The sequence below is a fragment of the Dipodomys spectabilis genome, unplaced genomic scaffold, assembly GCF_019054845.1.
Source record: "Dipodomys spectabilis isolate Male_0828 unplaced genomic scaffold, ASM1905484v1 ptg000018l, whole genome shotgun sequence".
In the NCBI taxonomy this organism is placed as follows: domain Eukaryota; kingdom Metazoa; phylum Chordata; class Mammalia; order Rodentia; family Heteromyidae; genus Dipodomys; species Dipodomys spectabilis.
The window spans coordinates 2,662,923-2,784,818 of record NW_024870695.1 but is presented as its reverse complement, the minus strand read 5'-3'; the positions used below and the strand labels follow the sequence as shown (position 1 = coordinate 2,784,818).

General features: G+C 46.4%; 2 protein-coding genes and 1 pseudogene across 2 annotated transcripts in view; 1 reads left to right on the top strand and 2 right to left on the bottom strand.

The window, feature by feature from the left end:
• Positions 1-1,206: 1,206 nt before the first annotated feature.
• Positions 1,207-15,482, bottom strand: Med9 (mediator complex subunit 9). Its single transcript, XM_042673959.1, has 2 exons — positions 15,226-15,482; positions 1,207-3,055 (listed from the first exon to the last, which is right to left on the bottom strand). Exons 1-2 carry the CDS (start codon positions 15,447-15,449, stop codon positions 2,839-2,841), a joined length of 441 nt encoding a protein of 146 aa, XP_042529893.1. The 5' UTR covers positions 15,450-15,482; the 3' UTR covers positions 1,207-2,838.
• Positions 15,483-33,055: 17,573 nt separating this feature from the next.
• LOC122103556 lies at positions 33,056-61,658 on the top strand (annotated as a pseudogene).
• A 46,224-nt stretch (positions 61,659-107,882) lies between these two features.
• Nt5m (5',3'-nucleotidase, mitochondrial) overlaps positions 107,883-121,896 on the bottom strand; it is a 23,501-nt gene continuing 9,487 nt past the window's right edge. Inside the window, exons 3-5 of the mRNA XM_042673858.1 lie at positions 117,699-117,759; positions 109,058-109,172; positions 107,883-108,675 (exon numbers count right to left, since the gene is read on the bottom strand). Of these exons, the coding sequence (XP_042529792.1) occupies positions 108,533-108,675; positions 109,058-109,172; positions 117,699-117,759 (319 nt within the window). The 3' untranslated portion in view covers positions 107,883-108,532. The remainder of the gene's footprint in view (positions 108,676-109,057; positions 109,173-117,698; positions 117,760-121,896) is intronic.

Here is a 121,896-nt window from a genome sequence, read left to right as displayed (position 1 = left end):
CTTCTAGAAGACCATGCATGCAAGACTTCAAGGACTTCCTTGGAGATCCTTCCAGGTAATCCACCTGCCTAGTCTTTCGACCTATCAAGAGCCTCATTTTCTGGAAGGATATTTTTATTTCCTCTTTTCAGAGCCAATTTATCATTAAACTCTGGGCAGGCTACATAAGAGATTTAGGGGGTTGGGAAGGTGGCTCAGTGGTAGAGCGCTTGCCTTGCATGCATGAGGCCCTGTGTTCGATTCCTCAGCACCACATAGGCAAAAAGAAAAAAGCCGGAAGTGGCGCTGTGGCTCAAGTGGTAGAGTGCTAGCCTTGAGCTGAAGAGCTGAGGGACAGCGCCCAGGCCCAGAGTTCAGGCCCCACAACCAGACCCACCCACCCACCCCCCAAAAAAGATATTTGGAACTCAGATTGTTTCACATGTCACACAGGCCCAGATGCCACAGATAGGACACTGAGCCTGAGAGAGGCATCTGGGAGCAGGCTGGTATTAGCATCTTGGCCCCTGGCTCCAAGTAAAACCCCCAAGTTCTCCACCTTCTACCCCAGTGAGTGGCTCCAAAACTGCTCTGCACCTTGTTGTCTCTAGTGGCTCAGGGTACCTGCTTGTGACTCATTCTCCCTGCCATTCCTCATAGCAAACCTAGGGCAAGGGCACTACCAAGGTCCAATACTTCACTTGAGTAGTACAGAGAACACCCTCTGCATGGGCTGCTGTGGGGATTAAGTGCAATGTTTGAAAAGTACTTAGCACAAGTGTCTGCTGCCCAGTGAGCCAAATAATTGGTGGCTTCAATTATCTGCTCACTGTGAGGAACACTCAATGCTGCTCTGGAGAAGGCTATCCCTTGCCAGGGCTGGACTCCCCCCCCCAAAAAAAAAATCATCCAAGGCACCTGTCCCCATATACAAGGGATGACCCACACCTTCCATAGGCAGATGCAGGCACCACCCACCAGGCTAACAGCACCCATGGGACAGATGCTATTGCTATCAGAGTAATAGAATAATTACTTTTATAATTGCTTTTATACTGGCTTAACTAGGGACATGTGCTGGGAAAAGGGAAGAAAGGATGTGTCTAAATAAATTTTTTTTTTCTAATTTATCCAAGGGCTATCCCATTGTGAATTCTTTAGGATACAAACCATGATCCTGTGGGTTCAATTCTCATCATTGCAAAAATAAAGAGAAAAACCACAGTGTCCTGAGAGCAGAACCTAAGTTCTTTTAATTATACATTTTTAAAAAATGTCACAAGTGAAGACATGAGAATATTGGAAGGCTGCCTCTCCCTCTAGTCCTGTGAGGAACACTTCTCATTCCGGCCTTGCAGAAATGATCCTGAAGTTCTTGTACCTCTATGTGCTTCATGGTATTTGGTCTGAGCCTTACAACTGGCCCACCCACTTACTCTGAATGAAATTTCAAATAACTGATTCAGTTAAGTAATAGTCCCAATGTAGAGCTGTAGTACTGTCTAAATCGAGTTTGTTCTGGCTAAAGCCACTGAAACCTGATATTTCCTACCCACAACCCTCCCCCCAGCCCCAACACACACAGACAGACTCCAGTCCCAATGTCCCAGCCACCTTCTGACAGTGGGCTATAGGCTAATGCCACTGGAACTCCTAAAAACATCTCCAGCCAGCACTCCTGCCAACAAGGTCAGTGACAGGCACCTGCTAAGCCCCGAACTGGTGGTCAGCACAGGGCTTGTGCCCATTTCTAAATCCAAGCACTATTCGGTTACTTCTCACCTTGCAGGGAAAGAACTGCTCTCTCTCCTCAGTCTGACAGTCATAGGCCTACCTGGACACTAATGGGGCTGAGCCCTGGCCAGAACCTCCAGGCCTAACCCATCTAACTCTTCAGAACAGTTCCAGAAGCATCCAGTCATTGCTGGCTGTGGGACGATCCCACTGCCACTTTCAGCCATCCATTTGTTTACAGGGCAGCAAATGTGGCTGGCTCTCGTGGGCAGACTAGAGGAGAGATAATGGTTTAAGCTAGGCCAGTGTAAACAACAGAGCAAGCTGCCTGACTAAAAGACTCCCTGAGCCTGTTTAAGAAGGGTGAGTCCTCTACATGCCAGAGAAGTGCTGCAGGTGTAGTGGTTTGGCTATTGTTGGGCACTAACCAGAGGTAATGGGGGGTGAGGGGGGTGGGGGAGGCAAAGGAAGCAAGAGTCAAATGTAGAAGGATAGAGCCTGGAGTCAGTGGCTGAGTAGTGGAACTCTGGGCTGACACCCCCACGGATACAGTTCCATTCATTGGCTCAAACATAAATGGAACCATACTATTTGAGGGGGAAAAAAATCCACCCACCCTCTGTTTTTTTTTTCGAAACAATGTTCATTCTCTCACAGGCTTCTTTAATCAAATTAAATCTGTGCCATATGAGTGCAGGCCTAATTCACCCAGTGAATTCTATGCAAATATTCATGAAATTGCTGCTTGGGGAACAATATGTACCTAGCACATGGATCTTATCAGGGTAGGAGGAGCTGCGTCAGGAAGAGGGAGCAGCCTCCACTCCTACTGTGTTCTTCTGATCTGCCAGTAGGGCCCAGGCACAGCAGGTGGCCCCTCTCTAGCAGTCCCCCTCCCCACAGCCTCAGGAACATTCTCATTCCAGCAGCAGACATATGGATAAGTACAAGCTCGAGGTGGGTGCTCTACACAGACAAGGCTAATTTCAGCTCCGAGGCTCTCCACAAGCCCCACTCGGCTATCTGGTTTGGAGCTGTGGTCCTTAGCTGCTACACACCGAGGGAGTGTGCAGGGCAGACCATTTGCCTCCTGCATCTTGGGCATTCCTGGAAGATGGCCTCCCTCTATTCTTTGGGGATCTCAAACATGCAGAGGCTCTTGTACTTCTGTAGCAGTTCATTCTTGGTCCTGACTTGCTCTCGGAGACTGTGCAGCTGCTGCTGCTGCTGCTCAGGGCTCAGGTGGATGCCAGGCATGGTGCTGATGAGCTTCCGCATCTCCTGAAACTTGGTTTTTAGGGCATTCAGGTCCTGGTGGACATCTGGGCTGTCCTTGTCCATGCTGCAGGAGCAGAGGGCAGTCATTAGCACACACAGTTCACCTTCATGCTGGCTTCCCTGCTCTGCACCTTATGATATGGTTTAGAATGCTTTCTTTGATGTATCTGTCCTCTGACTAGGCTGTGCACCCCAGAGGGCTGGGACTGGCTTGCTCTTGTATAAGCTTTAATAAAGCCAGGCCATAAAAGCATCCTTTCATCTAGCAAACCCACTTCCACTCTAAACTCTTCAGCTCTGAGGACAGCCTCACAGGTATCCCCTCCCACTGTGGTGTGGTGTGCTGGACACTGAAGACAGACACTGAAGACAGAATACTTGCTGAAAGAATGAATTCCTGGCAAGTAAGTCCACAGATGTGTCTTGCATGAAGGAACAAATTATTAGCTGACCAACACCAAACAAAAGTTATTGAAGGGCTGGGAAGGTGGCTCAGTGGTAGAGCGCTTGCCTTGTGTGCCTGAGGCCCTGGGTTCGATTCCTCAGCACCACATAAGCAAAAAGAAAAAAGCCGGAAGTGGCGCTGTGGCTCAAGTGGTAGAGTGCTAGCCTTGAGCTGAAAAGCTGAAGGACAGCGCCCAGGCCCAGAGTTCAGGCCCCACAACCAGACCCGCCCCCTCTCCCCCCAAAAAAGTTATTGATATACTCCAGTTTGTTTAATGACAGCCATTTTTAGGCCAATCAGGAGACTCTTTCAGTTAGCAAGAGCTAATTTTAGCTGAGGGTTGATGCCTATTAACATAACGACAAATTTCCATAGAGCTGTTCATAAATTTTAAATGACTTACAAGTTATTGGAAAATGCTTAGCAGTTATCAGCCTCTAGTCATGAAAGCACCTTGCCTTTGGGTTAGGTTCATTTGAAGTCAGGTCATTCATCTCCTCTCTCAGCTATTGTCAGCTACACAGAGAGCTCTACTCTCCTACTCTCCTACCAAATTAAAGCAAAACACAAACAGAAACTTCACTAATGTATGTTCCTATACATTTTCTTTTTAGAAATTAGAAACTGGACAAGCTTTAAAAAACAAGCAGTTGAGGGTAAAACCAAAATGCCAATTCAGTAAAATGTTCTAAAACGATGCTCACAAGAGGGAAAACTATAAATGATCAGTTATCTTTTGTTTTAATATGCATTTATTCCTGGTGGGAAATCTCAACCCAGATGGTGCTAATTCATCTTTTTATTCATCAGTTCTCTGCTTACGCAGACAGAGTATCTCTCTTTCCTGGCAATCTGTCAGCTGTGTCTCACACCTCGTGAATCTGTCAACCAGTAGGGTCTGCTCGCTATTTATCAATAGCTCTAGAAGCGGGATAGAGAGAATCAATCATTTCTTCTAGGGAATGAGCAGCCAGGCAAACATTTCTTCTTTCTCTATGATGCCCCTTAGTTCAGAGAAAAAACAATGGTATACTAATGATATACTATACCTTATCTCAATTGCTAGGGAGAGTAACTGGAATTCATGAGAACTACAAATGGTTTGGAAGGAGGCAAACACGGAGCTTTTCTTCCTTTTTTTTTCTTTTTTTTTGTGCTGAGGATAGAACCTGGGGCCACATGCATACCAGGCAAGTGTTCTACCCACAGCCAGGGAAGTATGTTTTAACTTCCTTCTTTCTTTCTTTCTTTTTTCTTTGTTGGTCGTGGGGCTTAAAACTCTAGGCCTGGGTGCTGTCCCTGAGCTCTTCAGCACCACTTGAGCCACAATGCCACTTTTGGCCTTTTCTGTTTATGTGATGCTGAGGAATTGAACCCAGGGCCTCATGCATGGGAGGCAAGTACTCTACCGTTGAGCCACCTTCCCAGCTCTCCTTCCTTCCTCTTTTTCTTTTCTTTCTTTCCTCTTTCTCTTTCTCTTTCTTTCCTTTCTTCTTTCTTTCTTTTCTTTCTTTCTTTCTGTTTCAGCTCAAATACACAAATCTGGACAGAAAGCATCTTACTTCCAAAAGCATTACACTTGGATGGCATGTGTGTTAACACACTAAAAAACTTATGTCCAGAAAGTTTGGGAATTTAAATTCATTTTAAGAAAACTGACTCTCATGAGTCTAGAAGGACATAATAAAAACAAACAAAAATATATAAAATTTAAGAGGAAGAACTGGCAATCCAGTTCTTAAAGCAGTGCTCTAAATCTGAAAGCAAAAAGTGGGCCATGTTTAACACAGTGATTTCTGAAAACCTCCAAATCTACAGGACTGCCCATTCTTCACCCACTAAACTTTAGGGAGATGGGTGGTCTTCAGATAAAAAAATAAGAAGCCATATGAAAAGTACCTTTCTTCGAGCTGCTCACCTGACCTAGTTGGTAGCAGTAAATAGCACAGAAGTCCCGGGGTGAAGAAAACACACTATTCTATTCAGAAACTAGCTCAAACCAAGTGGGAACCTGCTATGCCAGGATGACTGTGAAGTACCCAGGCCCAAAGGAAAGGAACAGGCCCAAACACTGAGAGAGTAAGAGCACAAAGCTCTAAATGGGGCTGCCTTTGTGCCTAACATTAGTCATCATCCAACTTTAGAAGGGGAAAAAAAGAGACTAGGTCAAGAAGGATGAAAATTATACAAACAAGGGCAAAGTTAGGGCACTTTGGTCCCACCTACTATGCTTTATTAGAAAGTGGGCAAAAATACTACAGCTGTGGATGATAGTCAGGGCACCCTTCCAGCAGACAAGGACATCTGGGTCTCCAGATTCCAGGCAAAAAGCATGGGGTCAGATGAGTGCATCTAACAATCACACTACAACCAACCAACGAACCAATCTTCCTTCCTTCCTTTCTTCCTTCCTCTCACCCCCATCTCTCTCTTTCCTCCTCCCCCTCCTACTTTTCTTTCTCTTTCTTTTTCTTCTTTATGCTTTATTAGAGAGAAAAGAAAAGAAGCAAACGGACAACAGGGCAGTGTGTACTCAGAAGCAGAGGAAACCCATGAGATTGAAGTCAACCTGGTCCCCAAACGCAATAGTCCTTTCTTTTGGCATCTGGTCCTCCATATGTTCTCCACAAAACTTCCACCCCCTCACCCACATGCCCCTAACCCATGCCTGCTTTCTCACCCATGACTAGTGCTCTGGCCCTTTCTTCTACTCACAGTCTTTCTTCCCACTGTATTGACACCAGTGGTCCTTATCTTTCCAAAACTGCTTTTTTTTTCTTTTAAATATTCATGGATGATTGAGGGGGAGAAAAAAAAAAACCACACCTCAAAAGTGACAGACACCAAGGCTTAGAAAAGGGAAGCTCCTTTGGTACCAGAGACAGCCTATGGTAATGACATAAACACCATTATCAGAGCATTTCAAAACGCACAGTAACATACAAATGTACGCAGACTTCTGTTCACCTACACTAACAGGAATGTGACCAAACTTGGTTCTGATTGTTGCTTCTTCATATAACTATGCACGATGGAATATGCCTGTGTTAACAGGCATACAATTAAACAGAGAAATTATTTGTGTTTGGGGTGTTTGCAATTTATCAGAATGGCAATGAACATTTTACGCACACATCTTTATATACCTGTGCAAGTATTTTAGTAAGATAGTTTTCTACCATTGGGAATTCTTGTTCAAAGGATATATATTTTACAAATGAAGTAGCAGTGGGAGCCAGAGAACCAAGAAACTTTTAAGTACACCCGGAAGCAATTTTGGAAGCAATCTCCAAACATGCCCTATTGGCCTTCCTCTTCCTCCCTGAGGCGCTGCGGTAATGATGCGCAGCTCCACTGTGGTGCTGGTGCGGGCACTTCTTGCACAGCCCAGAGCTGGTCTCAGCTGGCTTGGAGAGCCAGGCGGATCAAAAAAGACCCTGTGTGGGAAGAGGCAGGTCAATAACACCCTGTTCCCAGGAAAGAGGTCTTGCTGGAGCTCCAAGGTCTTGCTGACCTGCCAAAACAAGTGGACTTGCTTCAGCAGCCCGGCCTGGCAGGGGGGCCGGCTTGAAAGGTGCATCACTTGAGCTCTCTGTGGGGTCAAGGATGATTCCCCATACCCACTAGCAACCTAAGGCATTGTGCAGAAGTAAAACATTTAATTAGAGCCATGTTGTGAAAGTACCTATACTGATAGAATATGGGAACTGGATGGGCCAAAAACAGCAGGAAGGCAGAGACAACCACAATTCAGAATTCCTAGGCTGGGACACTTAGTTCTAGACTCAGATTAGATTTGCTGTACTTGAAGGAAAAACTTACAAACTTACCTGGAGTTGGGATTTGTAATAGTTCTTATAGGCGCATCCCATGGAAGGCTGTAGCTTGTAGCCGTGAGCTCAGGAGGTACATTTGAGCGAGTTCTTCAAGAACACACAGGATCCCATGAGGAGTCCCCCTTCTCAAAGACCCCACTCTAGGCCTCACAGCGGCTTTCCAAGCAGGCTATGAAAGGTTGTCTGCTGAGATCCCTGACTGGAAGACTAAAAGTTTGGGCTCAGTTTGAGAAGAGAGAGCCCTAGAGAATTTTGAGCAGAGAAAATATTAACCTGATAACATGCACTGATAAACTACAGAGACTTTGAAGTCTAAGAGACTAATCAAGGGATTATTAGATCCAAAACTGAGGTTTAGACATGGATGATGAGTGGTATCCACAAGCATGGGAGTAAAAGAGCAAGTTAAAAAGGAAATGTTCCACTAACCAAAAGTATCATGACCTCAGACAGGGTACTGGGAAACTGGACTGGAATGGTAAGAAGCCACAGGGAAGTACAGCAAGAGTGAGGAGGGGAAGCCTGCTTTAAAAGGAACACAAATGCATCATGAAGTTTAGACTATAGAGGCTTGGTGCCAGAGGAAAAGAGAATGTCTAGAAGCAGACCAAAAAGTATCTGGGAATTCAGTAGATGATAAAGACAGTAACTCAAGCAGGGACAATAATAGATATTCAGTAAGTGGCCATGGGAAGAGGTGGCTAACTGAGGAAAAGCTTGTCCTCTCTAGTACTTTCCACCAAAATAAATTTTGAAAGCACCCAGGGATTAAAACTAAAAACTAGCTGGGCAATGCTGGTGGTTAATGCCTATAATCTTAGCTACTCAGGAGACTGAGATCTGAGGATAGACATTTGGAGCCAATCTAGGAGAAAAAAAAAAAAAAGAAAATGAGACTCTTACCTCTAAATAACCAGCAAAAAGCAGGGAATGGAGGTGTGGCTCAAGTGGCAGAGCCACAGCCATTAGTGAAAAAGCTAAGGAGAGAACTCGAGGCCTTGAGTTCAGGCCCTAGTACTGACCCCCCCAAAAGTTAAATCCATGGCTAGAAATTTGCCCTGCAGAGACTCTGGAAAATCTGAAAAGAACCATAGACACAGGTGCTCACTGTAGCACCAAATGCAACAGTAACACCAGCCACGCCTGTCCTTAGACAAATTGAGTACGTGATGGCACAGTCATAAAATGGAGTTTGAGACAAGAAAGGAAGCAGAGAGGCCCACAGCAGAAGGACTCACTTCCCTTTTTTTTTTCTGTCAGTCGTGGGGCTTGAACTCTGGGCCTGAGCGCTGTCCCTCAGCTCTTCAGTCAAAGCTACAGCACCACTTCCGGTTTTCTGGTGGTTTATTGGAGATAAGAGTTTCATGAACTTTCCTGCCTGGGCTGGCTTTGAACTGTGATCCTCAGATCTCAGCCTCCTGAGTAGCTAGGATTACAGGCGTGAGCCACCGGCGCCCGGCTCACTTCCCATTTTATATCTACAGCTGGCTACTCAAGGAGTCCATTATGGCTTTCAATTTTTAAAAAATACTTTTAAGGTGGTAGGTTTATGAACCATTTTAAGTTAATAGAACTTTTAGGTTAATTTAAGCAGCCAGTCTCCAGGACTGAATTTTGGAGGAGTTAGCTAAAGGAAGATTCAGTGAGTAATACCTATTGAAGTAAGTAAGTAAATGCATGTGTCTCCTGTTCCAATAATTACTCTATAGAGGCTTACCTCACAGACTGCCTAAAGGTTGCTGATACCAGTACTGCTGGCAGCAACAAAAATGAGAGAAACACCTAGAAGCTCCTAGGTGCAAGACTAAGACTGGATTTCGTAAATGATAGCACACGTGAGAGATGGAATTCTCTGCAGCTGCCTGAATGGGGGCCGATCTGAGCACAGAACAGAGTCCACGTAGTCCACGTCAGGCTTATCAATGAAAAGGCTAGGCCTTATCTTTATTTGAGGGACTTTCTGAAAGGTCATAAGCAAACAACTTCTGGAAGGAACCTTGGGAAAGTATTCCTGGCAGTTACACGTTTCTGTACTTGTGCAACTATAGCTTTTAATGCTTAAAAGCAAAACAAAACTAACCTGATGATGTAATGGTGAGCTTTTTATGAGAACAAGAAAGGTGACACTCACTTCACATCAGTTTTGCCTTCCTTCTCTTATTCATCCTGATAAAGAGCAAGTCATAACAGATTGCTAAGCTACCAAATACTGAGACCAGGTCCCTGGGTGGGGAGGGGAGGGTGCCGTCCTGGGTGACCACACTTGACCCTGGACCTCATCCCCTCCGACTAGGTCTGCCAGGGTGGTGTCCCTGTAAATTTTGCTAGTTCCTTATCCCTCAGAAGTCCTGTCCCTAAAGGGAATGTATCCTGGCTCCTACGTGGTCCTTCTGAACAAAAAAATCAGTGTTAATTCTTGGCTTCACATCCTTACCCTTGCTTTCTAAACCAAACCATTCTCCCTTTCTCTCCTCATTTCAGTTTAGTGGTAGATGCTGCTCTCTCTAAGGCAGCCCCTGGCTCCTTCAAGCCTTTTGAGGTCTTCTGTGCCAGCCCCCTGCCCTTATCACAGTCCACATTTCCCCTCACTGGCCAGTAAACGCAAATGCACAAGACACCGAAGGCTTTCAGACAGGTTCCTAGTGTTCTGTCATGGAGACAGAATCACTTTCTCTGTGAGCACTGTCATGTTTTTCTTACTGGGTTTTTTTTCTCTCATGCTTAGTGGTCTGCTAGACCATACCTTACAAGTAAAGCAGTTTAAGTTGGGAGTGATACATTAGGATTCTCTTACAATGAACTGACCTGGCTTTTCTTAGGGCAACAAAGTTTTGTTTTGTTTTGTTTTTGTCAGTCATGGTGGCTGAACTCTAGGCCTGGACACTGTCCCTCAGCTCTTCAGCTCAAGGCTAGCACCCTACCACTTGAGCCACAACGCCACTTCCAGCATTTTTCTGCTTATGTGGTGCCTAGGAATCGGAATCCAGGGCCTCATGCATGCAAGGCAAAAACTCTATCACTGAGGCCCCTTTCCAGCCCCAAACAAAGTCTTTTCATTCAGTGTCTTTTTTTCTTTCCCAATGCTTTTTCTCTTTAGCTGGTCAGATACCCCAAAGGAGGCGCCTTAATCTGGCTACTTTTAGCAGTAACACCGGGGAAAAAGACTAAAGGGCTCACTATTCAATCTGGGAGCTTGCTCTCAATCCCTACTTTTGACGTGGTTCCCCCTACCAACTCTTGCAAAGTGCCTGCTATGTCCCAGGACAGATACTCTGTAGTTTCTCCTTCCAAATGTTAAATCTTAGGAAGAGCAATGCTTTCCTTGTCTGCCAAAATGGAAGAAGGGCAGTCATCCATCTGCTTAGAGCCAAGAATTGGGGAGAACACAAGACTTTGAGTACTTGTTTCTTAGGCTTCTTTTTTTTTTTGGGGGGGGGGGGGTGGTCCAGTCGTGGGGCCTGAACTCTGGGCCTGGGCGCTGTCCCTCAGCTCTTCAGCTCAAGGCTAGCACTCTACCACTTGAGCCACAGCGCCACTTCCCACTTTTTTCTTTTTGATTATGTGATGCTGAGGAATCGAACCCAGGGCCTCATGCATACAAGGCAAGTGCTCTACCACTGAGCCACCTTCCCAGCCCTTTAGGCTTCCTTCTGTTCTTAGCATGCACACAAGTGTACACACACACAAACACCCCTACCTTATACTCTCTTAGGGAGGCTTCTGGCAGCCAAGTCCTTAGATTTGTGGGAGGCTATGATCAACGGCAGGTGTTTCAGGGCTTTTAGGTGAGGCAGCCCTTGACTATCTGCTTTGAGCCAACTATTTCCTATCCTGTTCTTTTTGGTTTATGCTTTAAAAAAAAAAATCACTTCAGTTACTCTTTAAGACAACACATATGATCAGCCTGCCATCTTTCACAGGTGTGCATGTGAGTATATCGCATAATTCTATGACAAGTACCACTGTTCCATATGTCAAGAAAAAGAGGCTTGGAAAGCTAAGTTACCTGCCCAAGGCCACCCAGGTAGTACATTATAGAACTCTAATGTGAACCTATTATTTGAGGTGGCCAGAATTCACATATTAGAGACAGGTAATGACAACTGGGGAAATTAAGTATCAGCAAGTATCAGCACACAGACTTGAACCCAAGACCAACTGACTTCAAAGCCTGTTCTCCTCAGTATATCTTACTGCCCCATATTGAAGGCCAGCCCAACCCAAATGCTCTATAAGGATTTAAGAATACCCCTTCTGAAGTCCAAGTGCTGTCTTTGCGAATGACTTGTGAATGATAGTTCTTTTCCATATCTTTCTTTCTTTCTTTTTTTTTTGGTCCGGTCGTGGGGCCTGAACTCTGGGTCTGGGCACTGTTCCTCAACTCTTCAGCTCAAGGCTAGCGCTCTACCGCTTGAGCCACAGCGCCAGTTCCGGCTTTTTTCTTTTTGCTTATGTGGTGCTGAGGAATCGAACCCAGGGCCTCATGCATGCAAGGCAAGTGCTCTACCACTGAGCCGCCTTCCCAGCCCTTCCATATCTTTCTTAACCTCAGTATATTTGGATTAATCTGGATAACCCCTGCTAATCCAGCTTTTTCCTGGGACTTGGGTCTTCATTTGTACATCTGTTCGTGATTTTGGTACTGCTAAGTAGTGCCACTTTATTGCACTCAGCTAACTCAAACACAACAGAGTGGGCCTTGTACTACCAACAGCATTTTCACCTGAGCAAAGTGAGAGTCTAATGTGAGAGCAAAGGTTCACCTCAATAGTCACCTGAGGAGAAAAGTGACGGAAGAGAACTGACCTCACGTGAATTTCAACTACCCAGTCCAAAAGCAGGTTCCACGTTGGGAGCAGCAATTCACAAGAGCACATTATGCTCATTTGAATGTTACTGGAGAAGGGTAATTGTGCCTTAATTTGCCATTTTGGTTTTACAATAACTAAAAGAGAAGTTATAAACTCAGGAGTTTATGCCTAGTATCATGTAGCTATACAGTCATGTGCCAAAGAACTTTTCAGTTGGGCTGGGAAGGTGGCTCAGTGGTAAAGCACTTGCCTTGCATGCATGAGGCCCTGGGTTCAATTCCTCAGCACCACATAAGCAAAAAGAAAAAAGCCGGAAGTGGCTCTGTGGCTCAAGTGGTAGAGTGCTAGCCTTGAGCTGAAGATCTAAGGGAAAGCACCCAGGCCCAGAGTTCAGGCCCCACAACCGGACCCAAAAAAAAAAAAAAAAAAAAGAACTTTTCAGTCAACAACAGACCACAGTTATTATGATGATCCCATAAGATTATACTGTAATGAATTTAAAAGTTCTATGGCCTACTGACACAAGAGCTGTGATAATGCTGCATCACTCACTGAGAAAACCAGCCTACTGTGGAAGTATGAAGTATGGCAGGTACAATTATTGACAGTACATAATACTTGATAATGATGACTGTACTACTAAGCTGGGTGCTAGTGGCTCACACCTGTAATCATACTCCTAGCTACTCAGAAGGCTGAGATCTAAGGACAGTTCAAAGCCAGCCTGGACAGGAAAATTTCTGAGACTCTTATTTTCAACTAATCATGAGAAAACTGGAAGTGGAGCTGTAGCTCAAAGTGGTAGAGCACTAGACTTGAGCAAAAGAGCTTCAGGACAGAGCCTAAATGCTGAGTAAAAGCTCCATGACCGACCCCTGATCCCCCCCCAAAAAGACTGTGCTACTGAGGTATATATTTATTTATTGTTATTTTAGGGTGCACTTAAAAAAAAAAAAAGTCCACCAAACACAGTGTATCATGTGACACTAAAGGGCAGTATGTCAGGTGATACTAAGAGCAGCCTCATACATCTGTTTACCAAGTCTCTTGATTGCATCAAGAGTTCCCCAGCAGAAGTTGACCTTTACCACCTAGTTTTAGGGAAGTATCTTCCAGGATGTACCTCTTGAAACATATTCCCATTCTTTTTTTTTTGGTTGGTCGTGGGGCTTGAACTCTGGGCTTTGGCGCTGTCCCTGCACTCTTCAGCTCAAGACTAGCACTCTATCATTTGAGCCACAGAGCCACTTCGGGTTTTCTGGTGGGATATTGGAGAAGATAGTCTCACAGACTTTCCTGCCTGGGTTGGCTTTGAACTGTGATCCTCAGTTCTCATCCTCCTGAGTAGGTAGGATTACAGGCATGAGCCACCTCAACATGTTCCCATTCTTTTTTGTTGGTGGTGGTGGGCATGGGGCTTGAACTCTGGATCTGGGCGCTGTGCCTCAGCTGTTCAGCTCAAGGTAGTTCTCTACCACTTGAGCCAGAGCACCACTTCCGGTTTTCTGGTGGTTTACCCGAGATAGGAGTTTCATGGCTTTTCCTGCCCTGGCTGGCTTTCAACCTCGATCCTCAGATCCTCAGCCTCCTGAATAGCTAGGAATACAGGCGTGAGCCACCGGTGCCCAGTTATGTTCCCATTCTTAAGCAATACAACTTGTAAGGAAGTAACATAAAAGAAATAAAGTATATAAAAATGATAATCAGGGAGACTTTGGGCCAAAAGAATGACCACATCCTTGGATCCTATGTTACTACTGGGATCTAACCATTTGGGTTTCTTGCATCAAATGTTTTCCATGATCAGGTCTTCTCTCAATTAAAAAAAAATGGGGGGGGGGGAATATTACCTAGGCATGGTGGCTCATGCCTGTAATCCTAGTTACTCAGGAGGCTTTATAAAATCCAAGAGAATCAAAGATGAAGGTAGCTTGGAAAAAGTTTGTAAGACACTATCTTAGCCAACAAAAAATCTGGGCACAATGGCATTTGTTTGTCATCTCAGCTACCGAGGAAAGTATAATTAGGAGGATAGGAGAACCAGGTCCAACAGGCAAAAAGCTATATCCTAGCCAAAACTAACCACAATGAAAACAACTGGAGGCATGGCTCAAGCAGTAGAGCATCTGCCAACAAGCATGAACTTTTAGTACTGTAAAAAATAAGTAAAAATTATGGGTTCTTCATGCTGAGCTGGGTACAGGATGGTAAAAGTTGGCCCCTGTGCAGTGTGCCACACAAGAAAGATTATGCATATATGTTGAAAAAGTGAACCAAATTGAGGATAAGGTAAACATCTATACTTTATTATTTTTTGGTCGTGGCTTGAACTCTGAACCTGGGCACTGTCCTTTAGCTCAAGGCTAGAGCTCTACCACTTGAGCCACAGCACCACTTCCAGTTTTCTGAGTGGTTTATTGGAGATAAGAGTCTCAGGGACTTTCCTGCCCAGGCTGGCTTTGAACTGTGATCCTCAGATCTCAGCCTCCTGAGTAGCTAGTATTACAGGCATGATCTACTGGCGCCCAGCTAACATCTATACTTTGAAATCAGAAATACACAAAAATCTGAAAACTTAAGTGGGTAATCAAGTGGAAAATTTCACCCTTGGTCTCATGTGACTAGTTTCAGATAAAACACAAGGTGAACTACAGCTAACTAAAAGTACTTTCAGGCTGTGTGTATAGGATCTCATCCCCAAGCTCTTGCATTAGGTATATGTAAATATTCCACAATCTGAAGAAGAAAAAACACACCTAAATCTGAAATACTTTTGATTCAGGCATTTCAAATAAGGGATACTCAATCTCTATTAACCTCTACTAAAAGTGAGGAAACTGAGGCTCAAACAAGCGTAACTTCCTCAAGCTCGTTGGGATGCAAACTTGAACCGTCGCACTGAAGAGCCTGTGCATTCATCTGATCAATCCGCAGGCTTCGTTCTTAAACATATTGCAACCCACGGGGTTCAAGGCGCATGTTGGACTCACGGACGGGTCTCTTCCCGCTCTGGGCCTCAGTTTCCCCACCTGTGAAATGGGGGCGTACCCAGGAGCGCCCAAATCTCTGGAAGCTAGGTCTGAACTCGGAGAGACGGGAAGCGAGGAAGGATGCGGCGGCTCGGGGTCTCCAGGGCGCTTACCATTTGATGACGTTGTGAACCAAAGGTAAAAAGGAGTGGTTCTCCTCCTCCTTCATGCCGGTCGATGACTGAGGCTGCGGCGCGGGGGGCTGTGGCGGCTGGGGCGCCGCCACTGGCGGTGGCGGCTGTGGAGGCGGCAATGGCTTTGATTCGGGCAGAGGCGGCTCGGACCCCGTCGGTAACGCGTCTTCCGCCTGTCGCCCGGCAGCCACCCCGGAGGCCATAGCGCCGGGACACAAGTCAACAAGTCAATCAGCCCGCCGAGAAGGTCGCAGACTATACACGTCACTATCGCGCGCCATACGAGGACAGAACGACTGCGCGTGCGCATTGGACGTGGGCGGGGCACAGGTGCATAGGCGGGGACAGCCATGGCTGTGGGACGGGCTGCAGACCCATCTGGAAGGATTTGGATTGGGTTGCGATAGCAGAGTTATTAAATAGTCTTTGTGTCAGGCGCCGGTGGCACCTGCTAACAATCCTATCTACTTGGGAGGCTGATAGTTGAAGATCGAGGTTTGAAGCCAGCCTGGGCAGGAAAGCCCCTGAGATTCTGACCTCCAATTAGCCACCAAAAGCTGAAAGTGGAGCTGTGGCTCAAGAGGTCTTTAGAAAATCTCAGGGACAGCGCCCCGGCCCTGAATTCAGGCCTCAGAACCAGAACCAAATAAAAAATGTATTTTAAAAATATAGAGAGTTCTAAGGGGTTGGAGATTTATTTCAGAATAACTATTTTCTTATTTCTATGATAATAAAGCACCACATGGCCCAGTTTGCTGAGAGCTCCATGAGGACCCAAGTGGAGCCCTGTGAAGAGTAGATGACATTTAGGAGGCACTTCTGTAAGTCCTTGGCTCTGCAGACACAGAGACCTGAGCTTCCTTACCATGCTGGCTGACCTCCAGGAGAAACTGTAAATCTGGCCTATGGCTGGAGACCCCAAGGCAAGAGCAAGGGGCACAGAACAAAGAAATCATTTTCCTCAGTTCCACATGACTGCAGAGAGAGAAACTAATAACTGTACTCCATACATATTTAATATGCACCTGAACCTATTGTCTTACAGGTGCTGGGTTGTGTGTATGTGTCTGTAATTGAGGGGATGCTGTCCCAATTTTCCATACAAGGCAGAAGGGAGTTTGGGACAGGAATAAATGCCACAGCCTTAGGAGAAAGCATCTAATACGCTCAATACTTTTGAGGCACTTGGCTCACCTCTAAGCTAGTTAGTCCAGGGTCATTGTAGAGCCTAAACGATATTCTAATTTCCCACGCATAGTTTTCTTCAAATGGTTTTATAGGCATGGAGATCCTCTAGGATCCTGGTCCAAATAAACGGACTTATGATAGGCTTGTGCTCATGTTGCTCAAAACACATATGATATGGAAATGTATTATAGATTTTGGGACAATAAGAATAGCCATCCTAAGACAAGAAATTAGGAGATGAGCAAGGAAAGTGTCAGTTGACAGAGCTCATCCTGCATTAGTTCACTATCACAATCCAGATGAATCCAGACACTGAAGGCCAAGGTAGCTAACCCCTTAATGTCTGAATTTTTATTTATTTATTTATTTATTATTGGCTGAGTGGCTTGATTGGGCCTGGCTGCTGTCCCTCAGCTCTTCACCTCAAGGCTAGCGCTCTACCACTTAAGCCACAGCGCCACTTCCGTTTTCTGGTGATTTATTGGAGATAAGTATCTCATGGACTTTCCTGCCTGGGCTGGATTTGAACTGCGATCCTCAAATCTCAGCCTCCTGAGTAGCTAGATTATAGGCATGAGCCACTGGTTCCTGGCTAGATGTCAGTATTTTCAAGTGCGTTGGGAGGAGCAAGTACAGGCTAGTCCTTACAGTGGACATTGGAGGAGTGCTGGAGAGGTTTTAAGATATTGGTGTTAGCCCAGCTAGGTTTTATCAGTTAAAGTTGCCCAGAATTCCCCAGCTGGGAAAGCAAGGAAAGCCCATAGGATGCTCTTCTCTTATAGCTCTCTATGTAAGAAATGAGTTCAAGTCATAATGGAGAACAAAGGTGAATAAAACATGATGAAATAGGACCAGATGTGCCTGAAGAAACTGGATATGTTTGGCAGTCATTTGGAGAAATAATGTTGATAGAATAGTGGTAATAATAGTAGCAATTACCACAATTGTGATAGAATAAATGTAGATACAATGAACAGAGCTAAAACCCCCATCTCCTTTAATCCACAGGAGAGCTCTAGAAGCTATGTATTAGTTTCCCCATTTTATAGATAAGGAATTAAGTTTATGACACTAACTACAAAATCACTTGGTCACAAAGCTTGCCAAACACCAAGTGTGATCTAAAGTTACACTTTGGTGACCTTAGCTTCCTCCTTGTTCTGTAACTTCATGATTCAACATTCAACTTTAACATTAAAGTGAGTTTTTATTCAGAATTTTAAAAGCAATCCAATAATCATCAATAATATTCCCATGGCAACCGCACGTTGTCTTCTCCCTCCCAGTGTGCTTTACAACTTAATTATAAGCCCTAACTTTATCATTGACAGAATAATGAGGACATCTCTTAAAATAAATAAAACACTTTAGGTATAAATAGATATGGCTAAAGAAAACAAATTGAAAACGTAAAAAGCAGGAATAAATATGAGGCATTGGCATTTTGCCCTAAAAATATCTAATATAATTAGTGGCAAAGAGTAAAGCTGACTTCATACTATTGCAAGTAGATGTCAGAAAAATACTGCCTGTGAGGATTTCATTAAAGCTAAAATTGCTGCAAAAATTATGTATCTAGGGGCTGGGAAGGTGGCTCAGTGGTAGAGTGCTTGCCTTGCATGCATGAGGCCCTGGGTTCGATTCCTCAGCACCACATAAGCAGAAAAAGCTGGAAGTGGGGCTGAGGCTCAAGTGGTATAGTGCCAGCCTTCAGCTGAAGAACTGAGGGTCAGCATCCAGGCCCAGAGTTTAGGCCCCACAATCAACAAAAAATAAAATAAAATAAAATAAAATAAAAAAGTATGTATCGCAAGTGGCGCTGTGGCTCAAGTGGTAGAGCGCTCACCTTGAGCGGAAGAGTACAAGACAACGCCCAACCCCAGAGTTCAAGCCCCACGACTGACAAAAAAAAAAAAGTATGTATCTACATATCTGCTCTGTTAAAAGTTAAAAGAGCCTAATGTTCCACTGATAGGGAAGGAGGATGTATTGTCAGAGACATCAAGTTCAACTACAAGGCCATTGCTCTCTTGGGCAGATTTTCACTATTCCTTATAGTACCTCATCCTTTTCAGATTAGTGGTTAAAAGACCAGACTTCAATCCCAGCACAGCCTCTCTGAAGTTGTATGACTTTGGACAATCACTTCATCTCACTTGGATCAGCCATGCAACTTTGCAGGATGACCTATTGGATTATAACAGATTGCTGTGGTTAGAATGTGGCCCCAAAAATCCATGCATTAGTAATGATCCCTAAGGTTGAAAAATGGCACCTTTAAGAATGGATGCATGAGCCAGGCAGTGGTGGCTCACGCCTATAATCCTAGCTACTCAGAAGGCTGTGATCTGAGGATACCAATTCCAAACCAGCCAAGGCAGGAAAGTACATGAGACGCTTATCTCCAATAAACCACCAGAAAAACGGAAATGGTGCTGTGGCTCAAGTGGTAGAGTGCTTACCTTGAGCTGAAGAGCTCAGAGATAGCACCCAGGTTTGAACTCTGGTTCAAGCCCCACAACCAACAAAAAGAAAAAAAAAAGAATGGATTTATGTTATGGCAAGGAGTGGCTTTATTATCAGACCGCTCATACTCTCTGACCCTTTGCTGCTTTCTGCACAAACACCCTCACCAGATATGGCCTTCCAATACAGTCCTTCCTAGCCTGTAGAACTGTGTGTAATTTATCCAATCTATGATATTCTGCTGTAGAGCATAAAATAGACTAAGAAACTTGCAAAGGACTTGGAATAAATTATCTATGCACAGTAAATATTAATTTTAATTACTCAGATGCAGGACTGCCTCCCTTACCAGGTAACAAAACCCAGACTGACAACAGTTTAAAAAAATATATATCCCGGGCTGGGAAGGTGGCTCAGTAGTAGAGTGCTTGCTTTGCATGCATGAGACCTAGGTTCAATTCCTTAGCACCACATAAGCAGAAAAAGCCAGAAGTGGCACTGTGGCTCAAAGTGGTAGAGCACTGACCTTGAGCTGAAGAGCTGAGGGACAGCGCCCAGGCCCAGAGTTCAGGCCCCATGACTGACAAAATAAAATTTTTTATATATGTGTGTGTGTGTGTGTGTGTGTGTGTGTGTGTGTGTGTGTGTGTGTGTGTGTGTGTGTGTATATCTAATTAATGCAACTAAAACATCATCTTAAAAATTATGATTAAGCCAGGTGCTGGTGGCTCACCCTTGTAATCCTAACTACTCAGAGGCTGAGATCTGAGGATCATGGTTCAAAGCCAGCCTAGGCAGACTCTTATCTCCAATAAACCACTAGAAAACCAGAAGTGGCACTGTGGCTCAAGTGGTAGAGGGCTAGCCTTGAGCTGAGGAGCTGAGGGATAGTGCCCAGACCCAGAGTTCAAGCCCATGACCAACAAAAAAATTATTATTAAACTAAAATTTCATTTTTTGTGCCAGTTCTGGGCTTGAACTCAGGGCCTAGGCACTCTCCTTTAGCTTTTTTCCCCTCAAATCTAGTGCTGTATCACTTGAGCCACAGCTCCACTTCCCACTGTATTTTGGTGGTTCCTTTGTTCCTGTGGCTCAAGTGGTAGAATGCCAGCCTTGAGTGAAAAAGCCAAGCAAGAGTTCAAGCCCAGCACCAGCAGAAAGAAAGAAAAAAGGGAAGTGAAACTGTGGCTCAAAGTGTTAGAGTACTAGCCTTGAGCAAACATGCTCAGGGACAGACCTGGGCTGCAAGTTCAAGGCCCTCAACAAACAAATAAAATAGACTTCCCAGGCACTGGTGGTTCATGCCTGTAATCTTAGCTACTCTGGAGACTGAGATCTGAGGATTGCAGCTTGAAGCCAGCCCAGGTAGGAAAGTCTGTGAGACCCTTATCTCCAATTAACCACCAGAAAACAGGAAGTAGTGCTGTGGCTCAAGTGGTAGAGCGCTAGCCTTGAGCTGAAGAGCTTAGGGACAGTGCCCAGGCCCAGAGTTAAAGTCCCACAACCAACAACAACAACAAAAATCCTCTTGGAGGGCATAACTCCAATAACCAGAAGACTTTCCACCGGGTCCCACCACTCCCAACAGCACAAGGTCCTGGGAACTAAGACCTTTAACACAGGGGCTATGGAGGGGGGGGTACCTGTATCCAAACCATAGCATTATGTCAATGTTTGAAATATAAAAATCAAAACTACATAGTGTCCCTAGCTAGATATGAGACAAGATACATAAAAATGTTTGAAAAATCAAGTGGAGGGGGCTGGGAATGTGGCTTAGTGGTTGAGTGCTTGCCTAGCATGTATTTAGCTCTGGGCTCAATTCCTTGGTACCATATAAACCAAAACAAAAAATAATCATAAAATTATTTTTTTAAAGAAAAGGAAGTGGAGGGTACACTTATGCAGGAGATAGGGGTTGGAAGATGTAATTAAAGTATGATAGGCTCAGAAACTTCCTGTGTAGTGATTGTTTCCTTTCACAAATTCTTTGAGGCAAATAGGAAAAATATGAAGCATGGCCACAATATGGGGCTGGGGGTTGCTACATGAAAACCAAGCTCTGCTCCTCTCTGTATAAGCTTAGGTAAGACATTTAATAACCTCCTCCTTCCCATCCTCCTCCTCCTCCTCCTCCTCTTCCTCTTCCCTTCTCCTCCTCTTCCCTCACCCTCCTTTTCTCTTCTTTGCAGTACTAGGATTTGAACTCAGGGCCTTGAGCTTTAAAGATAATCAGAGTCAATGCATGTAAAGAGCTTGTTGAGAAGTGCCCAACACATAATAAATGCTTTTTTGACTTTAAACTGCCTTACTGAGACCAAATACCAAAACCAGACTGATCTAAAAATTGTTCTTTCAGACATCTAAAGTGGACCTGCATCACAAATACCATGAACTTGCTTGTGATATATTTCTGCTATGAAAAGTCCAAAAATAGTCATCTCTTTCCGTCAGATGGACGTTGTGGGACTTGTTAAACCAATCAGGTCATTGTGTGGCTGGACAGTTTTTCACCAAAGCTATATTCTTACATATGATTCATCCTTTTCTTTTCATTATCTGGGAGCATTGAGCAGGTGGATGCTTTGATTTGTGCGTGGGGGGTGGGTAGGTGTGAGTTTTAAAAAATAATAACAAAGCAGCAATCATAGCTCAAGCCAAAGGAAATTCAGTATTTACCAGGAATCAGCTCAGTCCACCCACAATATGTTGTCTAAGCTCCAAACAAAAACGCTTTCCTGGTTCAGCCTTTCTTCTGTCTCTGAACTCCTTTTGATTTTCTTTCTTTCTTTTCCTTTCAATTGCCTCTTCTTACCCAAAGAGTGCTTTTATGCCTCATTTCTCCACTCACAGTATTAGTGGCTTTCTCTCTCAGAAGCTCTCATTTTGGAGCTTTTCAGCATGTAAATCTGTCTGCATTTCTTTTAGACGCAGAGAATTTTTCTTTTAGTCCCTATTCCTTCTGTGTGTGTGTGTGTGTGTGTGTGTGTGTGTGTGTGTGTGTGTGTGTGTGTGTGTGTGTGATATTTTTGTCAAATCCTCACCAGCTGCCCTTTACATTTCCAAACAGCTTTTCATATAATACAGGGAGAAGCAATCCGTTCCAGGAACTAGCTTTTGTCTAAAATGCCTCATTATTGTTTGGAGACCATATTCTTTCCAATCTCTTAACTAAGTCATTTTCATTCAAATTATTTTTTAGCCAAGGTTTTTTTTTCCTTTTCTTTTTTTTTCTTCTTCAGTCTGCCAGCTGCTCCCCCCAAAGCCTCAAACTTCACCCCTTGTTCATTATTTTTAATGCCATTCTCTAGGAAATCTTAATTTAAAAAACATATAAAGCTTATTTATTTGCAATTTCATCCTGTAGCTCAAACCTGGATACTTCTGCTTGCTAGGCAAGCAGCTATACCATTGGACAATAGCCCCAGAACTAAGACTTCATTTCTTTGTCTTTTGTTCTTTTTGTGCTACTACTGAGGCTTGAACTCAGAGCTTTACTCTCCTCACTTAGCTCCTTTGCTCACAGCTGGTATTCTATCACTTGAGGCACACCTCCTGTTGCTTTTCCTTTTCTTTCTTTCTTTCTCTTCTTCTTCTTCTTCTTCTTCTTCTTCTTCTTCTTCTTCTTCTTCTTCTTCTTCTTCTTCTTCTTCTTCTTCTTCTTCTTCTTCTTCTTCTTCTTCTTCTTCTTCTTCTTCTTCTTCTTCTTCTTCTTCTTCTTCTTCTTCTTCTTCTTCTTCTTCTTCTTCTTCTTTCTTCTTCTTGTTACTATTGGTTGGCCATGGGGCTTGAACTCTGGGCCTGAAAACTGTCCCTCAGCTCTTCAGCTCAAGGCTAGCACTCTACCACTAGAGCCACAGCGCCACTTCCAGTTTTCTGGTGGTTAATTGGAGATAAGAGTCTCACAGACTTTCCTGCCTGGGCTGGCTTTGAACCAAGATCCTCAGATCTTCCTGAGTAGCTAGGATTACATTAATGAGACGCCGGGGCCCGGCTTGTTTTTTTTTGTTTGTTTGTTTCTTTCTTATTTATTTATTTATATTCTTCATTCCTTCCCTTTTCCAGAAATTAGTTTATTTTGCATTTTTGGACTTTTTTTTTTGTTCTAATACTGGGACTTGAACTCTAGGCCTGGGATGCTGTCCCTTAGCTCTTCTTTTCCATTCAAGCCTGATGCTCTATGGCTTGAGCCAGAGCTTCACTTCCAACTTTATGGTAGTTAATTGGAATTAAGAATCTCATGGACCTTCCTGCCCAGGTTGGCTTCAAACTGATCCTCAAATCTTAGTTTCCTGAGTAGCTAGGATTACAGGCATGAACAACTGGTAACTAACTACCTTCTTGGATTTATTGTAACTCTTTCCATTCAAGTATTTACTCCAATTTCAAAATTACAGTTAAAAGTGATAGGACTCAGATTGTGGTTTGGTGTACCACATGTACTTAGCATGTACAAGGCCCTGGGTTTAACTCTAAGCTGTCTTGGGAATGTATTAATTAAATAAAATAAATAAAATTTAAAAGTAGGATAGTGAATTGGAATGCTAGGGCACATGTTGGCTTGAACTATGTCAGTACTTGCAGCTGGTTGATGATTCCATAGTACCCAGGTTGGGCCTTCAGACCAAAGAATGGAAAGGCAGGACACATAGACACAGATGTTCCAAACCATCCAAAGCAGTGGAAGGAAACACACCCCAAGCTGAAATACTGAAGCAGTGCTGAGCATGAGTCATGCTCATCACTCTTTACCTCCTTTTAACACATTCCTAAAAATGTATCTCTTAGAGCTCTGCACCTGATTTTCACCCCTGACCCTCCTTTCTTTAGCTTTCTGATTCAGGGTCTCAATATGAAGCTATGGATGGCCTTCATTTCACTATAAAGCCCAGGCGATAGCCTTGAACTCATGACTCTCATGCCTTGGCCTACCAGGTGCTAGGATCACAGGCTTGTGCCACCATACCTGGCTAATGGTTGTTTATTGATCAGCCTTACATGGGCTTACTCCCTTCTTAGACTACTCTGAATGATCTGTATCTTCTCCAGGCACAGGGTGAGCTGGAGACTCGGGTGGACCTCCCTCTCTTAGCGGCTTACATTGTGGTTCTTTCTGACCTCTGAACCTTGATGGAGTCCAACCTCCAATAAACCCGCTTGCCTCCAGCTGCCCTCCTAGCAGGGACACCATCTGCTCCTCTCTTCTAGCTCTCTCTAGCTAAGACAGCTCACTTTGGAGGTAGTGAGGACAGGGAAGGCAGGTGGGCTGTAGGGCCAACAGGGGACTGATATGTGGGTAGAGAGCAGCGGGGCTCTCCTGAGAGGTACTGAGCTGAAAGAATGAGCCACAGCTAATGGGGCAGTGTAGAGCTGGCACCTGTGGCCTAGATCCTATTTCCCTTCTTTAACACGCTCTGGGTAGAGGACAGAGATGTCACCCACTGGACACTGCAGGCTTAGGTCATCCCCTTCTCTCAGTGCGCTTTCCTCGCCTGCAGATTGAGAACATGGATACCATTTTTCATCTCTCTTGGAGCTAGAAGTGCTTGAGCAAGGCTGAGCTAGAATGTGGGAACTTGGGAAGAGCCTCTGTGGCCATATTATATCTAGCAGAATAAATCTAGGGCTCATGAGCTCAATCCTGGTTCAAACAAACAATATGATCTAGAACTGAAATACCCTCTACCTGTCCACATACCATGTGAGCCCATCCGCCTGCCAGGGTCCATTCTGGATCTGTGGGTAAAAGGAGGCAGGGAGCACCCCAGACTTGTTGCTTCATTGTAGAGGGATAGCATCCCCCATTCTGCAGGCGATGGGGAGTTGGGGTGGGGGAGGTAAGGGCACCTGAACAATGCATTTGAGGTCACGGTGTCTGTTTGTGGAAGAGCGGGACATGGAAACCAGGAGCAATTGTATGATCCTGACCTCAGGAAGAAATCAGGGACCAGGGACAGAGGATTTCAGGAGTCATGTTACTGTTGCCAGCCTCTAAACTGGTTTTAAATTCACAGAAAACACAACATTGTTGTTTCTCCTGCTTTGGAAAAACTCAGGGATGGTAATGAGAGGGCTCAACGCAAGCCTCCATGAGCTTCTGGCAAGCGCTTGCTGGCTTGTGTATGTCTTAATTTTCCAGGTGGCCTTGGTGACAGTTGGCAAGAGGGACGCTTATGTAACCGCCTTGCTGGGGATTGTTGTAAGCACAGACAGAAAAGCAAGTGTGGGAAGAGCCATCCCCAGCAGAGGGTGAGGAATTCATGGATATCTTTTGAAACCTCCTTGGCAGGCAAGCATATGGACTTGTGGTGCCTGCTGATCCTGAAGTAGCTGTGGCCTCAGAAACAATAGGAAGGCAAAGCCAGCCACAGACCAAGTGCTCCCAGAAGTCAGCATCCTCCTCTAAGTTGGTCCCAAAACTGCTTGTTAAGGCCAAGCTAGTCACGATGGTCTAAATGCCTGTGTCCATACCCAACTCCTATGCTAAAATCTTAACCCTCATGATAATGGCATTAAGAGGTGATCAGAGCTTGAGGATGGAGTCCTCAGAACTGAGATTAGTGCCCTTCTGAAGGAGGCTGCAGTGTGTTTTTTGGCGGCTACTTGATCTGTGATGGCAGTGAAAAGGCACATTGATGAAGCAGGAGACCAGCCCTTGCTAGACACCAAATGTGCCAGCATATTTGTTGTTTGTTTTGTTTTTGTCAGTCCTTGGGCTTGAACTCAGAGCCTAAGCACTGTCCCTGAGCTCTTTTACTCAAGGCTCATGCTCTACCACTTGAGCCTCAGCTCTACTTCTGGTTTTTTAGTGATTAACTGGAGATAAGAGTCTCAGTGACTTTTTTTTTTTTTTTGCCTAGGCTGGCTTTGAATCTTGATCCTCAGATCTCAGCCTCCTGAGTAGCTAGGATTACAGGTGTGAGCTCCCAGTGCCAGGCACCTACACATTTCTCCATCTTGGATTTCCAGCCTCCAAAACTGTGAACAATAAATCAAATTGTCCATGAGCCACCCAGTATATGGGCTTTTGTTATAGCAGCCCAAAGAGTCTTCAAGGGTAGTTTCTTTTTTTTTTTCTTTTTCCTTTTCTTTTTTTTTTTTTTTGTCGGTTGTGAGGCTTGAACTCTGGGCCTGGGCACTGTCCTTACACTCTTCAGCTCAAGGCAAGAGCTCTACCACTTAAGCCACAGCACCACTTCCTTTTTGCTTATGTGGTGCTGAGGAATCGAACCCAGGGCCTCAGGCATGCTAGGCAAGCGCTCTACTACTGAGCCACCTTCCCAGCTCAGCACCACTTCCTTCAAGAGTAGTTTCATAGGTGAAAGTTGTCTTTTTGTGCATAGGTGGGGAAGGAGAAATGATAGAGCAAGTTAAGAAGCCTGGAAAGGAGGCTGGAAGCCACGCAGTGTAACTAGTCATGGACAGCTCTTTGTCACTTGGTCTTTGGCTATGGAGAGTTTAAGCAGGAGAGGAGATACAAAGTTTCAAGGTACCATAAACCAACTCTATGACTCTGTTAGCCAGCAATTTGTTACTGTTACAAACACCCAAGAGAATCTTAGGAGTCAAGGCTTATTTTGGATCAAGATTTCACAAGTTTTAACCCATAGTCTCTTGGTCTGTAACTTTGACTCTCTGGTGGTTCAATCATCATGGTAGGAGCATATTGTGGAGGAATCTACCTGGCTCAGAGCAGCAGAGAAGCAAAAAGATTGGAAGAACAGAGTCCTAATATACCCTCAATGACCTAACTTCTTCTCATTAGGATCTACCTCTAAAAGATTGTCCACCTCCAATAGCACAGTCTAGAGACTGAACTTTTGGCATATGGCAACATGGGCTATACTTATGGGTGACATTTATCCAAATCTTAGTTGTGACTTTATGCCTGAGTTTCTCCACAGTAAGGAGGACCTGCTGCCCCAAGGAAGAGATAATGTGTTATGTGCAGTGCCCAGCACAGTGCTCTGGGTCAAAGCCATGGTTTGTTTCTTTTTCTTTTTTTTTTTCACATCCATGGTTCCTGATTAGCCTAATTATGGGGAAGGATAACCAGAAAGGCAAATAGAAATCATGTTTCACATCTCTCTTCCAGTGCTTTGCACATGTCAGCTACAAAATGTCACAGGCAATCAGACTCACAAGGTCACATTGTCAGTGCTGACCCTGTTCTAGGGATGGGAGATTAAGGTATTGAGCACATTTACTGAGCTCTGCTGTGCATATGTGCTATGAGCTATGAGGGTGTAACGGTGGTAGATTCCTCAGGAAGCTTTTAATCTGATTGGGGGAAAAAATCCCATGAATGACAAGACCATTGGGCCACCATTGGCCCAAAAACTCACTGGCATGGCTATATATTTGTTCCCCTATTTTATTTCTGCATGTCTGTGAGTCTGGCCGGCTCAGCCCCTTGTGGGGGTGTGGGAAAGAACAATTATATAGGGATGAAATCACTCTTAAAAGTGTTTCTGAGGCAGGAGCATTGTCTCCAGGAAAATGAGGCCGTACCAGATGGCAGGAAACAGCAGAACTGATCTGGGGGTTGGCATATCTCTGCTGAAGAAGCTAAAAGAACTTTGCTTCCCAAGCTGGATTTGAACCAAGTGAGATCCTCAGATCTGAGCCTCCCGAATAGCTAGGATTACAGGTGTGAGCCACTGGCGCCCAGCAAGGGATTCCTTAAAAAAAAGAAAAGAGGGCTGGGAAGGTGGCTCACTGGTAGAGCACTTGCCTTGCATGCTCGAGGCCCTGGGTTCGATTCCTCAGCACCACATAAGCAAAAAGGAAAAAGCCGGAAGTGGCGCTGTGGCTCAAGTGGTAGAGCGCTAGCCTTGAGCTGAAGAGCTGAGGGACAGCGCCCAGGCCCAGAGTTCAGGCCCCATGACCAGACCCAAAAAAAAAAAAAAAAAGAAAAGAAAAGAAAAGGAAAAAGGCTGTCCTCCAATCCTATTTTAGTCTCCTGAACTTTCTGGAAAGAAAAAAATTATTTATTAATGGTCATCTCAAAGGGAAAATGTATATGATTTCCAAAATTAATTGCATTTATGCATCTACTGGAGCGCCCAAAGTGCACAAATTGTTATACACAGCTCTTTACCTGAGTCATTGCTGGCAAGAGCATCATGAGGCAAACCTGGGAACAGTGTTCGGTGGGAGGTGGCCGGGTAGAGAGAAGGAGCACTCCTGACAATTTCATCTTGCTCCCTCCCAGGCTGATGAGTGCAATTTTGCTTGAGTATGGAGCAGATGGATCTTTGCTTTTGTACACGTTCCTCTACTCTTGTTTCATCAGAGCCTGAACAAGCAATAAGCAGCACAGCATCACCCTAAGAAGCCACTGGAAAAGGACACAACCCTCCACTCTCTGTCCCTGGTTACTGTGGTAGCTGTGTTTGTTTCCTTGGTAACAGGCACCTTGGTGAAGCCCCAATGGGCAGGCATAAACCCCCATTGCAGGTTGATCAAAAGCCTAAAGACCCAGAAAGGACCTTGAGGGGTAATTTCCCAGCATTCACTGCTCCAATCAGAAATCTAAGTACAGCTCCCACAGGTGAGTTTATAGTCTAAATAAACAGACAAAGACAAGGGATGGAAGATTAGAAATAATGGTCAAGGGCAAGGTTTGGCCTTTCTCCCTGGAATTAAAATGAAGCCATTGGATTCCTAGATAATTTCCCCAAAGGTTGATTAAAATAAAATTCTAGCTTATAAGACAGGAAAATGAAGTCCGACGTGCAAAGGGATGAAGGGAGAGGGAGAGAGAGGGAGACAAAGAGAGATTGATGGGTGATTATAGGCAAAATAAGACTGAGAAAAATAGCTCCAAATACAAAGACTATTAATAGCATATACATTCAATGCATTTCATCCTTCCTTTCTTCTTTTCTTCCCCCGGTACTGGGAATGAACATGGGGCCTCCTGCATGCTAAGCAAGCTTCCTGAGCTATACTGCAGACCTCAACTTGAATTTGACAAGCACTTCCTGAGTGTGATATTTGAAATAGAAAGCTAACACATACTACTAGGAGAAAAAAAAAAAAAAGCAATACAATTTCCATGAGTGAGAAAACTCCAATAGTCCTTGTAGAGAAATTCTGCCATAAGGCCAGATGTGAATTCTAGCCAACAACCCACCTGAGGCTCATGCCTCATGGAAACAGTAAGTTCCTTTGGCCTCCCAGACTTCCCAGTGGGGCTCTAGCCATGGAGGTGTAGCCAAGGCCCTGTCTCAGTGCCTTCCCTGAGCAGAACCAAGAACACAACACAAAAGGAGCATTGCGCATGGCCACCCTTTGCAGTGCTTTGTTGCCAGTGACAGCAGCTGGACCAGGTGTCTCAGAATCATTTCTCTGTGAGGCGATTCTTTTCCCAATTCTGTACAGGGTGTTCTGAGTACCAGGAGGGCAGCACTCGCAGGCAATGGAAAATTGAGACTCATCCCTTCTGCTTATTGATAAACAGTCCAGTCAAAGTCAAGTTTCAAGTGCAAGTCCTGGGTCATGTTCTTCAGTTTTGCTTCCCCCACAGTGCAAACAGCTACAATGAGGCTGAGAAACGTCATGGCTACCCTTGCTCTCTAAAGGCTTGCTTTTCCCTGGATGGTATCAGGCTCTGATACCATCAGAGCGAGCTGTACCAGAAGGACATGCCCAGCATACATCTTCCTGACACTGTGGCCTTGAATGTATCTGGCTGGGTTTTGGCATTTACCCTAAGTACACTAGCCCAGGAGCTAGAGGTTTTGCTAGGTTGGAAGGAGCTGCTACAGGAGGAGAAAGTCCCGAGAGCTGCAGAGAGAAAATGTCACAGACATCTAGATCTCCGAAAGCACAGCTATAAAACCTGGTCCTTCTCACTCACTCACTCATTCATTCCTTTCCTAACCTTCCTATGCCCTTGCAGGCCTGAGAGGCTGAGGAATGCATTCAGCTTAGTTTCTAAGACAACCACACTGTCCAGGAAAAAGAAGACATTCAAGGGTCTGTTATGGTTTTTATCTAGTGTGTGTGTGTGTGTGTGTGTGTGTGTGTGTGTGTGTGTGTGTGTGTGTGTGTGTGTGTGTGTGTGTGTGTGTGTGTGTACTGATACTGGGGGCTTAAACTTAGGGCCTCTTGCTTAGCTTTTCTTTTTCTTTTTCTTTTTTTTTGGGGGGGGGTCCGGTCGTGGGGCCTGAACTCTGGGCCTGGGCGCTGTCCCTCAGTTCTTCAGCTCAAGGCTAGTGCTCTACCACTTGAGCCACAGTGCCACTTCCGGCTTTTTTTCTTTTTGCTTATGTGGTGCTGAGGAATCGAACCCAGGGCCTCAGGCATGCAAGGCAAGCACTCTATCACTGAGCCACCTTCCCAGCCCTTGCTTAGCTTTTCTGATAGCACTTTACCACTTGAGCTACACTTCCACTTCTGGCTTTATTTTCCTGGTTAATTGGAAATAAGTCTCTCAGATGTGTCTGTCCAGGCTGGCTTTGAACCTCAGTCCTCAGATCTCAGCCTCTTGAGTAGCTAGTATTACAGGTGTGTGCTACCAGTGCATGGTGTGTTTTTATCGTGTGTGTGTGTGTGTGTGTGTGTGTGTGTGTGTGTGTGTGTGTATGGAGAGACAGAGACAGAGACAGAGAACTAGAATTTGAACTCAAGGCCCTGGGCTTTCACTTGGCTTTCAGTTTGTACTGTATCACTGGAGCCCTGACCATAGTCTAGAATTTACTAGCTAATTGAAGATAGAGTCTCTTGGGCTTTTTTTCCTAGGTCAGTCTAGAATTGGGATCCTCTAGACTAGAGGATCTAATTGCTAAGATTTCAAGCATGACCACCCACATCACCACACACACCTAATTGGCATCTGATTTTCTAATGTCTTCTTCCCCTCCAGTATAGGGGTTGAACCCAGGGCCTTGTACAGGTTAGGCCATGCTCTATCATTCAACCACATTCCCAGTCCTAATAAGTTTTTTAATGTATTATTTTTTAATTGTCTAGATCATCAACAATATCACCAACAGTCCATGGACAATGGTGTGTTTATCTCATGTTTTTACTCTTGTTTGTTTTTAGCAAGTATCAGGACTTGAACTCAAGGCTGGTGCTCTTGCTTAGCTTTCTTGTTCATAGCTAACACTCTAATATTGAGACATGTATCCAGATTGACATGTTGCTGGGAAATTTGGAGATGCAGTCACATGGACTTTTTTTGCCTGGGCTAGCATTGAACCTCCATGCTCTGGTTCTCAGTCCCATGTGTAGCTAGAATTACAGGTGTAAGTTACTGGTGCCCAGCATACTTTTACTATTTCTGGTATTACTTTTTCTTGTTCTCCTTTATAGGCTGGGACCTCCAGAATAAAGGTGTGGATTGCTTTAGGAACTGGAGTGTTGTACTTGGTTTGGTGGGAATATATGTTATGGTAAAGGCTTGGCTGATAAACTATATTTGTTACTGGTTTTTGGTTGTGCACTATAGGTAAGGCAATTTCGGTCTCTAGTTACTGATGGACTTGTTTGGAACTTTTCTTTCCTTTTTTTCTTTTTCTTTCTTTCTTTTTTTTTTTTTTTGGTCAGTCGTGGGACTTGAACTCTAGGTCTGGGCACTGTCCCTGAGCTCTTTAGCTCAAAGCAAGAGCTCTACCACTTGAGCCACAGCACCAATTCCAGTTTTCTAGTGGTTAATTGGAGATAAGAGTCTCACAGACTTTCCTGCCTAGGCTGGCTTTGAACCACAATCCTCAGATCTCAGCCTCCTGAGTAGCTAGGATTACAAGCCTTGTTTTGGAACTTTTCTAATTAATATCATTCATTGGTGAAAGTTTCACTGCTCTTCAATAATCAGTCTTTAGGAAATGCAAATGCCTTTCCATTCTGAACTGGGTGAAAAAGTGTTTTGTTCTCAAAACCCCTGAAGCTAGCCTGAGGGTGAATCTGGGAGAGGTTAGAAGGCCCTTTAAGAGACCCTGGAAGGAACATCACCTCTGCCGCTTCTGTGTAAAACCTTACCATGAAACTGGATAGAAGTGGTGCTGTGGCTCAAGTGGTAGAGCGCTCACCTTGAGCTGAGGGACAGTGCCCAGGCCCAGAGTTCAAGCCCATGACCAAAAAGAAAGAAAGAAAGAAAGAAAGAAACTGGATAGAAGGAGGATGCCTCCCTGGCACAAGGGAGGTGCTGAACTGTTTCTTACTCTCAGTCCCTGTGGCTGTGATTCTCTGAGACTTAAGGGATAGCATTGGAAGCCACTGACACCTGTAATCCTAGCTACTCATGAGGCTGAGAGCTAAGGATCTCGGTTCGAAGCCAGCCTGGACAGGAAAGTCTGTGAGACTCTTATCTCACAATTAACCACCTGAAAACCAGAGGTGGTGCTGTGGCTCAAGTAGTAGAGCACTTGCCTTGTGCTGAATTGCTCAGGAACAGTGCCCAGGCCCAGAGTTCAAGCCCCACAACCAGAAAAAACAAAAAGGGATAGCATGCTGAAGGCTAATAATTAACCCCCAAATTCTTATTTGGGGTACAATTTACTTTAATGTTGTTAAAGGGCTCTTTTTGTAAAGAAGCATGTGTGCATGTCTATGTGTGGTACATGTACACAAATGTGTGTTTAAACCATGAAGAATACAATATGGCATGCTATCACTGGCTGTAGAAAAACTGGGAAAGCTAGATTTAGCAACTTGAGCCTGGAGGATCACCAATAATGGCTGACTGTCCACTGATGCCTTCTGTTGGCCAGCCGTGAGTTCCATTCATACATGTTCTTTCTGGATAATAAACAAAGTTTCCTTTGGCAAGAAAACTAATTTCTTCATTGCTCCATTTGGAATAATAATCACATCTTCCTCACAGGGAGGTCTCTGTGAGGATGGATTGAATTAACGTAGGAAAGTACTTAGCACTATGCCTGGAAAATAGTATGTATGTTTGCTAACATTTAACAATTGTTAGCAGTGGAGATGGTGATGAAGAAGATGACGGTGTCATGATGGTGATAAAGTAATTGATAATGCTGATAATGGTGATGATGGCAATGATAACAACCATTATGATGATAGTATGCTGATCATGGGAACAATGATCATGATAGTACTGGTGCTGGTGGTGCTGATGCTGGTGGTGATGACATGATAGTGGTCATGGTAGTGGTGGTGATGATGAACCATAGTGATGATGATGGTGGTGGTGATGAAGGTGATGATGGAGATGGTGGTGGTGGTGATGATGTTGCTAAGGGTGTTAATGATGGTGGTGGTGATGGTGATGTTGCTGGTGATGATAGTGATGATGGTGACAATGATGATGATGGTAGTGGAAATGATGATGTGGATAATGATGGCGGTGTGATGGTGGTGTTGGCTGTGATAGTGATGGTAGTGACTATTATTAACCTCTCTGGATCTATTTATACATCAGGAAAAGAAGACATGTTGTTTAGTTTCTAAGGCCTATTCTGAGTAAGTGTCAATAAAATCTTTATCCAGGACCACATATGAGCAGGGAGCTGGTACCCCTCTTCCAACCTGAGTTTAACTTTTGTAGCTTAGTCCACGAAACAAGTAGTTCAGGCCTGACTTCTACCATGATATGTGGCCCTGCAGTCTCCGCCAAATGACTGTGGTTTTCACTGAGCCATATCACAATAGAGCGTGCCTGTTTGTACTTGTGGACCCAGAGACTTACAGAATAGTGGCCAGGAACCTCCCATCTTTCTAGGGGAGAACAGAAACTCTCCATATAACTGTGGATAAAGCCCCACCTTCCTGGAAACCTGTTCACTTAGGTTCACTTTTAGAAGACTTGAAGCTTGTCTTTTTCAGAGACAAAAATTCTTGCAAATATCCTTTCTCCTCTAGGAAGCAGTGGGTCTCTTGGAATTTACATGACAATGCTGTACTAGTCTAGAATGTTCTCCCTAGAATCCCTCCAGTAATGCTACTAAGTGCCAGAAGGGTGTGTATGTGTGAGTGTGTGTGTGAAAGAGAGAAAGAGGCAGGCAGACAGACAGACAGAGACAGACGGACAGAGACAGAGAATGATCTTAACTCTGGTCAGCACCCATCACAGGACAGCTAGTGATGTTGAGCACTGTCCTCTTGCCTGTCCCAGTGTGGGAGGCCTTCCATAGTCACCGCTTATTCCCCATCTGCCATGTCCAGCTCCACCAATGACCTTGCATTCCACTGAAGAGGGAAGCGACAGCCCACGAGACTGAGCCATGCACATAAAATGAAAATGGCAGGGTTTCTGGGAAGGAAAAAATTCCACAAGAACTATGGCTGATTGCTGACCTTACCTCTCCATCTGCAGCCTGAGAGCATCTCCTGGTGGAGCAGGTGAGCCTTGAAATGAAGACTTGCAGGAACGAAAATAGAAGAACAGGACAGAGGAACATCATCTCTCAAGAGCATAGCGGCTGCTGGTACATGTGCTAGCCTCACTTCATTTGAGATGGTTATTACTGCCATTCAAAGTATCCTTTCCTTCTCCTCCTCCCCATACTCTCCTTCCACAGGAGCCTAAGGGACAGGAGTGCTGGGCAGGTGAGGACCAAGTTCTGACAGAGACAGGATCAGTTTGGCTCTTGAAGCATCTTCTTCCTGTTTGGCCATTCTGAGATGCTGAGGAAAACTCCATTCTGTTGGGGACCAGCAACCTATCTAAGCAAAAAGCCATTAGCAAGATGTCATTCCTCTCTGTTCAGATGTCCTTAATTAGTTAAATCCAGGTAGATAGATAGGTAGCTAGGTAGGTAGATGATAGATAGATAGATAGATAGATAGATAGATAGATAGATAGATAGATAGATAGATAGAAAAAACATAGCTTTATTTTTAAAGCCTCAATTTAAAGTACTTAGTGCAAATAGTAAGCATTATTTTCTTAGACTCAGCCAGGCAGGTTTTTCAATTTGTCACTCAAAGCTTCCTTTGAACAGGAGAATCAAGATCCCTGTTAAACATAGATGCTTAAGGGTTTCTTAGCTGACAGACATGCACAGAAGTGCTTCCAGAGAACTGCTAGGAGACAATGGGAGAGAAAAGAAAAGCTGTCAAAAGCAGGTTCAACTTGCACAAAACCACAAGCCAACTCAAGTACTGCTGTCTCTGTAACATCCTCCTGCCATCAGTGCTCCTAGCCTTGCCACAGACCTCGCAGAGCACTGATTTGTGTGCTGAATCCAACTGGACCTGGCCAGTCAGAGATGCCCAGAGTCTGGACTCTAGCATCAGAAGGGCCAAGGTTACACTGTGAACATCAGCTCAGAGCCAGGTCTCTGAGCAGAGATAGACAGGGAGATGCCACCGAAGAGTGACTAGGGACAACACTGGGTTGTCCCCTGGAAAAGAATTAGAAAGCCAGACCGAGCTGTGCTCCCCAAGATCACACCAGACTTATGACAGTGAGGCCATCCATGTTCTCTTGAAGAGAAAATAACCATGTCTCCATTGGTGGGTATCACTCTAACTTTACTTCCTAGCTACCGTGACCTGACAACTCTTGTTATCAGTGCAAGCTATTTGACAACTGGAAATTCCTCCTTTCTTAACTAATCTGCAAGCTTCTTGGACCTTTGTGACATCTGTTTCAGGTACTGAGGGAAGCCAGGGTCTTACAGGAACATTTCCACACATCTTCTCCAGGTTCTTAGTGACCCCAGAGCCTCTCAGACATGACCCTTCATAATGGCCTGACTCCAGACACTGGTACCATTGATCCCCAGGGATTCTAGTGTTGTCCCCACCCCTGCGCATATTTAAGATCCCTAGGGCCTCTAGGCACTGCCCTCCGTACTGGTCCAGGTAGGTGCTTAGGGACCATCTCTGTTTGTCAGAGATGACAAGCAGTGCATGCCTCCCCCCACATCTGTGGATATTTAGGGAATCTAGGGGCTCTAGGCACTGTCCCCAAACACGCTTCCAAGTACTTAAGGACTTAGAGCCTCAAGGCACTTTACCAGGTAACTTAGATAATACTGAATACATTAATTCCTTAGCTTATCACTTCTCCTTTGCTATCCAAGCCAAACTGCACTGCAGTCTCACAAGGCAAACAAAGTCCCATGCCATGTTCATGGAGCTGACACTGTTGGGAACACTCATGGGACACTTTCAGACAGGATCAGGAGCATAGAAGAACGTAGGGCAGAGACTGCAACAAGGAAGGACAGACCAGGTCTTCCCCAGGTAGGTGGCATTTCAGTTGCCACCTGGATGTTGAGAAGCCATTACAAGGAAAGGGGCAGGTATGGAGGGGAGGGGGGGCTGGTGAGGGGAGAGCCTGGGGCCTGCAGAAAGTTGTCCTAGCTATGGGGCACAGTGCCATGTGAGGCATGCATGATCCATAACTCTATTCCTTTGCCACGTGCCAAAGACTTCCACCATGACCTCATCCTCATGACAGACCTGGCAGGGAAGGAGCAGAATACATGACATTCAGGAATTGATCCAGTCTATACCACTAATAAATACAATGAATACCTTCATCCCTTTCATTTCTGTATTTTTTTAAAGGAGGGGGGAGGAATTCTTTCTAAAAAATTTGTGACACTTTGAAAAATGTCATAGCATGAAGGTCTCTTTTGTAATGAGAATGGGTGTAACTGAACAATATGTCAGCTATTGTCTGCTTCTCTGGTTTGAGGAATAGACTGCTCAGCTTTGAATAAAGCCCATTTGCCTTGGTCCAAATGTCAAGATTTATGTTAAATTGGATTTCAGATGCTGGGTCTGTGCATACCACTTAGCAGAGCAAAGCAGCCAATACAAATAGCCCTCTCCTCAGCTGCATCAAGCCTGACCCAGTTAGACAAAATAAGGGTGATTTCAAATTCAAAGGCAGGGAACCAGGGTTAGATGCTGTAAGTGGGGTCATCTAGGGAACCTAAACCAAGAAATAACAATCTGGAGTAGCCAAAGCGCCCCAACACACCCAATATAACAATCAGAGTCTGGCTTTGCTCTCCAGACCTGATTTCAGGTTTAAAGAGAGAGAATTGCATGGAAGTTTTCTCAACCAATCGACTTGCTCACTTAGGTTGGGTCTGAATTATTCTCCCAGACCCTAGATCAGGAACAGGGGCTTGTTGCATGTCCTTGTGTGCAGGCAGGGAGTGACAGCAAGAATGTGAGACTCCATCTCCAAAATAACCAGCAAAAAGCTAAGCTGGAGTGTGTCTCAAGTGGTAGAGCATTGGCTGAGCAAGTAAGATGAGTGAGTATAAGGCCCTGAGTTCAAACCCCAGTATGGTCAACAACAAAAACAATGCATATACATGGCCCTGTTCATGAAAAGTTAAAAAAAAAAAAAGAACCACCAATCTAGAACTACAGATGGTGGTGGCACATGAGGGATTCTGGGAAGCTACTCAGGCACTGAGTTCTGTTTTTGATCTGAGTTCTGATTTCACAGGTTGTTTACTTTGTCCAAATTTGCTGAGCTGGTTGCTTTGGACCTATGACATTCTCTATAGGTATATAGTACTTGATATAAAAATTGACATTGAAAAATTTAAACATGCTGCATGAAGGCTTCTAGAAGCTCTGAGAGGGTCAGAAAGTGAGGCCTGAGTGCTGGGCACCAGTAGCTCACACCTGTAATCCTAGTTACTCAGGAGGGCTGAGATCTGAGGATCTCGGTTCAAAACCAGCCTAGGCAGGAAAGTCTGGGACTCTTATCTCCAATTAACCACCAGATATTCCCAGAGATAACTCTGATTTATCTAATCTTGGAAAAGAGCCCAAAATATTGTCATTGCTATTATTGCTATTAAATCTTATTACTGCAGTACTGGGGTTAGAACACAGGCTTTCTAGGCAGGTGCTCTATTACTTTAATCACACACCCTCCAACCCTTTCTACTTTCATTATTTTTCAAATAGAGTCTTCTTGGGGGGGGGGGGTGGCAGGGCTAGGACCAGCTAGACAATCCTCCTACTTACACTTCCCATGCAGCTAGGATAACAAGCACACTCTACTATGCACATCTTTTTATTGGTTGAGATGACGTCTCAGGAACTTTTTTTTTTTCTTCCAGATCTGTTTTTCTTCAACTCTGGGCTTATTAAAAATTGGTCTTTGATGATCCTTTGAGACAAGACAGGATATGACCACAGCCACTATGGCCAAGTGATGCTGAGACATAGAACCTTCTCAAAGGAAACAGGACTGCTGGGGAAGCTGGGGTCATGGCCACCAGACATGCCTTTAGTGGTCACTTGTACTGTCCTGCCTCTGGAGTTTTTTAAGGCCTTTTAGGTTCTTTAAGGCCATGGTCTACTTCTTCTATATCTCCCAGGAAGGAGTAAATAGAGATAACCCCTCATCCATCCTCTTCTTGTATACCTTCTGTGACAGGGCACTCATTATTTCCACAAGTAATTCCTTTTGTGGAATTGGTCTCCATCTCTGCAACTGCTACCAAAGATGGGTTGGATGGACAGGGCCACTGTGCCTTCCAGTAGGGTACAGCTCTCCTTCCACTCCAGATCAGATTCAGGAGCCCTTGGGGAAATTCCTTCCATGTCTCTCCTCTAGCCTAAAATAGTCACTTCCTTCTTGAAGACGGGGCAGTGGGAGCAGTGTAGAGCTGAGGTGAGCCGTCCACAGATGCCTGGTTTGGAAACATTCCTGGAAAGGTCATCATCTGCATCAATGACGTTGGGCAAGGCACTTCCGACTGGTCACTCACCCTGGGGAAAGTCCAGAGGGAGCCGTGAATGCTGAAGTCATGAATAAATGTGTGCTCCTGGAGTCTGACTTCCATCTAAGGGAATCAGAGATTGTTTGGCAATAACATGGATGGCCACCATTCCAATGAACGTCAGCCTTTCGGTCCACACTGGAAGGGATATACGGCTCTTTCAATATAATAAATTAAGCTCTCTTCATGGTTGCCTGAGCAATCACTGAATGGAAAAACATGCAGGGCACAATTTGGAAGTGCCTGCAGGTAAGATCTCATACCTACCACATTTTTTGGTTTTGTTTGTTTGTTCTTGTTTTAGAAAGAAGCCCTGATGGGGATGTGGCCATCACGATCCTCTATGACATTCACAACTCCTCTCTCCTGGCCACCTTCTTCATTCCATGCAGAGCTGGCCTGGTATAGGCAACCCCTCTTCTCCCCCAGAGATTCTACTTCTCTTCCCCTGTGCTGTTGACTGGAATGGATAACTCTGCTTGCACACAGCTGAGGAAAGGGACCATTTGCTGGGAGCCACTTGACATAGGCAGCACAATCTTCATTGTCCTGTTGTCTCAGGCTGACTGTCCTGTGGACGCCAGGTCTGTCTGACTGGCTGAGAACGTCTATGTCCTTATCTGGGCAATCCTCAGCAAATACTCTTGGGCAGCCTTGTGCTACTTCCAGTTTATAGGCAGCTGATATGACCAGGTCTGAGTGCCTGAAGGGAACCTTCCCCAGAGGTCAGGAGAGAAAGTGCAAGGGCATGGAAGGAGGGAAGAGTCTGGGAGAATGCAGATATGTCCTGAAAAGCTATTGGATCTATTGAAATTCTCAAGGAGAGGGGAGTGGCTTGCCTGCCCACAAAGGAGAGCCCATAAAGTGTCACCTGGCCTCCCTCCCTCCTCAGGGGCCGCCAACCATGTCTCTGCATATGTTCAGAGAGTGCTGCTTCCTTTAGCAGGAAATAAAGGTCCTCCTGATTGGGATTGGCAGGACTGGGACTTTGGATGTTTCTCATCTGCACCAGAGGTTGCTGTTCATGGTGCAGTAACACATGGGAGCTTGTCGGAAATGGAGAAACCTGAGTCCTGTCCCAGGCCCGCTGAATTGGAATATGAATTGTAAATGATCCCTACAAATCTGGGCCCTTTGGCCCTAGAGAAGTAGTGCCTAGGAGTTTGGGAATGTCAGCTCTGGCTCAACGGAGGTCATCTCTAGGAAGAGCCATCAGATGGTATTTGGCCGAATCTGAAACATAGCTAGATCAAAGTATACCAGTGCAATCAGAACCCTAGCCCATGTAGGTTAAGGGTTGAAGCTCTGTGGTTGGGATGCTTAGTAGTACATTGCTTATATAGTATAAATGTAGTCCTGGGTTCAATCCCCAGCATCACAAAAGAAAAAAAAAAAACACATTGGCTCTAAGAAGGTATAGGTGGCTGAATTGTGATATCTCAGAAACTAAGAGTGTGACCTAAGAGTGTGGAAAAAAGGGTCTTGAGAGATACAATTGAAAGATCTTGAGATGAGAATCAGCCATGCGGGTCCTAAGTTCAAAGACAAGTGCCCTTGTAGCAGACAGAAGAAGAGGAGAGACAGAAACAGAGAAGAAGGCCATGGGGAGAAAGAGGCAGAGAGTGGAATGATGGGGCCACTAGCCAAAGAACACATGTAACCATCAGAGTCTGGAAGAGGCAGGAAGGACCCTTGTACTCCAGGCCTCCAGAACTGGCTAACAACAACTCAGAATTGTGTAAGCCAGCAGTTGGTGGAAGCTTATTAACAGCAATCACAGGAAGCAAGTAGCAAGGAAAATAGCAAGGAAAGACAAGAAGGCCAAAAGTAACTCAAGAAAGAAGCAATGATCCGACCAGTCCCCATGTACAGTAATCTCAGCTCAGTTCCCAGAATTAGCTGACTTCTATCTACCTCATTTCCTTGTTTCTTTTTTTTTAATGCTCCATGAAGCCTAGAAGCAGTCAGGTCTCAGGGCACCTGGTCTTGCATAGTTACTGATCACCAGACCAGGAAAGGCTCCCCAAATAGCTCCTTTGTGCTCCCACACATAACTCTATTATTTGTTCCTAGTCCACCTTGTTTGGAAATTACTTAAAGCAGTTAAAATAGAACAAAACTAAATCATATTTTAAACTGCTACAGTACTACTTAAAAAGAGATGCTAACAAGTCTTTTGGCAAATGAGTTTAAAATGGCTCCATTTTCTGAGCTTAGAAGACCATATATTGTATTTTTTGTTTTTTGTGTTCTTTTTTGTTTTTTGGTTTTTTTGTCAGTCGTGGGGCCTGAACTCTGGGCCTGGACGCTGCCCCTCAGGTTCTTCAGCTCAAGGCTAGCGCTCTACCACTTGAGCCACAGCACCACTTCCAGCTTTTTCTGCTTATGTAGTGCTGAGGAATCAAACCCAGGGCCTCATGCATGCAAGGTAAGCACTCTACCACTGAGCTACCTTCCCAGCCCATATGTTGTTAATTTAAAGCAAGGTTTACAAGAAGTCCCTCCCACCCTCTTTTTTTTTTTTTTTTTTTTTAAACTTAGAGCCCAGGCACTGTCCTTGAGCTCAGCCTCCTGAGTAGCTAGGATTACAGGCATGAGCCACCAGCACCTGATTGGTCAAAAATCCAAGATCCCTAGTGGATGCATAGAAACATGGGTAGTACCAAATCCTAAATATGCTGGTTCTCTTCTTATCCTGCATATAAAAGCTATTACTCAATTTGTAAATTAGGAATGATAAGAAATTAACAATACTAACTAATAATAAAGTAGAACAATCAGAACAGTACAATGTAACAAGTTTGACAGCATTACTGCTCTTGCACTGTGGAGCTATTATTGCATAAAATACAGATTATGTAAGCTGGGTGCCAGTGGCTCACGCCTGTAATCCTAGCTACTCAGGAGGCTGAGATCTGAGGATCTCAGTTCAAAGCCAGCCCGGGCACGAAAGTCAATGAGACCCTTATCTCCAATAAACCACTAGAAAACCAGAAGTGGCGCTGTGGCTCAAGAGGTAGAGCACTCGCCTTGAGCTGAAGAGCATAGGGACAGCGCCTAAGCCCAGAGTTCAAGCCCCACGACTGACCAAAAAACAAAAAAACAACAGGTTCCTTGAATACAATACTTGTTCCAATACTGTAACATTAAACTGATAACTGAGAAGGTTACCAAGTGACTAACAGGCAGGTAGCATATACAGTGTGGAAACTCTGGACAAATGGATGACTCAATTCCCAGGAGACATGGAAAGGGACAGTGAGATATTTTATCATGCCACTCAGAGTGACATACAACTTGAAACTTATAGATTATTTATTTCTGGGATTTTCCATTTGATGTTTTCAGACCATGTTGACTGCAGATATTGAAAGCCAGGAAATCAAAACCACGGATAAGAGCTGAGGGGGAAAAAAACAGCTAGAAATAGGAGGTGGGGAAGAAAAGCAAGGAGAAAAAGAAGAGGAAAGGGAAGAAGAGGGGAGGGGAGAAAAGGACAGAGAACTGAATACCTAGGTCTATGGCTGAAGCTAGCAAGACCCATCTTTGTTCTCCCCTATTCTATAAGAAAATAAAGCTTCTTTTTTAAGATTTTGCTTGCTTACTTTTGTCAAAGTTAACTTGGGTAGAATTTTGTCGTCATGCGTAAAACCATCCTGTCTAATCTCATCTTCCTAGAAAATAACATGTTTTAAGTAGTGACAAGAAAAATGCAGATTTCACATCTTTTAAATTTTATTTTTATATATTGCCTTTTGGCTCAAGTGATCCTCCTTTCTCAGCCTCCTAAGTAGCTGGGATTACCAGCCTGTGCTGTTACACCCAACGAGATTTCATTTCTTTATGATAGCCTCAATGGAACCAGCGATATAGGCTTGCTGTCTGTAGCCTTCCACATAATGTGTGCCCTTCCTCCACCACCTAAGGGAAGAAGCCGACAAAAATGAGAAGGAACAAACAGACCCTGACAACCATTCACAGCTGCCTGTTTGGTGCCATATGCTCAAGTGGAGATCCAAGCTGGCCCAGAATGGGTTTCTCATTGTCCCAGCTGTCCCCAGGCTCTGTGAGGGCAAAGGCTGTGTTTTCACAGCCAGCGTCTGCATGAGCATCCAAAAATGGAACCTTAAAGGGACTAAAAAGTACAAAGAGTATTCTTTTAACAATAACTGATGTTGAATGAGTCCTAACTCAGCTCTACACCTGAGGCTAAGGGATGTGTCTGCAGTAAGTCATTTAACCACCATAAGTGTGTGTTGAGGGGGAAGGATTCTATTATTACCCTCATTTTACAGGTGGCAAGACAGAGGCCCCAAGACTCAGTAACTTTCCCGAAGTCATAGGCTGATAGATTTGGCACTTTGAGTTTAATGGTAATACATTTTCCTGTCATTTCTTCACCTGAAAGCATCGATCCTGGGATTTTGGTGCATTTCAGCTTCTTTAAGATAGAAAAACAAAGAGAGATAACATGTGTCACCACCATCAAATACTCTCTGTCTCTCTCTGTCTCTGTCTTTCTCTGTCTCTCTCTGTCTCCCCACGCCCTCTTCTTTTGCTGCTCAGCCAGGGACTTGAAACCAGGACTCTAATGGCTTCTCTGAATTTTTTTCTTTTTTATGCCATTCTCACTCCCACTGAGCTCTGCTTTCCTGAGAAAGCCGATGGTAGAGGGAGGAGGATTTGTGAGGAGCTCCAGTGCCCGGCCTGGCATTTCACAAGCCACCTGTGCATGTCTAATTGTGTTTTCTGTGTCAGAAGGGCAGCCTGGACTCGTCAGAAGCTCATTAGGACTCTAGCCAAGGGCTTGTTTGTGATTTCAGAGCTGAGCAAGGAAAGTGCTGGCTGGGTCTTTCTACTCCAAGTGGACCTCCTGCTGGGCAGTGAGTCAGGTGTACACATCAGCACCCACTTTCCCCTGACCCCCTTGTTGTTTGTTTTCCTCAAGCTCTTAGGTGTTTTTTTCCCCTCTTTTCTTTTTCTTTCTTTTTTTTTCTCCTGAAGACAGAAGTAAAAAAAAAAAAAAAATCCATGCCTCCCAAGGTAGGAAGAGACTAGATTTTTTTTTTTTCTGGTCCTTCCAGAAGCAGTGTGAGCTCCACTAGTCCTTCTGCAGGGGGAGGAAGCCACATCAAAGCAAAGAACTCTATCGCCTCACATCCCTGGGTGGAAGGATGCCAGCCAGCAAATGGGCACCTGCCATAAAGCTGTATACGTTCCTATGGCAACGCCTAAGCCCCAGTACTTTGCTTGCAATTAGGGCATCCTGCCAGCAGAAGGACTATGGGACCAAAGTAGCAAGACTTCCATCTTCAGCCCAATGAAATGTCAGCAAGACTAATCTTTCCTAAGAATGTTTTTAATTTGTTTTTCCCATTATAGCAAGACATATATACCGTGTGTATGCCGGTACTGGGGCTTGAACTTGGGGCCTATATGCTACTGTCTCAGTGCTTTTTCACTCAAGGCTGTCTGTCTATCACTTGATCTACAGCTCCATTTCTGGCTTTTTGGTGGTTAATTGGAGATTAGAGTCTCATGGACTTTTCTGCTCAGTCTGGCTTCAAACGGTACTCCTCCGATCCCAGCCTCCTGAGTAGCTAGGATCACATGTATGAGTCATGGACCCTAGCTGGCCACCCTTCTGTTGCAGTTGTAATAACAGAGCCCCTCAGTCTCTCATACAACTGGCTTCACTGAATCTCATATGAAAATGTGCAATGCATTGGAAGTGAGCTAAAAAGGAGATTTTTGCTGTAATGCATATCTGTAACCCAACTTTATTACTGCTGGGATTTTCTTGTTAGGGCAAGAAGAGGGTAACTTTATGAGAAGGGAGACCTTTCCAACCCATCTGTCTGTGACAGCTGAGTGGAGGGCAGAAAAAGTGATGTTCTAAAATTGGGCCCAGGGAGCTCATGCTAAACCCCAGGAGGATATTGCTGTGGGCCCAGCAGAACCAGAACCAGGATGGGCAGCACTGAATGACCCCACCACTCAATCATCTTGCTGTAACTGACCAGTGTTGTCCAAACCCAAGACATAGACACAGGGCCTGCTTACCCCTCCTGCTGCCCTGCTACCCCTGTAGGATGGCCATGTTTGATGTGATCAAGGATTCTTGACCATCTTAGCCACCAATTCACAGCTCATCAGCACCCTTGAGGCCATGACAGGTGGGTTCCCTATAGCCTGGGAACTAGCCCTGAGCTCATCCTGGGAAATGTGACTCATAACTGAATGGGGGCTTTGGTAGCTCCCAGAAGCCCTAAGTAGCTGACTTCTTACATCTTCAGATAAGGATCCACGATGCAGACATCATTTGCAGGCAAACATTCTTCCCTCCAGGTGTGGCAGACCCACTGACGCATTCTCCCTCACCCAGATTAACCCCAGCACACACAGGCATAGACCCACAAAAACCTTGCCTCCCAGGAGAAGCTGGGAGATAAGGACAGAAGAGAAGAATAGGGGAACCAGGGAGATAGAGTTTGATGGTCTGTATAACAGCTTCCAGGGGTGGAAGCATTTGAGAGGGGAATCTCAGTCCTCACACACTGAACTTGGGAAGAATCCACAGGGAGCTTCAAGAATGAGAATCCTTGGGTGGGGACAGGAGAGGGAAAAACTGGGAGAGACTGAGGGAAGGGGTAACATGTCCAAAAAGAAAAATACTCGTTACGTGACTTATGTAACTGTAGCCCCTCTGTACATAACCTTTATAACAATAATAAATTTTAAAAAACATATATCAAGCCATTTTTCTGCTTCTCATACTCCAGGCTTCTCATTTCCAATAAAGTACAATGCGATCTTGGGACAGGCTTTCAGAGGCTCTACCCTCTGCAGATCTGCAAGTTAGAAGGAAGATTTCATCACAGTAAAAGGTGGGAAATGACCAGTGTCCAAAGAGGGGCAGCAGAGTGGAGCATCTGACATAGCCACTTACTTTCTCAATTTTCCAAAAACCTCACCCTAGGAGATCCTTGTGGCCCTCACAGGGAGGAAGGGGGACAGATAGGAAGCTGAGAGGTATCTTGAAGACTAGGTTGGAGATGAAGCCATTCCTGCTGCTTTTTGTTGGCCACAAGATAAATGCTGAGTCAGGAGACGGGGAAATAAGTGGCACCTTTCTCTCCCCCCTCCCCTTCTTGGCATAGAACCAAGGATCTTATTCATGCAGAACAAGTACCAACACAGAGCTCCATCCTTCACTCAGCCACCATCTTATGATGGGAGGAACTGAAAGTCACATTGGGAGGTTGTGGATGCAGGAAATATTGGAGAATTGGGACTGTTTTTCAATGTTTCACACTGCCCCAAATGTTCCTTTTAAGTTGAGGATAAAGTAGGGCAAGTATCATGAACAATTTATGTTAGAAGCCTAGAGGACACACTTGTATCTTTCCAAAACATCAGAATTTATTGAATAACAAAAGCTACATCAATCTCATTGATATGAATCTACCAAGTACTACTAATGTCACTTGATAGCGGTGAGCCATTTACAGCAGATTCTTTTATTCCTATCTTTAAAAAGAATTGTTAGTGTCATAAAGCTGATGTACAGAGGGGTTATAGTTAGATAAGTAAGGTAACGAGTACATTCCTTTCTGGACAAAATGAACATTTTCCAAAAAATGAACATTCCATTTTGTCACCCCTTCCCTTGCTCTCAGTTTTTCCCTCCTGTCCCAACCCACAGCGGTATAGTTCATTTTCAAGAGTGTCTAGTGAGTACCACCACTGAATTTGTTCACCCTTTGTCCCTCCATTTCTGTGCTTTTACTCCTATCTTAATTACTAATATGAACTCTCAGATCACACATGCTACTTCACAATGACAATAGGCTACAGAATAGCTTAAGGAAGAGTTAGGCCGTAGCATCCAAAGAGGGCTTGCTGAAGGCAGGAGCGAGGAGCTGATTACTGAAACAAAGAGAGTCACTACAAATGATCATATAAGATATGAATGTAAGGAGTCTAGTCCCAGAGCTGTGAGGCCAGGTGGTATCAAAACATAATGATTAAGGCTCAGAGCTGATTCCAAGCTTATTAGTCCCAGATAGACAGGCTGATTTAAATGGGTTATATCAAGCAGAAAGGCTTGTATTGAGTTGAAGCCCCAGGGACAGAGTTGGAAATTTGTTACCTATCCACCCATAGCACACACCTTGGTTGGTCTCATGATGAGTGTGTATCATTGTACCTCAATGACAGGTGCCTCTCCTTCTATATGATCCAGGTATGGAAGCCGTATCATTCCTTGATCCAATCTGTAGGATAGACTCTTGAGCCTGATTGTTCTGATAAGCTCTTAATAAATCCTTGAGTTTAGTGGATACATTTATAAGTCAAAGTCTTTTATTAGTCTTACATGGTTTGTGCCTGACAAACAGTGTTGTTTCCTTGTACAAACAAGATGCAGAGTCATCCTGCCTCAGCATTTGACTCAAAATGGAGCAGCAACCTGCTGTTTTATAAAATGGAGTCACTCAAAGCCTGAAAGCTACTATTCTATACAATGGGGAGTAACTTTGAGCCGGGGAACAGCCTGATCTCCACAGAAAGTAACTAATAGGCAAATAAACACATCGTTAGAACTCTTGACTAATGGTCCATTTTTGAAACTATCTCCCATCTCTTGGAGTTTTGAGTAATCCTGTTAGAAATCTATCTACTGGACTGCAGAAATTCCGAAGAATGCAGCCTTCCAGCCATTCTTCCCAAGCTTCCAGGTGTGCAGGAAAGCTGTCTTGCCACCCCCAGACCACTCCAATCACTAGGTGAAGCCACATGGAGTAGAAGGTTTGCTGATGGGGGCCTCACTGAAATCAGATCTAATCAAAATGATGTTCAGCCATTGTGTTTTGGAATACAATAATCACCTGGAGCAGAAAATTGAACTCAGCTGGCTTATCTGATTCCAGAACCTAACACTAGGAAAGTACCAACTCCCAGACCAAAAGAGGATTAGTTTGCAAAGCTCTATAATAACTTCATGTATTTTCTGTGCCAGTCCCAAGAATTGAACTCAGAGCCTGGATGCTGTCCCTGAGCTTTTTTTTGCTCAAGGCTAGCACTCTACCACTTGAGCCACAGCTCCACTTCTGGCTTTTTGGTGACTTTCCTACCTCAGGGGTTTCAAACCAAGTTCTTTAGATCTCAGCCTCCTGAGTAGCTAGGATTACAAGCATGAGCCACCCGCACCTGGCTTATATAATAATCTCGTCTTTTGAAAATGAAAAAAAGAGTCTGAATGCAAAGGGGACACTTAGGGCCCTGTAGAGATAGGCCAGACCCCAGCCAACATACTTAACCCCTCGAGGCATGCACCTGTCCCCATCTCTGGGCATGTGCACATGAGCATTTCTGACCCCCACCCCAGCCCCATTCCGATTCTCCCGCCGTTCCTGCTTTCCAGCCATTCACATGCACCTCAGGCCCAAGAGAGGCAGCTGCCCAACCTCCTGTTTTCATGTTCTCCTCAGCCACATAGAGCAGCCTGTCCAACAGGCACGGCTTTCCTGCCTCCCAGAAAGCACAGTTTTCTGCCCAAGGCTTCTTTCAGAGACATCATTAATAATAATGTGAATGGCTCTTGCCCTGCCGGAAGTGAAGATGACGTGGTTACTGGACTCAGGTCGGAGTGAGTAATTATTAGCTTTTTTTTGGTCCTTATTCCTTCAGTGGACAAATTGCATCCATAGTTGGCAGCTCATTTGGTTTACATTAAAAGAAAATGCAAATAGAGGACACAATAAGAAACAGGCCATGACTCAGTGGCTGGTCTCTACCACATCTGGTCCACAGCGCTGGAGGGGGTGGTGGGGCGATGAAGTCTGTATGGGGATTGGCACAATGGTAGATGCACGCTGAGACCTCTTGGTGAGCTTTGTGTTTCATATATTTTCCAAGCTTTTGTGTATCCCACTCAGCACCTCTGGGTGACTCAGCAAGGGTTACCTTTTAAACTATGGCTGTTTCAGATGAATGACACCTGCAAAATCATGGTCAGGAGAAAGGTGTCTGGCTAAGGTCTCTTGCATATAACCATTGCTCCAATCTGTCAGATCCACCACCACTGGCAGAATGTCCAGCCTGCAGTAATGTTCAGTATTGTGAAGGTTTGGAGTCCAGGTCACAGGCTGGTAAGAGAACTTAACAAGAAAGGAGGATAGGAGAAACAAAGGCTTGTTAGGACATGGGTTCAAGAGAGACACTATTGGCTTAGTGGTAGAGTGCTTGCCTAGCATGCATGAAGCCCTGGGTTTGATTCCTCAGTACCACATACACAGAAAAAGCAGAATGTGACGCTGTGGCATAAGTGGTAGAGTGCTATCCTTGAGCAAAAAGAAGCTCAGGGAGGAAGTGGCACTGTGGCTCAAGTGGTAGAGTGCTCACCTTGAGCTGAAGAACTCACCTTGAGCTGAAGAACTGAGGGACAGCGCCCAAGCCCAGAGTTCAAGCCCCACGACCAACAACAACAACAACAACAAATAATCATAACAATAATAAAAAGAAACTATTTTGTGGAATCTACTGATTGGCTGTTTCTTGCATCATAGTTTAAATTTTTATCTCAGAAAAGTTTGAGCCCTGGTTTTCATATCTGTGTCCTGTGGGGCTGGGAAGGTGGCTCAGTGGTAGAGCACTTGCCTTGCATGCATGAGGCCCTGGGTTCGATTCCTCAGCACCACATAAGCAGGAAAAAAAAAAACTGGAAGTGGTGCTATGGCTCAAGTGGTAGAGTGCTAGCCTTGAGCTGAAGAGCTGAGGGACAGCACCCAGGCCCAGAGTTCAGGCCCCATGACCGGACCCAAAAGAAAAAATAAAATCATATCTGTGTCCTTTCTGGCCCATATCCTGGCCTTGACATGCTTCCTCATTCCCCCTAGACCTCGGTGTTTCACTGTCTGCCCTGTCACCTTAAATGAAGTCTCTTCCACATTCTGTTTTGTAAGGTATTAAAATAAGCATTAAGATTTAAAAATCAATACTTCTACTTTAAAACAATGGCAGGGGTCTGGGAAGGTGGCTCCGTGGTAGAGTACTTGCCTAGCATGCATGAAGCCCTGGGTTTAATTCCTCAGCACCACATAAGCAGTGGCTCTAGTGGTAGAAGAGCTGAGGGACAGCACCCAGGCCCAGAGTTCAGACCCCACAACCGAGGGGGGTCGGGGAGAGACAATGGCAGACCTGAATTTAACTGATTCCTCCTTTCTCCGGCTTCTTTAGTTACAAATCATCTTTTCAGTTAGACAAAGCAGAAGTATGCCCAGATAAACACTACATGTCCCATCTTCCCTTGTGGCAAAGTAAGACCATGAGATTGCATTTTAACCAATGAGATGAAAGTGGAAGCAGGTTATGGGCTTTGTGCCTTTTATAATTCCCCTCTCTCCCTCCAGCTATCTGGAACCAGGGTAAATGGCTGGTGGTCCAGCAGCTATCTGGATAATTCCTTTTTATTAATAGCTCAAGTTTATCCCTCACCTATCATTCTCTCTCCTATATTTTTGAGAAGAGGCTGGCCTAAACTTATTATGTCCCCCAAGGTGGCCTCCATTTCATGATCCTCCTTTCTTGGCTTCCCAAGTGTTGGAATTATAGGTATTTGCCACCATATCCAGTTCAGTCAGTGGCCATCTTGAACTAGGAATTGACCTTAACAGTGGCTGTTGGATAGTGCAGAAGAAGGAGAGCAGAAGCCTGCGTCCTTGTTAGTTCTCAGGAACTATGAAACTAGGTCTGAACAAGTTACCTCCTGACTTATTTTCCTTAAGTAAAAGCAAACTTCCTTACTGCAGTCCTGGTAATCATGTAGTTTCCATTATAGGCCACTAACTTAATCCTGAGGCTGTTTGTCTTGGAAAAACAAAATAAGTGGTAATCTGGTTATATACTCTTTTCTTCTGTAATAGATATTGTGATATAATTCACAAATCATAAAAGCACTCTGTGTTAATAATGGCACAGAATTACATCCCTTCTCTCTGCCAGCCCGGTAGCACATGCCCTGCTTGGATGTTGGTTTCTTGGTTTCTTTTCTTTTTCTAGTGTTGGTAGATAGAACTCAGAACCTTATGCCTATGAGGCAAGCTCTCCGCCACTGAGCCATACCATCCACCCTCTGCTGTGAGGTTTAACTTGCAGAAAAGTAAGATGTCTGCTTAAAAAAAAAAAAAATACAGGAATAAACTCCAGGAGATCAAAGTCAGTTAGGATATCCAGAAAGTAAAAATGGAGACACAGCCGGGCGCTGGTGGCTCACGCCTGTAATCCTAGCTACTCAGGAGGCTGAGATCTGAGGATCGTGGTTCAAAGCCAGCCCGGGCAGGAAAGACCATGAGACTCCTATCTCCAATAAACCACCAGAAAACCGGAAGTGGCGCTGTAGCTCAAGTGGTAGAGCGCTCGCCTTGAGCTGAAGAACTGAGGGACAGTGCCCAGGCCCAGAGTTCAAGCCCCACGACCGACAAAAAAAAAAAAAAATGGAGACACATGCACTTGCTGACAAAGACCCATCAGCTCAGCAATGTCCTTCTTTCCTGTTTTCTCTTTGTACCTCTTTTCTCTCCCTGTAAAATTCCTTTTCTATACTTGAGTTCCTTGAGGTGGATCTAAATTCATAATACCTTACTTGAAAAAACCAAATTCCTTTCCCCCAAAATCTCAAGTATTGGCTTTTGAGCAAGTAGCCAAATCTGCTTTATTTATTTATTTATTTGCCATTCCTGGAGCTTGAACTCGGGGCCTGGGCACTGTCCTTGAGCTTTTGCTCAAGGCTAGCACCCTATCACTGAAGCCACAGTGCCCCTTCTTGATTTTTCTGTTTATGTGGTACTGAGTAATCAAACCTGGGGCTTCATGCATGTTTAGCAAGCACTTTACCACTAAACTACATTTCCAATCCTTCATAGTCTTTCTTAGTGTGTCTGTCTCAGTTTCCCTCAGTAGCTCTGAGTTTAAGGGTTGTCATGCCTTGAACTGTTCTCTGATTGGCTGCCTCTATTATAATTAGGTGCTTTGGAAGGTAACCCTTTATTGGTGAGATCAGGTACCTCTCCCCAAGGAAGCCTAGATTTCATTTCCTGAGTCTAACAGCCCCAGGTATCACAGAATCCCACAGGGCTAACGACAAAATTGGCTTTTTTGTAATTCTAGAATCAGGGAACACACCATTTTGTTAGGGGGTGGGGGGGGGGGGAGAAAAAAGAATGAGTTTCAATGAGCCAGGAAAGGGACTTTATGTTTTACAGATAGAGAAAAAGCTAGAGAAAGTAGAAACAAAGAGCAAAAAGATGGGTCATTTCAGAATCTTATCCTTGTAAGGAGCTGGATGAACAGAAAAACAACTGATTGGTTAGCATCAGGTTATTCCAGGTAATTGTTATGACAGGTTCAAGGGAGAGAACTTCATTAACATGCCAAACACTGGTTTGTTTAGGAAAGTTAGCTGCTGTCTTTCTAATCCTGATTTCTAGGAAGGTCAGATAAAAAGCTAGATTTCAGAGAGCAACTTCTGTGAGTCTCTGTTTTGATTTTCCAGCCTGTTACTTTAGCTTACTTAGCCTGAACAAAGGCCTCCTTTGTTTATTTGGCCAAGGTATTCAGAGAATCCCTTTCACAGACAGGGTTCATGGTAGAATTGGACCTCTATTGGTTCTTCCAGCCTGGGACTGGTTCTCAATCCCAGTAGTCCAAACGTTTGTCCAAATACTGAAGAATTGCTGTGGTCTCTTCTGCGTGCGTAGCTGTGTGTATTAGTCAGCTTTCTGTCATTGTAACAAAATACCGGAGACAATCAATTAATGAAGAGGAAAAGTTTATTTAATGACTTAGAGTCTAGTCCCTGATAGGGCAGACACTTTGCTTATAGAACTGGAGGGCAGAGGTGGGGGGGGAGGGCCAGCACATTGTCATGGGAATGAGTAGTTTAACAAAGCGGCTCCTAGACATAAGTAAAAATAGATAGAGGGAGATGCTGGGGTCCCATTATCCCCCTTTGAGGGCATGGCCACAGTAAGTAGAAGGTGTCAGATGCATTCTCCTAATAGCACCATGCTGGAAACCATGTATCCTTTGGAGGACATTCCTGATCCTAGCACTGTGTCACCCTGGAGGACCCAGTAGGGTCAGACTGCCAGATTTCTCTCTTATAATTCAGATCTTTATTCTGAGACTGTGTCCCATAGTTTTTAGGGAAGGAGTTTGGGGAGTGGGGGAAGGATGGATGAATGAGGAGGACACTTCGTGGCCTCTAGGCCACAAGTCCCAGAGGCTTCAAACTCCCACTATCCATCACTAGGCTGCCTCCAAAATGCACTTACACAGCATAAATGAAAAATGACTCATCTGTCAAATAAGAGGACTTGAGCACAGTCCAGCTATGAGCCGCTGAGTCCATTCCTCCATGTGTGACCTGACAGGGAAGCAGAGATGGTCCTCACCCCCCAAGGATGATGCTTCTGGTTCTGTATTATGCCTGCTGAGCTGTTGGGGGCCCAGCTGAAAATATTTTGCTTTGTGGTTCAGAAGAACAAAACAGTGGATTGGTTTGAGGTTTACAAGTCAGCATGAGTCATTTCGGTCCAGACCCACTTGAACCAAGGACTGAGGCAGCTGGGAAATGTCCCCATATCCGCAGGGAGTCCTTTGTATTGGGGGTGGATTTGTCTTTCATTGGTAGAGATACAGGGTTTTTCTAATGTTTTTCCTAATTTTTAGTTTTGTATGAACAGTGACATAGGCCCATTACTTATAGTATGATGGGGAGCTTTCTTCTTACAGTAAGCACAAAAGATGGCAATGGGTAGCTTGCCTGCTTTCTACTGAGGTAGTAGCATGGAGAGCTTTGTTGTAAGGTCTAGGAGGGTTGAAAGTGGGGAGTGCTTTGAGCCATTGGTTTTTATCAATGCTTCTTATTTTGGTGGTACTGGGTTTTGAAGTCATATTCAGCTTTCTTGCCTGAACCATACCTCCAGCCTGGTTTTTTAACTGGTTATTTTGGAGATAGAGGCTTGTGGACTTTTCTTGCCCTAACTGGCCTCAAACTTTGATCCTCCAGATCTCAGCCTTCTGAGTGGCGAAGACTATACTCCCATAAGCCACTGGGGCTCAGTTCTTATTGATATCTTAAACCACAGTTGCTCCACAATTGCCCTTGTTGCTCTGGGCCTGGCCTAAAGCTAAGTTGCAGACCCCACTGTAAGCCCCTCCCATGAGAAGCCACCAGGTTGGCAAAGTGGGGGTAGGAAGGAGGGAGGAAAGAGATGGCTAGCACAGAGTCCTTTCAGTGATCTTGCAGTGCTCATTCTTGAAAATACGGTGCCTTGAGTGGCTGCAGAGGAGGAGCTGGGGTAAGAGAGAAAGCTTTCCATAGGAAGTGCTTTCCTGGAGAGGTTTGGAAAGACAGGTGGGTTTCTTAGGGACATCCACATAAAAAGAAGAGCAGGAATGAGGACAAGCAGCTGGCTTCTCCCTGAGAAAGGACTGTGGGAGAGAAAGCAGGAAGAAAGAATGTGGTAAACCTGAGTGGTGAATAAACATATTAATCAGAGAAATGCAAATGAAGACCACAGTGAGCTAGCTTCTTATTCCCACAGCCTGGGCAAAAGATGAGAAATGTGATGGGTTATCATGGTTTGGCAAGACTCTGACCAATTGCCCCGCAGTTGGTAAGTTATTGTTAGGAGCACTTGGAGAACTATGCAACCCTGTGTGGCCAAGTTCAAGGATCCCTGATGCCCAGTCATTCCATTCCCAGGGTGGACACATGCTTCAGAGAATTGGAACAGCAGACGGAAGTCACTGTGTGTGGGTATATATACAGATAAGGGGTATATGTACATCAAGGTCCAGTGACAGTTTGCAATTTTAGAAGTCTATATATGTGAGTCCATGTGCTTCTGTCCCCAAACACATCCGGAGCCAACTTTAACCAGGGAAACTAGACTGTGGGCCCAATGCCTAGTCAGTCATGGTGGCCAGCAGGACAAACAATGCTGCTAGCTTCAGCTAGCTGGATCTCCTTTCAAGACCCACTGGAACCATAAAGGCTAGGGATAGGAAGATGGTGTTGCCCAAAAGGAGATGGGGGTACAGAAGAATACCCTAGTGTTGCCCTTCCTGGGACCCCTCACATCACTTCTAACTTGTCCTTGGGTCTCCGCCACAGCTCTTACGTACTTGAGAAGCTCATACCTGGTTCTTCAGTCCCTGCTGCCCCTTCCCCCGTGGGGCCTGGGAGTTCAGGGCCCTGTGCCTCACAGCCCAGGGCAGCCAGAGCCAGTGATGAGGAAGTGAGATAGAAGGCTCAGCTCCCTAGCCTCAGCATTCAGGTGTGATTGACAACTGAGAACCCCAAGATGAGGCCTATACCAGGCCCTTCCCACTTGCTTCCCCATCCCTGAGCTGGCATATTGCTCCAGGAGCAGGCAAACCTTTGCATCTGCATTTGTTTCAGGGTATCCAACCTAAGTCCGGTACTGTTTTATCAAAAGAAAGTGACCAACAGGAGGAGGGAAGAGATCATAAATGTGAATCGGTCAGCAGGCCTCTCCTGACTTCTGTTGCTTCATTATAAACAAGGAAGCTGCCACCAGGCAGTTTACAGAAGAAGGACTGTGACTGGGAAAGAAACACAGAACATTTTGTCATCTGTCCGGTGGCAGAGCTCAGAAAGAATGTCAGCTCCTGTGCCAGCTGGTATGGAGAGAAGGCTCTCTCTTCTTTGTGGAAAGTAGGATAATTGGTGCAACCTTTTTGGGAAGCAATTTGGCAGCATCTATAAAAATCCACCTGGGTAAATTCTTGGCCCAGCATATTCACTTTGGTGAATTTACTCCACAGTGATACTTGCCAAGAATTCAAAGAAGTATATAAGGGATGTTCATCAGAGCACTGAAAATGACTGTAATGACTTGTGGTCAACTGAAGTGTCCTTTGGCTGGAGAGTAGTTAAAAATGACAAAAAAAAAAAGGGCTGGGAAGGTGGCTCAGTGGTAGAGTGCTTGCCTTGCATGCCTGAGGCCCTGGGTTCGATTCCTCAGCACCACATAAGCAAAAAGAAAAAAAGCCGGAAGTGGCGCTGTGGCTCAAGTGGTAGAGTGCTAGCCTTGAGCTGAAGAGCTGAAGGACAGCACCTAGGCCCAGAGTTCACGCCCCACAACCGGACCCCAAAAAAAAAAAAAAATGACAAAAAAAAATTCCTGCTAGACTATCAGCTACTATACAGCCCCAGAGAGGAGTATGGTCAGGCTCTGGGATCTTAAATAGAGAAAGCAAATTACAAAACAGGATGGATAATGTGATATATTTTTACAAAAACTTTCTAAACAAAACTAGATTTGTGAGTTCATAGAACTATTTTACATATAGTACTCTTGGAGGTTAAGCTGGGAAATTCTTAGTTCTTTATTTCTAATTTTTTGATAGTATATATTTTTAAAAACATATACTTGGGAGATGGAGATTGGGAGAATCTTGGTTTTGGTCAGTACAGGTAAAAAGTTAACGAGACTCCTCTTAACCAATAAACCAGCATGATAGTATGTGCCTGTGATCCCAGCTACTTGATAGGCAGAGGTTGGAGGATAGAGGTCTGGGGCTAGCTGTGGTCACTCAACACCCTACCTGAAAAATAACTACAGCAAAAAGTGCTGGAGGTATGGCTCAAGTGACAGAGTGTCTAGTTAATAAGCGCAAAGCCTGGAGTTCAAACCCCAGTTCTGCCATGAGAAGAAAACAAAGGTATTCTGCTCATTTTAATTTTTCCAGTAGGAGTGATATTGAGCTTATTTTCCAAGCCAGGCTGAGAGAGCCCTGCAGCTGACACTAGCTAGCTCTCCCAAATGCCCATTGAAACAGTGGTTGCCATACACCTCCATTTTACAGATGAGGAAACCAAGATAGTTGAACAAGTCAGAAGTCACAGATCCTAGATTGAGTCCAGACACCTCAGGTCTGGACCAGGTCTGGACTCCTCCCACGCTGCTGCCTTACTTCCAAGAGGAAAATGGAGTTTATCATACTTCGTTGCTTGCTACCAGACCCCCTTTCTTCACACAGAACATTGTTTGGGTGCTGTTTGTTCTACATGGAGAAATTAGGCTAGGTTCCTCTGCTCCCTTTGCATGGACTCCCTGCTCTACCCCCAAGGACCCAGGCTGCCTAGGACCCCAGTTTGGAAACCACACAGAAAGGTGGTCCTGAGGCCCCTCCCCTTTTTCTGACTGCCCCTCCCTTTTCTTGGACCGCATGGCCTGCACATGCACTGTCCCCTCTGAAACACATTGAGGATTTAACCCTTATTGTGAGGAATTCAGAAGGTGGAAACTAACCCAATATGGGGGTGGGGAGCTCCTGTGGAGGTTATTAGATTACATAAAGGCATCAAGATAAAGCCCAGGAGTGAATCCTGTGTGGCTTACACTCATAGAGACACAAACACACATATACATTCATGCACACACATTCACACACACATACATACACACACACACACACACACACACACACACACACACACTTCTCCATGGGATGTCTCACTTCAAGACAACAGCAAGATAGCTATCACCTTGATGTTAGACTAAAACTAAAGCTACCATAAGCCTTCTTTCTTGCTCTTTTGTTCTGTGCATTATACTGTTAACAGCAGCAAATTGCCTGAGATGGAGGCTAAATAGGGAAATAAATCTGTGTCACTGGTCCATCAGAACCAGGTGAAGAGCCACAGCTTCAAAGAAACAGTGTCAAGTTGTTCCTCACTCCTCACAAACAGATGCAACCATTGTCCTGAGAATAGCATCCATGCGGGGGATGCCCACAGCTTGGCACACACAAGCTGCACCAAAAAAAGCTGTATTCTAGATACCACTCATAGGAAATGGTAGCCTTTTCTGCCCACCATGGTCACTGTGACACCTCTGTCATTAGGAACAAGAACTTGCACACAGTAGACATTCAATAAATACTTATAGAGCCAGGGTAGTAGCTCACACCTGTAACTCAGGAGGCTGAGATCTGAGGATCGAGGTTCAAAGCCAGCTGGGGCAGGAAAGGCTGTGAGACTCTTATCTCCAATAAACCACTTAGAAAACCAGAAGTAGCGCTGTGGCTCAAGTGGTAGAGTGCTTGCCTTGAGCTGAAGAGCTGAGGGACAGCACCCAGGCCCAGAGTTCACGTCCCATGACCGACAAAAAAAAAAAAAATTATAGAATGAAGCAGGAAATGTGCAGATGAGTGAACCAGCCAACAACCAATTTGATTGTTCAAGCTTCAGGCACTGCTTGACAGTTTTCAGTTGATTTGGTGTGAAGACCTGAGAGGAAAGGGGGATGGATAAAGAGCTCAGAAGTTCCTCCTGTCTCCATCTGGCTGTGAGGTCCTGCCAACAGACTGCCTCTTTACACCAAGACTACCGCTACTGCGGTCCCTCCATCTGTGAACTGCAGCCCATCCTGAGTGTTTCCTGCCTCCCACAGGGACATAGCCCTGTGGGTCATGTTGCTGGGTGGTTTTCATCACAGTTTTCCTTGGTGGTGGGGGAGGAGGGATTGATGGTTTGGAGAAGAGCAGCAGCCTGCCCCCAATGCAGGAGAAGAAACTTAGCAGTGAATTCAGGGGTTTCAGAAACATCCTTTGCAGGATGGTACCCTGAACTTCTGAGGGTGTGACAAGTACCACTGGACTAAGCCAGTCAGTCAGCCAGGCAATGGGAGCTGTGGAGGGTAGAAAGGAAGAGCGGGTATGATTATGTAGCCAGCCCAAAGGGCCTGGAATCATTAAATGCCAGAACAAGTGAGCGACAGATCAAGATAAATGATAGTGTTGGATTTTTCATCTCATTAAATCAAATAAATATTCAGTGTTTCATTCTGATATAAATAAATGATTGTATAAGTAAATGGGGAATAACGGAACATTTTTCCTCAGGGAAGCTTCTCATTTACATGGAAAAGAAACGAGGGACACAGAAAGTCACAAACATGGCAGAAATGGTTGCTGTGGGCCAGATCTGTAAAGCAGTGAAGATATAAAGATTGATAGCTGAAGGCTGAAGGAGAAACAGGTTTGCACAATTGCAAATGTTGACTAATAATAAATGGGAGGGGAGATAATTACTTTGCCATGAAGAAGTCCAGCAGACACCACTTGCAGCAAATAGTTGGGGTTAACATCACTGTGTGACAAGACACACTGACAAGTGTCCATTGCCATGGTTCAGGACACATCACTCTTCTATGGAAAATTTCAGATGTTGTATAACCTCAAACTAACCAGCTAACCACCAGACAAACCCAGAGATGCACTTGACTCATTACCTGACTCATCCTGTTCAACAATGCCATCCATGATCAGAAAGATATCTTTTTTCTTCTTTTTTTTTCAGAACTGGGGATTAGACTCAGGGCCTCATGCATGCTAGTGTTCTACCACTTGAGCCACACCTTCAGTCCTTTTGCTTTTAGTTTATTTTTCAGATAGGATCTTATGCTAACTTTGTCTCTGGATGGCCTCAAATTCAGATTCACCATGCTCTGCATGTAAATAACGTTTTATTGACATACAACCTCATTTATCCCTTGATGTATTGTTTGTGTCCCCTTTTGTGCTGTAATGGCTCAAAGATTGATAATGTTGAATGATTCCAAAAAAGATCATATGGCTGGCAAAGAAGAAAAATCTTTATAGGAAGTATTTACTGACTCCTGCTGTAGTGGGAAACCTGATAAAACCTGAATAAAATCCTAGTTTTTAAAAAATAATATTTGAGCAGTTTTAACAGTCATTTTGAAAACTGTTTCATGGTTCTGTAAGGTGAAGGTTTTGTTCATTTATTAAGTGAAAAGTCTTGGGCTCAACCCAAGTGTGTGTGTGTGTGTGTGTGTGTGTGTGTGTGTGTGTGTGTGTGTGTGTGTGTGTGTGGTGTCTTTCTCAGTTTCTTTCTCTCTCTGTGTGCCAACTCTCTGGTTGTCTGGGTGTCTCTATGTATCTTTCTGTTTCTCTCAGGGTCTCCCGTGATCTCTCTAGGATTTTTTTCTTATTTCTCTGGTGTCTTTTCTGTCTCTCGGTGATATCTGTGTGTCCCCATCTCTCTCTTTGCATCTTTTCTAGTCTCTGCCCAGTGTATTTCACTTCAAAGCCGGCAGTAGAGAATTTTCAAACCTTTCTCCTCTCCCACACTGTGGCGTCTTCCATCCTTACATCAGTCTCAATCTCTGCCTTTCCTGTAACCTCTCCTCTTAGAAAGGCCCCTTGTCATACCTGGGCCCACCTCATGGTCCAAGGCAGGCTCATGCTTCTTAATGTTAGTACCTCTTCAAAGTCTCTTTTACTCCAAGGTGGTAGCATACTTCCAGCTTTCTAGAATAAATCAACCTGATGAGGACAGTAGAGGCAACAGAAAGAAATGTACCTATTACATTCTGGGAATTTCTCCTGAACATCGGGGGTGGGACATGAATATTAAGAGCCTGGAGATCTGCATTTTGGGAAGACCGAAAGAAGCCCCTGGGGGAAGAAATTGGGACCAGAGATCGAGAAATGCAAGTTCATTGTTCACTAGTGACCATGGATGGATCCCTGGGCCTAGAAACTCCGATAAGTTCACCATGAGATCAAGTTAGCCTTTAGCGGGCCTTGATAGCCACAAATTATTCACTAACTGGGGCTCACTGGGCCCTTTGCTTTTCATATCACCTACAGGAGGTGACTTTTGTCCATCCGCAGACATCATATTTGTAGCCTAATAGAAAGAACTCATAAGAACCTTGTAGAGTGACCAAATATGAGCCTTATATGGAAAAGAAAATCAAGTTTTGGTAGGTATAACCAAAGTTATACAGGTAATAAGGGGAGGAGATGATTTCCAATATCCATCATGCTTTTGTTTTTTTGGTCAGTCATGGGGCTTGAACTCCAGGCCTTCAATGCTGTCCCTTAGTTCTTTTTTCCATTCAAGACTAGTGTTCTACCACTTGAGCCAGAACTCCACTTCTGGTTTTAAGGAGGTTAATTGAAGATAAGAGTCTCATGGGCTTCCTTGGCGTGATCACGTCCTGCGTCTCCCCTCAGCCGCAGAGCCGCTCTCCTGAGCCCGCTGCGGCCCCAGAACTACCTATATCGGTTGTGAACTGAAGGCTGACAAAGATGATCACTTTAAGGTGGATAATGATAAAAACGAGCACCAGTTATCACTAAGAACGGTTAGTTTAGAGGCTGGTGCTAAAGATGAATTGCATATCGTTGAAGCAGAGGCAATGAATTATGAGGGAAGTCCAATTAAGGTTACACTGGCAACTTGGAAAATGTCTGTACAGCCAACGGTGTCCCTTGGGGGCTTTGAAATCACACTGCCAGTGGTCCTGAGGCTGAAGTGTGGTTCAGGGCCTGTGCACATCAGCGGATAGCACTTAGTTGCTGTAGAGGAGGATGAGAGTCAGAAGATGAAGAAGAGGAGGATGTAAAACTGTTGAGCATGTCTGGAAAGCGGTCTGCCCCTGGAGGTGGTAGCAAGGTTCCACAGAAAAAAGTAAAACTTGCTGAGGAAGATGAGGAGGAAGAGGATGAAGATGAGGAGGAGGAGGAGGAGGATGACGATGATTTTGAAGACAAGGAAGCAGAAGAAAAAGTTCCAGTGAAGAAATCTATACGAGATACTCCAGCCAAAAATGCACAAAAATCAAACCAGACCGGAAAAGACTCAAAACCAGCGACACCAAGATCAAAAGGTCAAGAATCCTTCAAAAAACAGGAAAAAACTCCTAAAACACCAAAAGGACCTAGTTCATTAAAGCAAAAATGCAAGCAAGTATAGAAAAAACACATTGAACAGTCCTGGGCACTACTGGTAAATTAAAGCCCAAAGATGGGGAAAGAGGAAAAGGAGAAACAGATAGTCCATACTGACTATCATCAACAATCCAGACTGAAGTCTTCTATCTTAATCTCAATCCCCTTTCCTGATTTGCCACCTATACCCCCTCCAGGCTGGAAGCAATCTTGGTTTCCTAACGCACTCTTGGTGCCGCTGCTGTGATTGAATAATCCTTGCATACTGCTTTCTTTTGTGCATGTGCTCTATCAATTTGACCATGCCTTAGTCCACTTTGTATCCCATAGCTGCTCAATAAATAGTTGAATGAATCAAAAAAAAAAAAAAGAGTCTCATAGACTTTCCTGTCTTGGGTGGCTTTGAACCATGACCCTCAGATCTCAGCCTCCTGAGTAGTTAAGATTATAGGAGAGAGTCACCAGCACCCAGCTTCCTTCATCCTTTTCTTCATGGCAATATGTCCATATTAATTGTACTTTCCTCTTTATGCAAGACCTTCTCAATTCCCAGAAAGACGGGGAAGCCACTGCCAGGCTGCTTGTTTCCTAAAAGTCCCACAGAGGCCTGGGGCAGTTTCCTTACAGAGGACAAAAGAGTGAATCTCCTTGTCTCCTTGGGCATTTCCACTGGGACCTGGGTCTGAGCTGTTTCATGAACAGCTTCTGTGTCAGAGGCCAGGAAGGTGGACAGACAGGGCTCTGTTTGTTTGATTTTTCTCTCTTCTTCCCAAGATATGTTTGGCAATGACGTATGAACCATGTAATCCTCCCTTCAGCCCTTTGTCAGCACAGCTTGTCCCCAAGTACACCAAAGGTCACCAGTCATACAGAGCTGGGTTTAGCTCTGAGCTGAGGCCGGGCACAAAAACCTCCTGTGACATCATCAGAAGTTACGTCAGCTACCAGGTCAGGACAGGTAGATGCCTGTTAGACAGCAAGGGCCTGGAAGAACCCAGGAAACACATCTAGACTGGAGCTCCCCTGCATCCTTTGGGACCCCATCTCTGTTCACTTTCCATGCTGAGGCTCCCAGGGATGCTGAAGGGACAGGCCTGGGAAAAGAATACAAACTACTCTGTATCCATCCAACATTTCCCTTGATAAGCAGGCAGGTCAGAGAGAGGATAGGTCATTGGAAAGTGAGTCTCAGTCTGGGAATCACATGCTCCCACCTGGCCATGTGCAAACCAGATAAGGATGACCTCACCATGCTCTTGTCAGTTCTGTCTGACTGCACAGGATAGCCCTAGACAATTTATGGAGCATCTGTCTCATAGAGGAGACAAACAAAGTCAAGGATAAGTCATATGGAACCAGCTCCTGTCTGCAGAACTCTATAGTGCTTTCTGGGGCCACCTTGAAGTAGGCCTGGCCCCTAGCCTTCTCCTCCCTTACCACATTACATGTCTTGTCTGTCCAACACTCAGACCTTTTAGTTCCCAATCTGCTCTCCCACCTGCTCCTGAAAACCGCCCAGGAAAGAATGAATACTCCAAGCCTGCTGTCTCTTTCGCTGTGCCAAGCAGTAGGGATAGCTCAGCTATAAACACAGACCTGTCGTGTTGGATGGATTTTCCACTATTTTGAAGCCAATGACTTGGACACAGTCCCTCTGTGCTATCAGCTGAGTCCTGAAGCCCTTCCCACCATAGTCTCTCAGGTTCCTAAGCAGGGAGGAGGCAGGAGGAAGACAGGAGATGAGATAGAAATGACCTTATACTAGATCTTTATACTCCATACACAGATGGTACCATTATCTCCATTGTATCCTCAGCACAGCCTCTTTAGGATCTCTTCCTGGCCTCTTTGAAGGCTGAGAAACTGAGGCTCAAAGAGGTGGATTCAATAACTCACCAGGCTGGTAGTAGAAAATTGGAACAGTGTCTCACAATGCCCAAGGTCAGCACATTTGCTTTCTGTGCACAAGACTGATTCTACAATGAGCTAGGTTCCCTCAGGAGCAGCTTGGGCACCAAGCAGGTGTTAGATTTGAGTCCAAATTGTATCGGCCCAGCTATGTCACTTCCTACTTTCTGGTCCCCAGGCAATGATTACAGCCTCTAGGACCCTCAGCCTCTTTTTTTTTTTTTTTGGTTGTGGGGCCTGAACTCTGGGCCTGGGCGCTGTCCCTCAGCTCTTCAGCTCAAGGCTAGTACTTTATCACGTGAGCCACAACACAACTTCTTGCTTTTTCCACTTATGTGGTGCGGAGGAATCAAACTCAGGGCCTCATGCATGCAAGGCAAGCACTCTACCACTGAACCACCTTCCCAGCCCCTAGCTGACATCTTTTGAGGTTGGACATTGGTTTCTCCTCACAGACTTTGTGCCCAGGAGAAACAAGCCTGACATTACTCAATGCCTCTACACAGACCCCCGCCCCAGCAAGGCCTAGGGGTGGCTGGTCCTCTGGCAGCCCAGTCCTTAGACAACTAAAGAGGCAGGCAGTGTTCTATAGGAGCAGCCAAGAGCAAATAAGAAGCACCTTGAGGGGGGCTCCATGAGGGATGCCTTGGGGTGCTGTCAAGACACACAAAATGGTGATGTACCCTCAGGCTGAGAACCAAAGCAGATTGCAAATCATGGAACCTAGGATGGCTGTTGCCAGAAGAAGTCATATCTTCCCAGGATGTAACACTGCCAACCCTGGTGGAGCCTGGGACTGGTTGAGAAATGCTGGCCTCTGTACATCCTGCTCTCATCCCTCCATCAGCAGCCAGGGGGTGAGGGTTCTCCATGGGGGGGGGGGTGGCTTCTTGGGGAAGAAATGAGAGGCAGAGCACAGGGCAAGGGGGCACCAAGGTATCACGTGTAGCAGCCCACCCTTTCTCCCTGGCTCAAGGTCCTTTAAGTTCCTTTCCACATAGGCCAGGTGGCTCCACCCAGCTGCCAATGTGCCAGGCTTATTTTCTTTCTCTGCAGACATCTCTCCTCAGTCCCCATTTCCAGTGTACAATGTTAATTGAAGGCAGAGGCTGCCAAATTACCCTCCGAGCACGGTGCGGAAAGGGAGGCGGTGTGTGGGTCCTCAGCTGACTCTGACAGGGCAGGCAGGGAGGGAATAGAAGCCTACACTCTGGGCGCAGGCAAAACTACCACCAGCAAACCTCACCTGGCTTCTGTTATTTTCCTAATATCACCCCTGAGGTCCGGTGTGAACACAAGGAAGTGGATTTTTCCCCGGTCCTATTTTTAAAACCTTGGTTTCGCTGGCTTGGCTTTATTGCCATTCTGGGCACTTGGCCCTTGTTGTTTTTCTGGCTGCTCCTTATAAATAATCCACAGCAGACAGAGCAGAGAGACACCTGCTCTCCCCAGCCCTCTGCCAGGCTCAGACTTTTCTTTTGTGTTTGTTTGATCCACCCCCTGCCTTGTGGGAACCATTGGCTTCTTTCACTGATTGAGAGAAACCATGCTGGTGGCTCATACCTATAATCCTAGCTACTCAGAAGGCTGAGATCTGAGGACTGAGGCTCAAAGCCACCTTGGGCAGGAAAGTCTGTGAGACTCTTATCTCCAATTAACCACCAAAAATAGTAGAGTGCCAGCCAAGGAACAGAGAGAGAGGAAAGAGAGAGGGAGAAGGAAAGGGAGTGGGGAGGGAGAATGGGAAAAGAAAGGAAAGAGAGAGAGTACACTGCAAGTCCTGTATGTTGAGAGCACGGGAGCTATGCCTTATCCTGAGCCTGGATGAGGCTAAAAGTCTCTATCTGTACTCCACCTGGCTTGCCATTAGACCTGTAAAACCTGCTAATCCTGATCCTGTGTCAAAAGCCATATTGGACCACACAAGATCCTCACTGGCAGAGACACAGGCCATCCCTGCAAACCTGGGGAGCAATAACTGATCTGCTTTTTGTCTCTGTGGGCTTGCCTCCTCTGGGCATTTCCTATAGTGGAATCCTATAGGATTCCAGTCCTCTCTGTTTCTCGTTGACATCATTTTCTGAGGTCCACCTGTGTAACATGTGCCAGGGCTCCCTCCTTCTCTGAGACAGGGACACTGCAGTGTAGGTGACTACATGCCATTGATTCCTCAGTGACAGTGGACTTGTTCACACCATTGCTAAATGAGCTGTGCTACTGTAGACATCTGCCTACAAGTTTCTGTCTGAACACCGGTTTTGGATTCTTTTGTATAGATTCACAGGGCATGGAATTACTGTCCCTCTGTAAAAGTACAATTTTTTTTGGAAGTACTAGAAATTTAACTTAGGAAGGACCTTACACTTGTTAGGCAGCTGTTCTACCACTTGAGCCTTACTCCATCCCATCCTACCCCCTCCCTGCACCAGCCCTGTTTGGTTTTAGTTTGTCTTGCAGAGTCTCAAGTTTTTGTTCAGGCTGGGCCTTGGACTATGAATATCCTACCTCTGCCTTCTGGGTAACTGAGATTACAGTGATAATACACCATTTCTAGCTTGTTTCGTGATACAGTCTCTAAATTTTGCTCAGGCTGGCCTTGAACTTAATTTTTTTAATCTTCACCTCCTACATAGCTGGGATTACAAGCATACACCACCACTCTTAACTCTTCTTTTTTTTTTTTTTTTTTTGGTCAGTCATGGGGCCTGAACTGGGGCCTGGGCACTGTCCCTCAGCTCTTCAGCTCAAGGCTAGAGCTCTACCACTTGAACCACAGCGCCACTTCCAGCTTTTTCTGCTTATGTGGTGCTGAGGAATTGAACCCAAGGCCTTATGCATGCAAGGCAAGCACTCTACCACTGAGCCACCTTCCTGGCCCTTTCTTTTAACTTTTTGAAGACCTTGATTGCTTTTAAGGCTGCCCTGCTCAAGAGGACTTTTTCTTCCCAACTAACTGCAAGGCTGGCCTCTATTTCATTTGCTCTCAGACTCAGTGTGCAGGTGAGGGCTCCCTTAGCTGTGGTGGCACCATGTGTGCACCCTATTCCTTGCCAAGTGTCAGGATTTCAACCTATAACCTTGACACACTCATGTGACTGTGGTAGTAATCAGCCTGCCCACTGTTGGGGCCTTTCTGAGCTGCCTTCCAGCACCTTCCTGTCCTCGAGTTCCCAAGGGAGATGTAGAACAAGTAAAGAAATGGCTCTTGGGACTGGGTATGTGCCTAGTAGTAGAGTGCTTGCCTACCATGCATGAAGCCCTGGGTTTGATTCCTTAGGACCACATAAGCAGAAAACACTGGAAGTGGTGCTGTGGCTCAAGTGGTAGAGTGCTAGCCTTGAGCAAAAGCAGCTCAGGAAGAGTGCCCAGGCCCTGAGTGCAAGCCCAGGACTGTTAAAAAAAAAAAAAAAAAAAAAAGCTCTATTCCTCTTTAGGTATTACACAACTCTTTATCTCTTTTAAGGAGCTTTTCTGGGTATTCTTCCAGGGGATGGGGTATCCAGGATGGGTAGATACCCAGGCTGGGCACCAAGGACTGGAGAATTAGAATAGAATGAGGTTATATGTTGGGACTTTTATTTCTGGTTCCTCTCTTCCCATTCTTTTTTTTTTTCCCATCAGTTGTGGGGCTTCAACTCTGGGCCTGAGCACTCTCCCTCAGCTCTTTAGCTCAAGGCTAGCTCTCGACCACTTGAGCTATGGCGCCACTTCCAGTTTTCTAGTGGTTTATTGGAGATAAGAGTCTCATGGACTTTTCCTGCCCGGGCTGACTTTGAACCACTATCCTCAGATCTCAGCCTCCTGAGTAGCTAGGATTACAGGCATGAGCCACCGACACCCAGATTCTCTTTTCCCATTCTAAGGATGTTCTTGTATTTCTCTTCAACAAGGCGTGGGGAGGGGAAGTACTCTCTGAGAAGGTGGAATTGGAACCACAATTGAAGGAAAGTAAGGAGCATGTGGTGGGTGGCTGGTAGAAAAACATCTCAGAGGAAGGAACAACCAATGCTTGGGTGCTGAGGCAGGACCATGAGTGTCTGGAATCCAGTGAACAGGAAAGAATAGGCTTGCAGCAGGGCAGAGAGATGACAGGGGACAGTGGGAAGACTCTGGCCTCAGAAGCCCCAGTAGGGGAACATGAATGAGAAATGACTCTGTCTCCATCCTGACTATTGGATAAAGAGTGGACTACAGGCGACAGTATCCGAGGTAGGACAGGAGACCTATCAGGCATCATTCAACTCCATAGTCAGTGGACAGCAGGGCCCAACCCTGTGCAATGCCCAGACACAGGCTGGCAGGGACAATGATAGGCAATCTGAAAAGAGTGAGCCAGGATGGCAGAGAAGGCAGTGGTGAGGGACACAGGCTGGAGCCTGAAGTCCTACAGGTCCCCTAGAGAGAAATAATGGTAGGTGGGACCTGGTATCAGCCTTAAGGAGCTGGCAATGGATGTGCATGTGCAGGTTTGATTGTTACTACGTTCAGTGTCCTAGTATGGGAGTCACCAGACGGGGTGTCCTTGAGTGAGGTTCTGGTTTTCTCTCTTCAGGCTGCAAGTCTGGTTTCTCTAGGGCCTTGCTTCGAGTGCACGCATACTGCTCCTCACTGAGTAATCCTCATCTCTTGAGAGGGAGCAGAATGAATAGCTTTATTTTTCCCTACACACTTTGTACCTAATTTGAGCCCTGCCTGTCACGAAGATTCCACAAAGTCTTCTTTGTTGCCTCGCCAAGTTGAATTTATCTTTCAGTCCACTGTGACACTCAGACTTTGTTTTATTATTTTGCTTCTGATTGCACAAGCTGGATTTATAACTTCCAGTTTAATTTTTTTTTTAGAAACTGTGTCTCACATTTCTGTGTGCACTGGCTGCTCCTGCTGAAGCAAGGGGCAGCCAGTGGGTGGGTGAGCCTGGCAGACTCATCCCAGACCGCATGAAGTAGGATGACATCACCTGAGAGGGTCTTGGGGAGTGCTGACACTGTCCAATATGATGGCTAAAGGGACAGTCAAGCCCTGCCCTGAAGGCCACTTCATGTTCCTCAGGCATGTGTGAAGGGCCAGGGTTCTCCTTTGTGCTTTACTGAGTTCCCTGCCTTGTCTCCATTATTGGCATCCCTCGTGGTCCTGGGCAGGTGGAGTTTTCACTTTCCTCTCTGAACCTCAGTTTCCTAAGATGAGGAAGCAAAAGCTGACCCCAGCCTCTCTAAACTAACACTGGGGGCGGATGGAGGTCTGTCAAGTGTTCAAGCAATTCGCAGAACAGTGGAACACTAAATACTAACCTGCAGGCGCACCAGCCTGATGATGGTCATTATTAGTCCTGAAAGCGGGATAATCACTGTGACCTACTTAGGAGACCATTATAACTAATGCTGTGAAAATGGCAAGTGCGCGTGGGAGGCCATGCCAACTCTGGCCCAGCAGGTCCTGCATGTTTGGGACTGAAGCGCTCATCCCCTGGGCCTACATTTTGGTGGAAGTCCTAGGGAGTATGTCCACAGAGCTGAGCAGAGGGCCTCAGGCCCATCTGGGATGCTATTTTGTGCTTGATTTGAGGGGGTTAGTGGCAGAAAACAGTCACTTTGGTGGAAGGAAATGGGGGAAGAGGTGAGATTCTGAACCTAAGGTCAAGTGTAAGTTAAATCTTTCTATCTCACAGAAATGCCCACAACCAGTGCCTGAAATGCAATAACCCTTCCTCCCTCCTTCTTTCTCTCCCTCCTTCCCTTCCTTCTTTTCACAGTGTTAGGAATGAAATTCCTGGGCCTCATGCATGCTATACAAGCGCTATATCCTCAGCCACATCCCAACTCCTCCTGAAGAAGCTTTATGTTCATATTTGCCTCAATTCTTTGCCAAGTGGTGGGCCTTTGCACCCCTCCAGAGCACCATGAACATTAGGGTGCTTTTACACACAAGGACTTGTATGTGTCTACAAACATCACCACAGACTGATCTGGGAGTTTGCAAACATATGTCCATCACATGTTTCCCTGTGCAGCTTGCTTATTTGCCATCTCATGTTGGATTTTGGACCTCTCTGTGTTGGCCAAGGTAGTCCTTGTTCATTCATGATCACTGATTGATTCGTGGGAGTCAGTACAATGGCCATGTCATAGTTTATCCAGGATCCCACTGATGGGCACTAGTTTGTCCTTAAATTGTCACTGTGCTATACTTTGGATCCCAAATGTCCCTTTAAGGCTCATGTATTGAAGCCTTGGTCCCCAGTCGATAGAGGTAGTAGAAACTTCAGAAGGTTTAACGGGTGGAAATTAGATCATCAGGGATGTGACCTAGAAGGGGAGATTGGGATCCCAGTACCTTTTCTCTTTTTTGCTTCTTGGCTGCCATGTGGTGCCAATTTTCTCTACCACACACTTCTGCCATAATATGCTGCCTCCTCGCAGGCCCAAAAGCAATGGGACAAGGTAACATGGACTGAAAGCATGAACCAAAATAAAGCTCAACCTTTCCTCCTCCTAAGTTGTTCATCTCAGGTATTTTGTCCAAGTGACAGAAAGCTAGGACCCAGTAAGTTTGGGAGCAGTGCATTGCCAGCTGAGCTCTCTGAAAAGAACCCATGAGCAGACTCAGACTCTGTTCACATATACTCTTTTTTTTTGTTGTTCACATATACTCTTGATTTATTAAACTGCTACATTGATAGACTTGGTTGTGTTTTTTTTGTTTTTGTTTATTGTTTGTTTGCTTTTTTGCTAGCCCTGGGGCTTGAACTCAAGCCCTGGACACTGTCCCTGAGCTTCTGTGGTTAAGGCTAACACTACCACTTGAGCCACAGCACCACTTCTGTCTTTTTCTGTTTTTACGTGGTACTGAAGAATCAAATCCAGAGCTTCATGCATGCTAGGCAAGCACTCTACCACTAAGCGACATTCCCAGCCCCTTGGCTGTGTTTTATATCTTACTTATCTAGATAGAGAGATTCTGGGGTTTGAATTCAGGAAACATACTTGCTCAGCTGAGCCATGCCTCTAACCCATCATTTTTGCTGGTTAATCAGACCTTTCTTCCTGAGCTATGTTCAGCCTAACTTCTCTGGATCTCAGCCTCTTGAGTAGCTAAGAGTACAGGCATGAATCATCAGTTCTTGTCTAGGTTGGTTATTTTTTAGGTAGGGCCTCACTTTATGACCAGGATGGCCTGGATTTCAGCCCTCCTATTTGTGCTCTGTAGCTGGGATGACATGTGCAGACCACATATCACATACCAAGTCATTGGTTGAGATGGGCTCCTGTGAATGTTTTTTTCTCTTGGCCTGGGCTGGCCTCAAATCATGATCCCCCCATCTCTGCTTCTCAAGCAGCTAGGATGTTAGGATTACAGTTTGAGCCACCATATTCAGCGAATGTTACTTTTTTTCTTTATATATTTTTGGTGGTACTAGGGTTGAAACCCAGGGCTGTGCTTGCCAGAAAAGAGCTCTACACTTGAACCACACTTCCCAGCCCCTAAAACTACATTTTTAAAGCCAGTCCTGTGGCTTAAACTCAAGGCCTAGGCTCTGTCCCTGAGCTTTTATGCTCAAGCCTAGTGCTCTACCACTTGAGCCACATCTCAATTTCTGGATTTTTTTTTTTTTTTTGGTGGTTAATTGGAGATAAGAGTCTCATGGACTTTGCTGCCTGAGCTGGCTTTGAACCATGATTCTGAGAGCTCAGCCTCCTAAGTAGCTAGGAAAATAGGCATGAGCCACCATGCCCCATTAAAATTACATTTTAAAACGCTCACATCTGGTTTGTAGTTTAATAGATTTGGTTTCTGGTCAAGTTGCTTTAGTATTTTCTTGTTGTCATTCAAACTACCTGGTACACATGCCATGGTACACATTCCTCCACTAAAGGAATATTTATTGTGTTTTGCTTATATGGCAGGCAAAGTTCTGGCTCCCAAGACATGCAAATTCCCTGCCTTGTAGAGCTGACATTTTAGATGAAAGAGATGAATAGCAAACACATAAGTCATGGTTAGAACACATCCGGGGCTTCTAGCTGCAAAGACAGTGGGCAAGAGGGCTGCAGTTCTGAGCAGGAGGTCTGGAGAGGCAGGGAAGGGCCCTGAGCCCCTGTATTCTAGGCTCACAGCAGGTCCCAGCTGGCTTTATGATTGTTGCCTGACAATTTTTGTCACGGAGAAGAAGAAGGTGTTCAAGGGATCTTTCCTGAGATCAAATACACGAGATGTGTATCCTGAGATCAAATACACGGGGCTGTGTCCCTCACCCTTCCACACTGTGAATGATGGTTGGTTCAGGCTATGCAAGTGAAACTGAGCCTCAGGTGCAGAAATGGGAAGTGTCAGAGGTAGAGTAGCCAAAAATAGAAACACCTGTGCACATAATAGGCACACACAGAGGGCCCCTCCCCAGTTAATTTAGTATCAGGGGGCTGGGAAGGTGGCTCAGTGGTAGAGCGCTTGCCTTGCATGCATGAGGCCCTGTGTTCGATTCCCCAGCACCATATAAGAAAAAAGAAAAAAGCCAGAAGTGGCGCTGTGGCTCAAGTGATAGAGCGCTAGCCTTGAGCTGAAGAGCTGAGAGACAGTGCCCAGGCCCAGAGTTCAGGCCCCACAACCGGACCCCTCCCCAAAAACAATTTAGTATCAGATAAACAATAGATAAAAAAGCAGACCAGTATTCCCATGCAATATTAAGCACCTATGTATATTGTAAAAAAATTATTTAAGTTCAGAGTCAGTTTGCCACTAGGGTGATCTGTATTTTATCTGGCAAACTGGGCCATGCACGGGAAGATGGGCGAGGCAGAGGCTCCCACATCAGAACTTTGAGTTCTCACAATCACTGTTCGGGCACATGAGCCCCATTCCTGAGGCACTTGGCTGAAGCTGAGATGAAGAGGAGCTGTCAAGAGATACCTACTGTCCCTGGCCCACATTGGCTCCTCAGGGGCATGTAGCCTTTGAGCCCTTGACATGGGATCACCTTGTTAAAGGGGCTACTATTGTCCCATTTTACAGATGAGGAAACTGAGGACTTTGGTATCATGCCTGAAAGCACACAGCAAGTGATGGGTCTGGAGCAGAGCTGGAATGGGAAGGGAGGGAAGGGGTGGGAGGCATGAGAATGGGCTCTTGCCACCAACTCTGTCCGAAGGGAGGAAACACAGAAAGCCGCTGTTTAACTTAAGGTAGCCATTTTTCTCCAGTCCTAGCCCCAGGAGCCCTGTAGGCAAATCTTTCTACTACAGATCTAGCATCTGACAACATGCTGGGCAAATAGCAGATGAGCAAGAGAAGGAGGGAAAAATGGAGAGGAAGAGGGAGGGAAAAGCCTTCTGGCTGAGATCTCTTTTTTTCTTTTTTTTTTTTTTTTGTCAGTTGTGGGGCTTGAACTCTGGGCCTAGGTGCTGTCCCTGAGCTCTTCAACTCAAGGCTAGCACTCTACCACTTGAGCCATAGTGCCACTTCTGGTTTTCTGGTGGTTTTTTTTTTTTTTTGGGTCCGGTCGTGGGGCCTGAACTCTGGGCCTGGGCGCTGTCCCTCAGCTCTTCAGCTCAAGGCTAGCGCTCTACCACTTGAGCCACAGCGCCACTTCTGGCTTTTCTTTTTGCTTATGTGGTGCTGAGGAATTGAACCCAGGGCCTCAGGCATGCAAGGCAAGCTCTCTACCACTGAGCCACCTTCCCAGCCCTCTGGTGGTTTATTGAGATAAGAGTCTCACAGACTTTCCTGCCCGGGCTGGCTTTGAACCCCGATCCTCAGATCTCAGCCTCCTTAGTAGCTAGGACTATAGATGTGAGTCCCTGGCCTGGCTGAGATTTCTTTTGCTCAATTCAGATAGAAATCACAAGAAGGCAAAATGTTGCTCTCTTAGTGTTATATCTCTGAGTCTTTTTTTTTTTTTAGAATTTATTTTATTTATTATTTATCTCTGAGTCTTGAATGCCAGCACCCCCCAGCTCTAGTATCAGCAGTTTCCCTTGGCTGCTCTAACAGCAGCCGGAGCTAACAGGTCCCAGCAGCAGTTCTTCCCTTTCCACTGACCTCTGGCTACTAGCTGTCTTCCTGTTACCAGTCCCAGGTGCTGCTATTTTTAGTACCCACAGCCTTTAATATTGCTGGCTCAAAGGGCTGGGAAGGTGGCTCTGAGGTAGAGTGCTTGCCTCTCATGCATGAGGCCCTGGGTTCGATTCCTCAGCACCACATAAGCAGAAAAAGCCAGAAGTGGTGCTGCGGCTCAAGTGGTAGAGTGCTAGCAGCTAGCACTGAGCTGAAGAGCTCAGATACAGGGCCCAGAGGTCAGGCTCCAGAAGAAAGAGAGAGAGAGAGAGAGAGGGAGAGATCTAGCCAGTGCAGAAAAGCCTGTGAGACTTTTATCTCTAACTCATCTGCAAATGGCAAGAAGTAGAGCTACAGTTAAAGTGGTAGAGCACTAGCCTTGAACAAAAAAGGCAAGGGAGAGTGAGAAGCCTTTGAGTTCAAACCCCTGGACTAACTCAAAAAGAGGATGAACAGGGATGAAATAAAACCACCTGAGAGGCTTTGTTAGTACTTAGGCTTCAGCATAAGGGGAAACAAACTATTCCTGCTGTCAGATAAAAGAGGGCTAGGAAACCAAGTGTCAGTGGCTCACACCTGTAATCCCAGCTACTCAAGAGGCTGAGATCTGAGGATCTTGGTTCAAAGCCAGCCTGGGCAGGAAAGTCCATGAGATTCTTATCTCCAATAAGCTACTCAGAAAAAGTTGGAAGTGGTGCTGTGGATCAAGTGGTAAAGTGCTAGCTTTGAGTAAAAGCTGGCTAGGGACAGCGCCCTGGCAAAAAAAAAAGTGGGAGGAGGGCTAGAAGATGTGAATAATTCTTTGGTTTATTTTTAATGAAAAGCATATTTTTGGAGGTAGCTTTTCTGTTTTGCAGGCTGATAGCAAACTTCTGGGCTCAAGCAATCTTCCTGCCTCAGCCTCCTGAGTAGCCACACGTGGCTACTGATTTAGTTGTTCATTTTGGCTGTGTGTGTGAGAGAGAAGAGAGGGGAGGAGAGAGAGAGAGAGAGAGAGAGAGAGAGAGAGAGAGAGAAAGAGAGAGAGATCCTGGGGCTTGAACTCAGTTTCACTAACACTTGGGCTCTGAGTTTTTACGTTCAAGGCTAGCTCGCACTCTACCACTTGAGCCACAGCTCCACTTCAGCTTTTTTGTGGGTTGAGTTTTTGTAAATTTTTTTTGCCAGTCCTGGGGCTTAAAGTCAGGGCCTGGGCACTGTCCTTGAGCCTCTCTGTGCTCAAGGCAAGCACTCTACCACTTGAACCACAGCACCACTTCCTGCTATTTCTATATACTGAGGAACTGAACCCAAGGCTTCATGTGTGTCAGGCAAGCACGCTACCACTAAGCCACATTCTTAGCCCAAGGATTGAGGTTTGTTTTGTTTTGTTTTTGTGTGTGTGGTTAATTGGAGATAAGAGTCTCATAGACTTTACTGCCTGGTCTGGCTTTGAACTGCCAGCCTCAGATCTGAGTCTCCTGAGTACCTAAAATTACAGGCGTGAGCTGCTATTGCCCAGCAATTGTTGAGTTTTGCTGGGTGCTGGTGGCTCACGCCCATAATCCTATCTACTCAAGAGGCTGAGATCTGAGGATCGCGGTTCAAAGCCAGACCGGGCAGGAAAGACCGTGAGACTCTTATCTCCAATAAACCACTAGAAAACTGGAAGTGGCACTGTGGCTTAAGTGGTAGACCACTTGCCTTGAGCTGAAGAGCTGAGGGACAGCACCCAGGCCCAGAGTTCAAGCTCCATGACTGACCAAACAAAAAAAAAATTGTTGAGTTTTTTAATAGCTTTAATATCTTTTAAATATTTAGTTTAAAATTATTTTAATGTGAGATTCATTCACAAACCATACAATTGACCTGTTTAAAGTGCACACTTAAGGGAGACTCAGCTCATCTTAGAACATCTTTCAGCCTACCAGAGTTCAAATCCAATACACACATGCACACATGTACACACACACACACACACACACACACACACACACACCAATTTTTGTATGTATGTGTGTGTCAGTCCTGGGGCTTAAATTTATGGCATGGGCACTATCCCTTAGCTTTTTTTGCTCAAGGCTAACTAACACTTTATTGCAGCCACAGCTCCACTTCTGGCTTTTTTGGTGCTTAATTGGCGATAAGAGTCTCATGGACTTTCCTGCCTGGGCTACCTTCTAACATAAGCTTCAGATCTCAGCCTCCTGAGTAGCTAAGATTACAGGCATGAGCCATGGGTGCCTGGCAAGAAATTCCTTTCTTTGTAAGTTGGACTGATATCCCACTGTGTAGACAAACCACACTTTATTTATTGATGGACACATGGTTGCTCTATTATGGATGCTGTGAATAATGCTGCCATGAGCATTTATTTGCATACAAATATTTGTGTAGTTTTTGGGTTGATTTCATAGCTCATTGTATAATAGACAATGTATGCAGAATATACAAAACTCAAGATGTCCCTTCACGGTCCTATGGCCCAAGGCTGGAGTGAAGGAGAGCTTTTTTTTCCCAGATCTATCCCCCTTTTTTAAATTAGAGTCCTTCCCTGCCCTCTGCCCCAGACTCCCCCAGAGGCCCAGTCTCAGTGGAGGCTGGTTCCCTGAGCCTCCTGGCTTCAAATGCTCTCATCTTCCCTGGAGAAGGAGGGGTAGGATGGATAATGGCTACATCATCTGCCCTTGGCAAGGTCTTGACCTGTACAGGGACAGAGGTGCTCCAGCATTTGTAGTGACAACATACGTCTATTGGAGACTTGATCCCTCAAAGGGTCACTGAGGATCCCCAGGGAGAGCCATAGGCCCCATTTTACAGTCAAAGAAGCAGAAGGTCACCCACCCTGCTCAGTCACCCTGCCCTCTGACCTTCACATGAATTCTGGGAAGCTGTGAGAAAGGACTGAAAGAGGAAGCTGCTAAAGGTGACAAGCCTGGCTTTGGTTTCTAAGTCCAGTACATGGCATCTGAAGGGCTTCTCCTACTAGCATGGCTTTTTTGGAAGATGTTCTGCCATTGGGTTGTTAGGAAGATGAGGAGTTCACTGGACTTCCAGTGAAATTGCCCAGCAGATGGTTGGCATGGGTATTATCAGTACGTAAGAAATGGAAGGCAGGATCATTTGAAACCCAGCAAGGTACTGCAGGATTTCATCTGGACAAAATGTCCACAATAGGCAAATCCATGGGGGGAGAAAGGAGCCGTGTGGTTGCCAGATTTGGAGGAGGGAATGGGGAGTGGCTGCTAATGGGAACAGAGTTTCCATGTAGGCTGAGGAAATGTTCTGGAACTTGATAGAGGTGGGATTGCATAACAGTGAATATACCACCTGCCACCAACTGTTCCTTTCAAGTGGCTTAGAAGGTACTTCTTGTATTGCTTTAGTTTGGATCTGGTTTTGTGTGAATGTGCTAGTTCTGGGGACTTAAAGTCACAGCCTGGGTGCTGTCCCTTAGATTTTTTGTTCAAGACTGACACTTTATTACTTGAGCTACAACTCTCCTTCTGGCACTTTGCTGGTTAATTAGAAATAAGAATCTCAGCTGGGCACCGGTGGCTCACGCCTGTAATCCTAGCTAATCAGGAGGCTGAGATCTGAGGATCGCAGTTCAAAGCCAGCCCGAGCAAGAAAATCCGTGAGACTCTTATCTCTAATAAACCACTAGAAAACTGGAAGTGGTGCTGTGGCTCAAGTGGTAGAGCACTCGCCTTGAGCTGAAGAGCGCAGGGACAGCGCCCAGGCCCAGAGTTCAAACCCCATGACCAACCAAAAAAGAAAGGAAGGAAGGAAGGAAGAAATAGGAATCTCAGAGTTTGGGCTGCCTGGGTTAGTTTGAACCATGATCCTTGAACCACTGTAATCTCAGCTTCCTCAGTAGCTAGATTATAAGCATGAGCCATTGGCACCCAACACAAGTTCTGCCTTCCTGCTGAACTCTACTAACTTGGGAAGGAAGTGGGGGAGAGATATGGGTACTGTCAAGGGCTCCTGATGCCCCTGGTAGGGGAGGGAAGGCAGGGTCCTGGGAGGGGTATTCTCATTGCATCCTAGAAGGCGCCCCTGAAGGTCAGGCTTCAGAGCACTGCCTTGCTAGGAAAAAGTTGCCTGGGAGGTCAAGGCTGAAGGGATGGGAGCTCAGGAAAGGGCTGGATGGCTCCGGAAAGATGTCCAGGCATGGGAAGGAGGCCTGGCTTGGCAAGGGAACACTTGTGAAAGTCTACTGACGCCCTTTCACTGTATCTTGTATCAGTAAGATATCCATGAGTGTTGCAAAACCATCTCCCACGTCATTATCCTCATCTTCAGCTGCAACCCCAAGAGGGTTCAAAAAGCGGCTCATACTGAGCCAGTTCCAGAAGATGCTAAGCACATATTACCATTGTAACCTACAAGTCCACTCTCAGGAATGGGTACGAAGGAATTAAAAACAGACCTTCCAACAAAAGCACAATCACTAGGAGAGGCAAACTGCCCATGTCCACCAAAAGGTAAGCTGATAGACAGCACATGCTGTATCTGGGCAGCAGCAGATTCTTCAATGTAAAAAGGAATGGAGTTCTAATTGTACCACATACAATAGGCACAACAGGAACAGACCTTTGAAAACACAAGACTGGATGAAAAAATCCAGACCCCGGGCCACATGCTTGCCTCATTCCATTTGTATAAAGTGTCTAGAAGAGGCAAACCCACACAGATGAACTGTACAGACTGAGTCCAAATTCTAGCTTCATCTCTTACTTGCTGTATGACTTTGGGCAAATCTCTAAGTCTCTCCGTGCCTTTTAATGGGGTTGCTGGGGGAACTAAGTGAGCTGATACCTACAAAACTTAGCCATGCTGGCTCATGGAAAACAGCCAATGATATAGTCTATTTCTATCAAGATTTTTCAAGAAATGCTCCACTAGAAGGCAACAGACCTTGGACCTTGAATGAAAAATAGGATTATATAGGTGAGGGGAGGGATTTATGTTGGTCTACTGTGGGCCAAATCCTGAGCTGCACCCTTTACAGATCTTCCCTCAGGGACTCCCAAGAAACACTAAGCTGATTGCTATCTAACACTCTGGGTTTTACAAATGGGGAACTAAGACTCAGATAGGTTAAGAATCTTGCTTAAGGTCCAACAGTTTAAGGAGCAGAGCCAGGATGTAAATCAAGTATGTCCTGATGTCAAACCTCCCTCTTTAGGAAAGGGATGGTGATGGCTCAAAGCCTCTTCTATCCAGTGTCCGAAGGTAATAACTTCACCCATTCCATCTTCTTACTCTCTTATACTTTTCCATCCCCTTCCTCCATTTCCTCCTCCGCCTCTCACGTCTGCTCCTTCTCCTTTTTTTTTTCTTCTTATATAAAAGAAAGCCAACAATTGCCATCTTAAGCACTTATGCAAGAGAAATGCCAACACAAAGACAAAGCCTCACACAGAAATGTTCCAAGCAGTTTAATTTATTGTAGCCCCAAACTGGGAATAACTCAAAGGAGCTGTAGATGAATGGGGTAAACAAATGGGGTCTATTCAGCCATAAAAAGGAACGATTAACACAGCCAACAATACTCATGGATCTCAAAATAAACAGGCAAGGCTAAAGAAGCCAGGCAAAAAGGGCAAGAAAGGATGCAGGCTGCACTACTCCATTCATAGAAAATTATAGGACCAGAAAAACTAAGCAGTGGTGAAGAAGGTCAGACAGCAGCTGCTCCTAGAGAAGAGGATGGACCAGACTTCCAGCAGCCAGAGAAGCTTTCAAGTTGACAGTGAGACATTCTATCTGAAGGGGCCTGAGCAACACAGGTGTGTGCATTCCTGGGGAAAAGAAGCACAGATGATTGTTTTGTTGATGAAATGTTATGTGAAAATGCAAAGCATATCACAGAAAATGCTGGCAACACATGGCTGGTGACTGCCTGAGGGCTGCCACTGTACAGCACTGTACAGGACTGTGTACACGTTGCTAGCCCTGGAAAAGAGCCAAAGTCACAAGTCAGGCATGGCTTTCTATGGAATGGGGCCATTGTATTCAACATTATAAAGTCAAAATGTCAGAAGTCAGCCCACAGTAAGGGACCATTCTTACATCAAAAACAGAGATGGGCCTGATTCTGGTGGCTCATACCTGTAATCCTAGCTACTCAGGAAGCTGAGATCTGAGAATTGTAGTTCAAAGCCAGCCCAGGGAAGGAAAGTCCATGAGAGTCTTATCTCCAATTAACTATCAGAAAACTGGAAGTGGAACTGTGGCTCAAAATAGTAGAGTGCTAAACTTGAGCAAAAAGAGCTCACCGACAGTGCCCAAACCCTGAATTCAAGCCCCACAACTAACAACAAACACAAAAAAAGAAAGAAAGAAAGAAACTGAGATGGACCAATGATGGAGGGAGGGATAGAGGGATGGAGAGAGATATGCTGATGGAGAGATGGAAGGATGGAGAGAGATGGACAGATGGAGGGATGAAAGGTTGGAGAGATGAACTGATAGAGAGATGGAAATATAGAAGGATGAAATAGAAAGATGGAATGATGGAGGAATGCACAGATGGAAGGATAGAGAAATAGACTGATGGAGAAATGGAGATATAGGCTAATGGAGTGGTGGAGGGATGAAGGGATGAATGGAGGGAGGGTTGGGCAGATGGAGAGATGAGAGAGATGGACTGATGGAGAGATGTTGGGATGGATGGAGGTGTGCCATAAAGCATGCCCAGCACAGTGTGAGTTAGAGGTGGTGGTTGTATGGCATTTTGTGTACAATCCTTTCACTTTTCATATGTTTGGGCATATCCATAATAAAGCATTAGGAAAATGAAGGGACAGCAGGGCAGGAAGTTACAGATGCAGGTGTCTGATCTCCTTCCTAGAGGCCTTCAAAGCTTTACTTGCCCACCCAACATATACACGCATGTGCGTGTGCGCGTGCATACACACACACACACACATACACATACACACAAGATCTTTCAGTGTCCCAGAGGCCCGTGGGGCCCTAAAGCTCAGGGTAGGACTACTGATTGTCCCCTGAGCTTGCCAAAGGCCCTGGGGCATGAGACCTTGCAGGCTTCTGGGGTGGCCCTGGCAAATCCATACTACCTCAGCTCCCATCCTCTCCATTGTCTCTCCCTTCTTGAAAAGTGACCTTTTGCAGCCTCGTATCTACCAGTGACTGAGAGCAGAAATGTAGGCCATGCTTGTACACTGACCAAGGACACACTTGACCTGTTCTGGGCACAGAGCATGGTGGTCTTATCTGGATAGTGAGCCAGGGCTTCTAGGATGGTCCTCACCCATGCAGAGGCTAAAAGCAGAGACCCTAAGCCTCCAAACGGGCTTTCTTGGCAGCCATAGTCTCTCCTCGACCCTAGCTGGGGTTCCAGACACCTGTTTTCTTCCTCTCTGGGCTCTCAGCAACCACCACAGGGCACAAACACAACAGACTCCACTGATGGCCAAGCTTCCAACATCCAATGCTCAAGACAGTCTATGCAGACATGGCTGGAAGTGACCTCAGGAGGTCACCTCCTCCTGCCCAACTTCCACACTTTCAGAAAGAAGTAGCCTCATCTTCCTGCACCTCAGTCTCCTCCTCTGATCAATGGGGACAGAGGAAGCATCCGTCCCTGCGTGTCCTTGGGACATTAAGTAGAGCCTGGCAGGGGTGGCACTGGCTTGCTTCACAGGACAGGCTGGCCAAGGTTGCACCCCAGGGGATCTGAAGGGGGCTTGGTGGGGGCTGGGTGAGGCAGGATGATATAATGGTCCCTCCCGGCCCAGAGGAAGCAGAGAGAGGGGGAGGGCTGGAGAGACTTCGCCTCATTCTAGTGCTCTTGACAAGTCGTCAGCCTCTGACATTTATAACTGTGCCTAATGTTCCCTCAGAACCCGAGGGAGCCTTTGCCACTCTAATCTGCCTGGCATTACCCAGGCTTGAAATGATGGCAATTATCCCCAGGGCTGGATAGATGGCTGTGAAGGGCGGGGAAAGCTTTAGGGCTTGACATGTAGGTGGCTGGGAGGTGGGATAGGACTCTCTCTCTCTTTCTCTCTCTCTCTTCCTCCCCCCTCCTCTCTCCCTTCCTCCTTGATCAGTTTCTTGGCCCCTCTGGCTCAGCCTGGCCCTCTCCTCAAATCACAGCTCTTGAATAGACTTATAATTTGCCAAATGAAAAGACTGAGGCTCCGGTTTCAGGGCATTACTCCAAGTCCCCCAGAGTCAAGCCAAAATTCACCTCCAGGAGCCCTAATTCTAAAGTCTCCCACTCCTTCCTCAGAAACAATCACCCGCACTTTGCCTCACCCGCAGCCACCACCTGAGTCTCTGAGATAAGCTGAGGGAAGCAGAAAGCATGGAGGGCTACAAGCCAGATGGCTGAGCCCCAGCGTGTCCCAGTTAGTGACCTGGCCAGGTTGTTGAGCCTCAGACTCAATGGTCCCATCTGTAAATAGATGTTCACAGCAGCACTATTTGTAACACCCCACCACAAACAGATTAAGCATCCGCTGCTGGGTGAATGGAGAAGCAAAGTGTGGCATTTGCAGATAACAAACTACTCAGCCTTTAAAGGAGTGAAGTTCTGGCTCAGGCTACGGCAGGAACCAACCCTGAAAACACGATGCTGGATGAAAGATGCTAGCCACAAAAGGTGGTCGATCGTGCATGATTCCATTTATATGAAATGTCCAGAGATACAGAGGCTAATCCACAGATGGAGAACAGGTGAGGACAGGAAGCTAGAGAGGAACGTTTCCTTGTAGAGGTGATAAAAATGTTAAAATTGATCGTGATGATAGTTTGCATGACTCTGAATATACTAAAAGTATATTCAGTACATAGTATGTCAACTATTTCTTCAAACCACTAAGGTACAGAGATTCTAGCAACACACCTGCCTCTTAGCAGCAGTGAATGGAGGTGAAATGGGATAAAATGCTTCCCAGAAGATGGTTGGAAGATGGTGCATGCAGGACTGAGTGTCCAGCATGCACAGTCCTCTTCAACAACCTCTATAGCCTTTTCCCAGAAACAGTACTAGGACCTTGTTGGCTACCCAGGCTCTTGGCCTAGCTGACCGCATCAGAATCCACATTTCCAGGTTATCTCAGAGGAATGTTTGATGTCCCTGCAACATTTTGAAAGGCACAGAACCACAGTGATAATCCCACCATTACCCTAGGACCGGGTTCTAGAATACCAGGCCTATCAGAACTCTCAGAAAGCAGTCAGTCAGGCCCCAACCCAGAGCTCCTTCTGCCCTGTATCTGGGCTATAGCCTGGAAATCTGCACTTCTCCCCCACCCCTCTCTCTCTCTCTAATTCAGGGCTTCGTGCTCATTTGATTTACTTTCTCATAGCTGGCACTCTATTAGTTAGCCCTGCCTCTGGCCTAGCTCTTTGCTGGTTATTTTAGAAACAGAGTTTTAATGGTCCTGGCCAGACTCGCCTCAAACAGTAATTCTCTAGGTCTCAACTTCCTGAGTAGCCAGAATTACAGATGTGAGCCACTGGCACCCAGCAATGGAGTCTGCACTTCTAACACATTCTTTGATAACCCAGGAGTTCAGATTGAGAAGCTTTGACCAGGGCAGCTGCCAACGTGTGTCACTGAAGTGTCAGGTCTAATTAAGTACACCTGTTTATACCCCATAGGATGTGGGGCCCTTGGGTTTCCACAGGACCTCAAGAGCTGGCTCTCTTGGGAGAGGACATGTACAGGACATGAATTAGCAGGTCTGCACTCTAGCTGACATAGGACTGCTTGTGCAGTCCCAAAGTGGGGCCCTACTTTAGACTACCTGGTCAGGCTGCTGGGGCAAAGCTTGGTGTCAGCATTTGGAGAACTCACCTGGTGACTGCCAGGCACATACAGGAGACCCCATGATGCTGCTCAGAGAGAAAGCCACATCAGCTGGACCTCCTCTTCAACAGGAAAGGAAGCTGTGCCTAGGGCCAGAGCCAGTGTCACAGATGCATAGGAGATCCACATCAATAACTCCAGGGTCTCAGACCCAGTGCCACCAGATTTCACCACCTGACTTTCCAGAAGTAGAAACTCAGATCGCCCCCCCACCATAGCATGCCCTACTAGGCTTCAAATATAGAAAATACTAGAGGGGTGGGCGGGCAAAGGCCCTGGAACATAGTGAAACACACAAGCAGGAAGTGGCCTCCTCCGCCAATCCATCTAGTCCACCTGTCACCAGCCTGGCTCCCCTCCTGCCCAGTGTGGGAGGAAACTCCAGCTGGAAACTGCTCTCTCAGCCAGGATCATGGGGACATTTTCCCTCTTTGAGGAACAGTTTATATTAAATGGACTAAATAGCACTCTTTAAGATGGGATTTGGTAAAGCTGTCTTGAGTCTAATGGGCATCAAGCTGGGCTGGAGATGTTGTAGCACTAATTGCCTGTTAGTTCACTTTGAGCACACTCTGTAGCCAAGGTTATTATTGCTGCAGCTGCCCAGTGGCTTCTCTGGGCCTAGTTGCTCACTGGCTTTTTTCTGCCCTTGCTTATCTATAAGGTCAAAAGCCAGAATGTCCAAGTTGCCCGACCCTCTTGAGGTCCTATCCTGCTGGGTTTTGTTCATTTGTTTGGTTGTTGTTGTTGCTGCTGTTGTTGTTTAGTTTGGTTGTGTGTGTGTGTGTGTGTGTGTGTGTGTGTGTGTCTGTGTCTGTGTCCATGTGTCTCTGTGGGTATGCCAGTTCTGGGGCTTGAACTCAGGGCCCTGGGTGCTCTCCTATAGCATTTCTGCTAAAGGTTGGCACTCTACCACTTGAGCCACAGTTCCATTTCTGGCTTTTTGCACATTATTTGAGGATAAGAGTCTCATGGACATTCTTGCCTTGGATGGCTTTGATCTGTGATTTTCAGATCTCAGCCTACTGTATAGCTAGCATGGCAGGTATGAGCCTCCAAGCCAGGCACTTCTGTAGCAAAAGCAATTTATGAATGACCAGGTCCTCAGGGAGTAGGGAGGGGAAGCATGGGCGGGAGTATGGAGTTGCCTGTGTAAATGAATATAAAAACAGGCTTGAGCATCACAGGACTTTGGCCCATGGAATGGAGACTCCAGGAGTTCATGCAGCTCTTTTGAGCAAACTAGGAAAGGAGGTTCTTCCTCAGGAGTGCAGCTTGTTGGGAAGAATATAGGTTGATCTCAGCGTCTCTTGCTCTCCAGACCTGGCAACTTTTTTTTGCCAGTCCTCCTGGGTCTCGAATTCAGGACCTGAGCACCGTTCCTGAGCTTCTTTTTCTCAAGGCTAGCACTCTACCACTTGAGCCACAGCACTACTTCTGGCTTTTTTCTGTGTATGTGGTACTAAGGAATTGAACCCAGGGCTTCATGCATGCTAGGCAGCACTCTACCATTAAGCCATATTCCCAGCCCCAGACCTGGCACAACCTGAACAACTGCAGGAGCAACACTGTGGATAGTCTTGTCTCATACTCTGAGGTCTACAACAGCGCAGCACGCAGGCAAATGGGACCCTTCCCAAATCAAATGCTCCAAGATCTGCCAAGAACTCCACAGTAAGCACTGGGGATAAAGCAGCAAAAGATCTCTCATCACAGATCTGGTCCCGTCAGCAGAAACAGATTAGAACATCATTCTTTGTGGAGCAATGTGCAAGGTACAGGCTGGAGGGAAAGCAACATGAATCAGGCACTGAGGATCAGCAGTCATCTCTCAAGCCTGAGCCAGAAGCAGAACCAAGTACAGACAGAAGGGTCATACTGGTGATCATAGAGCTGATTATGAGCTGCCATTTTGGCCTCTGCCCAGACCATCAACTCTAGCCTGATAAAGAATCAAATGCACTATTCAAAGCAGTCTCCCCTGAATGGTCATCACCTTCTCACCACTGTGAGCTAAAAAGTCACAAGTCAAACCGTCGTGGTAAGTCAAGGATAAGCTGTAGGGAAATCGACCAGGTCCTCAGATGGAGGATTCAATGTGGACCAGGTGTCAACTCTACTCAAACTGATCTGAAGTCCCATACCAATACCAGTTAAAGGCTCAGCAGGGCTTTTCTTACAGAAATTGACAGGGGAATTATAAATTTCTATAGAAACACAAAGGCTCAAAAATAAGAAAAGTGTTGAAAAAGAACAAATTTCAATGGCTTTACACAACCCAGTGTTACAGCCTACTCTAAAGCTGTCTTAAACCGCTGATATTGACACAAAGCCAAATAGACCAAGAGAACAAAATCATCCAGAAATGCATGCCTGTGTGTAGCCTACCTGATTTGTGATGAAGTACAGTGGTAAAATGATGGCCTCTTCGATTCATGTGTTAAACCAATAGGATATCGATATGGAAAATATATATATACATTTTGACCTTAACCTCAAGGTGTACATGAAAGATAATTTCCAACTGGACAGAAGATCTATCTTTAATCCTTAAAGCTGTAAGAGAAAAATAATAAAACCATGGGAAACATATGGCTACACAGAAATTTATGTAAAAGGTTCACCACCAGCATTGCTCACAATAGCAAACAGGTGGACACAACCCAAATGTCCATTGATGGATAAGTGGATAAGCAAAAATGCAAAATGCCACATGTCCATATGATGGAATAATATTCAGCCTTATAAAGGAACACAGTTCAGATACATCCTCACAACATGAGAGAAACAAGCCAGATGCCAAAAGTCAAATATGTGTGATTCCATCCATTTGAAATATGCAGAAAAGGGAAGTTTAGAAATGGATAGGTGAGTGGTTACTCAGATTGGGGAAGAAATAATTGGGGATGGAGCTTGGTGCTCAAGGTTTTGAGATGTCTCCTTGAGATGAAGTGGCTGGGGTGATAGTTATCCAACCCTACAACTATTCTAAATCCCACTGAGCTATACACTTTGAATGGGTAAATTGTATAATTAGAGAATTCTATCTTCATAAGCTACTGAAAAACATGGGAGATACTCAAGAGGCTGACATGTGAGGATCGTAGTTCAAATCCAGCCCAGGGGAAGTGGCGCTGTAGCTCAAGTGGTAGAGTGCTCGCCTTGAGCTGAAGAGCTGAGGGACAGTGCCCTGGCCCAGAGTTCAAGCCCCATAACTGACAAAAACAAAGGAAGAAAGAGAGAGAGAGAGAGAGAGAAAGAAAGAAATGAAAGCATGGGAAACTATCTTCTTAACCTTGAAGAAGGCAATGATTTCTTTGGTCTTTTTTCCTGTTTCTCTCTCTGTGTCTCTGTCTCTCTGTCTCTCTCTGTCTCTCTCTTTCCTTCTTTCTCTCTTTCTTTTTCTTCCTTCCTTCCTTCCTTTCTTTCTTTCTTTCTTCCTTTCTTTCTTTCTTCCTTTCTTTCTTTTTGTTGGTCATGGGGCTTGAACTCAGGGCCTAGGCACTGAGCTTTTGTGCTCAAGACTAGTGCTCTACCACTTTGAGCCATAGCTGTGTTTCTGGTTTTCTAGTGGTTAATGGAGATAAGAATCTCACAGCCTTTCCTGCCTGGGCCGGCTTTGAACCACCACCCTCAGATCTCAGCCTCCTGAGTAGCTCGAATTACAAGCATGAGCCACCAGTGCCAGGCTTTCCTCATGTTTCTGAGATAAGGGCTTACTATCTTTCTAGACTGGTCCAGAACTCTCAATTATGCTGCCTGTAATTACAAGCATGCACCATGTATCTTACATTGATTGGCTATAATTTCTTAAATAGGACACTAAAAGTGCTATCCATGGAGTTGGGGTATAGTTCAATGGCAGAGTGCTTGCTTAACATACATAAGGACTATGTTCCCTCTCCAGTACTGAAAAAAGACAAGAAAGTGCTGAGTAATTTGTGATAGAGACACTGTGGACATTTTTGCCTTGGCTGGCTGTGATTCTATAGTTTTTCAGCTCCCTGAGTAGTAGGATTACAGGGGTGAGCCATCTGGGACCAGCTACTTTAACCAGTTTTTTAATGCTGATATTGAACTCAGGTCCTTATGTTCTTGCTTGTTTTTTTTTTCTGCTCAAGATTGGTGCTCTACCACTTGAGCCATGTCCCCAGCCCTTGGACGACTTTTTCATTGCTATTCATTTTATTCATTGCTGTTGTTAGGGATATCAGTCTGTAGTTTTCTTTTCCTGTAGAGTCTCTGGTTGGCTTTGATATCAGGGTTTGCAGATTACTCAGGCTCCAACTCAGAAAATATTTCTTCTTCTTCCATTTTTTCTTTTCTTTTTTTTTTCTGGTCCATCGTGGGGCTTGAACTTTGGGTTTGGACACTGTTCCTATGCTCTTCAGCTCAAGGCGAGTGCTCTACCATTTGAGCCACAGTGCTACTTCTGGATTTCTACTGGTTTGTTGGAGATAAGAGTCTCACGGACTTTTCCTGCCCCGTCTGGCTTTGAACCGAGATCCTCAGATCTCAGCCTCCTGAGTACCTAGGATTACAGGTGCGAGCCACTGGTGCCTGGCTGTTCTTCCATTTTTTTTTTTTTAAATCATTTGAGCAGGATTGATTTTAGTCCTCTAAATGTTTGGCAGAATTTTCTAGTGAAGCCATCGTGTCTAGAGCTATTCATGGTCAGGATGTTTTTTGATAAGTGATTTAATCTCCTTTCTTGTTAGATGCCTATTCAGATTTTCCATTTCTGGAAATTTTGTGTATTTCGGGGAATTTGTCCATTTCATTTGAGTGTCCAATTTGTTGGGATAATTGTTTATAGCATCCTCGTATGCCCCTTTTTATTTCAGCAGAACCTGTAACTTTCTTTTCCAACTTAATGATTTAGTCCTCTCTCTTTCTCTCAATCTAGCTAAAGATGTATCCATTTTGTTGGCCACTTCGATGAATCATTTGGTTTTGTTACTTTTATTTTTTATTCTCTATTTTATTTATCTCTCCTCCAACCTTCCCTTTCTTCTGTTACCTTTAGTTTTCATTAACTAATAAAGTTTAGTTGTTGACTTGAGATCTTTTCTGCCTTCTAAGTATTCACACCTATAAACTTCTCTCCTCACACTTCTGCAGTATTCTCTGGATGTGGGCATGTTTGGGTGTCTGTTTTCATTGACACCTCCTTAAGTGTCATTTTAAATCTCACAGCCACTTGCCTATGGGTGTGATGGTGGGATCCTCCTCCCTCCTAGATAAGCAAGAACTTGGTCCTTCCATTACTGCATGGTAAAGCTGACCCTCTGGAGAGAGAACCCAAATGATCACCTTTGTTCATACCTCTGCCCCTGTCTGGTGATGTTCAGTAGCATCCGTCTCTAAGCTCCAAAAACCTAAGCAGCCCCAACTGGTTTAGTGTCGGTGCCCAAGTCCACTCTTGCCTCTCCATCATCTCAGAGTCCTCTAGATGATGTCTTCAAAGATCCAATCTAAAGGCCTTTCATGGGGCTGGGAAGGTGGCTCAGTGGTAGAGTGCTTTCCTTGCATGCCTGAGGCCCTGGGTTTGATTCCCCAGTACCACATAAGCAAAAAGAAAAAAGCCGGAAGTGGCACTGTGGCTCAAGTGGTAGAGCACTAGCCTTGAGCTGAAGAGCTGAGGGACAGCGCCCAGGCCCAGAGTTCAGGCCCCACAACCGGACCCCTAAAAAAAAAAAAAAAAGAATCATGGCCACAGGGAACAGGAGGGCACAGGTGCTCACCAAGCCAGAGTCCCCAACCTTGAGGGAGCCATAGCATCACACAGGACAGAAGGACATCCATGGTATTCCTGCCCATTTGTTGTTTATTTATATACTTTTGATCCCAATTCAGGTGTAGTATTTTTTTGGTGGGGGGTCCGGTCAAGCACCTCTGACCACACCACGCACACCAGCATCTCTATATCTACAGGCATGGTGGAGGCCATGCTGCCCATCTGCAGGATTCTTGCCCTTCTCTGAGCCTTAGCAAGCAACTTTGCCCACCAAACAGGCAGTTTAAGGGGGACTGGGGATAGAGTTCAGCAATACATTGTGAGCTTAACATGCATGAAGCCTTGGTTTCAAACCCCAGCAGCAAAACCAGAACCAAAATGAACAAAGAAAAGAGCAGGGATATGGACCTACAGATCAGAATGCTATACCTGACCCCTGTGCTTCCCTCAGTGGCCCAGTAATGCCTTGCTTTACCCAGCACCTCATCTACCCTGTGTAAAAATTCTGAGTAGAGAAAGATCAAACAGAGAGGTCTTACGTTCCCTTCCACCCCGCCCTCCTGGGTCACACAGCAAGACAGAAGAGCCAAGATCACAGGCACCCGTGATACTGAGGACAGTGGAGACTGTAGAACACTGGGCCCTTCAGCACACATGATACCATTACTATTCACAACAGATGGGCATGTCATCTTTCCTGTGAGGAAACCCAGGCTTAGCGAGATGAAGTCACCTGATTACATATGCCAGGAAACAGTAGTACTAGATTTGAAACCTGGATCTGGCTGACTCCTATGCCAGTAGTCTTAGCACAAGGCTCTCACAGTTGTTGCAGTCCAAATGGCTCATCTAAAGGACTGCATTTTGAAGCCAGCCAGCCTGGGCAAGAAAAGTCCATGAGGGAGCTGGGAAGATGGCTCAGTGGTAGAGCGCTTGCCTTGCATGCCTGAGGCCCTGGGTTCCATTCCTCAGCACCACATAAGCAAAAAGAAAAAAGCCGAAAGTGGCACTGTGGCTCAAGTGGTAGAGCGCTAGCCTTGAGCTGAAGAGCTGAGGGACAGAGCCCAGGCCCAGAGTTCAGTCCCCATGACCGGACCCAAAAAAAAAAAAGAAAAGAAAAGTCCATGAATCTCTTACCTTCAATTAGCCACAAAATGCCAGAAATGGAGTTGTGGCTCAAATGATAGAGCACTAGCCTAGAGCAAAAGAGTTCAGAGAAAGCACCCAGGCCCCAACTTCAAACCTCACTACCCACACCAAAATAAATAAATAAAAATGAAGGTGAGAACTTGAAAACCAGAAAGGCAATGTATCCTGCCCAAAATCATACAGGTAAGGAAGACAGTCATGGTTAGAAGATTTGTCAAGCATATCTCAGAAGCCTCTTTCATTTCCTGGACAGTCAGAAGAGACCATGCCAAGGGTACCTCTCCACAGTAGGGAAGGTATAGGGTGCTGCTGGCCTCCCCTATGGCCCTCTGCCGTCAGACCAAGTCTGGAGAAGACAGGGCTTGGCCAGGTGCCCAGTTCCCCACGTCAAACTCGTGGGCCGGCATCCAGCTCACAGCCACACTGCTCCCCAAGCGTCTACGGGTCTTGGGTTGCTCCCTGTGGGGTGTTTCCACAGATGCAGAGCTGCCACTCATCGAGAAAGAGTCACGGTTCCTTCCCACCAACAGCTCAGGCACAAGACTGGAATTCCCATCCTGGCATCGGGTACTTTTCCCACCAAGATCTTCAGCAATCCAGAGTATAGGTCCGGAAGTTGGACAGGCCAGAGATTTGAGCTGGAGCTCTGCCCTGACCTGGATTTCCTTCTGGGAAACTCACCACCCTGTCTATAAAATAGATGCCTCCTGTCCTGTCCTGTCCCTATAAACCCTGCCCCTGCCTGAGGACATCCCTACCTGACTTAAGAACATGCTAGCAGCCAGGCACAGGTAGCTCACATCTATACTATACTCCTAGCTAGTCAGAAGGCTGAGATCTGAGGATCACGGTTCAAAGCCAGACCAGGAAGGAAAGTCCATTGAGGCTCATCTTTACCAAAAAGCCAGAAGTGAAGTTTTTGCTCAAGTGCATAGAGCACTAGCCTGAGAGGAAAAGCTCAGGAACTCAAGGCAGGCCTTCAGTTCAAGCCCCAGTACTGACATTAAAAATTTTAAAAAAAGAAAGCTGACTTATGAAACAGTAACCCACCTGTGCACGACCTCTATAATAAATGACATTTGGGGGGAGGGTGGTCATGATGGAGCTTGAACTCTCGCCTTGGGCGCTGTCCTTGAGCCATTAACTCAAGACGAGCACTCTACTACTTGAGCCACAGTACCACTTCTGGTTTTCTGGTGGTTATTGAAGATAAGAGTCTCATGGACTTTCCTAGCCCAGACTGACTTTGAACCGTGATCCTCAGGTCTCAGCTTCCTGAGTAGCTAGGATTATAGGCGTGAGCCACCGGTGCCAGCTATAACAATTTTTAAATGGCAAAAAATAAAAACCACAGGCTGGGAAGGTGGCTCAGTGGTAGAGCGCTTGCCTTGCATGCCTGAGGCCCTGGGTTCGATTCCTCAACACCACATAAGCAAAAAGAAAAAAGCCGGAAGTGGCGCTGTGACTCAAGTGGTAGAGCGCTAGCCTTGAGCTGAAGAGCTGAGGGACAGCGCCCAGGCCCAGAGTTCAGGCCCCACGACCAGACCCCCCCCCCAAAAAAAAATAAATAAATAAAATTAAAAAAAATAAAAACCACTGGCACGTGCACAGAGCACCCACAAGCTTGGCAGCAGACCTGGTAGGAGCCCTAGATTACATTAGCGCCTGATAGCAGTTGATGGATGGATCTGCTTCCCTACTTTGTGAATTCAGAGAACCAGAGAACCAGAAGGGCTGAAAGCCAGATGCTCCCAGCAGTGGCCCACTCTCCCTGTGCCCTCCTCAACCCCATCTCACCTTCCCACTCCCCCAATCAGTGCTTCCTGGAATCCCTTCCTCACATTCAATTCCTCATCTCAAAGTCTGCTTTTGGAGATAACCCACATAAAACACAGGAATCGGTATCACAAGAAGAGCTAACAGTTAATTCAATGCTCGTTTTCTAACAATCAAGTGGGGGCACATTGGGTTTGGTTATGTGTCAGTCAGGTGAGGTTATTTTATGCTGCAGCAACTACAGTAATAAAGTGACCCCCATATCTCTAGGGTTCAATACCATGGAGATTTGCCTTGATGAGGCCTTGCAGGTCTCCAGGGACCCACTCAGACTAACATGTGTTCTACCTGAGGGCTCATGTGTCACCTTCCTCTCACAAAGACGCTTTAGAATTTGATGACACGACAGCTTTTCCACTGGGAACTAGGAGCTGTCATTCCCACACTCCTGTCACGGGCCACGTTACTCCACTCCAAGGTATCGAAGTTCCCTTCTGCCCTTTTCAAAAGTCCTGGACCCCGAGCCAGGATTTTTTGGAGGAGAAACAGCTCCCTGTCCTACGCTGGTGATCTCTGAAGCCAGCTACCATGACAGCAGGGCAGAGTACCCAAAACTGAGCTGTTGAGACCACAATAATTCATTGTTCCTCACAGTTTCTGTGGGAGGAAAGCTGCAGGAGGGCTCAGACAGGCAGAGCAGCTACTACAAACTGGATGGTAAAGCAGAAACTGCATGGCCTCAGACATCGCTGTGTATATTTGATTGCTCCTGAGTAAGTCCCATGTCCCACTCAGATCTGAGAGGAAAGTCAAGACCATGTGCAGAGAATGTGGGAGACAGAGGCACCCTGAAGGAACAGCTCAGAAACTACCTCCCCAGCCAGCTGGCCCCTCCTCAGTGTCAGCAATGTGGGTTTTTTTGGGTCCCTGGCCACTCAAGCTGGTTTCTGGGTTGGAGCTTGTACCATTCAATGGGATTGAAAGGACTTACAGTAGTATCCACCACAGTCTGTTGCCAGGACTTTGGGAATGAGCTGGGAGGGCCCTGCCACTTCCTCTTTAATAGATGACAACACAGACCCAAAAGGTCATGTTTCTGCACTTCAGCTACATGAAAGCATGGCAGATGGAGGAAGAAACTGCCCCACTTCCTGCAGAGAAAAAGTTCTCCAATCAGCCAAAGTTGAGTGAGGGAGAATGAACTTCAAAGCCCTCTTTTCACTCAGAGGAAAGTGAGGTACAGGAGGGAAGGGAGGCCTGGCTAGGTTTACACGTGGCTAGGTTCACATGATAGGAGAGAAAGGGTGTGTAAGTGGCCCCAAGTTCTTGGCTCTCTGTCCTATTCACACTGCACCCCTGGATGAGGGGACAGAACACCAGTGTCATCTTGTTTTCCAAACTAAACAGCTGGCATGGGGCTTTTAGATTTTGAAATTTCCCCCATGTTCGTCAGCCAGCCGTCCTCAAAGCTTTATAAATAGAGCAGCTCAGACGCAGGCTGGCTAAAGTCAGAGAAGCAGGCATGAATATTCAGCACCAGAGTGCAGCCCTGGAAAGCCCAGGAAAGGACAGAACCTGTGAACCTGGTACCTCCACACTTCCTGTTGCTCCTTCCAGGCCTTACAGGACTGGAGCTGGATCTCTGGGTTCCAGGAATCAGAAGCTTCCTGTGGGGTAGCATGAGCCAGTTAGCTTGGGTTTGCCATTTTCAAGAAGCCCTCCAAGTTCTTCTCCTCCTGGGAGAGCTCCCTGCCTCACTCCTTCAAGCACACACTTTGTCTTCTGGAAGCCCCAAAGGCTTCCCAACCCTCCCTAGAGACCAAGATTCAAGCCAGGACACCAGTCATTGACTTCACTGTAACCCTGGACTTCCCTCCCTATGAAGTTGGCTCCTGGATTCCCAGAGCTATTAATTTGTTACCCTGTGAGTTGACTCTTGGCATTGGAACAAGATCATTCTCACAGTAGCCTATTAGCTCCAAGGACATCCTGCATTCACTTGTCTTGGCCCTCCCTTGGGGATGTGGCAGCTGAGAAATACCAAATCTGACCACCTCCAAGACCCTCACTCCAACCCCTGGACAGAGTTTCTGCCAGCTACCATCTTTCCTTCATCAGGTTGGACTGGAGCCAAGTTCTAACCCTTATCTTCTTTGTTGTTTCCAGAAGCCCCAGGATCTGCTTAGTTCCCTGAGGAGACAGACTGATTATTTATTTATATATATATATATATTTTTTTTTTTTTTGGTTGGTTGTGGGGCTTGAACTCTGGGCCTGGGCACTGTCCCTTAGCTCTTCAGCTCAAGGCTAGCGCTCTACCACTTGAGCCACAGCACCACTTCCAGTTTTCTGAGTGGTTTATTGAAGATATAAGTCTCATGGACTTTCCTTGCCCAAACTGGCTTTGAACCGTGATCTTCAGATCTCAGCCTCCTGAGTAGCTAGGATTACAGGTGTGAGCCACCGGGGCCCAGCAGACTGATTGTTTTAAACCCTCAACTCCTTCCTCCACCAGCTGAGTAATCTTAGACAACTCCCTAGACTTCTTTGAGTCTTGATTCCATGGCAAAACAGGTCTCTAGGGATGGAAGGATCCTAGAGCCACAAAGGAGAAGGCTGGCATGGAGTGGCGAGATCAAGTGCCACACACAGTGGGTGTGACACCCTCCCCTCAGCACCTCTGACCTCTCCAAGCCAGCAGGGCAGGGGCTCTGTCACCTGTTGGGTCCCCACTATAGCAACACAGATCACAGGGATGCATCCATTTCAGATAGAAGTAGATTTGAGAAAGAGATGGTGTGTTGGGAAGTCCAAGGGGCTATTTTTGGACAGTTGGGGGAGAGATCTGAGCTCAAGACTGTAGGTGAGGCAGGAACTCACTCAGCTGCAGGGGGCAGCCAGGAGTAGGGAGTACTTGGAAATGTACAGAATGTAGGGGGAAAGGGCCAGGAGAAATCCACCCTGTTATAGAAACCAGAGTGGATTCTTCAGCAATCCAAACCCAGAGGTGGGTGCTCTGCAGCAATTCTGCTCTTCAGTAGCTGCCCCACAAATGAATGTTCGCAATCACAAAAGGTGAAAACCATACAACTGTCTGTCAGCTTGAGACATGGAGAAGCAGAATGTGTTCTATCAATATAATAGAACATTATTTAACCATAAAAAGGAATAAATTACATACATACATACATATATATATATATATATATATATATATATATATATATATGAAAACATGCTAAGTAAAAAAATAGCACAAAAGGCCATTACCTGGTTCTATCCTTAGGAAATATCCACAAGATGCAAATTCATACCCAGCGCAAGGCTGGGGAATGAGGAGAGGTGATGAGAAAGTTCTAGAACCAGGTGGTACAAAAGCAGAATCAGTATACTTGATACTACTGAGAATAGTTAGAATGCTACATGTGTGTTTTACTACAATTGCTTTAAAAATCAACCCAAATCCAGCCCTTTGCTAGAAGCTGAAGTCTTCCTTGGTCTCTGTTGGCACTTGGGCTGCTGGGTGCTGCTGGAGCCACTCTGTGGGGTGAAGAAGGTGGAGACTGTCAGCCTCTGAGAGGTGCAGGTATGGGCTGCCGGGCCACTGTGGTCAAGGTAGTGGGATGGGAAAGTGTTGGGCCTCTCTCTGGGCCAAGAAACCAGCTGCAGGAGCCTGAATCACCTCATAGCTACCGATTCCTTATGTGTTGAAGTGATGGGAGTAGAAAGATAGCTCTCTCTTTCTCTCTCTCTTTCTCTCTCTCTCTCTCTTCTCTCATTTTGACAACCTGAGCAGAATCAGAAATTCTTTCCTGTTCCTCAAAAAACTACATATAGAGCTCCCTATGACCCAGCAATCTCACTTTTAGGCATTTACCCAAATGATCACAAATACTAAAACTACCAGCACAACTATTTTATCACAGCATTGTTTACCATAGCTAAGATATGGAACCAACCCTGATGCCCTTCAGTAGATGAATGGATCAAGAAAATGTGGTGTTTATATATATGTATATATATATATATATGTATGTATATGTACATATATATATACATACATATACATATATATGTGTATGTATACACACACACACAATGGAATTCTATGCCTCCATCCAGAAAGAATGATACCACCCCATTTGTTAGGAAATGGAAAAAATTATGTTAAGTAAGCCCAAAGAATCATAGGTCCCATGGTTTCCCTTATCTGCAATAACTAGTGTATGTCTAGGACAAGCAGAAAAGGTCAAAAGCTATGTACATATGACCAGATAAGATGGTGTTAAGTATTGGGTGGGGGGGCAGGGGGAGGATGGGAAGGGATAGGAAGGGAAAACAAAGGAGGAGGCTACAATGCTTGAAAAGAAATGTACTCATTATCTTGCCCATGTAATTGTAACCCCTCTGTATAGTATTTTCACAATAAAAAAAGAAGAAGAAAAAAGAAGATGGTGTTAGGCGAAATGAACTCCAACATAGGGACACAAAAGCTTTTATCTTTCTTGCTGTTGTTTTCTCTCTCTGTGTCTCTCTGTCTCTGTCTCTCTCTCTCTCTCTCTCTTTGACAGTCATGGGGCCTGAGGGCACTACCCCTCAGCTCTTCAGCTCAAGGCTAGCACTCTACCACTTGAGCCACAGCACCACTTCTGACTTTTTCTGCTTATGTGGTGCTGAGGAATCGAACCTAGGGCCTCATGCATGCAAGACAAGCATTCTACCACTAAGCCACCTTCCCAGACCTCTTGCTGTTGTTTTTAATGTACTTATAATCTACTATATGATTTTTCTGTTTCTTTTATATGTTCTTCCCCTGTTTTCACTGTATTTGATTCTGGTGCCCTGCATCTTATATATACATTTTTCTAATTTGGGGAGGGGAAGGGAAATAACAAAATACTGAAATAAAGATACAGGCTGACCCATTGTAACAACGAGATGTACAAGACACTATGTTGAAAATGAACTTTACAACTTTGGAGTGGGGGGTGGCGGGGAGGAGTTGTGGAAGTAGAGAGGGAAGGGATGGTAGGGGAAAAAAAAGGAGGGGGTAACAATACTGTGGCTGGGAAGGTGGCTCTGTGGTAGAGCGCTTGCCTTGCATGCATGAGGCCCTGGGTTTGATTCCTCAGCACCACATAAGCAAAAAGAAAAAAGCCGGAAGTAGCGCTGTGGCTCAAGTGGTAGAGCACTAGCCTTGAGCTGAAGAGCTGAGGGATAGCGCCCAGGCCCAGAGTTCAGGCCCCACGACCGGACCCAAATATAAAAATAAATAAATACTCGATAGGAAATGGACTCATAACCTTGCTCATGTAACTGTAACCCATCTGTACAATATTTTTACAATTTAAAAAAATCTTAAAAAAAAAAAAGAAAGAAATTCTCTCCTGACTCATGGACCCATCAAGACACCAGCACAGGCCACCTGACTGCTTCCTTGCCCCTAGACTCTATCCCTACATGTCAGTCAGGGCTTCTGCCTGTTTTCTGGATCATGGACTTCTTTAAAGAACCAGTCTCAAGCCAGGCACAGGTAGCCCAGGCCTGTAATTCTAGCTATTCAAAAGGCTGAGATCTGAGGATCACAGTTCAAAGTCGATCTTGGCAGAAAAGTCTGTGACACTCTTATCTCTGTTGAACCACTAAAGAGCCAGAAGTGGCGCTGTGGCTCAAGTGGTAGAGCGCTTGTCTTGAGCTGAAGAGCTCAGGGACAGCACCCAGCCCCAGAGTTCAAGCCCCACGACTGACAAAAAAATAATAATAATCTTATGAAGCTGGGCATCAGTGGCTCACACCAGTAATCCTAGCTCTTAGAAGGCTGAGATCTGAGGATCCTGGTTCAAAGGCAGCCTGGGCAGGAAAGTCCATGAGACTCTTATCTCCAATAAACCACTCAGAAGACTGGAAGTGGCACTGTAGTTCAAGTGGTAGAGCACTAGCCTTGAGCTGAAGAGCTGAGAGACGGCACCTAGGCCCAGAGTTCAAGTTCCACGATTGACCAAAAAGAAAAAAAAGAGAGAGAGAGAGAGCCTATTGCCACATCTCCTCCAGGGGACTTCAAATGTTCTTCACCTCCAGCCACAAGCACTCATTGATGGCAGAAAGATGAATAGGCAGATCAAGGTCCAAATCCTGGCCCTGCTAGAATTAACCAACCATGTGTGCATCTCAGCCTTTTCTTTCTGTGGAACATAAGTGCTGACAGTTCTTACCTCCCACTGTCTGAGAGCAGATGGGACCACCTAGGAGATGCTCAACATGCAGGCAGCCCCCACTCAGCTCTGCAGCCTTCCCAGATGGCTGCTTTCCCCCTTCGCCTCCTCAGACTGAGGGGCCTCCCTTGTGAGCTGGGCCTCCCCTCTCCCAGCCCCATAGGCCTGCCTTCCACCTCTCATTCCCACTCTAAGGGAGCAGTAGTACGTGCACCTTGACCCTGGAAAATTTGCTGGACTCTCCCATTGCTTCTCTTCACCTTTCCCCAAGAGATAACCATACTGTCCTCACCAGCTTTATCTGTTCTTTTTCTATATTTCAACATTATGGCCAATCCATATAAATAGTTGAGGATATTTATATACTTACTTTTGTGGTGCTAGAGATAGAATCCAGAAGCTCACATCTGGGTAGGTGCTCTACCCAGTAAGCCACACCCAAAGCCCTAAGGCTTTTTTTTTTTTTTCGATGGTGGTGGTGGTGCTGCTAGTGGTACTGGAGTTTGAATTCAGGACTTTGTACTGGCTAGACAAGCACTACTACTTGTCCCAGAAAACTACTCCTTTTTGCTCTGGCTATTTTTTTTTTTTTGTCAGTTGGGGGACTTGAACTCTGGGCCTGGGCACTGTCCCTTAGCTTTTCAGCTCAAGACTAGTGCTCTACCACTTGAGCCACAGCACCACTCCGGTTTTCTGAGTAGCTTATTAGAGATAAGAGTCTCATGGACTTTCCTGCCTGGGCTAGCTTTGAACCCCTATCATCAGCCTCCTGAGTAGCTAGGATCACATGTGTGAGCCACCAGCACCTGACTTTTTTTTTTTTGGGGGGGGGTTCCGGTTGTGGGGCCTGAACTCTGGGCCTGGGCGCTGTCCCTCAGCTCTTCAGCTCAAGGCTAGCACTCTACCACTTGAGCCACAGCGCCACTTCCGGCTTTTTTCTTTTTGCTTATGTGGTGCTTAGGAATCGAACCCAGGGCCTCATGCATGCAAAGCAAGGCACTCTACCACTGAGCCACCTTCCCAGCCCCCACCTGGCTATTTTTGAGATAGAGTTTTTGCTTTTTTAAGTTAGTCCCTCACACCTTCTCCTTCTCACTCCTTCAAAACCCAGATATCTGTGTGACCTCCACTTGGCTGAGACGTGTGTGTGTGTGTGTGTGTGTATGCGCGCCCATGTGTATATGTGAACACTTGGTGATGTGGCCCCTACAAGGCCCCTGAAACAGTGTTGTTGTAGTCTGGATCTGAACATCCCACAAAGGCCCATGAGTTGAAGGCAATGCTGTCTTTTGGGAAATGATGGATCATTTAGGAGGCAGGACTTCATGGGAGGACTTCCAGCTGCCATGCTACTGTGTATTTCTTCACCACCACAGCCCAAGAACAATGGTTCCATTATCACCCCTGGTCTACCACCACTGCATCCCTGGATAAAAGTTTACATAAATCTTTGATAGTTACCTTCATGATGGTTATATCCTAGGCGTGTTACTATAGTAACACAAAGTTGACCAACACCGGCATTCCTTGGGGGCCTTCTTGATTCCATCTCTATCCTGGGGCCTAGAGACCCTCCCTTTTTAGCAATGAGCCACCTCTCCCCTGTGGTTCCCTCCTCTCAGCTCCTTCTACCTGCAGGAAATATGTCTGGTTCCCCAAGGGCAGCATTCCTGTTTCCCAACGTGGCTGTGGATTTCAAATATCTATTCTCTATCCTTCTGAGGAATTTGTGGCCAGTTTAGTGGGGTGGTGAGGATGATGACAAATCCAGGATGAGTTGCTCTGCCTGTCTCTCCATCCCACTCTATTTGTGGGTATTCTGAGCAATCCTTGGCACTGTTTGTGAGTGCTCCAGACATCCTTTCGTCCTCAGCCCTTAGAGGCTCAGATCAAGTTGTGCTGGGCTTTGGGCCTGAGCTGGTCCTGGACTCTACTTTCTCTGCACCAGTTTTCACAGAAGGAAAATGAGTCTGTCTTTGCCTCTCAAAGGGAGGGTTGGTGCTGTCCTAGCACATCATCATGCAGGCGTTAGATCACTCTGGGGCCCTTTCTCTTTTCTCTGGATGCCTCCTTGCACTAGATAGTCACTTCCTCCCCTGGACTCCACGTGGAATTGCTGCTATCTGACGTCAGAGGGCAGCTGTCCAGGACTGGGGCAGCCTAAGGGGACTCTACAAGAAGACAGACTACAGAGCCTTGAAGGTAGAAGAAGCCTAAGATAAGTGAGAAAAGAAAGGAGCAGGCTGTGGGCTAGGGGGTGGGGTAGGTATGTGGAGGATGAGTAGTATGCACTGTTTAGTCAGAGGCCAGGGACTTAAATGCCAACATGGGCGCAGGAGGTGGCATAAATGTGTGAGCATAGCTGGGTCCTGAAGAGGGATGAGGGCTGAATCCCAGAGGAGAACATCTAGCCAAAGACTGCCCTCACCACTGCCTGGTGTCCCTAGAGCTCAAAGCCAAAGGATATTAAAAGTACCCGCGCCCCCCACCCCCACCCCAAGCCAGGCACTGGTGGCTCACGCCTATAATCCTAGCTACTCAGGAGGCTGAGATCTGAGGATCATGGTTCAAAGCCAGCCCGGGCAAGAAACTCTGTGAAACTCTTATCTCCAATAAACCACTAGAAAACTGGAGGTGGCGTTGTGGCTCAACTGGTAGAGCACTCACCTTGAACTGAAGAGCACAGGGACAGTGCCCAAGCCCAAAGTTCAAGCCCCATGACCAACAACAACAAAAAAAAGTACCCCCCCTCCCCAAAAGAACCAGACACTGGGCACTTGTGGCTCTTACCTGTAATCCTAGCTATTCAGGAGGATAAGATCTGAGATCTCAGTTCAAAACCAGACCAGGCAGAAAAATCCATGAGACCTTATCTTCAATTAACCACCAGAAAAAGGCAAAAGTAGAGTTATGATTCAAGTAGTAAAGCACCAGCATTGAGTGAAAAAGCTAAGGGACAGTACCCGGGCCCTGCATTCAAGCCCCAGTGTATACACACACACACACACACACACACACACACACACACACACACACACTTGTGGAATGGGGTCCCATAGCAGATACCATCTGCTGTGACAGCAGGGACCCCTGAAGTCTGAGCTCATGTATTTTCCCCAACCTGGGCCTTTGCCTCTCTCCCCTCACTTAACTCTTCTAGGTTAGGTAAGAGCTGATGTGGCTCATCCCTGAGGTCCTTGAGCTCTGCCTCTGGGAGCTTCCAGAAGGGATAAGGAATCAGAAAGGCATGCTGGTGGTTGGGGAAGCTACAGAATGAGATCAGAAGGTGGGTGGAAGGGAGTGAGTCTAGACCAGCCATGGGCAAGGCGGGTGGGGGGGTAGCCAAGGAGGAGTGCAGGAATAATCCTTCAGGGAATCTAAGGAGTTAGAGCTAGTCCTTTGGTGCCATCCAGTTGCACCGTTCATGAACTGCATCTCTACTCCATGGCTTGATTATCACATGTTTCAGTAAAGAGGAAAACCTGGCCAGCTGTAGTAGCAAACCAAGGCAAGATTCCTAGACTTTGCTTACTATTTCTGTGTATGTATAAGAGTCACTTTGATCATGCTTTAGTGACACACAGCTATTCAGGAGGAGGCTAAGACCTAGAGGATCATATTTTGAAGCCAGTTTGGGGGGAGGGAAAGAGTTTGTGAGACTTCATCTTCAAAACAACCAGCAGAAAGCAGGGTTAGAGAAATGGCTCGGGTGGCTGATTGCCAGCTCAGAAAGCACAAGGACCTGAGTTCAAACCCCAGTACCTTTACACACATTTTTTGAAAAAAGTAGTTACTCTGTATTTGTTCCTATAGCAAGAGTACTATGTATATTTTTGTGTGTATATATAAATTTGAAATAATAGGCTTTTTAAAAAGCACTCTGAAGGCAGGTGTTATAAATTTACCAGTAACCTGCCTAGCATATGTGAGCCATGGGTTCAGTGTGGGAAAGGATTTAGATGTACTATCAAAAACAAAAACGTCATTTTGTTATGGCCTTAGCATACATTAGCTTAGATTTTGTTGCTGCTGCTGCTGCTGTTGTTGTTGTTGTTGGTGGTGGTGGTGGTGGTGGTGGTGTGTGTGTGTGTGTGTGTGTGTGTGTGTGTGTGTTAGTACTGAGTCTTGAACCCGGGGCCTGGGCACTGTCACTTAGCTTTTCACTCAAAGCTGGTGCTCTAACACTTGAGCCATAGCTTTATGGTGGTCTGCGATTTTCCTGCCACAGCTGGCTGCAAACTACAATCTTCAGATCTCAGCCACCTGAATAGCTAGGATTACAAGTGTGAGCCATAAAGGTCTCACTTTATGCCTAGACCTGTGTGGGCTATGAGCCTCGTACTTGAGCTTTCCATGTCACAGGGGATATCAGGCATGTGCACCATGCTGAGCTATTTAATGTAGATAAGCTCATCAACTTTTACCTTGAGGTTAGCCTCAAACTTCTCTTAATCTCTGCCTCTTAAATAGGATTACAGGCTTGAGCCACCACACCCTGCCAATATTACCTTTCTTTTTTCTTTTTATTTTTTGGTCAGTTGTGGGGCTTGAACTCTGGGCTTGGGCCCTGTCCCTGCGCTCTTCAGCTCAAGATGAGCTTTCTACCACTTGAGCCACAGTGCCAATTCATTTTCTGGTGGTTAATTGGAGATAAGAGTCTCACAGACTTTCCTGCCTAGGCTGGCTCTGAACTATGATCCTCAGATCTCAGCCTCCTGAGTAGCTAGGATTGTAGTCATGATCCACCAGCATCCAGCCTCAATATGACCTTTCTTTTTAGGACTCTGAAGTCTTAAGGTGGGTGTCTGAGGCTCATGGTTACAGATGAGAACATCATAGACAAGGAATCTGGTGAGTCTCCCACCCTGACAAGCTGGCCCTCTGCCTGGCTGATATCCCCCGCCTTAGAGCCCTTGTCCACAATCTAGGGAAGAGAACCAGGTGGACCTGGAGCTTCCTGTTTCTTTCTCCACAGCTGCCTATGGCCAGTGCCACCCCACATCCTATTCCAGCAACTTCCCCATAACATTGAAGGGACTAGGCTGCCACCTTGTGACCAAACCAGGACAATGCCCCTAGAAGGAATCTAGGTTTCTGTGGAACAGGCACCCCCCCCCCCCAACATTCCCCCCCCAACACTCTCTCTGTCTCTGTCTCTGTCTCTCTTTCTCTCTCTTTCTCCCACCTCGATTCATGAAGGAAGTCATTTCTTGCACTGGATAGGAACACTCTGAAACAGTTTTTCCTGTTTCTTTCCTCCCTCCCCTCTTCCTTCTCCCCCTTCCTTTGTTTTTTGGTGTGATAGTACTGAAGCTTGACCTCAGTACCCCTCACTCCACCATTTCTCCTGAAAGCTGACCAACCTATTTTCCAGTAGAGGTAACTAAGGTTCAAATAGCTAAAGCTGGTTATTTTTTGCCTTTCTTGTTTTTTAAAATGGGATCTCACATTTTTGCCCCAGCCAGCCTGGACCACAATCCTATTTATCCCTCCTTGGTAGCTGGGATAAATGTGCACCATCATATCCAGCTTTATTGTTTGAGGTAGAGGTCTTGCTGGCGTTTTTCCTGGCTGGCCTAGAACTGTGATCTTCCCTGTCTTCGCCTATTGAGTTGTTAAGATTACAGGCATAAGCCACCACACTAGGCAAAGACGTATTCATGATATGCCATTTCACCATAAGGCTCTGGTAAGGAAGCAGAGTCCTTGTATCTGGTTTTGTCCATACCTGCTCCTTGTACACAGTGGGACTACCTCCTCTGCTCCACAAGTGGGTAAGCCAATGGAGGCTATGGTCCCAGCCCTGCGTGGAGGCTGAGGCTGAGCCAATCTAAGGCCTCCCTCCCTGCTCCCTAACATCTGGGTTCCTTGTAGATAAGGCTACATCATTTTCAGAGGCCTGCAACCACCCAACAGCTCAGGTAAGACTCCATCATGAAAGACATAAAAGTGCTGTTGGAGGGGCTGGGGATGTGGCTCAGTGGTAGGGCCTGGCCCTGGGTCATCCCTATTGGTGACATGCCCAGACCTTATGTGCACATGCTGGGAGACGTGCAGGGTCCTCACCTCTGACTCTTGGGAGACAGGGAAAACAGAGTTAATGACAGAGTTGGTTTGGGAGTCCATCCACTGTTCAGAGGAGACAGGACACTCCCCAGCTGTCTCTGTATGTGGCTGGTGCTCCATCTGCACAGAGAGGCTGTAGCAGCTGGGGGAGTCTGTGTTGCCCCTAGCACAGAGAAGGGGCCCAGCAGGAAGGCTCTTTACCCCACCATAGGAGGCCCAGTGCCCAACTTTGCACATTGCCCAGCACACAAAGTCTGAAGGAAAGGCCACGTGGTGAGAGAAAAATACAGAGTGAGACATGAGACGGGTCTGAAGTTCAGTGTGGCTTAGACAGCTGCTGGCCCTCTCTAAGCCCATCTCCTTCACAGAGGAACAATGGTATCTGTGGGCTCCTTTTTTGGGGGGGGGGAATGATGGTACTGGGAGTGAACTCAGAGCCTTGCACTTTTTTTTTTTTTTTTTGGTCGGTTGTGGGGCTTGAACTCTGGGCTTGGGCACTGTCCCGGCGCTCTTCAGCACTCAGCGAGCGCTCTACAGCTTGAGCCACAGCACCACTTCCAGTTTTCTAGTGGTTTGTTGGAGATAAGAGTCTCACGGACTTTCCTGCCTGGGCTGGCTTTGAACCACAATTCTCAGATCTCAGCCTCCTGAGTAGCTAGGATTACAGGCGTGAGCCATGGGTGCCTGGCCAAGCCTTGCACTCTTGCTTGACTTTTTCACTCAAGGCTGGCACTCTACCGCTTGAGCTGTATCTCCATTTGGGGGGTAGGGGGGAAGGGATGTTGCTGGTTAATTGAAGATAAGAGTCTCATGGATTTGTCTTCTAGGGCTGACTTTGAACCGAGATCCTCAGATATTAGCCCCTGAGCTTGTCTGTGGACTCTTGTGGGGAAGGACACAGATGAGGGAAGTGGCAATATGTCTATAACACATGTTGTCCCAGTTCACCTGGCCATCCTGGGAAGGACCAACTGTTCTGTTCCTCAGAGCCCACAGTGCTGGCTGCTCCATGCTGTGGGACCTGAGCCCTGTACCCAGGGGAGGAAAGAGCTGTTCTCCCTCACCAATATGGAGTCTCTGATGGAGTCTGAGCAGGGAGATACCCATGGGCCCCTCTGGAAGTGACTTGTGCTCCTCCTGTTCCTGCCAGACCCTTCCCCACATGGGGACAACACACTATTGGAGGTTAGGGGGATCTTGGCAGACTCATAGGGGCAACGGGGAGGCCATTAGCAATGGTGGTCACAGAGCCTCCCAGGGTCCATCCCCAAGGACATCACTCAGAACAGCAGCCAGGGAACACCTTACAGACAGGAATGGAGAGGTGGGTCGGGACAATGGCAAGGACCCACTGTAGGATATTCCACTGCTGGGGAAAGGTTGGAAGTGGAACTGAGAGGTGCTTCTACCATCTGTCAGGACAGAGAGGCAGAGGTGTGGGTCCTAGGTGTGTGGCTGGGCATCGCACCTGCTCCCTGCACCTGCTTTCATGGCCTGCTCCTCATCGCTCTCCACCTCAGGGAGGTAACTCCCTTCAGAGGCTCTGGTCCTTAGAGTCCCTATTTCCAATGACTTTGGGTGAATCAGGACAGTCAGTAGAAGCAGAGGCTCTGAGAAGTCAGGTAACATGAGGCAAGAGATGCAGTCTCCGAACCAAGTTCTGCGGTCTGTTCTAGAGGTAGCTTTCTAAACCGAGTTTGCAGCAAAACGCACCCTCCCTTATTGTCAGGGGAAAATGACCTTCATTTCAACCAGGTAATATCAGATGAGAAGATTCAGATCTCCAGCTGCTGTGCATGCTGTGCCCATCTCGGGCATCGAGAGGGCGGCAGGAGCACCCAGGATAGACAGCACCTTCCTGGAGATGCCTCAGCACTCTGGCTCTGCTGCACCTCCCGCCAGGCTCTCCTGCAGCTCTAGTCTGCCTCAGGTGAGCAATTCCACCTGAGCAAGCAGAAAATAAATGCAGCAAGTGTGGGCTGTTTTTAAATCGGCTCTGTATCACTGCGGCAGGCCACCCAGCACCCACCAAAGACCTCATGGGCTGGGAGCTCAGGGAGTCTGAAGAAGAACAGGGCTGCTAGCCAGGAGAGATGGCCTTGGGAGTGGACTGAGGCTGGTTGAGGGTGGACAGAGGATGATGAGAGAACAATGGGAGTCTCTATTGGGCAGGGGGAGGGGAGGAGAAACCCAGAAGAGGCTAAACAGCCTCCCTCCCCCCGCCCAGCTCCCCAGTAGAACTGCTTGTCAGCAACAAAACAGGCCCCATGATAGAAATGGGCTTTCTGCAGTTTTCAAGGTAGGGCTGGGTGTCCTCAGGTTCAGCACAAGGGATCTGTGACCCAGTCCCTCCAGTACCTCCTCCCTGCAGAAGGTGTCACCACTGCCACAGCTGGAGGCTGCCAGCCCTGGGAGGGTCCCTGTGAATGAAGACTTGGCACACGGTGACCTGGGGGCTTTGCACAGGGGCTGGGTGAGTCATGTGGAGAAGTGTCAGCTAGGCCTACTGCTGATGGGGGAGAATCCAGTCTAGCTAGCAGCAGTCACAGGAAGTGACTCAGTCATCTTGCATGTCATCACCTGGCCCTAGGTGAAGTGGGCTCGTGACAGCCTGTATCACATCAGCACCAAGTCTCTAGAGCCAGCACTTCGAGGCATGGCTTCTTCCCAGGATCCCAGGTGGCTTCTAGTCACCTGGTGCAGTGTCATACACTGCTAGTCAGAGACCTGCAGATTCTCCTCAGCTGGAGAGAAGGATGTAGCAGTGCTAGGACCAGATGGTGCTGTGAAGGGCTGGGAAGGTGGCTCAGTGGTAGAGCACTTGCCTTGCATGCTCGAGGCCCTGGGTTCAATTCCTCAGCACCACATAAGAAAAAAGAAAAAAGCCGGAAGTGGCGCTGTGGCTCAAGTGGTAGAGCGCTAGCCTTGAGCTGAAGAGCTGAGGGACAGCGCCCAGGCCCAGAGTTCAGGCCCCATGACCTGACCGGACCCTCCCCCCCCCCAAAAAAAAAAAGAATTGGGGCTGGCCAAACCCAGAGAGGCCCCCTCTCCCTGAGCTGGGGTGGCCCATACTAAACTGGGAGACTCTAAGCTGGAAAGCTGGAAAGCTAAAAAGCTGGGCTGACATCCTTCCCCTTATATTCTCTCCAATTGGCTCCATCCTCAGGCAGCCCAAGGAGTGCGTGTCAAGGTGCTGATGCCATACAGCTTTCCAGGAGAGCCCCGCTTTCCATGGGACAAGTTAGGGGTGTGGGCAATCTATATGCTCTTCAAGGACCCCGGCTCCTAAATCTCAAGAAGACATCAGGAACTGGGTATAGTGGCACATGCCTCTAACTCCAGCACTAAGGAGGCAGAGCGGGGAGGACTGTAGGTCTGAGGCCAGTTTTAGGCAGTAGCTGGTTCAGGTTGTCTCTTACCCAGTGTCAAAAGCAGAGGCTATAATCACAGTTTTCCAGATCTAATTTTGTCTTGGGAACACAGAGGATAGGACCAGCCTACACCTGTATGGCCAGAAGCGGGGAGAGGGGTGTGGTTTAGAGAAAGGAGCTTGAAAGCAGGGTAGGGCCCAGCATTCCATAGGCTCCACCCCCGCCACCCTCAGGGCCATCTTGCCTTGGCCCCATGTGGCATCCTGTGCAAGGCCCAAGCACAGAGGACTGTACCCCTCATCCCAGCTCCTCAGGGTGTGGAACCCCCACCCCAAACACTCCTGTGACATAGTTCCTTAGGACTATACACTAGAATACCTTGGGGTATAGTGAGAAGAGGCCAAAACGTGTGAACAGAATTTATTTCTCATGCGTTCATTGAACATCAAGCCTGCTGACTCCTGCTGGGCCCCGCGTGGGGTCTGGAGATAGGAAGGGAGCGGCTCTGGTGCTGGTCCACAGGCAGGGCCAGCATATCATCCCCCAGCACAGAGCCTGGGAGCCATTGGAAGCTGCTGAGTGTACTGATACATGATGGACCAGGTAGAGAGAGCAGATGAGGTGGCAGGCAGGCCAGGTACCATATGGAGATAGTGAGGGCTCCTGCCCACCGGAGTACCTCATGTCCAACATCATGTTCCTGGCCCTCCTTGCTAATGGGCTGTGGGCTCTAGGACAGGGTACCCCAACAGCTAAAGAACCTCCCCCAAGGTACACCTGAACAATGGCCTCAGCTCCTTCCTGAAGTGATGCCCAGGGGTCCTTGGCAGCAAGGAGCCGCTGGCTGAGGTCATCAGAACTACCTGGGAGCAGGGTCCCTAGTGCCCAGCCCTGCCCTGAGATCAGGTTAAGGCCTGGCAGGGCTGGGGAAGGGGACATGCAGCAGGAAGTCACCTTGGCCTGGCTGTGAAGGAACCCCCAGCCCAGAGCACTAGCCATTGGACCCCACAGGCCCCCGCTGGGAACCCTGAGGTGGAGGCCGTAGGAAAGGAGGGTCAGCGGGGCCGCTTGCTATCCAGGATGGCCTTCCAGTCGTCCGCCCATGAGTGCATCCTGCGGCGAGGAGGCTGCAGCTGCAGGTGCTGGTTGTGGCAGGCTGTGAAGAGGATATGCTCCCAGGTGGGCTGTGCCTCCACACCTGTATGGGAAAGCGGCATCTCAGTCCAGAGCCCGGGGCTCACACAAGCACCCATCTGACAGATGGTGTGAGGACTCACACACAGGAACTGCTCTGCACAGTTTCTGTGACTGTCGGCGACTTCATCTCCACCCTGCGGCTGAAGGGTCTTTGCCAGTCTGCCCTGCTCAGCCACCTGTGCTGGACTGGAGTGGCTGACACCAACCGCACAGGCTCTTTGAATATCCACACTTGCAGCTCCAGACTGGACGTGTGACAAACACCTGGTGAGACGGATTGGGCAGCGGGCGCAAGGAAGCGGCCAAGGGAGGATCCCTCAGAGGAGGGGGACACGAGGCCCAGGTCAGCCCACCTGCTCCTCCCCCGACCACAAGACACTTGCCTAGGATGTCTGGCCGGTCGTCGATGAGAAGGTCAGCAGAGACTACAGTCTTATCTCGGGTGAGCACTATTTGCTCCAGAAAGTCGGGGCCTAAGTGCTTCTCCACCCAGGCATACTGCAAGGACAAGATGAGAAGAAAGTGACATCAGATAGGCGGAGGGGGTCGGCCTAGGACCTCAGCACTGACGAGGGAAGGAAGGGGGCTAACACGGAGGGCTGGGAGGAAGACTGTCAGCTCAAGAAGCTGACGCTCAGAGGGACACATCTCTTATCCATATTCTACGGCTAGAGTACGGCGGAGTCACTGCTGAAACCCAGACCTCAATAGAAAAGCTAAAAATGTACAATTTCTGCTCATTATAAGATGCTGTTAAAATGCCAGGTGTGGTGGCCACACCTGTAATCCTGGCACTTAGGAGGATGATAAATCTGAGACCATCTCCAAAACAGAACACTATGCGAGGTGCCAGTGGCTCACACCTGTAATCCTAGCTACTCAAGAGACTGAGATCTTAGGGTTGCAGTTTAAAGCCAACCCAGGCAAGAAAGTCCATGAGACTCTTATCTCCAGTTCACCACTAAAAAGCCAGAAGTGGAGATTGTGCTTAAGTGGTAGCGTGCCAGCCTTGAGTAGGGACAAAGCCCAAACCCTGAGTTCAAGACCCAGTGCCAGCACAAGAAAAAATAAAAATAAAATTCCATGTAGATAAAGAGTTGTTGGAGGGACCCCAGGAGGCCCTGACTCCAAGACAACCTGGAGGGAAAGCAGGAAACTCATGAAACCCACCACCCCGTGAGCCAAGACTAGAGCTGTTCCAAAAACAGAAGCAGAGGGACAGACAGGGAGGTTCTCCACTTCACCTCCCTGCCTTCCCCAAGTCACGTGGCTTACAGGCCGAGGATCAAACTCAAATCTCAGAGATGGAGATGTCCAAGCCAGACATGGTCCACGCTATGCAAAGGCTGGATGGGCCCCTCCCCAAGTCTACTCAGAGAAGCAGAGCCCAGGTAGCCTCAGGCCCCAGGGACGGGTGGCAAACAAGACTAGAAGACTACTGCCATCAAGTCCAGAGGTTTCAGGATGGGCAGCTTGACCTAAGGCCCTAGAGAGGTACCACACACTTTATCCACCACCCCTGTTGTGAAGATGAAATGGCCAGATTTAAGTAGCAGAGCACAGACCACTTGGGAAACATTAGCCAGCTGAACAATAACTTTAGAGGTCGTTCACAGGCTATGAAGTCCACACACTTACAATTGTTCTAATGTAACCATTGTGTCACAGTACAGCTGATCCTGATAAAGGTCCCCCCACCAGACAAGGACACCCACCCTGCTGCGGAGTATTCTAAAACTGTCATGTGGGTGAAGCCAGAAGACAGTAGTGCCTCGCTCTGTTTCCTTTGCTTTAAGTGAGACTTCCTAAAATCTCTGGCAAAAATTAAGACTTTGTTCTTCATGCAGTCATTTTATATTAAGAAAGCTGTTTCCATTCCCCTTTTGTAGTCATTTTGAATTACCATTCCCATGAACACAGCTTAGTATATCCCTGGCATTATGAGACCATTACTACACCTCACTATAGAATGTTCCTATAACCCCATACCTATCAGCATGAAACATCAAATTTTTAAATAAATATTGGAGCTACAGGTTGAAGGTCTGTCCTACTAAAACTCAGGTTGGAGCTAAAGTCTCAGGTGAGACAGTGGTCTGTGGTGGGTGAGGTCTGTGGAAGGAGTTTCTGGAGAAGAGCCTGCAGGAGGCGGGCATGGGGACAGTGTTTAGCTCAGGGTGGAGTCTCTCCCTCCCCCCGCCCCCCCCCCCTCCCCGTCTCCCCGGTTGTGGGGCTTGAACTCTGGGCCTGGGAGCTGTCCCTCAGCTCTTCAGCTCAAAGCAATCATTCTACCACTTGAGCTACAGCACCACTTCTGGTTTTCTAGTGGTTAATTGGAGATAAGAGTCTCACAGCCTTTCCTGCCTAGGCTGGCTTTGAACCGCTATCCTCAGATCTCAGCCTCCTGAGTAGCTAGGATTACAGGTGTGAGCCACCAGTGCCTGGCATCAGGGTGGACTCTTTAAGAATGGAGACCACTGTCTGAGGTAGTGGGTCAGTTCTCACTTTCTCAGGAATGGATTAGCGACCCTGACACTGGATTGTCCTTTTGCTTTCCTCCATGGGTTAAAATCTCACAAGGCCTCATCACATGCTGAGCAGATGCCAAGAGCCTAATCTTGGACTTGTCAGCCTCCAAAACTGTGAGTCAAAGTAAAAAACTCTTCTCTTTATAAAGTAACAGACACAGGCTGGGAAGGTGGCTCAGTGGATAGAGTGCTTGCCTTGCATGCATGAGGCCCTGGGTTCGATTCCTCAGCGCCACATAAGCAGAAAAAGCTGGAAGTGGTGCTGTGGCTCAAGTGGTAGAGCACTAGCCTTGAGCTGAAGAGCTGAGGGACAGTGCCCAGGCCCAGAGTTCAGGCCCCATGACTGGCAAAAAAATAAATAAATAAATAAAGTAACAGACACAGACAACTGGTATGGACCAAAGGCCCACGATGAGCCCCAGTATAAGGGTACTAGGCAGCACCAGCAGATGAACCCCTACATTGTAGGCAGTGTGACTCTAACCCCAATCCCTGGAAGAACCTATGGCTTCTTTACATGGTGAAAGGACACCCCAAATCTATTAACACATGTCTTACCACAGGCTGTTAAACTGGCAGCAGCTGGAAGTGAGTGTAAAATGTAAAAAGAACTGTAATTCATTATCTTTGTCTTGAGGTATAGGCAAGTGCTCTACCACTGAGTTTCCCTGGATTCATTATCTTCCTAAGTTTAGAAGTTGGCCTACATTCCTATTTGAGATGAAAGAAAGTCTGGGGGGGGGGGGGGGGCGGGGGATTGTTTAACACTCATTCCTAAAATCCAAAGCAGACTCTGGCAGACATGTTACCTGAAAACCAGCCTTCAAAGCACCAGAAAATGCTCCCCTTCCCACCCAGCCCCCACTCCATGCACCATTACCCCTTCATTGGACTAGAAAAGGGCAGAGAAAATGTCACACCTGTGCACAACACCTTGCCATAGAGTTTAAAATGTTTTCTTCTGGGGAGAAATAAAGCAAAAGTCATGCTACTTCTGTTCCAGGTCAGGTGGAGCCTGAGAAGAGATGGATGAGGCCTGGGGAACCAGGAGTCTCCAGCCTTGGCTCACTGCTTCCTGCTGCTGACCATAGACAAGTTGCTTAGCAACTCCCCCCTACATGCCTCAGTTTTATTGTCTGTGAGAAAAGGTAAGGGCGGTCTCAGTAAGGCTGCTGTGAAGGCCATGTGCACCTCAGACACCCACACAACCTGTCAATGTGGTACCTGCCAGTCAGATGCTATCCTCAAGTCTGGGGGTAATGTTGGCTAGCATCAGGCAGAAGGAAAGTCTGATGCCTGGATAGAGCCCTGCCCTGACTCACAGCATGTGACTGAGGGTGAGCTAGCAGCTGTCAGTTGGGTTCCTGGTCTCTGACAAGGCCTTTAAAGGGAATCAGTTCCAGGGACATTGCTCACAGAAACACATTTATGATACCAGATGATCTGCTTCAGTGGGCAGAGTTGACCCTGAAGCTCTGTGAGTGGCCTAGGGTCTGAGTACAGACTAGGCTACCATGAGGGCAACACATCCTAACACACAGGTCCTGAGACCAGCCCCGGCATGGGGCAGAGGAACCATGAACAGCCACCTCCCCCAGCCACCACCAGCCAGGGAGACCTGTCTGCCTGTGTATGGGGGTCAGGGATGGGTGGGTTGAGGAAGCAGAGGAGCTACTTCCATCTCAAATGGGTAGGAGCTTGTGAAGAAGTTAATGCACATAGCTTGGCCCTGCCCCAACCACCCTTTCCAGTCAGGCCCAGTAGCCTAGGCTGGCGAGACAAAATCCAGCAAGACTCAGACTCAATACAGAGTTCCTCAAGTACACTGCATACTTTCCTATCTTCGTGATCTTTTACAGTGTCTCGTTTCCTCTACCAAGTGACCCTATATGACCCAGCCTGGTCCCTGGTGAGAGTTGAGGACTCTAACCACTGCTGTCGTGGGAAACGGATGTGATTTCATAGGTGGTCCGTGCAAGAGTCATCCCTTCCCTCATGGGGCCCTATTTTTGGAAGTTACTCTAAGAACATAATAACACAAAGACTTTTTTAAACATCACCAGCTACCTACAGCAGTTTTTTAAAGAGCAGTGTTTGACAGAAAAAAAATACTAAAAATATAGTATCAGGTTGAAAGTGATATTAAGCCATATGAGATTTAAGCTTTATTAAAATGCATGTATTATTAATGGGCATCTGAGTAAAACTGGGAAGGGAACATGTCAGATGCTAGCAGCATTCCTTCCTCTAGGTGGCAGGAGTGTAGAAATGGGTTTCTACTTTTTCTTTTTTGGGGGTGACATAGCCACCATCACTGCCCCAGTCAACCATGAATGGTGACCTGGCAGGACCTTTGAGCCCCGTCCTTCCCCCCTTGGGTTTCCATGCCCACAGTTCCCAATCCCTACAAAGAAGGTAGCTAGTGGGGCTGTATTCAACCCATCCCTGGGCTGCAGGGTGAGGTATTCGTGCTCAGCCCAGAGACCCCACCTGTGATGGGAGATAGGGCAAATCACAAATTAGATTCTCTCTGGACTGTGAAGCTTGGTGGCAAAAGCCATTAATGGAGATCCATGTGATCTCAGGGTCCTAGATGCATCTTTGCTGAATATCTAGATGCTCTATAGTTTTAGTTCCAACATCCTTCTAATAAGCCCTACATGTGCTCAGGTTAAAGCCCTTGCTAACTGTCACCTGCTCCTCTAATGTGCTGCTTCCTCTCCAGCTAACATGTACTGCTTGCATGAGATGGAGGCTGGCTGAGAGTCCAGCTCAGGGTGGCAGATGTGGACTGGCCCCTCTGGCTGTGTTATTGTTAGGCCCATTGAATGGGCTGCCTTCACAATCTGGGTCTCAATTTCTTTATCAAATCATAAAAGCATGCCTGTCTCCCAGGGAGCAGCTATAAGTGTAGAAGTCATAATGAAAAGAGTCCCTAGCACAATAAAGTTTCAAATAAATAGAAGTGGTTTTATGACAACTCTCTGGTTGAACACATAGATCTAGTCATCCAAAACGAAATGCCCAGTTCTCCTACCCAAGAGCCTGGCCCTGCTCTGGGAGGCTGGAATCAACAGGGAATAGGAAGGCCAGTTACCACCCTCACAGATGTCAGAGATAAAGTCACATGACTATCCTAGTGGTGCTGGGTCATTCATAAAGAACAAAGGACAAGAGACAGAACTAGATGCAACATGAAGGTGCTTTAGGCTTGGTGGTCTGGAATTGTGGGAGACATCCAAGCAGAGTGACAACACAGGAACAAAAAGATAAGAAGCACTGTGGCTGGAGACAGACAGGCAGGCCATGAAGGCAGGGTCAGAAATTTGCATAGGGGTCTGGGAAGTTGGCTCAGTGGGAGAGGGCTTGCCTCACATGCATGAAGCCCTGGGTTCAATTCCTTAGCACCACATAAGCAGAAAAAGAAAACACAAAAAAACTAGAAGTGGCGCTATGGCTCAAGTGGTAGAAGCTAGCCTTGAGCTGAAGAGCTGAGGGACAGTGCCCAGGCCCAGAGTTCAAGCCCCACAACCGACAAAAAAGAAAAGAAATTTGCATAGGATTTTTTTTTTCTGGTTGTGGGGCTTGAACTCTGGCCAGGACGCTGTCCCTCAGCTCTTCAGCTCAAGACAAGCGCTCTACCACTTGAGCCACAGCGCCACTTCTGGTTTTCTGGTGGTTTATTGGAGATAAGAGTCTCACAGACAGGCTGGGAAGGTGGCTCAGTGGTAGAGCACTTGCCTTGCATGCATGAGGCCCTGGGTTCGATTCCTCAGCACCACATAAGCAAAAAGAAAAAAGCCAGAAGTGGCGCTGTGGCTCAAGTGGTAGAGCGCTAGCCTTGAGCTGAAGAGCTGAGGGACAGCGCCCAAGCCCAGAGTTCAGGCCCCATGACTGGACCCAAAAAAAAAAAAGTCTCACAGACTTTTCCTGCCTGGGCTGGCTTTGTACTGCAATCCTCAGATTTCAGCCTCTTGAGTAGCTAGGATTACAGACGTGAGCCACCAGTGCCCAGCCAGAGCCCTACATTCTTACTTGGCTTTTTCATTCAGAGCTGGTGCTCTACCACTTTAGCCATACCTCTAATTCTAGCTTTTTGCTGGTCAATTAGAGATACCACGCTCAAAGACTGACAGGGCTGGCTTTGAACCATGATCTTCACATCTCAGCTCTTGAGTAGCTAGGATTACAAATGTAAACCAATAGTGCCAGGCTTGCATAGGTACTATTTTTCCCAATTTATTGTTGTTTTAGAGGTCATATACAGTGGGGTTACCTTTACATATATCAGGAAATAAGTACATTTTCTTTTTGTGTAGTATCATCTGTTCCCTGGGGCTTGAACTCTGGGCCTGGGTGCTGTCCCTGAGTTCTTCAGCTCAAGGCAAGTGCTCTACCATTTGAGCCAGAGCGCCACTTCCAGTTTTCTGCTGGTTAATTAGAGACAGTCTCACAGACTTTCCTGCCTGGCCTGGCTTTGAACTGTGATCCTCAGATCTCAGCCTCCTAGAATGAGCCACCAACACCCAGCTGCATAGGTCTTTTTAAAGGGAGATCATTCACATGGGCCCACACAATACGCCTTATGAAAGGCCTCATCAGCTCTGTTGCTTTGGAGTTGATGTGAAGAGTTCTGGGAGGAAATACTGGAGTGATGGCAGGCAGAGGAGACAAGCAGACATGCCAGGATGTTTTAGAAAGAAAACTCTCAGGAACAAGACTGAATGGAAGGGATGACACAGGGGGTTGGGATGCATAGAGCAGAGGGTGGTCGTCATATAGATATTGTACAAAGCCACAGAAATGGGTGCGTAGAAACCTGCCTGCCAATCTCACTCCAATAAATAGAGTCTGCCTCTAGTCCCTCTTCATCCATGCACTCAGCCAACCATAGACTAAAACTGCACGTGTACTGAACATGTGCAGACTTCTCATGACTCCCTAAATAATACTGCACAATGCTATTCCCACAGCTTTGACGCTGTATTTAGTATGAGTCACCTAGAGATGATTTAAAGTCCAAGTCATAAGCTGGGTGCCGGTGGCTCACACCTGTAATCTTAGCTTCTCAGGAGGCTGAGATCTGAGAATTGTGGTTCATCCATGAGACTCGTCTCCAATTAACCTCCAGAAAACCAGAAGTGGCACTGTGGCTTAAAGCGGTAGAGCACTAGCCTTGAGCTGAAGAGCTCAGGGACAGACCTCAGAAACAGCACCCAGGCCCAGAGCTCAAGTCCCACAACCAACCAAAAAAAAAAAGGAATGTAACATATGTGATAGTACCATCTGTATAAGCATCCACAGGTGGTTTTTATGTGGGGAGGGCCTTGGAGCCATCCTGGCCTTGGAGGTATCAAGTCACCTGGCCCCTAGGTCTTAAGCTAAGAGGTCTGTCAGTCACCTATTGGGCTGAAACATGGGAAGGCACTTCTTCCACTGAGTGTGGAGGTGGGAGGAGAGGAAGGTTGAGATACTCAGCAGAACTTTTGCTTGAAGGTTTTAACCCCTGAACAGGAAAGGCCTTGGTGGGCTGGAGAGAAGCTACTGGGAAACCCTGGAGAGGGGCCAAGTCCTGAGTCCTCCATCCCTGTGCCCCACCTCCTAGATTATATACCTTGCCTCCAAACCCCAGTAACTATAGCTTCTCAATTTCCAGAAAGGTCTCCATTTCCCTATAATTCTACTTTTTTTTAATAGCAACAAAGAGTATGTATGTAGCAAAATGAACTTTAGCCATTTCTCCTTGATCAGACTTTTACTTTTAAGATAAGGTCATGCTATGTGGCCCAAGCTGTCCGAGAATTCAGGCTCCATCCTCCTGCATTAGTCTCCTGAGTGCTGGCATTTCAGGCATGTACCACCATGCCTGGCTTTTGGTGAAACTTTTCATACAGAGCTAAAGATATAGTTCAGAGTGGAGCCCTTGCCTAAACTATGCCAGGCCCTTAGTTCATTCCCACTACCATAAAAAAAGGGAGGGGGGTTTTTGTTTTGTGTTTTGTTTTTGTTGAACTCTGGGTCCTGGGTGCTGTCCCTCAGCTCTTCAGCTCAAGGCTAGTGCTTACCACCTGAGCCACAGCACCACTTCCATCTTTTTCTGCTTGTGTGGTGCTGAGGAATCAAACCCAGGGCCTCATGCATGCAAGGCAAGCACTCTACCACTGAACCACCTTCCCAGCACCAGGAGGGGGGTTTTTAATGTAAAGATGTCCGTGAGTCTGTCTCTCCGTTGCCTCCCTCTCTGCTGCCTCCGTCACCTAGCTTCTTCTGGGCCAGGTGCATCTGATGAACAAGAGGGATACTTTCCTACTGAGCCTGCTTCCAGAGCAAGGGGCACCACCTAAGCTGGTGCTAGAGACTGCCTCAGGAGCAGAGCTGCTGACACAAAATCAGGGAGTATGGAGGGGGCCCCAGTCTACCAGTCCATGCCCAGCAGCCCTTGCCTGGGATGCACAGGGCACATATGGCCAGCCTAGAGCAAGATGGAACACCTTACCTTCTCATAGGGACAATACTTGAACATCTTGATGGGGCTTGTGCAGATGAAGACATCAGTGCTGCCAGGAAAGATAGGACAGTGAGCCAGCAGCCATCACCCCACACCTCTCCACCTCCCGGCCTTTAGTGGGGCAGGTCTGAGCCTGCACCAGTTATGGAAGAAACCCAGTGTTCCACACCAAGACTTCAGCTTGTATTTCTGTCTTACTCAGTAGCCCTGGGCAGCTGTAAGTGACTCCACCCTGACCATAGGCAAGAAGCTCAAGGATGGGCATTGGACTGCTGAGTTAATGAGAAACTCTCCAAAATCTCAATAAAAAACTAAAAGAGAGAAAGACATTTGGCAACAACCAACATAAAAAAAAAAAAAAAAAACTGCAAAGGGTTGGCTATAGTTCAGGGGCCGTAGTGCATGTACCTTGTATTCATAACACTTAGGGTTAAAGCTGGGCACCTGTAATCCTAGCTACTCAGGAGGCTGAGATCTGAGGATCATTGTTCAAAGCCAGCTCGGGCAGGAAAGTCTTTGAGATGCTTATCTCCAATTAACTCCCAGAAAACCAGAAGTGGTGCTGTGGCTCAAAGTGGTAATCTTGAGCTAAAAAGCCTTATGGACAGTGCTCAAGCCCAGAGTTCAAAACCCACTGCTGACAAAAAAAAAAAAAAAAGATCTAGAGTTAGACACCCCAGAACCAAAAACAGAGAAAGGAAAAGTACAAGGATGAGAAGTGGGGCCTTGGGCAGTGCAAGGAAGCAAGGAATAAGGAAAGAAACCTATGACGAGGAATTTCTGTAGTTCAGGCAAGTTTTCCAACTGTAGGCTATGTGGGAGCCAAGCTCTCCAGCTGTGGCTCCTTGAGAGCAGTATGGGAACTGCATGAGGGCTGTGCCTCCCACAGTCATGGCTAGTCCCAGCTATCTGTAGGAGAGCTGACCTTGACCCAGACTAACCTCCCAAGTGCCTTCTCCTCCCCTCAGGACCAGGGTCCCTTACTACCAGTGTCTTCTGGTTCAAAACGTCTTCATTAATGCCAGTGTGTGCCTCTGGCACCATACCTGCTGGTCCCTCAAGCTGAGCTATAAGACTTGTGTTTTCCTCTCTGGTCCCTGGAAGAAGCCCTGTGGGTTCCTGGGACATGGTGACTGCTGTTTTCATTGCCTCGCTTCATGGACTCTCCATGCTCCCCGTGCCCCTTGTACCTGCTGTGGCCCTAAATCTTCAGCCTCTGCCCCAAGGTTCTCATTCCTGCTTCTGCAAAAGGTGGCATCACACAGCGGTCTGCTTACCTCCTGTGAGGAGCCCTCTCAAATGAGGCCTGCTCTTCCTCATAACCCAAAAAACCTCAGAGAAAAGCATCTCTGCCTTTTCTCCCCTGTCCCTTCTAAATCCCTGAGTCTTAAGGCTTGGGTCACAGACCTTTCACCAACATGCCCCTGCCTCCCTCCGCCAGCCTGACCCAGTACTTCCTTGCTGCTCTCATCTGCCATTTACATCCCTCCACTGTCTTCTTTACTCACTGGCTCCATGCCGACATCTACCAGGTGTCAGGATGCTCAGTGGCAGCACACAGTACACACCCACACATGTGCCTCTTACCCCTCAATACTTCCACTCTTCCCTGGTGCTGGGGAGTACCACTCTCCACCAGCATGGCTGGGGGTTCCGTTCACTGCTGCCTAAATTTCAGTTTCACACTTGTCCTGGCCAGCCACCACCTCTAAAGTCTCTGGCACGTCTTCCAACATCCCGAATGCAATTCTTCTGCCTCATCTAGACAGACAACTCGCCAGTTTTGTGGGATCCCTTGCTCCCCAACTCTGCCCAGCTAGGACTCTGTGATGCATTCTACCTGTATCTCTCTGGGGGAGGTCTGGGCAGATACTGAAAGAACCCAACTACCTAATTCTTCCCACCTGCAACCAAGCAACTGAAGGCTGATAGAACAGGAAATTCAGGGCCAAGTGCTGGTGGTTCATATCTGTAATCCTAGCTACTCAGGAGGCTGAGATCTGTGGACTGCAGTTCAAAGCCAGCCCGGGCAGGATAAACCACCAGAAAACCATAAGTGGTGCTGTGGCTCAAGTGGTAGAGCACTAGCCTTGAGCTGAAGAGCTGAAGGAGCAGTGTTCAACCTACCCCACCCCTCCAAAAAAAGGAAATTCATCTCATCTTTGGAGCATCTTCCCCTTGACACATGAAACAAGGGCAGGGCACTGCAGGTGTGGGATGGGGCACTCCAAGTGGGAGGTGCAGGCCCTGGGGTGCTCACGGAGCACGTGGTTCAGCTCCCAATGTAGCTGGAACACATCCTCTTCCACCATCCTCAACTTTCTCACCATATGAATCCCTTTGTCTTCCTGCCCTTCCACCATTGGTCACAAGCTGCCTGAGCTCACCTCTTCCTTCCCACTGTGTCCCTCTTCCCTCCCAGCCTCCATCTGCACCCTGCCCTTTCCCCTTGTCCTCACAGGAACTGGCTCCCAGAATATTCCCTCTCTTCCTCCTCCTCCTCCTCCTCAAGTACTCTTTATTTCATTGTTTTAAGACATTTGGACCTCCAAAAAGCCTATGCTATCAGTGACCACTACTTAGTAAAAACATATTCTAGTTTTTAGGACTCATGTATTTTACAAACTCCACTTTTTTTTTTTCAGCCAGTCTTGGGTCTGGACACTATCCCTAAGCTTTTTTGTTCAAGGCTCATGTTCTACCACTTGAGCCATACTTCCACTTCTGGCTTTTTTGGTGATTAGTTGGAGATTAGAGTCTCACAGACTTTCCTGCCTGGCCTGACTTCAAAACATGATCCTGAGATCTCAGACTCCTGAGTGGCTAAGATTACAGGAATGAGCCACCAGGGCCCCACCAAACAAACTATTCCAGATTTATCTAAGTTCATCAGAAAGGCACGCAGGTTGTACCTATGGGACCCTGAGCCCCACTGTGTTGGACATTCTGGTTACTATGAAAGGACTTCAAGCAGATGGCCTTGACTCCCAACTGTTTTCCCTCTAGAATGGGATAATCATTTTGACATTATCTAGTTCATTACTAGAGTATTCCATTCCTCAAACTCTACTATAAGGTATTCTATCTTTGGAAAATATGCTTTGTAAAATCTTTTTTTTTTTTTTTTTTTTTTTTCAAAAAAAGCATGGACTGCTTTACAAATTTCCATGTTGTCCTTGCACAAGGAGGGAGGCTACTCTCGGTGTGGTTCCAGTTTTAGTACATAGGCTGCTGGAGTGAGCACTTCAGTTACTCTCCGTTCACAGTGTTGTGTGGGTGTGTGCGTGGGTTTGCATGTGCATGCGCACTAGTCATAGAGCTTGAACTCGACCTGGGCACTGTCCCTTAGCTTTTTCACCCAAGCTGTGACTCTACCACTTGAGCCACAGCTCCACTTCTGGCTTTTAGTAGTTAATTGGAAATAAAAATCCCAGGGACTTTCCTGCCTGGATGGTTTTTGAACCTGGATCCTTAGGTTTCAGCTTCCTGAGTAGCTAGGATTACAGGTATAATCCACTAGTGCCTGGCAAAAAGTGTTCTTTTCTATATGCAGATGCTTCTTGATTTACTAGGAGGATATATTCTATAAGTTAAAAATATCCAAAGGAGCCAGGTGCTGGTGGCTCACCTGTAATCCTAGCTACTCAGGAGGCTGAGATCTGAGGATCGAAGTTCAAAGCCAGCCCGGGCAGGAAAGTCCATGAGACTCTTATCTCCAATAAACCACTAGAAAACCGGAAGTGGCAATGTGGTTCAAGAGGTAGAGCACTCAACTTGAGCTGAAGAGCACAGGGAAAGCGCCCAAGCCACACGACCGACGACAAAAAAAAAAAAAAAAAATCCAAAGGAAGGGGGTAACACTATTCCAAAAAAATGTACTCATGGCCTTACTTATGTAACTGTAACCCCTCTATACATTACCTTTACAATAAAATTTTTAAAAAAGAAATAACAAAAGTAGAAAAATGCACAGTGCAGGCATTAATGCTAGATACTCAGAAAGATCATGGTGCTGTAGCCACCGGCACCAGGCCTGTGAGACTCTTTGTCTCCAGTTAACCACCACAAAGCCAGAAGTGGAGCTATGGTCAAGGTGGCCAACTGCCAGTCTTGAGTGAAAAAGCTAAAGGACAGGGCCCAGGTCCTCAGTTCAGATCCAAGTACCCTGAGCACACCCATGAAAAAA

Coding starts and splice junctions, on each gene's coding strand:
- Med9 (XM_042673959.1), bottom strand. CDS start 15,449: ATGGCCTCCGGGGTGGCTGCCGGGCGACAGGCGGAAGACGCGTTACCG. Junction 3,056..15,225: donor GTTCACAACGTCATCAAATG/GTAAGCGCCCTG, acceptor CTGCTCCTGCAG/CATGGACAAGGACAGCCCAG.